Source organism: Dermatophagoides farinae, chromosome 4 (assembly GCF_024713945.1).
Source record: "Dermatophagoides farinae isolate YC_2012a chromosome 4, ASM2471394v1, whole genome shotgun sequence".
NCBI classification, from domain to species: domain Eukaryota; kingdom Metazoa; phylum Arthropoda; class Arachnida; order Sarcoptiformes; family Pyroglyphidae; genus Dermatophagoides; species Dermatophagoides farinae.
In genome coordinates, this window is record NC_134680.1 from 2,384,041 (window position 1) to 2,486,875 (window position 102,835).

At 30.0% G+C, this 102,835-nt stretch overlaps 19 protein-coding genes and 1 long non-coding RNA gene across 27 annotated transcripts; 7 read left to right on the forward strand and 13 right to left on the reverse strand.

The window, feature by feature from the left end:
* Positions 1 to 1,238: 1,238 nt before the first annotated feature.
* LOC124500526 (uncharacterized) lies at positions 1,239 to 2,652 on the forward strand. The gene is made up of 3 exons (XM_075730008.1): positions 1,239 to 1,770; positions 1,833 to 1,990; positions 2,063 to 2,652. The coding sequence occupies exons 1-3, from the start codon at positions 1,352 to 1,354 to the stop codon at positions 2,629 to 2,631; spliced, it is 1,146 nt and encodes a 381-aa protein (XP_075586123.1). The 5' UTR covers positions 1,239 to 1,351; the 3' UTR covers positions 2,632 to 2,652.
* Positions 2,653 to 3,178: 526 nt separating this feature from the next.
* On the reverse strand, positions 3,179 to 13,706 carry Mip (Myoinhibiting peptide precursor). Of its 2 annotated transcripts, none has more exons than XM_047053717.2 (5): positions 13,183 to 13,706; positions 4,613 to 5,486; positions 4,495 to 4,545; positions 4,208 to 4,390; positions 3,179 to 4,087 (listed from the first exon to the last, which is right to left on the reverse strand). In XM_047053717.2, exons 2-5 carry the CDS (start codon positions 5,358 to 5,360, stop codon positions 3,915 to 3,917), a joined length of 1,155 nt encoding a protein of 384 aa, XP_046909673.1. In that variant the 5' UTR covers positions 5,361 to 5,486; positions 13,183 to 13,706; the 3' UTR covers positions 3,179 to 3,914. The 2 variants fall into 2 exon arrangements, with proteins under 2 accessions (XP_046909673.1, XP_046909674.1); XM_047053718.2 differs by lacking the exon at positions 13,183 to 13,706 and adding an exon at positions 6,253 to 6,379.
* Positions 13,707 to 17,262: 3,556 nt separating this feature from the next.
* On the reverse strand, positions 17,263 to 19,047 carry LOC124490125 (uncharacterized). The gene is made up of 3 exons (XM_075730665.1): positions 18,894 to 19,047; positions 18,639 to 18,763; positions 17,263 to 17,830 (listed from the first exon to the last, which is right to left on the reverse strand). Exons 1-3 carry the CDS (start codon positions 18,969 to 18,971, stop codon positions 17,557 to 17,559), a joined length of 477 nt encoding a protein of 158 aa, XP_075586780.1. The 5' UTR covers positions 18,972 to 19,047; the 3' UTR covers positions 17,263 to 17,556.
* A 1,881-nt stretch (positions 19,048 to 20,928) lies between these two features.
* On the reverse strand, positions 20,929 to 23,946 carry LOC124490124 (motile sperm domain-containing protein 2). Its single transcript, XM_047052588.2, has one exon. It carries the CDS (start codon positions 22,904 to 22,906, stop codon positions 22,073 to 22,075), a length of 834 nt encoding a protein of 277 aa, XP_046908544.1. The 5' UTR covers positions 22,907 to 23,946; the 3' UTR covers positions 20,929 to 22,072.
* Positions 23,947 to 24,230: 284 nt separating this feature from the next.
* On the reverse strand, positions 24,231 to 25,599 carry LOC142597485 (uncharacterized). Its single transcript, XR_012832204.1, has 2 exons — positions 25,318 to 25,599; positions 24,231 to 25,227 (listed from the first exon to the last, which is right to left on the reverse strand). It is a non-coding gene; the product is annotated as an uncharacterized LOC142597485 (long non-coding RNA).
* A 113-nt stretch (positions 25,600 to 25,712) lies between these two features.
* Positions 25,713 to 28,259, reverse strand: ProRS-m (prolyl-tRNA synthetase 2-like protein, mitochondrial). The gene is made up of 6 exons (XM_047053527.2): positions 27,451 to 28,259; positions 27,125 to 27,376; positions 26,907 to 27,060; positions 26,733 to 26,840; positions 26,386 to 26,674; positions 25,713 to 26,308 (listed from the first exon to the last, which is right to left on the reverse strand). Exons 1-6 carry the CDS (start codon positions 27,823 to 27,825, stop codon positions 25,735 to 25,737), a joined length of 1,752 nt encoding a protein of 583 aa, XP_046909483.1. The 5' UTR covers positions 27,826 to 28,259; the 3' UTR covers positions 25,713 to 25,734.
* Positions 28,260 to 34,627: 6,368 nt separating this feature from the next.
* Positions 34,628 to 36,260, forward strand: LOC124490134 (uncharacterized). Its single transcript, XM_047052595.2, has 2 exons — positions 34,628 to 35,269; positions 35,378 to 36,260. The coding sequence occupies exons 1-2, from the start codon at positions 34,924 to 34,926 to the stop codon at positions 35,476 to 35,478; spliced, it is 447 nt and encodes a 148-aa protein (XP_046908551.2). The 5' UTR covers positions 34,628 to 34,923; the 3' UTR covers positions 35,479 to 36,260.
* Positions 36,228 to 37,165, reverse strand: LOC124490133 (transmembrane protein 42). Its single transcript, XM_047052594.2, has 3 exons — positions 36,938 to 37,165; positions 36,723 to 36,872; positions 36,228 to 36,651 (listed from the first exon to the last, which is right to left on the reverse strand). Exons 1-3 carry the CDS (start codon positions 37,112 to 37,114, stop codon positions 36,511 to 36,513), a joined length of 468 nt encoding a protein of 155 aa, XP_046908550.1. The 5' UTR covers positions 37,115 to 37,165; the 3' UTR covers positions 36,228 to 36,510.
* On the reverse strand, positions 37,155 to 38,643 carry LOC124490132 (zinc finger C4H2 domain-containing protein). The gene has a single exon (XM_047052593.2). It carries the CDS (start codon positions 38,360 to 38,362, stop codon positions 37,325 to 37,327), a length of 1,038 nt encoding a protein of 345 aa, XP_046908549.1. The 5' UTR covers positions 38,363 to 38,643; the 3' UTR covers positions 37,155 to 37,324.
* A 1,397-nt stretch (positions 38,644 to 40,040) lies between these two features.
* LOC124489821 (uncharacterized) lies at positions 40,041 to 41,366 on the forward strand. The gene is made up of 2 exons (XM_047052213.2): positions 40,041 to 40,740; positions 40,835 to 41,366. The coding sequence occupies exons 1-2, from the start codon at positions 40,487 to 40,489 to the stop codon at positions 40,941 to 40,943; spliced, it is 363 nt and encodes a 120-aa protein (XP_046908169.1). The 5' UTR covers positions 40,041 to 40,486; the 3' UTR covers positions 40,944 to 41,366.
* A 187-nt stretch (positions 41,367 to 41,553) lies between these two features.
* On the forward strand, positions 41,554 to 45,709 carry dre4 (SPT16 homolog, facilitates chromatin remodeling subunit dre4). The gene is made up of 7 exons (XM_047053412.2): positions 41,554 to 41,880; positions 41,931 to 43,292; positions 43,365 to 44,147; positions 44,220 to 44,534; positions 44,600 to 44,769; positions 44,831 to 45,096; positions 45,161 to 45,709. The coding sequence occupies exons 1-7, from the start codon at positions 41,797 to 41,799 to the stop codon at positions 45,448 to 45,450; spliced, it is 3,270 nt and encodes a 1,089-aa protein (XP_046909368.1). The 5' UTR covers positions 41,554 to 41,796; the 3' UTR covers positions 45,451 to 45,709.
* Positions 45,710 to 46,227: 518 nt separating this feature from the next.
* LOC124500465 (uncharacterized) lies at positions 46,228 to 53,879 on the forward strand. Its single transcript, XM_047064539.2, has 7 exons — positions 46,228 to 46,563; positions 50,356 to 50,459; positions 50,609 to 50,763; positions 50,830 to 51,125; positions 51,191 to 52,673; positions 52,745 to 53,426; positions 53,529 to 53,879. The coding sequence occupies exons 1-7, from the start codon at positions 46,228 to 46,230 to the stop codon at positions 53,857 to 53,859; spliced, it is 3,387 nt and encodes a 1,128-aa protein (XP_046920495.1). The 3' UTR covers positions 53,860 to 53,879.
* On the reverse strand, positions 53,815 to 55,539 carry LOC124500383 (gamma-aminobutyric acid receptor subunit gamma-3). The gene is made up of 3 exons (XM_047064449.2): positions 55,221 to 55,539; positions 54,768 to 55,139; positions 53,815 to 54,705 (listed from the first exon to the last, which is right to left on the reverse strand). Exons 1-3 carry the CDS (start codon positions 55,408 to 55,410, stop codon positions 53,942 to 53,944), a joined length of 1,326 nt encoding a protein of 441 aa, XP_046920405.2. The 5' UTR covers positions 55,411 to 55,539; the 3' UTR covers positions 53,815 to 53,941.
* A 20-nt stretch (positions 55,540 to 55,559) lies between these two features.
* Positions 55,560 to 57,063, reverse strand: LOC124500386 (glycine receptor subunit alpha-2-like). The gene is made up of 2 exons (XM_047064452.2): positions 56,404 to 57,063; positions 55,560 to 56,326 (listed from the first exon to the last, which is right to left on the reverse strand). The coding sequence occupies exons 1-2, from the start codon at positions 56,834 to 56,836 to the stop codon at positions 55,560 to 55,562; spliced, it is 1,200 nt and encodes a 399-aa protein (XP_046920408.1). The 5' UTR covers positions 56,837 to 57,063.
* A 231-nt stretch (positions 57,064 to 57,294) lies between these two features.
* On the reverse strand, positions 57,295 to 58,831 carry LOC124500468 (glycine receptor subunit alpha-2-like). The gene is made up of 4 exons (XM_047064542.2): positions 58,620 to 58,831; positions 58,198 to 58,543; positions 57,632 to 58,131; positions 57,295 to 57,551 (listed from the first exon to the last, which is right to left on the reverse strand). Exons 1-4 carry the CDS (start codon positions 58,824 to 58,826, stop codon positions 57,315 to 57,317), a joined length of 1,290 nt encoding a protein of 429 aa, XP_046920498.1. The 5' UTR covers positions 58,827 to 58,831; the 3' UTR covers positions 57,295 to 57,314.
* Positions 58,832 to 58,870: 39 nt separating this feature from the next.
* Positions 58,871 to 60,401, reverse strand: LOC124500382 (glycine receptor subunit beta-type 4). The gene is made up of 3 exons (XM_047064448.2): positions 60,206 to 60,401; positions 59,811 to 60,141; positions 58,871 to 59,736 (listed from the first exon to the last, which is right to left on the reverse strand). Exons 1-3 carry the CDS (start codon positions 60,383 to 60,385, stop codon positions 58,985 to 58,987), a joined length of 1,263 nt encoding a protein of 420 aa, XP_046920404.1. The 5' UTR covers positions 60,386 to 60,401; the 3' UTR covers positions 58,871 to 58,984.
* Positions 60,402 to 60,490: 89 nt separating this feature from the next.
* Msr-110 lies at positions 60,491 to 65,340 on the forward strand. Of its 5 annotated transcripts, XM_075730383.1 has the most exons (7): positions 60,491 to 61,012; positions 61,068 to 61,132; positions 61,231 to 61,861; positions 63,310 to 63,412; positions 63,487 to 63,753; positions 63,813 to 63,911; positions 64,495 to 65,340. In XM_075730383.1, exons 4-7 carry the CDS (start codon positions 63,326 to 63,328, stop codon positions 64,915 to 64,917), a joined length of 876 nt encoding a protein of 291 aa, XP_075586498.1. In that variant the 5' UTR covers positions 60,491 to 61,012; positions 61,068 to 61,132; positions 61,231 to 61,861; positions 63,310 to 63,325; the 3' UTR covers positions 64,918 to 65,340. The 5 variants fall into 5 exon arrangements, with proteins under 5 accessions (XP_075586498.1, XP_046920407.1, XP_075586496.1 ...); XM_047064451.2 differs by having other exon boundaries at positions 60,635 to 61,012; positions 61,068 to 61,861; XM_075730381.1 differs by lacking the exons at positions 60,491 to 61,012; positions 61,068 to 61,132; positions 61,231 to 61,861 and adding an exon at positions 62,851 to 62,968.
* Positions 60,619 to 61,817, reverse strand: LOC124500470 (glycine receptor subunit alpha-2). The gene is made up of 2 exons (XM_075730380.1): positions 61,427 to 61,817; positions 60,619 to 61,361 (listed from the first exon to the last, which is right to left on the reverse strand). The coding sequence occupies exons 1-2, from the start codon at positions 61,815 to 61,817 to the stop codon at positions 60,619 to 60,621; spliced, it is 1,134 nt and encodes a 377-aa protein (XP_075586495.1).
* Positions 65,341 to 65,888: 548 nt separating the features above from the next.
* On the forward strand, positions 65,889 to 66,556 carry LOC124489847 (uncharacterized). The gene has a single exon (XM_047052241.2). The coding sequence runs from the start codon at positions 65,934 to 65,936 to the stop codon at positions 66,474 to 66,476; it is 543 nt and encodes a 180-aa protein (XP_046908197.1). The 5' UTR covers positions 65,889 to 65,933; the 3' UTR covers positions 66,477 to 66,556.
* An 809-nt stretch (positions 66,557 to 67,365) lies between these two features.
* LOC124500429 (uncharacterized) lies at positions 67,366 to 87,964 on the reverse strand. Of its 3 annotated transcripts, none has more exons than XM_075730384.1 (4): positions 87,188 to 87,964; positions 79,224 to 79,446; positions 72,285 to 73,053; positions 67,366 to 72,228 (listed from the first exon to the last, which is right to left on the reverse strand). In XM_075730384.1, exons 3-4 carry the CDS (start codon positions 72,957 to 72,959, stop codon positions 67,942 to 67,944), a joined length of 4,962 nt encoding a protein of 1,653 aa, XP_075586499.1. In that variant the 5' UTR covers positions 72,960 to 73,053; positions 79,224 to 79,446; positions 87,188 to 87,964; the 3' UTR covers positions 67,366 to 67,941. The 3 variants fall into 3 exon arrangements, with proteins under 3 accessions (XP_075586499.1, XP_075586501.1, XP_075586500.1); XM_075730386.1 differs by lacking the exon at positions 87,188 to 87,964 and adding an exon at positions 80,178 to 80,302; XM_075730385.1 differs by lacking the exon at positions 79,224 to 79,446.
* Between the last annotated feature and the right edge of the window lie 14,871 nt (positions 87,965 to 102,835).

Consider the following 102,835-nt stretch of genomic DNA (forward strand, 5'->3'; position numbering starts at 1 on the left):
AATATTTGTATGAATGAATGAATTAATTAGTAACAGAATATTCTATGCATATTTATTTTAAATGATCTTTAATATATGATTATCAATTTCAATGATGATTACCATATTTCAATGTTAGAATTTCTTCTTTTCAATCTTCTTTTTTTCAATGATATTTGATAAGGATTTAATTGTAAAAAATGAAATGAAAACGGGAAAATCTTATTTTAAATAGTTACTTTAAGAAAAAAAAAATATCTTCGTTTCGGTAGTTGCGTCTTATAGTTGCGATTTTATGGTAATTAGAAAAAAATTAATTAACAAAAGCTCATCCGACGTTATCGATCCGATCCAGTGTGTACATAATTGAAGTGTGTTTAATAAAAAAAAAAATTCCGTAATTCATCATCATCACCATCCACGATGTCAAAATGATGATCAATGGATGGATGTTATCGATCGATTTCGGGAAACCAATTTTTAAAGTTGAAAAGTTTTTTTCTCTAACTCAAATTATTAGCGAGAGTGGTGTTTTTCTGGGAAAAATTTTTATGATAATAATAAAAACAAAAAATTCACAAATCTTCGTGAACGTTTGATCTGACAATGAACAGATTATTGGCCACGAGAAAACCATATATTTGATACGCGGTTAATGTTCATGTTTGATGATGATGATGATGATGTTGAATGATATAAAAAATCCAATTTAAATTTATAAGACACACATCATCGTTCAGCAGCAGCGTTGTAATCTTTTTCTTCAAAAAAAAAGAAACAGAACAAAACATTCACAACTTTATTTTGATTTGATTTCATCGTTTGAAACAAACAAAACTTTTAGATATCCATGGATGTGTTAATTATTCATACAGTATGTATGTTTGTGTCTAACTTAACAAACAACAAAAACAACAATGATGACAACAACCCTAATTGTAGTGTTTTTTCTTTTGTTTCATCATCATCATCATCATCAGCATCAATGTCATTCAACATTTTTCCTTTAATGAAAAAAATGGCAAAAAGTTTCAAAAACACATTTTGTTGATTGAAAAAAAATGTTGTGGCTGTGGACGCCATCTTAAGGCCAATGTTAGAACTAGCAGATGGTTTTTGAACTTATGGTTTTTTTTTGGAGAAAACTGAATGATGATGATGATGATGATGATAAAAACCATTAATTGACATTGAGACGGCATCATATTGTTCTCCGTTCGAAAATTCGGTAAGCTTTTAAAAGGGAGAGCCAAATTTTTGCTTATAAAATTTTTAATTCATTTTCATATTCGATTTTTTTCATGGTTGATTTCAAGACGAAATTTAAAATTAATATTTTTTTCCCCTGTAAACAACAAACAACAACAACAATATGAATACCAACACCGTGAATAGCAGCAATAATAATCCGATTGTGAATGATGTTGAAGATATTAAAACGGTTACATATTTCCAGAATCAACCAATACAACAACAATGGTTTATGGTCGTCAGTCATGGCCGAATACCGATGTTTAATGCACCTGAACAACGTTGTCGACGACAATCTGAATTGAAATCCATTGCTAAATCGGTACAAATGGATATGGATCGTCGTAAATTGATGATGAAAATCACTAATAATGATAATGATGAGCAACATTCATTGGAATTAAAATTCTATTCACCACAAGATTATCGTTTCGAGTATTCAATCGATTGTCGTCGTATGGATATATTTCGTCGTTCGAAAAAAGATCGAACATATTTTTATTTTACATTAGAATGTCCTGATACATCAACTCCGATTTCCGTGGTTAATTTGTCCAATCAACAACAACAACAAAATTGAAACAACAACAAGATCGACAATTTCAATATGAATGTCATATGTATCATGCTATAAGCATTTCAAATGCCGAATTTATTGCCGATCTTATGGATAAACAAGTTCAATTGAATTTGAAAAATCAGAAAAATTTCCAACGGTCCACAATTGTTGATAAACGAAAAAAATTGTCCAAAAAAATGAATAAAGATGATGATAATATGAATAATGAAAATAATGTAATTAATTCGGCCAAAAACCTGTCTGTTGTTTTACCTGAAATTGAAAATGTTCGTAGCTGTTCATCGACAAGCATTGAACAATCACATCCATTAGATCGATCATTGGATGAAGTTATGTTGGCCATGCATCATGTACCATCATTATTGGATCTAGAATTATCATCAAAAACAACTATTGGAACGAATAATAATAACAATGTTCAATTTGATTTGGCCTATTCAGACTGTAGCGAACCACAACAAAAGCCATCATCTAGTAATAATCCATTCTTATCGATTGTAAATTCATTACCGATAGCTACATCAAATTGGAATAATGTTCTGAATATTAACGTAAATGAACCGGTATCATCATTATCAACAACAGCGAAACCAATGTCGACTTTATCAAATGGAAATTCACAATCAACGATTAGTCTACCGAAATTATTAATGGTAAAAAATGATATTTCCAAAAATGAATTACAAAAATCTAGTCCATTAGATAATCATAACAGTATATTTGATGATGATTTCGATACATTCATATCGAATCGTATTACGAATGAATTAATGAAAACCAATCAAAATCAATCGGCAACCACTACTACTAAAAATAAATAAACGAACGTTCGAAAAAAAAAATCAAATCGATAATTTGATATTTCTGTAAGGATTAAACTAAATCTTATCCAATCTAATCTAATAATTTTTTAAATATCATTTCAGCTTTGTTGATGATGACAATGATCATGTTTTTATTCAAATGTTTTTTCTTCTCCATTTGTAACCACAAGAACTTTCAAAAAAAAAAAAAAAAAATCAATCAATCAATTATGTTTTATTATCTTTATTAATGGTTTTGTTTATTTTAAATGTTTTAAATATATCATCATCAACATCATATAGTTTTTCAAATTGTTCATGAAATCTTTCAACAACAACAACAAAAAAAAATAATCTATCCAAGAATACTTGAAATGAAATAAATCTTAATATTCTATATATTTCCTATCCTGTTTGTTGTCGTTCTACTGATTAATCAAATGTAAATTCTCAATAACCAACAATATCAATTTAAAAGCTATGCCAAAAAAGATATCAATCAATCAAAGATAAACTAATACACACAATGCTTATCTCAATGATAAAAATTGAAAAACAATAGAGAGAAAACAACTGATTTTTTCGTTTATTTGTTCAGAAAAAAAAACATTTAATGAAAACATATGTCAATATTTTTGGGTCATCATTATCATTATCATTTTTTTTTTGTTGGAAAAAAAGGAATCAATAAAAACAAACACTAAAAACAATCACTTGTACACATAAGACACACACACACACAAACATCATCCTCATCAATACAGGAAAATTATTGCTATTTGATTTTTTTTTCAATTCCATAAAAATGTTTCCGTCTTTTCTGTTTGTTTGTTTGCCAGTCTGATCTATTCTGTTTTGTTCTGTTCTTTTTCAAATGTAACAAATTTTTTTTCTTCAAATTTGTAGGTGTGTGTGTGTGTGTGTGGGCATTTTAGGATCAAAGTGGGTGATCGATATTTGATTAGATTAAATTCAAAATCAAATGAAAAATTAAGAATATCTCTTTCTGTTTGATTTGTTTGTGTGTGTGTGTGTGTGGTGTATGAGTGTGTGCAAATTCTAATAATAACCATAATCCGTTGATATAATCATAATAATAATAAATAATGGATTGTTGAATTTAATCGTTGATTCGTTCGTTTTTTTTTTGCTGATTAATATTAAGTACGTGCGCGCAAAAAAAAACTCGTATTTTTTGATTTGTTTTTTTTGAAAGGAAAAAAATTATCGATTTGTTTGTTTTTTTCTTGGTGATGATAAAATATAGTGGTAATGATGGTTGTGGTGGTTGGTGATGGTCATTATTGTTTTGTTGTTTTTGTTAGTTCAGGAGTTTCTGTTGTCGTTATTGTTATTGGTTGTTGTTGTCCAAGGATTTCCATTGTTTCCTGTGGCGTAATACTACGTTTACGGCCCCACATTCCACGTAATTTATTCCAATGTGTCGGTGCAGCCATACCAATTGATCGTTTTTCTTTTTTGTTCGTTCGTTCGTATTTGTGTTTTGTTTATTTTCAATTGTAAAATCAAGATTAGAATATGAATGATTAGTATTTTCATGACATGGTTATGATATATGGATGATCAAACATACTTTTGCCCCAAGCGGATGACATTTTATTCCATGTTGCTGTACGACGACGTCTACCCCACATACCATGTAATTGATTCCAATTATTTACTGCTGCTGTATTACGTTTACGACCCCAGGCACCTTTCAGATTATTCCAGTTACGTGTTTCAATCGGAATCTTTGATAATGGTGATAATCGTTTTCCTAAACAACATGAAATAATGTTATTATATCAAACAAATCGCAAATTGAATTAAATGTAAACATCGATATCATTTTTCTGTTTTTTTTCTGGTTGTGATACTAACCCCAAGCTGATTGTAGTTTATTCCAATTACCCGCACGTTTACCCCAAGCACCTAGAATAGATAGAAAATAAAAAGTGAATAAAATTTTAAAAGTCTATCAATCAATCAATCAGTTTACCATTAAATTTATTCCATTGATTACGTTTTTCCCATTGATTATAATATTCGCTTATTGGTTGTTGTTGTTGTTCCAGATAATAATCAACCAAAGATGATGGATGATCCATTATAATTGATCCTAAACCCTGATCATCATTTATCATGCCATCATTATTATTGTTAATATCATAATAATAATCAATTGGATATAATAAATCATTCATTGATTGTTGTTGTACATCATCATCATGTAATTCATCTGGATTCATAATTTGTTCATTTTCTTTCTGACCAAATCTTATATTCATTGGTGATGATGATAATTTATGTGGCATATTTAAATGTAATAAACCAGAATCATCCGTTGACCTTTGTTCATTATTATTATTATTATTGGATATCGATGATGATGATGATGACGATGATGGTTGTAATGAAGATGATGATGATAATGGAACAAACATTAATGGATCAAGAATATCAGCTTGTTGTTGTTTTTGATGATGATAAGATGATGATGGTGGTAAAGTTGCCGATACACTCATTGTCATTATCATCATTATAATGGCCAATAAGGCCATCAATGATAATGATGATCGTAAATTCATATTTTGATTTGAATAATTATTATATGAATCAATAAATGTATCGCATTCCTGAATCAATCGTGTTGATTGTTTATCATTATCGTTGGTTTGTTGTTGTTTTAATGTTTCATTTATATCCATAAAATATTTACCAATATTTGTTGGTTGTCGACTATTCATTTTGTTTTGTTTTGACAATTTTTATTTCTTTATTTTATTTTTATTTTTTTTTTATCGATAACAATTTCGATAATTCAATTTATTCGTCTTTTAACCAACTTGATTCCTTGGATCACGATTATATTTCTAGATTGTTTGCGATTTTGAAAAGACAAAAATTATTATTTTTAGAAATTGGATTCAGATTCAGATTAACGATATGATGTGATATATTTAATGATTGTGAAATTAATATTTTTTGATATTTTTATTTTTTCACTTCTAAAATTATTATCAATTTTTATTTTCATTTTTTTATGGCTTATTCGAGAATCGGGACCGAAAATGAAAATTTTTTTTTTCTTTTGCTTTCAATTTAATTTACCTTGGCAATGTTTTTTTTGTTGTTGTTGTTGTTGTTGTTGTAGTTTTTATAATTAACAACAACAATGGCCTAATCATTATCATCAGCATTCACAATTCGAAATTTATCTTATCTTATCTTTTAAACACACACACACTCACAAACTCCTAGTAAGGGAAATATATTTTTATTACTGTTGTTTTTTGTTTACAAACTATAAATATATCTATACTATATATACTACTATTCTATATGTCTATTCTACATTTCATTTCATTCTATATGTGAATCAATATTATAAACATTTCATGGAAACAATTATACATGGAATCAATATGAAAAAAAAGTGAAAAAAAAATTTTTTTTTCTGAATGAACAACATTTAATGATCATTATATTTGTACTATACCAACAACAAAAACAAAAAAAAAGTGATTACTATAATTACCTATATCTATTATAATTATTATCATGCAAACAAAAAAATATTCAACACCATCAGTTTCATCATTGAAAAAAAATAGTGTATGAAAATATTATAAAAGTTACCTGTATAAATGTGAAATATGAATGACCTTAGGAAACCATATTATATTTCATTCATATCATTTTTTTTTTGTTTAATTTCTATTATTGTACAAATTAACAAAGGTCCAGGGTTATGGTCCATTAATCACTATCATCGTCATCATTCATTAGTGGACGACGATTATCCATACAATGTTACCAAAAAAAAAAAAAAAAAAAAAAAAAAAATTCAGTTTTGTTTTGCATTTCAGCCATATGGTCGTCATTAGCCAATACCAAAATCATCATCAATTATCATTTGATTTATCTATTTTTTTTCTGGATAATTTTATTTCAAAACACATACACAACATTAAAAAAAATGCCTGCTGTATTCACGAATTTTGATAATTTGTCATTTTGATTCGATGGGATATATTGGTAATTGATGAAGATGATGATAATGATGCCAACAGTTTACTCTTTTCTGAAAAATCATCATTATTATTATCATTATCATTTTATTGGATGTAAATCATAAAAATTTATTTTATAATAGTGATGATATTGATAAAATCATAAAAAAAAAATCTAGTTTACATAGGTTGAAATAGAATCGAACCAACTGAGTGAAATTCGATATATTTTGTTTATATGTTAAGTCAGATTTATTTTGCTAGCTCTTTTTCTCATAGTCCTCATATTCTTATTTTATCGTTAATAATAATGATCACAAATCAATGGACTAACTGGCTTGAATCATTGAATCAAAATCCTTTGAATGGAAATTCATTATTTTGAAAAAAGTCATTCATAATACAATGATGATGACACCATGTTGTGGTTGTCAACACCAATTGAAGAATTCTAATGACTATTCATCATCATCAGGAATGGATTCAAAGGAATTTATTATAAATTCATAGAATTCGAGCAATTGACTTCATTCTTCATGTTTATGTTTTTGCCTCATTTTTTTTATCTATAGATCAAAATTATGAGGCTTTCTGTAACAGTCCAAGAATCTTATATCCATTATCGGTTTTTTCTTCTGCACTAACATCATTTTCATTTTCCGTTTGAAAAAAAACTTTGTCATTTCATTCCATTTGTCGATTCCGTCATCAATTTATACTTTCATCTCAAATCATCAATGCATACATTAACACAAGAAGCATTTATTGGTATGTCTCACTCTTTGAATGAAAAATAAGAATATCAAAAAAAAACTAAGAATCATCCTGTATATTTTTCTTTTACAGTTATCAGGATTCATTATCATCATCCTCATCATCAATGCTTGATTTGCACAATAGCGCCGGAAACAATGCATGTATGTGTATGTCTATTGGGGGGGATGGAACAAAAATTTTATTACCCACTTGCCCTTTTTTTAATAAATATCATCCATCATTCCATTCTTATTAAATTCACTTTCACTAATTGGAAATACATATGATGATGATCATGATGAACAATATATTATGATGACAAAGTATATGTGACCGGAGGATAAAAAGTTTCTTTTTATTTGTCTTTTATATTTATTATTTGGATGTAACAATAATGATAATTGGCAATATTTTCCAGATACAACATGTTAAAGATTAAATACTATATTGTTGACATGAAACAACAATGACATTAATTGATTATTATAATAAGGATTTTATATTCCATAGATATGTGATGTCCTTCAAAGAACATCGTAAAATAAAAACGCAATTTCCTTTTCCTTTAATTTTGGCCCATATTTTTGGATCAAAATCATCAAATACCGTTTGGAAAAAACTTGGTCATGAATCATCAACCAATTGGATATTCAACCAACAACAATCGATGTGAAACTTGTTTAGAAAATGTTCATGCTTTCGATCAAGGACAATGATAAAAGCATCACTGTCCATCATAAAATCAGAATTCAATCGAATCTTAACGGATTATGGACTCGGCAAACGCTAATATTTGTATACCACTATTAGATGAAATTCCGTTCTTTATTATGACAAGAACGAGTCGAATGAGCACTCGGAAGCGTTGATTTGAAAGAATATGTGAAAGACATATCTGCTCAACAAGTGTTTGCAGTTTATAACACTGGTAAGGACAACAATTTATCCGATTATTTTCAATCTCATCTACTTACAAATCATAGCCAAGATCCTTTTATATGAAGTTTCTACAAAGAAAAACTTTTGAAAAAAGTTTCTTTTACAATATTATTCAAAATTGGTAAAACAAATTCTCCATTATGCCAATGGTGATGATCCAGAAAATAAAGAATTGTCATTTCATGGCAAACAACATCATCACCACTACTACTAGAACTAATCATTCAAATTAATCTTTAAAAAGAACAAAACAAAGACACTTACATAAAATTCTGTATTCTTATTGGTAAAATGAATCATTCCAGATTCATATATATATTTTCGAGAAAGTTGTATACATTTGATTACCAATGACCTTCTTAATCGTCGTAAAACTTTTCACAACCGACAATAGTAATTATTATTATTATATATTTGTTTTATTCTTCTTGTTTAGCTTAATTATGATCATAAAAAAAGTATATGAATAGTCATTTTTTTCCATCTTCTACATAGGTTTGTGTCCGTTGGGTTCTATGGTCCTAACTTTTTTTCGGTTATTGTCTACCATACTGAATGCGATTAGCTGGTCACTTTGATGATGATGGTGATAATGTCGTATTTTTACAAGACTATGCATAGAATATTTTTCACTGTATCACAATTTTTTTCCATTATTATCACTGTCTGCTTGCCTGATATGTATGGATTATAATTGTTTATTTTTTTCTGTTTAGGTAATTATAATCATCATCATCATCATCATGAAAGCAATGAATGAACAGTTGAAAAAAATTTCAGGTTATTTTATGATGAAGAAAAGTTTTCAAATGGAGAAAAATTTTCCACAAAATTTTTTTTTCTCCTTAGAGTAATATATATATTATGAAACAATTCTCTAACATAATACACAAACACAATCAACAACCCAATGTTTTAATAACACATTTGAATTTAATTGTCTTAATTAAATCATTATTATGGTTGTAATCATCATCATCATCATCATAAAATTGCCCAAAAAAACTGGTTAATTAATTTGAATTGAATTTTTTCACCATAAAAAAATAAAACAGTGAAAAAAAATTTTTGTAGATTTTTAAAAAAAAAAAAATAACAAAACTCAATTTACGACAGAATGGTCACCACACACGTACATAAACACAGAATATTGTAGGGTATCATTAGTTTGAAAGCTAAATTAGTTGTTTATGTAATTTCATTGAAAATTTCGTAAAAAAAAACTAAGTTCAATTTATATCATTCACTAAAATGTTTTTAAATATGAATTGAAAAGTTTTTTTTTGTCTAGAAAATTTCTTTCGTATTTTTTTTTGTCAAAATTAACCTACTCGATTATTTCCATTTCAATGAATTTATTCATTATTTATTGTTGGCCACTCAAAAAAAAAACAAGACTTGATTAACTTGATTTTTTTTTCATGTGAATTTTAAGAAACAAAAAAAAAATATATTCAAGTTCTAATTCGATTTCTTACTGTTTTCGATTATATATACAGATGAGATTCAATGTATATGAAACTTTTTTAAATCATACGAAAAAAAAAACTTTTCCATCTTCATGAAAATATCCTGGAATTTAAAATGTTCAAAGAATTTGATAATTCACATTTTTTTTCTTGCCTTCTCCATTGATTATTTTGTTATTTACATTACAAAAATTCTTGTTAATGATAATAATATGAATTGTAGAAAAAATTTCGTCAATTCTTTTTTTTCAAACAACTTTTTTTCTATAGAAAAAAGAGCATTTTTTTAATATATGAATGAATATATATATGATTTCATTTGATTACTTTGTAATTTTTTCTCATCTAATGTTTTTTTTTAATGAAATGAAAATGTCAAAGATAACAGTAAATTTTCTATGTTAATCAACAACCGTGTGATGTTGGGCGTTACCGGGAACTCCAATCTATTTTTGTTATATACAAACACACAACCTTACAGCACATAGGCGTATAGATTGTCATCAATTTCAATTTTTTATTTTCTCAAAAAAATTATGGCTACAAAAAATTGATTTATTTTATAATTTCAATTCGATTAAAAATTTCTAAAATATTCAGCGATGGATCATCGTCATCATCATCATAAATCACTCACCAAGATGTTATTAAATCATCAATATATGTCAATTGATCAATCATATAGAAAAGAAAATTTTTTTTTTCCAATCTTCCCGATTCAATTCGAACCAATTATTATTGTTATTATTTTCAATTGAATAAATAAAATCAAATCGAATAAGAAAATCAGATCAGAACGAGATGATTATCATCATCGTACTTGAAAATAAATTCATTATATTTGAAACATTTGGTAATAATTATTCAATCTTAATCATCATCATCGTTATACTCGAAAGAGACGAAATTGTACAAATTTGTTTACCATAATGATTATCATTAAGTGTGTGTGTGTGCATGTTTTCCCTTTTCTTTTCATTTTAATCTAATATCAAATAAATAGGAAAGAATCTAAAAACTAAGCTAAAAAGAAGACGGAAATTAATTAATTTAAGAAAAATATTGAACGATTTTATATCCAATTCGCTATGATCATAGGATCATAGAATCGAAGAATACATACATAATAAAAGTAGAAATACAAACATATCAAGAAAACTTTGATCATACCATTGATTATAATAATAATAATGATGATGATTAAAACATCATCGTCATAATAAATCCATAAGTTTTTTGTTCAAATAAAATAAAAAAAAACTTATTTCACATTAGGGATTATTAATGATTATTAAAAATAAAATGGTCATATTTACATAGTGCATAGTAATTATTTAGACCAAATATTTGATACAAATCAAATAATTTATTTATCTAAATTGAATATACACGTTAAGACACAATTTTCCTAATTAAATTTTTGTTTTTTGGCCATCACCTACACACACACCACATAGAGACATTCAATGGAAATGAATATTTTTCAATTTGAAATGAATGATGGCCTATCAAAGGTCAAGACTATATTAACCTAGAATTGTTTTTTGTTTGTTTACTGCAAATATTTGATGAATGAAATGATTTCGAATTATTATAATTATGATTCATTATTATCATAAATGAATAAATAAGCGAATCAATCAGGAATTCAATATTAACAGAATATATTTCTGATCAACATCCGTATGGATTGAGATATTTTTATACAATTATTCTTTCTAAATTGATGTCTATTCGGAATAAATATCGGTTACACAGGCACAAGGCAATGAGTATTATCATTTGCACAGAATTGCTGATAATCGATAACAGCTGCCGGATTCTATTTGAAATAATAGTCTTGATTCTTCATTGTTGACACATATTCTTCACACAGACACATACTGAATGTGAATATAGCAGTGACTTTCATAAAACATCGATTGATTGATTGATTTATTGTTTATTTATTATTATTATTATCAAACAATCAAGATAAAAATCGGTTAGCAATCAAGAAGAAGGGAAAGAAATAAATATAACAAACAAACAAACAAAAACTAAAAAAAAAATCCTTCAATAATCTTCATATAGCACAAACGAAAAGAAGAAAAAGTTTTCCATTCCAGATTTGCTTCAAAATTATTTTGATTATTTGTCCTCGAAACTCGAACACACAAAGGTCAAATGTACATTTTCCTGGTACTCAATTTTTCACCTCCTCTTTGAGAATCTCAAGTAGCATTATCTATCTAGATTCAATGACAATTACAAAAAAAACAAAAGTTGGCCTTGAATCAAGTTGAAAAAAAATAATTCTAAATAAATTTCACTATTCAATATTGATGACGGTAATTATTGTCAAATATTCTAAAATATTTTTTTCTTCATTGAAAAATTTCTCCAACATCGTAAATCATAAAGGATTTTCGACCTTTTTCTTTTCCGAAGACAGATTAACCGAACGTTTAATGGCGTGCCAATGGTCAATTAATAATACGGATTTATTTTTTTTTTAAATCGCGACAGAATGAATATTCGGTCGGATATGTTAGATTTATATGACTACGAAAAGATTTGATCTGAATGACAACAATGGTAACGATTCTATACACTAAATCTATAAAAATTAAAAAAATAGAAATCAAAGAATCAAGAATGATGATGAACATTTTTTTGGAGAGAAAAAAAAACCATCACCATAATAATCACAGAATATAAAAAAATAAGCAGTAAAAAATTATTATTTCTTGCAAATTTTGCAAGAATTTATTTCGTAGAAAAATTTAAAATATTCAAATTCTAGAATGAACCAGAAAAAAATAGCTCTTCAATAATCATTATTTCCCTCTTTTTCTTGCTCTATCTTTGTGTGTTTTTAATTACAATTTATAACTAAAAAAAAGGTAAAATAAAATTGGCAAACAATTTTTTTCTCCTTCACCAAATTGAACCTCATTTGGTACAACCTCATTGGATTCATGCTGATAAAAATAAAATTGGGCTAAATTTTTTTTTTGAAAAAAAGATCAAATATTAATTCAATGTCCTTATACTATAGTAATTACTACACACACACATATTGGCCAATCAATAGGGCTACCATATTTTTCCAAACAAAAGTACGGACAATCCATTTATCATATATACAACCATATACAATCATTACAAGATAAGTACTAAAATTCCGGACATGTCCGGACTAAATCCGGATAAAATTCTGATCGAATTCTTTTGCTCTTGCTCTATCGATTATTGAAAATTTTCAATTTCGATTTAAAATTTTTTATTCTTTTATTTCTTTTTCAGTTATTTTTTTCAGTTATCCCATTCGCGCTATATCCCATCGTAAATTCAAGTGATTAAATCAAACTTAAAAAGAAAATACGAGAAAAAATCCGAAAAAGACTTACCTTTTTTCTTTACTTTCTCCGATTGATATTTTTTTTTTTTGGTCGGTCGTTAAGGAAAATCCAATCTAATTCTTCAATTCAATAATTTTTCTATTTTGTTCACTTGTTGTTACTGGTTCAATGTATTAATCAGGAAAATGAATGAATAAATCGAATTGAGTATTGTTTTTTTTTTGGAAAAAAATACAATCTTTTCATCCGAAGTAATTAATAATGTTGCTTATTTTTTTTTCTCGTTGATTGTTTCGTTTCGTTTCTGGAAATGAATTTTCGTAGGATTATAATTGTTTCAGGATATGTTTGTTTGTTCAAGATAGACAGAATTAATCAATCAGGTTGTTCGATTGACACTTTTTGTTTGTTTGTCGTTTTCGCTTGCTTGGTTCCAATTCAATGTGATGGTGGTGTGTGTTTGATGTTGTCTGATGAATGAATTCATTCACACACACAGGCTAGTTTATTTATATACGGAAAAAATTTTTTTGACCAAACAAATGATTCTAAAAATGGTTGCCCTGTGTACGGTATCATAATCACTGAACGCACACACACACACACACACACAAAGCTGAAAAAGCGAACGATGATGACGTAACGGATCGATTCGGGTGGAGACAACCAAAAATTATCGTATCCGGTTGAAGTTTGTCGTTAAATGTGCATGTTAAGTGTGTGGCTCGACGACCAAATACATGACAGAGAAAAACGTATCGAAAATTTTACAAAATCGGATTCGACGCAATTTGAAAGATTGAAAAAATTCCTACGAATTCAATGATTCTTTGAATAAAAAGGCTAAAATGAAAGAATAATGTTTTGATCTTTGATTAAAAATGTCGATGTAAAATTCGGATTTCGATTTGATACGATTCGATTGCATTTTTTTTTGTTTTTGTTGAGCATCCAACCGAATATTCTTTCGACAATCTGCTCAATCTGTTTTTGTATATGGCTGATCAAGTAAAACACATACACACACTCATATGAAATGGGCCAGGTTGTTCAATTCAATCAAACGAAAAAAAACAAAAACAGGTTGAAAGATATTCACACACACACACACACACACACACACACACACACACACACACACACACACACACACACACACAGATACACTTAATTTTGCTAATAAATCTTTCCTTTTTTTGCTCAAAATGTCGTCATATTTTTTTCATCGATTCAATCGGTTAAGTAAATATTTTTTTCTACTTTTTTCCGCAACAACAACTTTGAACAACAAAAATCATTTGATGACGATAAATGAAAATAAAAATTTGAAGAATGAGTTTGAAGAAGAAAACATGAAGAAAAAACTATCAACGATGTATCGATCAAAAGGGAGAATGGAAAATAACAACAACCTCAACAAAAAAAAAGTTCTTCGATATTTTCGAATAATTTTTTCAAATTTCGTACATCGATTGTTTCGTTCATCATTTTTGATGATGATTCGAATTCAAAATTTTTTTTTGACTCATGCGACAATTTTTGAATTATTAGCTGGAAATTTTTTATTTTTGTACAAAAACAGCAAAAAAAAAATACTAAAATTTAAGATTTATGACATTTCATTATTTTCATGTCTTAGTCGCCGTTTTTTTTCATATTAAAAAATATCCAAAATTATTGAAACAGCAAAAGAACAAAAAAAAATCGTTTATCTACTCTCGTTTATTGGCCGGATTAAAATCCATCTTTTTTTTTTTAGTTACCCGTGAATTATTTTTTTTTTTTTGCTTCCGATAGAAAAAACAATGGCCTACACAATCATTCCATCAAAGAAGATTGAAGCCATCTTAATTTTCTTGATTTATTCTTTATTGTTTTCTATTATTTGTGCTGAATTTATCGTTACTAATGTCGATGCCGTTGCTCCACAGAATCGTCGTCATCGTCAATATTATCCATGGCCAACACCATCAAAAAAGAATAATAATGATGATAATCAAACAAATGGAAGTAATTCTAGATCAACAGATTCGTTACCAAATAATGTTGTATTCAATGAAAATGATCACGTGAATCCGATTTCCAAAAATGAACAAAAAGAAAAACTACGACGACGATCAATAATGGGACGAATATCTAATCTGATAAGTTGTATGAGTAGTGGTATAAATTTTAGAAAGAAAAATAAAAAACTAGAACAATCAAGTATTAACGACGTCTAATCCGGAAACTAACAATGATTCAATCAATGATCAATGAAATTGAACAAACAAACAAACAAAAAAAAATTCCAATCTCATAATGTCTTTCGAAAATTTTACTTATTTATTTTTATATAATTTTTTTCAGGCAAAATTTTTTTTTTTTTTGGAATTTTTGAATTTTTTTTTCTTATAATTATTGTTTGAATTTCGATTTATTTTTTTTTCTTTGTTTTGTGATTGTTGAAAATTGCAATTACCGATGCATGCACAATATATATTTAGTATATAGTGTTGTTTGGTTCCACGAACAATTACCAACAAAAACAATTTGTTTGTTTTTCAATAAAAACAAAAAACAAAAAAAATTCCATGAACCAATTATTCTATGTTACATTAGTATTTATTTGTTTGTTGCAAAATAAAACACATCTCCGTTCATTCACCGCCATCAACATATAAATAGTTCACCATAGAAATTCACCATGAATTTTCAGTTTTTTTTAATATTATTTTGTAAAAGGTTTTTGTCAATGTTGTCGTTAGGATCAGAATAGTTTTTTTTTATCTTGTTTTTCCAAAAAAAATCCGATTTATATTTTCGTTTATTCATTGAAAATTTTTTCCTACTCTTATCCATCCATCCATTTATTTCGATTGAATTATGATGCAACAACAGAAACGAATATTACAAAATTACCTGCTAATGATGTACATAATGATTTTCGTTTTTGTTACTGTAAATGGTACCTTTATGGATTCGAATAAACCTGATTATGATGTTGAAAAACGTTTAGAATATTTTAACCGTGATAATTTACGTAATCGTCGAATTGAATGGGAAAATACAATGATACATTTATGTGAAAGTGAAGAACATTTACAAAAAAGACGACAACAACTAATGAAACAACGAGAACAAGAAAAGAAAGATGAAAAATTAAAACAATTCCAAATTCATGAACGTGGTGTAGCAATGGCCGAACGACAACAACAATCATCATCTATTCGACCAAAACGGCCATTGAAAATGATTGGAAAACGTTACTATCGTAATCATCAATCGATACGATCAAATTCGATTTGATTGAATTAATAGATTTGAATTAGAATTTTTTTTTTCGAATAAAATAAAAAACAACCCAAATCGGGGGGAATTGAAATTTTAATTTTTTTTTTGAATTACTATGATTTTTTCCAATATTCCAAATTGGCCAAAAATGGTGACGATGATAAGGATGCGGAAATTGTTGTTTCAAATTCAAATATTTTATGGTTTAATGATTACTATTACCGTTCAAATTATTGATGGTGGTAGTGCTGGTGTTGATGGTGGCAATAACGGTAAATCAAATGTTCATATCGATCGTAATAGTGATATGAATTTACAAGCATTACGTGATGCCGATCAAATGATGAAATTTTCGATCGAAATGAATCAACAGGAAAATGAAATGTTAAATAATATGAGACAAGCATTGAATGAAGCAATTAAAAATGGTACTTTATCATCAAAAAAATCAAATTTCAAAGAATCGACGGTTAAAATTCATGAACGTGCAATCGGAACAGCAGAATATGATGATCATCATGATGAAGATAGTGGAAAATTACAAAAATATATACGGCTAATAAAAACATCACCACCACCAATTCCTCTCGAGTATGAACAAATGGAAAAGAAAAAATCAAAATATTGGAAAACCAGAAGAAATGCGATGAAAAAAGTTGTTAATCATATTGATTCGGTTTATGGTTTATTTGGTTTAAAATCAAAACGGCGACAACATCGGCAAATTAATTCTGATAAAAGTGTTGTTGGTGGCACTGGTGGTGGTAGTTATGAACAACATACACCAATTTCTATAGCACAGCTATATGGTCATCGACGACAACAACGTCAACGGCCATTGATAATGGAATAATTTCCATCATCATCACCTGTATTGAAAAAAATGCATGAACAAACATATCCTATACCATTTATGTGTTTTATTATTCATTTTCAAAAAAAAAATGAAGAATTATAAACCAAAAATAAAAATTATCAAATTATTTTAAAAGAACACCACAACATGCAAAAATAAACATAAAAAAATATTTTTATTCAACCAAAATCAATAAACAAATCAGGACAATGATGGTGTGAATACGGTCCAATAATTAAATAGAATTTAATGCAGCCTCGCGTTGTTGGTCCACCTCGATGATGATGATAATTTCAGCGACGACGACGACGGCGACGATATTCTGGTCTTACTGCTTTTGCACGATCAATATCCGCATGTGTTAGAAATGGTCCATCAGAACCGATACGATCATTAAGATCAAAAAACATTGGTGATGTTTCACAAGGAATGGCATCAGCTCTTCTTCTACAGGTATGTGTTGACTGATCAAATACTAAACGATCACTACAGAAGAATGAATAATGCAATACCTGGATACGATTACCGGCATTATGAGCCGTATGACAACGGTGAAATATTCTACATCTAAATTATTAATATATCATAGGAATATAGGAAAAGGAAAAAAAGAATTTAAAAATTAAAATATTTAAAATTAAAATTCAACAAGTGTAATACAAATATAATTTGATTGTTTTCGTTGTTCGTTGTTTTCAAATTTTCCGAATAGAAACAAAAATGATCAACTGACCATTTTGTTTGTTTACCCGACTACTACTATCTAAATAATGACCTAACGGAATGAGACAACGATGTGTGTGTGACTGTGACCCAAAAATTATCAAAATTGATAAAAGACTGCAATAAACACACACACACGGAGAGAGAAAAATGTTCATCGCGTAAATAATAAACGTACAATGTGAAAAATATGAAATTCATAACCGATAACAAATTCTATCATCATCATCATCATCATCAAATAGGTTAGGTAAATTTACAATATGAAAATTGATTGATACCATTGGTTATAGTGTATCACATTTTTATTTGATTTATTGTGTCTATGTCTTGGAATTACTGTGTGTGTGTGTGTGTGTGTGTTTACCTATGACAAGAGAAAAAAAAACCAGTAAACTGAAATCATCGATACAAAATTTTGTAATGTAAAAGAAAAAAAAACAAAATATATATGTAAATTATCCCTAGATATATCTATTGATTTCAAAATATGAAAAACTACTGCTACACACACACACACACACACACACACCAAACTAGGGCTAAAATAAGGGAAAGATGATTTTTTGAAATTGATAAACTTTTCGAATCTAATCGCTAATTTTGTCTGTAATTATTCTTATTGAAAAATTTTCTCATAGCACCAACTTACTGATATTCAACATCGGCAAAGAAACCATCTTTATCCTTTTCACATTTGAATGTAGAATTAAAATCTTTACCCATAGTAATAATTCTAGCGCCGTCCGGCAATCCAGTTCTCGATATTCGTTGAGTCTGTATATATATAAAAAAAAAACAATTTTTTCATTAAAATTCAAACAAACAAAATGAAACAAAATGAAATTCACCAACCAATCAACCAACCAACCAACACACACACACACACACACACACACACACTTACCCGCCGCCGAGAAATTGATGATTCAATCATAATCATAATGGTCAAAATAATCGATATAGTTATTCGATAAAATTTCATTGTCGTTTTGTAACGGAAATTAAACTAACACTTGGATTCTTTTCACAATCAAAAAAAAGGTTGATACAAACGTAAAAAAAAAATTTTCAATATTAATTTAAAAAAAAATTAGAATTGATTTTAAATTAGTCCATTAATATATTGAAGTATTCGGTAATTGTTTCATTATAATTAAATATAATTACGATTTTTCTAGACATACATTGAAACCAAATGTCGATGGACGATATATGAATGATATGAACATCATCTATATTTGTATCTATATCTATATTTTCTTTGTTCAACAAGAAAAATGAAAGATTCACTTTTGTGTATTGAAAATTCAAACTCTTTTGTTGTTCCACAATATTCCATTCTATTGAAATTTTGAATGAAATCGTATTTGAAGATAATTGCAAAAAAAAACTTTCTCTTTTTTTTCCTGAAAATTGACGACAATTCATCTTTCCTTTCACATTTTGTCCGATGTATTTGTTGTACTTGAAGTTAGATTGAAAAGTTTTCGGTAAAATAAAAAGAGTCATATTTTTTTGGAAAAAATAGACTTGATATCCAAATGAAAACTGGACATTAGATTGAATTTGATATTTGATGTAAGAGAGAGAGAGAGACATTGAAATTCATCATCATCACCCATTAATGAATATAAGAAATATATGTTATTCAAATCTGATAGAAAAAAACGACAATTTAAAACGAAAGATGTCGCCCATGTTCAACAAGGATCATTAATCATGATTATTTTTCTTCAATTATTATCATCATTATTTTTTTTCGTCTTCAAAAAACATTGGAAAATGTGATTTTCATTATATTTTTTTTTCTGGAATAAACGAATCGAATGAAAATGAATTCATTATTATTGTCCATCATTTTATTATTTACCATTTTATGGTGGCCCTGTTGTTTGGCAAAAAATACTAGCCATTTGATTGTTGACCAAAATAATGCTACTGTTGTATTATTAATGAATTCAACTGATAAAGATAATCATCTTGAACGAACATTTATCATCAATGATGGATTGAATAATGTAAACAAAATAAATTCTGATCGTATTGATGAAATCGTTCCCAAACGGTGGACAGAACAAACATTTGATTGGAAATTTATAATTACACATTGTTTATTGTTTACATTTATTATTGCCATGGCCATGATATTCTTCACCATATATGTGGTCGTATTTTTTCATTATATTAAACAAAATAAAATTGATTATCATGTAATTATACCAATGAATGATTTTTAATTACCATTTTTATTATCTAATTGTAATATGATGTTAATGATTATGATGAGAAAATTTTATAAAATTCAAAATATTAAACAAGTGATTCTATTCTAATTTCAATATTTTGAGTATTATTCCGTTCACAGACAATGTTATATTTTTGTTCGTTTGCCGGATGTTTTTTTTCCAAATTTCAGAAATTCTGCCTATGAAATAAATTGAGTTGAAAAACAAAAAATGTTCAATATAATTCGATTTAATTATTGGTCATTCATGTCCACAATGATCATCATTAATTGTTGGTTATTATATCTATTCATTCTTTATTGCCAAAGCAATATCTATGATTTATTGGCCACAAAAAATAATTATAATTGTAAACATCTGTATCAATCAATAGAATGTTATCTTTTTATGGTATCGATTATAGCAACTAGTTCAATGATCATGATAATTGTAGAGATCATCGTTTTATGGTATTATCGCTATCAAATTGGTCGATATTTTCCAGCATATCAATTCACATGTCTATTTGGACGTATAATACGAATAATTTTCGAATTTATTTTTATTGAATTATTTTAATGAAATTTTCAAAACCGAAAACAGAAACAAATAATAATGATAATAAACAACAAATATAAAACATCATCAATAATATTTTCATATACAATGATCTTTGCATTTAAAAACAATATAAAATCAATCTGATGCGCGAAATTCGATAATAATAATAATAATTTTATTTATGCGCTTATCTTGGAGATATTCGCGCGTATAAAAGGTTGAAAATAAGAGATTACAAAATGAAATTAAGTAAAAATCTAACTAAGAGAAAATGACAATTAAAATCTGAATATAAAACTAAAAAGAAAGTAAAGTTTGATTTTGTATTGCCTTTAAATGATTGTATATGTGTTTACAAAGGAATTTAAATTTACTGTGTATGTGTTTGTTCTGTGTAAAGTTATCTAGTGATGTGATGTTTCCTAGGTTTAATTGTGTTCTTATGTTTGTGTAATTTGTACAGTATAATAAGAGGTGTTTAACGTTTTGGACTGTGTGATGATTTGTACATGTGCAAGTGTTTGTGTTTGTAATTTGAAATCTGTGTAAATATTCTTGAAAATTACCATGTCCAGTGTAAAATTGTGTGGTTATGAAATCTATATGTATGAATTTGGGGATATTTGGGAGGGGGAAAAATTCTTTAAATGTTTCATTTGTGCTTTGATGTGCAAGTGTCATGGCATTCTGTTTTGTTGTTTCAATAAAATGTTCGATTGTTGTATTGTGTAGTGTTTCTAGTGTAATGTTGTGTCTGTGTAGGAATTTTGTTTGTTTAATTAAAATGTTGTCACTTAGGGGTTCAATCTTCGTTAATAGTGTTGTACAAGCTTTAGAGATTGTTCTGTAACCCATAATCGAGTGTCTTAAGATTGTGTGTTGTGCGGATTCTAGTTTTTTCACTTGTTTTTTTGTTATGTGTTTGAACCATATTTCAGATCCGTATGTGAGTTGGGGTCTGATGAGACCTTTGTACAAATTTTGTCTTTTTTTTGTGTTAATTCCATATGTGTTTTTACAAAAGTTAAAAAGTGCGTTTTTTATACGAATTGTTTTAGCTATAGTGTTTTCTATGTGTAAATTGAAGTTAATTTTGTTGCGGTGTTGGTGGTTTTGCATAGTGAGACCAAGAATTTTCATTTTGTCTACTATTTGTATGTGTTCGTTGTTTAATGTGATGGGAGTGGTGAGAGATTTTTTGTGGAAGTGTAGAATTTGTGTTTTTTGTGTGTTAATGGTCAGGTAATTGTTAGTGGACCACGTGTTGATGTATGCGGTTGATATGCGCGAAATTCGATCATTTAGCCATTGTACGTTTTAGTTTGTATGTTTTGTAAAAAGAATCAAGAAATTTTTCATCCAATCCTAATTCGGTCATCTCTTCCAATCGACGTGTATCGGATGGATAGGCATGTTTATCACGTGTACCATTCAATCGTAATGAAATATGTTTAACATCCATGAATTTAGGCAAATCAGTTTTCTTGCAATAATGAACCAAAGCACGAAGTCTTGGACTCATAAATGCCAATATCATTGACATGATACCATTCAAAAGCCATGGCAAATCAACTACATACATTTTTCGCATACCACCCGGATAATGTTCGATTGCTGAGATTTTGAATTTATTCATATCCATATCGACATTGGCCAAACCGGCACCGCCATTATCGGTTACATAGACAAAACCATCACGTCCGGCAGCACGATCTAATCGTTCCAAACTGAATGCCATAAATTCTCTTGTAAGCACTTCTAATTCTTTAAATTTTCGTTGATTACGTGTTGCTTCCCATTGAATTAGATGACCTTCATTATCACGACCATTGATTTCTACTTCAATTAATTCATAAAATTCTTTTGGAAATGATTTTTCGGTTCGTTCATGTACATTTAATGTTTTTTTCCATTGTAATGCTTCACACATTGCTTTAAACGGGCCATCATCGTTATCCAATTCATAAATATCATCGGCAGCAAAACGTTCCACTTGCCATTCTTCAGTACGTACACGTTCAATATCAATAGGATGGTAAAGATGACTGTTTGTTTCCAATTCTTTTTCGAATCGAGCACGAAGACGTTCAATTTTTTTCAATATTGCTTCACTTGGTGGTGGTAATGGCATTTTTTTTTTATTTCAAGTTTTGCTGATTGATAAAACAAATAAACTATTTCACAAATAACAAATTGATACCGTTAATAGCGTTGCCAAATGAATGAATGATGTGGATCAACTTTTCCAACACGATTTTAATTGAAAAAAAAATACACATTAAAACGCGACAATAAGACGTGTGTCTTACAATAAAGAATGTCGATAAATAGTCTTATTTTAAATAGTTATTACTTTAAGGAAAAAAATATCTTCGTTTCGGTAGTTGTGCCCTATTTTAGGGTACATCTGAAAATCTGTACAACAAACACGAGATTTACAATCTTTATATTAGATAAACTAAAATAGATTTAAAGTGGGAAAAACAAAATTTTATTGGCAATGACAATGATCTAATCTAAACACAGATGATTATCAATCAACCTAACAACCTAAATAAATGTAAAATGATTCAAGGTCTGTAGCACGATTTATTTGAATGATAAAAGAAAATTGATTGAAATAAACAATAATAATATAGAACAAATATCAGCACACAGAGAAAAAAAATCGATAAAAATGATTTTATTTTTTTCTCAAAAAAAAATCAATCAATCAATTGAATTTTACTCAAAAATCATTCGGAATCAAATGATGAATTTTGTCTATATTGAAAAAAAAAGTTTTTCATGTAATCAACGAATACTTTTTTATTTGTCAAATACAAATTGATCGTCTGCACATCATCATCAATGGTACAACTCACAATCTTCGCTGTCGTTGTTGTTGTTGATGATAATGAATTGATTGTGAAAGAAATGAATTGATCGATCTTGACATTGGCAATGTTATCATCAACAACAACAACAACAACAAAAACATTGATTCATTCTGTTTGATCGATTGATTAATGCATGAGATAAGTTCCAGCAATGAAACGAAAAAATGAATGCGAAAGTGAAAACAGATTCGAAAACAACATTCCTGAATATTCGATTATGTTGTTGTTGAATTCAATTCTTAAATATGAAAAAAAATCAAATTTCATTCATTAATTCATCAATTAAATGAATGTTACGGATGGTGAGTATACGTCGATGACGTCAATTCTAGAATTTCTTGTTTTTTTTTTTGTTTATGAATTTTTCATTTTTTATTCAAATAGCAAATTAGCCATCATCGCTCGTAATCGAAATGGTCGCGTCACACACATACATACATTGATATAACCTTTCAATTGATCAACATCATATTATTTTGCCTCAAGCAACAAAACATTGATCATAATCAAAATTGTTACCTGATTTTTATTGATTATTATCGTTGTAAACAAAAACAAGTATTTCTCATTTGATGATATGACCAAGAAGAAACAAATCAAAAAAAAAAAAAAATAAAATAAATAAATAAACCCAAATGAATATTATCCCAAAAATTGTATCGTGGATAAAAAAAAGTCCAATAATAATAATAACGATGATGATAAATGCCAAGTGTATGATGAGGAGGGAAGAAGAATTTGACGACAATAATTATTGATTTGATTGTTAAAAAAAGAGAGAAAGAAAAAATTTCAAGATCACAAGGATTGCGTGTTTTTTTCCATCATTTCGATAATCCTCAATCATTATCATCATTTCATTCTTCGATCCATGAATGAACATTATTGCACATTAATCGACATGAATCATTGATTATCGAATGCCATCATCATAATTATGAGTTTGATTTTTTTTAAGTTTTTTTTTTAATTTTGATTCAAATAAAATCATCATCAATTTTAAATCATAAATGATTTTACACTTTCTTTCTTTCTTATGTACCCATCCATCTATCACATATTGTCGAATCGAATGATTGATTGATTGTTGGATTGATCGATTGAATCTATCGAACAATTATCGATTGTGTTTGTTGATTGGCACAAACACACACACACACCTTATCACAATGATAAAAAAATTGTAAAGAAACAAAATGGAAATTTTTATTTTTTCTCAGCCCGAAAAAAATGATGATTCAAACAATACAAAAGAATAGAAAATTTTTGTTTTTCATTTTTACATGAGATTTCTATTATTATAATAATCACATCATTATCATCAAAAAAAAAAAAATAATAATGACAATGGTTCAATCAAATAAAGATTTAAGATATCGATAATTCTTTTATTAACAATATGTCCAACATAACAACATTAACTGAAAACCAATAAATCATTACAATTATTCGAACAACAGGCAAAAATAGCAGAGTACGAATCAATAAAAAATTCTCGCCGATCGATTAGTTCTTTTCAACCATAATGATGATTGGAAAATTGCAAATAATTCCGCCTGAAAAATCACAATAACTTACCAATGTTAATTGAATCATTGACCATAATAAAAATAGAACATATGATTTAATAATGTTAAACATGATGATGATGATAGACCCTAACCTTTTATTCGTACCTAACTTTTACAGTAGAATGAACATGAATTGACGTCCCACTCAAATTCTTTTCTATATATAGATTATGGATCGATTGCAGTTTGATGATATGAACATGGTGGATCACAATTTTTTTGGCTAGATTTAGATTGTCGATTGTTCGATACATTATCTTCATGTATCATAATGCTGACATTGAAATTTTTTTAAATTCAATGAATAATTCATTTGAAACGATGGGAGCGACCTCTAGGATAGAGAATGGTAATCAAAAATTCTGATCCTGCGATATAAACTCGTTGTTCGTTTCTTAATTATAATGTGATCTTGAATCGAAAACCACAGAAATTCATTTGAAAAATTTGAAATTAAAAAAAAAATTTGTTTAAAAAGAATGAAAAATTACTAAAAAAAAAATTAAAATTTATTCTTGATTCAATCGAAAATGTTTTAGATGAATTTTAAGATAGTCAAGAATTTCCGCCTGCGTCATTAGGCGGCCTTGTTTAGCATTCACTGGATTATTGACATTATCATCTTCAATATACATGTCAAACATTTCAAATTTCGGTCGTACATCGATTATATTACGACCAGCAACCAATATGAATGGTATACCAATCGTTTTAGCTGTTAATAATCGTTTACCAATGGTAAGATTAGAACGATCATCAATGAGAATATCCTCTCCGAATCGGTTACGGATAACATTGGCTAAATGCATAGAAAATTCTGTACCCTTTCCATGATCTTCTTTACTATCACGTTTCGGTAATATTAAGCAAACTTTGAAAGGTACAATTAATTTTGGCCATCGAAGAAATAAGGAATTTGATGCTGAATCATATAGTGTCGATGTAGATTGTGATGATAAAGAATTGGTAGATGAGGAATCGGAATCCGATGATAATGATTGTTGATATTTACAGGATAGATATTCGACCGATGCGGCCAATATACGGCTAATGCCCAATCCATAGCATCCCATTTGTAGTGCTCTATTTAATGAATAATTTTAGAAAAAAAGTGATTAGATAAAATTATCAAAGGAATTTCAAAATTACAAACAACATACATTTGTTTATTTGAATGTTCAGCTAAATATATGGCTCCCATACGGCTAGAATATCGATCGGATAATAAAAATGAATGGCCCAATTCTAATGCACGTTGTTTCGATGTTAAATTATGACTTTTACAATTTAGACAATGTGGTTGTTGTTGGTCATCCATATCAGCTAATAATTCGGCATTGAATGATTCAGAACAATCTAAACAGGTATACATTTCATCTTCACCGAGATTGGTTGCAAGCAAAAATTCATGTGAATGTTTTCCACCAATAGTACCAACCGATCCAACAGCTAAACCAGGAAATGAAAAAAATTAGGCTACGATAATTATAATGATTTAAAATATTACTTTTAATCACTGGTAATTCTAATAACCGGAATAAATTCTCATACATTGAACTGACCATCTGATACGTTTGTTTGGCCGTATCTTCATCCTTATCGAATGTATATAAATCTGAAACGAATCCAAGTGATGAAATTACAATACACACACAAACACATGACGATTCAATTCACATACCTTTCATGATGAATTCTCGTGCACGAAGCAAACCGAATTTTGTCCGTAATTCATCACGATATTTTGGTGATATTTGATATAAATAAATGGGTAATTGTCGATGGGATAATTGATTACATGAGGCCAATATTTGTGTAACCACTTCTTCATGTGTCTAAATTTAAAGAGATTTGAAAACGATTGATTAATCAATGTTCAAAGGTCAAAATTGTACTAACTGGAGCAAGACAATATTCCATTTGATGACGATCTTTTACACGAAATATCTCCTGACCAGATAATTGCCAACGTTCGGATCGTAACCATAAATGTTTGCCAACAATTGATGGCATTTGAACTTTCTGTGCACCAAGCTGATACATATGTTGATTAACTAAATCGTTCAAACGTTCTAATGATCGAACGACGAATGGCATCAATGAAAAGAATCCTTTATCGAATGATTTAATAAAATTCTTTTCACGAAACAGCTGTTTACATCAAAAAGACAAACAAATAAATTAGGATTCATAAAATCAACAATCATAAGACAAAATGAACTTACACTATATTGCGTAATATCATCAACAATTGCCGAATCAAGACGAACAATTTCATTGAATGTTGAACTAAATAGGACTTCATTCCAACGATATAATCGTCCTCTAATTTGGCATTGTTGATCCACCACATGATGATGGTGATGGTAATCACGTTTGGCATACGAATGATCATTCAAATTTTTATTAATCATATGATTTATTATAGATGAATGATGATAACGATGAAAATTGATGATGCCAGTAGATATTCGTCGTTCACCATCATGATGGATATGATGATTATCGATTGAATTTGACAAACATTTTTGTCTTCGTCGTATATTCGCTTGTAATCGAATGAAATTTGATCGACATTTATTCAAAATAATAATTGTCATGCCTTTTTTACACACACGCACACACTTGAATTATAAAATTTTATCAATAAAAAAAATTTAAATAATTTTTTTCCTGGAAAATAGATCAAATATTTTAAAAAAATATTTTATTTTTAAACATTGAATTAACCATTGCATGCACGCCGAAATATTTTTTTCGTCCAATACACAAACGCTATTTCGACTATCAGCAGTCTGTGTTTGGGTTAATTTTGGTAAATTTAAAATTCGAATCTATTTTTTGTGCTCGAGTTTTGTTTTCGTGGATAAATTATGTGGATGAATTGCGAAAATTGCTTATCCCGGTATTTGACCTTAACTTCCGTCGTTTGGTTTATTTTATTTTTTTTGCTGATTTTTGTGCTGAATGTGATTTTGATGGCGATTGTTTCTGCTTGTTTCTTATTTCGATGACACTTTAGCATTCACAATCAACCACTTTTTTCGGTTCAATCGACCGACCAATCAACTCAATCATTCTAAAATGAATGAGTGATATATTTTCATAAACTAGTGTAAAATTTGAATGTTTGTACGTTAATCCAAACAAACATACAATTTTTTTGTATGTATGTTGATCTTGAATTTTTTTTTCGTTTGTTTGTGTTTTGTTTGTCTATGCTGTTGATGATATCCTAAATCCGAGTGCAATAATAATTATTGCACTTAACTTTTTAGAAAACATGCGAAAACACACACCCACCAATTTTACATCGAACCATATGCCGCAATGACGTTCATTAAAAACGTTTTCTTATATATGATTCGATCGATTTCTACTTGGATTAATCATCATCATCATTATCGATTATGATTGCACAATTTTTTTTCTTCAAAATCAACAAATCAATATCAAAAATGCAATTTTTTTTGTCTATTTTGCTTTCCCAACAATATTTACGGATGTTAATTTGTTTCAGACTAAATTGATCATATAATAAATCAATCAGGCAATATATCAAATTAATTACAAATATCCGATTCATACCGATATGATCCAAATCTAACCAACGTAGTTTAATTGTTATTGATTTTAAAATCGAATTATCAATTTGGCAACGACAACAAAAACATTCAAGATTCAAATCATAAATGTTTATAATCTTTTTCATTTCTCATTGATATAGATAACAATAATAATAATTTTCGTCGAAAATGGCGTGCGCGTGTGACAAGTAAACAAGTAACAATAACAGTAAAAATTATCCGTGTTTTGATTCACGTCATTAAATATTTCGGCATCACTTGATGGCAATCACTTTTCTCTCTCTCTCTCTGTGTGTGTGTGTGTTTGTGTGTTTATTAAGTCTGAATTGCATATCTTGATATCGAATGAATATTAAATTATGATGATGATGATGATGATGTTGAAAAGTGACTGGGAAAACCGATTTAAACCGGATTCAAAATTTATCATTTTTTTCACACTACACACACACACACACATAATAACAAATAATCAATATTTCTGGATGTTTGAATCCAGATCAATCCGAAATATTGAAGATTTTTTTCCTCTTCTATTTCGTTTTTTTAAAAGTGCAATTCCTTTTTCTTTCAGTGCATAACTCAATGAACTTTAACTTTGAAACATTTTTTTTATGTTCATCAACAATGCCGATGTCATTCCAATAACAATTGACATCCGATCATCATCATCATCATCATCGATTTTCCTCACTGCCATTCATCCAGTTCTTTTTTTTCACCTTCGGGAATTTTAATCACGAATTTATTTATTTTTCATTCATTAGTTTTTACCCGATGAACAAACAAAAAGAAAGAAAAATTAATGAATTTCTAATTCGTTTGGATAATTCATCCAGGTTTTCATCATTTTGTTTTTCATTCTGACAAAAACAAATATCATTTTTGTTTCTTTATTCAACACAAAAAAACGCATTGTAAATGTTTGCCCAATTCATGTGCCTGAATGAGACAATTAAAATGAATATATAGAATCTAAACAGAATAAACAAAAGAAGAAAAAAAACTTGAATGAATTTGAATATTCCAAAAACAACTACAACAACAACAACAAACCAACTACAATTAGAAACCAAATTATTCGAATTTTTTTTGCCTGTATATTTGCTGAATGATGAAATTTTATCGTGACATCATTGATCTATTGATGTGATGTTTGTTTATATATAACTATCATTTTTCCTAATTTTCTTTTCATTTTTTTTTCATTTCCTATTAATTCCAGAACCTATTCGGTGAATTTGACACGCGTTCCATAAAACAATTAATTGTTGAAATATTTTTTTCCAGAATAAATAGAAAAAAAAACGAGAAACCAAAAAATTGAATTACATTGAATTATACTCAAAATTAATTGGATCAACTCTTCTCTTATCATAATGATGATGATCAAGTATTGGATCTCAAATTTCAACCATTCTTATCATATTTTCTTAATATGACCCAGATCACTAATTAGTTTATCATTTGGATTGCTGGAGGCAAAATTTTGTTTTAAAATAACAAAAAAAAAATTTTGTCATTTTTTGAAATTAAAAAAAAACTACTTCAAAAACTTTTTCAAAAATCAGATTTTTAATCATGAAAAGAGTAATTTTTTGAACAGAGAAATTGTGTGTGTGTGTGTGGAAAACTCTCTCCAAACATGAGTGAATTATTATGGAAAAATTTCTGGGTAAATGATGGTGATGAAAGAAAAAATGTGGAAAAAAACGAGAACAAAATATGTTCGAATTTGAATCATTTTTTTTTGTCTGGTTCGAACGTCAATAAATTCGGACATTCCAATTTTTTTTTTGGATATGGACAAACTCCAGATGTGTGTGTTTTCTCAATATATCAATCGATCATTGATCATCAATCATATTCAAAAAAATAAAAAAATTGTTTTCTTCTAATTTCCGCTAGTAATTGTTTTTTTTTCGTCTCTCTCTCGTCTCTATCGTCTCTCTCTCTGGTTAATATTTTCTGGTTTTTTCCCTCGATGATGAGGATGATGATGATATACATTCAATGACATATTTTTCATGATAATTTCAATGTTTTTTTGTCTGTTTTTGTTTTTTTGTATGATGAGAAAAACCATTCCCAAATGACAATTTAATTAATTGTATTGATCCAAAACGTATCTTTCTGGACTATAATCCTTCTTCGCTACATTCAAAATTAGTCTAGAATTTGGACATAAATGGCAAATTTTCATATCAGGTTCAAACATTTACCAAATTAAATTGTAAATTTGAAATAATTAAAATATATATATTGTTTTCCCATCATTTAGTAGTTCGAATTCAGCTATAACAATGGAATCTTTGTGTTCAGATTTTAAAAAATCAGTTCATCAACAAGAAAAATATCGGGGAATTTTTTTTTTTTTTTTTTTGGCCATTTGGCAAAAAACGTCAAAACATTTGATTTCGACAAAGACCATATAATTCAACCATTCAAACATTGATTGATCACATAATGATGATATATAGACATACAAACAAAGAAAACAAGAAAGAAAGAAAGAAGTTTTTATAAGTTCAATATATTATTTTCTTTTTTTTTTTGTTCATCAATGACGATTCATTCAAATTTTTATAATTATTTTTTTTCAATGTCAAAGATATTATTTAATGGATGATGTTGATGGATGCTAGGACCGTGTGAAATTCGAGATGACAAATTTTTTCAATAAATACGCAATTCGTATGATGATCACGATTAATCATGCTGATGATGATGATGATGATGATGAGGATTTCGCTTTGCTTGGCTACAGGGTAAATCATCAACATGATAATAATAATAATAAATGTATTTTGTTGAACATAGATTTTTTTTTTGAACGAACCGGAACGCCCATCGTGACTACCTCATGAAAATGTAATAATAATAATAATTTCTGGCTCATTCACAATTTATGATCGAAAATTGATCGATTGATCTTTGAAATTTTGATTTAAAAACGATAACAAATCAAACCAAAAAAAAAAAAATAAAAAATATCCGTTTCGAGTACAACCTGAGTACATAAACATAAATGATATCATCATTAACTAATAATTCAGAAACATTTCAAAAGAAAAAACAGCTTTAAATTCAATCTATATACTACACCAAAATAGGTTTCTGATGTGTGTTCTTTTTCTCATTCATTCATTCATTCATTCTAATAGATTTAACCTCGAAAATATTCAAAACATGATCAGATTTTTTTTTTCTGTTTATTAACGATTATAACATACATTTTGTATGATGATCATCAACCACATTATGATTTTAAGCTCTCTTTTATCATTTGAATTTAATCGATTTATATATACATATCAAAATAATAACATACATAACAATGATGATTACAAATCTATAGAAATGCATCCTCTATACGATATAAAATAAAACCAGACGACTGTGAATGTGTATGAATAAACCAAAAAACCGATTTCACGAAAAAACGAAAACAAAATTTATCAAAAAAAAAAATGCCCGAAAATGACTAACATTTCATGTTGAGACAGAACAAATTGGATAAAAAAAAACAATATTCTCTCATCATACTCGTTATGCAGTGTAAGATGAAAAAAAAAGAAAGAAAGTGATATGATAATCTTATCCGTAAGGGATGAAAGAAATGATTTTTTTTTACCCGCTTTTATAAAATAATCTCAATGGTCATGGTAAAATCAATCAAATCAAATCAAAATAAAAATAATTATAAACCCAAGGATAATGTTGATGAGAAAAATTGATCCTAAAAAATGTCTTATCATAAAGAAAATAGAAAAATTATCGTCTGTAATGATATAATTAGATCGATCGATCGATCGATTCGTTATAAATTCAATATATATTCAAAATTGAATTTTTTTTCCATTTATTATCGATTATTATTATGAATGATGGACCAATGATGAACGAATTATTCGATATATGAGATAGTGGAGAATCGATTGTTTTATTTTATTTTATTTTTTTGCCATTTTTGTTTGATTTTTCTTTCATTCACTAACTATTGAAATAATAATTATTATTATCATCAAATCATTGATCATCAATTGATAATGAATGTCCACGTATTAATAATGGATTGAAAAAAAGTCTTATATTTCAAACCTTGTGACGGTGAAAAAGAAAAACGAAGAGGAAAGAAAAATGTACATCTATATTATATGTAAAAATAGAATCATTGATCATTATCATTTTAATAAGAATCATCGTGTCAAGGTCATTTAAAATGATAATGAAAACTACTACTAAATTGAACTTGAAGTGAATCGTATGAAATTCTATTTGAATTTGCTGAATTTAGGTAATTCAATGTTTGTTTGTTTTTTTTTTTTTTTATTTTCGATCACGTGAATCTATTTATTCAATTTATTTGTCATTCATAATAATAATTTTTTTTTGCCATGTCCAGATACATCGAATATCATATATTTGCTGATGATGCATCCAATGAATTTCATTTTATGTAAATAGAAAAAATACTATTATTATTATCGCTGATAAATTCAAATCAAACGATGATGATGATGATGATGATGATGACAACAACAATCATAACAAATTCAAATTTGGCTAATGATGATCATGATCAATGAGGGTATGATTTTACTAATAATAATAGTATTAAGAAATTATCTTATTTTCAAAGCACAACGAAATCAATATCGACTTACAGATTGATTTTTTTTCTCAAATCAAAATCTCAAAAAAAACTATTGAAAATGAAAAAGAAAAAAAACCATGTTTTCTTTTTGATCAATCAATCAATCGAATTTAATCAAATCAAATCAAAAAAAAAAAAAAACTTCGCCATATTTTTTTTTGTTTTGTTTCGAATTTTTTTCACCACCATCATCATCATTCAAACCAGTCAGTTTGAACTGCTTTATTCCGCTTTTTTGTTATACAAAAATAATTTTATTTACTTTGACTTTCACACACATTGGTCACATTTTTTTTCACTGGATTCAAATTCGAATGCAACTTGTCATTCGACAAATCACTTGTTTCATCCTTTTTTGATCGACAACCTTTTTATTTGAAGAATTTCTTGGAAATTTCTTCAAATGATTATTTGGTTTTTCAATAAAAATGAAACAAAAAAAAAAACTTTTAATAGTTACATTGCATCAGAATTTTAAAAAATAATCATCACTTGATGTAATAAGCTGTGTCTATCCATCCATCTATTCTACAGAAAAAATATACGTCAACATAATGAAAAATAGGATGATGATCAAATTGCATTGAAGTTGAATTTTTTTTTTCAACTTTTCAAGATGAATGTCCAATTATATTAAATTGATAAAGATAATGATCATCATCATCAATGATTGCAACAGAAACAGAAAAACAATATGACAATGTCATACATGCAGGATGGCATGCCATATCTATAAAATAAACCAGATCAGTTTGTCAATTAATTATTATAGGAATATTTATTAAATATTGTTTTCGTCATCATTATTATCAAAATAAGAATGGGCGTGTTCATCATTCATTATCCCAAATGTTTTTGTTGTTGTTGTTGTTTTTATTCAAAATGCCTTGACATTCATGAAATTGTTAACACCTTCTTTTTCCTTTTCCCTTTCTTTCTCCCTTCATAAACACACACACACACATACATAATGGAATGTACCATCGCTATTGGTAGTTCATGTGTGTGTGTATCTAATCAATGAAACAGAGAAAAACACTATGAACACTTTTGTTTTGTTTTTTTTGAGAGGGTTTTTTTTAGTCCCCCTTTCTATATGTGGTTCTCCTCCATTTTCATTTCATATATAAATACATCACCAAAAGATGCACCAGATTCATTATTATTCAATGTTAGAGCTAACTCTCATCAATGAGAATCAGCAACACATTTTTTGATGCGTTGAATCTTTGACGAAAAAAAAAATTTGAATTTGAAAATTTCCTTTTTGTTCAATTTCACGATCGACTTTTGAATTTTTCATCATATTTTTACTGTTTGAACTTTTCCAAAAAAAAACCGGAAATAATTTTTCTTCTTCTCTCTCTCTTTTCAAAGTGAAATTTCTGATCTTTCTTTTCCTCAGTCTTTGTGTGTTGGTGTGTGAGTAATCAAAAAAAAAAATTTCTAAAAAAATGAAATTCTCAAATCAAGAATCAAAAATAATGGCCACTTATTTAATGGCTTCAATTTTGGCCATCATGGCTATGGTGATAATGGCCAATCCAATCTCTCAAGATAGTAATAATAATGGTGTTGGTGGTGGCGATAATATGGTTGTACCATTGGATTCGAATTCATTGAAATCAATATTGCTATATAATCGTCTACAACAATTAATTGAAAATGAACCGGAAATGTTGGATCTATTCGATATGGATCGTAATCATCTATCTCGTGTTATTGATGAATTATTATTATCACAATCAAATCAGATTCGTGTACGAAAATTTCTTAATGTTAAAAGTAATAAACGTGCAGGTAATTAATCAATTTCTTTTTAATTGTTTTTCTTTAACCATTTTTCAATCAATGAAATTTGTTGATTTTAAATTTTAATTGTTTTATTATTTTTCTTTCTTTGTATAGCCGCCATGGGTGTTGATCTACCCGATTATATTCTTCATATAAATAAGGGAAAAAATTTTGATTTTTCATCATTTCGTGAAAAGATGCAAAAATCTGGTTAAAAAACACTGACTTTAGATCAATCGATTCCCTGGATTCAATTAATCGATTCATCCAAGACATTCACACACACACTCACTTACACAAACACCTTTTTTGTTCCAAATACATTCCACAAGTGTTTTTTTTTCATTTTTGATTCATTTCACCCCTTGATTGTTCTCATACACTTTGTCCACATATAAGATTTGATATTTTTTTCTGGAATTTAATTTGTGATTCTTATTATTCTTTAAAATAATTTCTGTTTATGAGGCTATGCACTATGATATAGAAAAACAAACAAACAAACGAAAAAAAAAATCAATGCAGTAGCCACAGATAACATAAACAAACAAAAAGATCAAATATTGAGATTTACGGAGAAAAAACCAAGAGAAAAAAAATGATTCTGTAATAAACCACCGAATCTGACTTTGATAGTATTTTAACATTGTTTTTTTTTCTTCATTATCATCATCATATCAATTTGGTTTTGTTTTTTTTCCATCATTTTGACTTTTGATCATCATCAATATCATCGTCATCATCATCATCATCATCGTTGAGTGGCCCTTTTTGAGTTCTTAATCATTCTTAATTCTTCTTTTATTTTTCTTTTCTTGCTTTCCTCGTGATTATCCGAAGATTGAAACAAAACAAAACAAACAAAATGAATTCGATTCATGAATGTATGGAGGCTGCGATTTTATTTTATTATTATTAAAATAAAAATATCATTTGATTGAAAAAAAAGAAACAAATTATTGAAAATTTTAAATAAAAATTGATTATTTATTAATAATAATTTTGTAAGCTCGTTATTGTTCATCTTTGTCCGCTCGTTTCCTTTACAATTGTTGATGATTGTGATTGTATTTAAATTATGGTTGCCAGATCGGCCATTGGGGTCGAGGAGGACAAACATTTTTACATTGGAAAACTCGCTTAATTATACAGTTTTACATTGGTTAAATTTTTTTTCGTTTGTTTGTTAGGTGAGAAAATTTCCAAAAGGAGCCGATTTATTCCAGTCCACCATGGTTCTGGTAACCTTAATTCAAATTATTAGATGAACGATTGATAATCGATGTATCGTTTCGTTTCAACAGAATAATTCCCAACATAATACAGGTGATACCGATTGTCCATTGAATTGTTATTGATTCATCAAAAATTATGACACCAAATATTGCCTGAATGAATTAATGAATGAAAGAAAAAAAATTTTATAAGAAAATTATTCCAGTAAGCAAAATTAACATACCGAACAAATAAAATTTGTAACTGTATTCACTGTAGTCACTTGAATAGTATGTTCAGAATATGCCAAAGCTAATGAGAATTGTGTCCACATCATCGAATTGACTAGAATCATTGTAGTGAATGAGAGCACCTGTAATGTTCGTATAAGCCACTTTTTGGAAAAAAATATCAACAAAAGATTTAATTATGATGATGATGATAATTATTGTCACTCACCTGAATTTCGAACGAATTATTGGAAAAATTAAATATCCATCCGATTAATAATAACACATATGAATGACATATCTGTGGTGATGTTGCGAACTTTCCAAAAACAGCGGCTAACGATGCAAATACGCCAGATAAAATCGAGCATCGTAAAGCGATTACAGACTTTTTATTAGTTTCCATTTTGGATCAATAATAATTTGTTTTGGTAAAATTAATGAACTCAATTCCAAGCCAGTAGATGGCGAACGAATCGATTTTTATTCTCAAAAAAAAACGAGAAAATAATTGAATTGCAAAAAAATACATGCATGAAGCTAGTAAAATGCGATTAATATTAAGATCGGAGATAATGGATGAATGAAATGAGATAGTTGAATCATTGAAATGTTTTCAATTTTGTTTCGGTTGATTACGTCGTTTTGGATGACGGCTTCGGCTTTTAGCCTTACATAATGGACAAATCGGTGCATTACGATGGATTTGTTGATGACAGGAAAGACAAGATTTCATTGGCGGTGGTTGTTGACGAAAAGCAGCTGCTGCAGCAGCAGATGCTACAGAATTCGGAGTTACCGATGATGCGGATGATACTGATGAAGATGTACCATGATGATGGTCAGTATGATGATATGATCCTAAACTGCCTGCTTGACCACTAGCACCTGTACCACTTAATCGTGATCCAGTATGAAGATCTTGAAAACCGGACATTAATGATGCTAATGATGAGGAATATGCTCCACCACTAATAGCACCAGCAGTTCCCAATGATTTAGCGGTGGATGAATTTGATCCTGAAGTGTTTGTATTATCAGCGAATGGTTTGTTACTGACAATGTTTGTCGATCCAGAACCAGAACCGATCGCAGCATTTGTCGATGTATTCGATGATGATAATTGTTTGGCCACCAATGGATCCATTGTTGTGGCTTTTAATTCAAATTCACCTTTTAGATATGAGGATGTATTACCATGACGTTTAGCTGCAGCATCCAATACAAGATCTAATTTATCCAACATTAATGCATCTTCATCCTTTTGATTTTGATTATTCAAATTTTCATTTAATCTAGGTAGACCAATTTCGACACGCATTTTCTCCACGCCATCTTTCATCTGTTGTAGATGATGATGTAAACGTTTAACATTATCTACATGACGATTACGATCCTCTTCCGATTGTTTTAAAACATTTTCCAACATATTAATATCTGAATGTATTTGTCGTAATTCTTCTACATGGGTCATTTTTTCCTGATACAATGAATCCATTTCACGACGATATTCCTGTAAACATCTTTCTTCAACATTTACTAGATCCAATTCTTCATTGATTGATGAACGCATACGATCAATTTCTTGCATACGATAACGAATCTCTTTTAAATATTCCAATTTATTCATGACGAGCAATTCTTTTTCGGTCATTTCGAGTATGTTTTTTTTCAGCACTTCCAATAGAGATCGGACGAAATAGGATAGTTGAGATCAATCAATAGAGAAAAAAATTGGCACTCAAATTGGCACACTGAATAACTGGAAAAAACAAGATGAAATCAATCAATCAAAGATCATCATCATTGAAGATAAAACAAAAAAAAATTAAAGAGAAAAAAATAATCGAATGTCAATGGACAAATAAAAAAAAAGAATCCACTTTAACCCCCTCCTCAGAAATTAAAAAAAAAAACAAGGAACATCGAGTCAAAAGTAGTAGTGGTAGTAGTAAATAATAATAATAATAATAACCAAACAAATCTTAAGATCCAGCAATGGACTCAAAATAAATATATATCCTGTTGGGGGTAGTAGCAAAGCTTAATATAGTGAGTGTAGGTGGATCCTATCGATTTCGAAACGTTTGTAAATCACATAAATCTAGCAGCACTTATCATTGATCTGTCCATGTGTGTGTGTGTGTGTGTGTGGTGTTACACCCTCCGAATTTTTTTTTTCGTTAAGCATCAAAAAAAAAAAAGAAAAAAATAAATAAATGAATAAAAACCAAAGAAAAAATGCAATAAAATTTTCATTGAAATTTTTTCAAAGAAATGAGTAATGACCCTTGATGAATCCTGATCGCCGTTTTTTTTTATGATAGTCATTAAAGACTTATGTTTTTGATAGTGTTGTTTATTGTTCAATTTGATTTAATTCGAAGCAGAATGTCAAAGGTTGTCCCTGGTAATACCATGACAATAATCTTTTGATAAGATTTTCTTTTTAAAATTTTTCAATTGATGATTCGATTGACATCATTGAAAGAATTACGTGTGTACTAGCACACATAAAAATTGATGATTGATGTTGGATATATAACCTCAACTACAAGACAACAACCAAGAAAAAAAAACATTTTACGGAAAGTACATTTTTATTGGATTTTGATGACCTTTGATCAATATCTTTTAAAAACGTATTTGTTTTGTCGATATGGAAACGGAATTGGTGACGGGAGGGGGGGGTTAAAGCATATCGAACAAATGATACATCCGAAATTCGAATGTAGACGCATTCGATTTTCAATTCCATTCTGATTTCGAAGAATATTGCAAAGAACAACCCAAAAAGATCAAGTAATGAAACTGATTGGTGGGTATCATGTACAAATTTTTGTTTCTGTTTTTGTTTGAAATTTGAAACTTGATTATTTTGTTGTTGTTGTTTTGGCCAATAATATACGAATATTTATTTAACAAAAATAAAAATGGCAATTTTTTTTCTGGACTGTTGATTGAATTATCATCATCGTGTGTTTGATATGAATGAACTTTAACTAGTATGGATTCTCATTTTTTTTGATAATTGTGATTCAAATTCCATATGATTTGCGTAGGTTTATTTGTTTGTTTTTCATTGGAATTAATTTTAATTTATTCATCATCATCATCATCATCATCATCATCATCAGTTGATTTTGATTGGATTTTTTTTCCAACAATAACAACAACAAAAACAGCAGTAGCAATTGGCCATTCGATTCTGATGTAAATACAATGTGATGAATCATCATCATACGCCCACATAATCGAATTCTTTTTTTTTTTTTTTTTTGATCAAACTTTTTCGTTCTTTTTACGTGTATGTTTTTTTTTCGTTTGTTTTTGTTGCCGATGATGATGATCATGTTTGGTACTTGGAAATGGTGGATGTGATTGGTTGGAATATTTCAAAAGAAATGACATAAAAAAAAATGAGAACAACATCCATTTGAGATAATAGTCATCAATCCTAGGAACCAAGTAAAAAAAAAAAGAAGAAAAAAAACAGGATCATCCAAATAAACAGAAAAAAATTGTATTTTTTTTTTATTTTACTTTTACTTTTTTTTCTGATCAGCGCCTATAAATACGACTTCAATTTGTTCAAATCAATTTTCGATTACAAACCAGATAAAAATATACAAAATATATATATTTCTATTCAACAGTGTAATATAGAAATTATAAAGTGTGTGCGTGTGTCTGTGTGTGTTTGTTACGGTGTCCAGATAACACACAAGCAAAGAGAGAGAGAGAGAGAGAAAAAAAAACAAAAAAAATCACATCAGAAATGATGTTCATTTGGTCATCAGTATTGATGATGTTGATCACCATCCTTTCGACTATTATGATGATACCATTACCGTCATCATCATCATCATCATCGATAACGACAATTCCATTGGGTGATAATCGATTATCATCATTACCAACAACAATTTCGATTTCGAATAAACCATTCTGTAATATGTTTCAACCATGCGGTTGGGAAGTATTTCGTCCGGAACAATTTCGTAAAATTCCATCATATTTTGTCTTTAGTTCGTAAGTAGTAATTTAATTTTTTTTTTAATTTTCCAGATTCAAATAAAATGTTTGATTTGATTCATTTGTTTGTTGTTATTATATTACATTACAGATGTCAATGTTCGAATGGACAATTATGTGTACACGATACTGATGATATGTCCATACATTCATTCGTTTATCGTTGTAAATCGGCAAATATGATAAACAACAATACCTGACGATAGTGATAAATGATTTTGATGATGATGGTGGTGGTGGTGGATACGGGATGACCGAAAAAAATTGTTTGCTGATTTTTTTTTCTTAATTTTTTTTTCTTTTCATTTCTCAATTTATTGATAATGATGATGACGATTATAATGACATCCAATCATTCATTCGATGATGATCAAAATGAATCAAACATAAAAATTATATTTACCGCCAAATTCCAATGAATTTATCCCATTGATCCAATAGATGGCGAACACTGTTTTGATTTTTTTTTCTTCATTTATTTTTCTTTGATGATTCAAACAAAATATGATGATAATATTATCTTGAAAAACAAAACAAAACAAAAAGATTTCTAATGTCTTAATGATAAAATGATTTTTTTTCCACAATAAAATTCCGAATGATTCGATGTTCGTAAATTTCAATTTTTCATTGTTGAATTCATTCAAAAAAAACCAACAAGCAAAAATGGCGCCAACATTACATTCCACAATATATATACACGTGCTATAGCGTGATTTACATACAATGTATATGTTCATAGAGACACGTACACTATGAACGGATAGACAAAGCTCAATTTTTTCCCTCTCGTCTCTTATTTGCATTGTTTTTTTTTGTACAAAAATACACACACATTGTGGTTTTTTATTTTCTTTCTATCGATTTATCGGTTTATTTTTTCAAATTGATTTTTTTTATTCATTTAAAAAATTGAATTCTTTCAATCATAGATTTTCGTCGTTTGAAATCTGTGTGAAAATTAACCAGAATTTTGTGAAATTTGAAGGTGACAGTTGTCATTCGATATATTCTGTGTATGTGTTTGGTGTGTGTGTGTTATTGAGAATTACAATGTCTCAATCACAATCATTATCAATTTCAATCGATAAAGATGCTTTTTTTCGTCGTATTCGGTTATTATACAATGCATGGAAGGTAAAATTTTGTTTTATAATGAATGTCATTAATTTGTTTTTTACCTACAGAATGGTCATGATGAAGAATCATATGCAAATCTTGTTAAATGCGATGCCATTATGGTGTCTATTGGTCAGGAAAATGAAGTACTATATTGTAAATCATCGGCAATACAAACATGGTTATTTGGCTATGAAATGACTGATGTTATTATGGTATTCTGTAAACGTAGTATATTTATACTTGCATCGAAAAAGAAAGTTGATTTTCTTAAAACAATTGAATCGGGTAAAGAAAATGAAGAATCCGTACCACCTGTAACATTATTGGTACGTGATAAATCTGATAAAGATGCTTCGAATTTTGAAAAATTATTAAATTCTATTGAAAATTCGAGTACGGGAAAAAATTTGGGTGCATTCATCCGTGATAAATTTCCCGGTGAATTTACTGTTGAATGGCAAAAACGATTGGATGGAAAAAAATTCAATGTCATTGATATAAGCATACCAATTGCTTATATTATGGCGACAAAAGATGATCATGAAATTAATCTAATAACTAAATCGGCCATGTTAACTTGTGAATTATATACAAAATATTTAAAAGAAGAACTCACACGTATTATTGATGAAGATCGTAAAGTACGGCATATAAAACTAACTGAAGGTGTTGAACAAGCATCACAGAATAAAAAATATATCAAAAATGTTGATACATCACAAGTGGAATTATGTTATCCAGCTATCATACAAAGTGGTGGACAATATAATCTGAAATTTTCCGCTTCAAGTGATAGTAAAATTTTACATTTTGGTACAATAACATGTTCAGTCGGTTTACGTTATCGACAATATTGTTCTAATATTGTCCGTACATTATTGGTAAATCCAACCGAAGAACAGAAAAAACATTATGAATTTTTATTGACCGTTCAGGAAGTTATATTAGATCGATTAAAACCTGGAGCAAATTTAGCTGATATTTATCAAACGGCTGTTGATATGGTTGCTAAATATGATCGAAAATTGGTGGATAAATTCACCCGAAATTGTGGTTTCATTATGGGTATCGAATTTCGAGAAAGTTCATTACAAATTGCACCGAAATCAATGGCCATAGTAAAACGTGGAATGGTATTCAATGTAAGTCTTGGATTGGCAAATTTAGAGAATCGTGAAGCACCGGATGAACAGAGTAAAATATATGCATTGTTCATTGGTGACACTGTTTTGGTCAAAGATGATAAACAACCGGCAACGATATTGACACAAAGTAAAAAGAAATTAAAAAATATAGCTATCATAATTAAAGATGATGATGATGAAGAAGAAGAGGAAGAAGAACAAGAGGATAAAATGGATGATGTAGTTAAAGATGCATTACAATCACGTGGTAGACGTACGGCTGTCATTGATACAAAACTCAGGGTAAGTTGAGATATGCAACTTTTTCTATGCGATTCTAATATGATGGCTATTTTCTTTTTTTTTCAAATTTAGTCGGAAGCAACCGATATTGAAAAACGTCGTCAACATCAACGTGAATTGGCCGTATCATTGAATGAAGAAGCACGGGCACGTTTAGCACAAAAGTCTGGCCATAAAGGTGAAGAACGAGCCAGAAAATCAACAATATCATATCGATCCACACAACAAATGCCACAGGAACGTGAAATTCAAGAATTAAAAATCTATGTTGATAAACGTTTTGAAACGATTATATTGCCTATATTTGGTATACCGGTACCATTTCATATATCGACCATAAAGAATATTTCACAATCGATTGAAGGTGATTATACTTATCTTCGTATCAATTTTTTCACACCTGGAACAACAATAACAAAACAAGAATCATCGATGTTTGCATCGAACGCTAATCTTACGTTTTTAAAGGAATTAACCTATCGTTCTACCAATTTAAAAGAGGCGGGTGAAATTTCTGCACCATCATCCAATCTTAATACAGCATTCCGTTTGATTAAAGAAGTACAGAAAAAATTCAAAACACGTGAAGCTGAAGAACGTGAAATGGAAGGTATTGTCAAACAGGATCAACTTATACTGTCGAATTCAAAAACGAATCCTCGACTTAAAGATCTGTATATTAAGCCAAATATTATTGCTAAACGAATTCACGGAACATTAGAAGCTCACCAGAATGGTTTTCGTTTTACATCGATTCGTGGCGATAAGATTGACATTATGTATAACAATATTAAACATGCATTCTTTCAACCATGTGACGGTGAAATGTTGATTCTGTTGCATTTTCATTTAAAGGTTTGATTCATCTTTTAATTTCATTTTATTTTCAACTCATTTTGAATTTAATTTATTTGATAATCATAATAGAATCCAATAATGTTTGGTAAGAAAAAACAGACAGATGTTCAATTCTATACGGAAGTAGGTGAAATAACTACCGATCTTGGCAAACATCAACATATGCATGATCGTGATGATTTAGCTGCAGAACAAGCAGAAAGAGAAATGCGACAAAAATTGAAAAGTGCATTTCAATTATTTTGTGACAAAGTTCAAGCGATGACCAAACAAGAAGTTGATTTTGATTTACCATTTAGAGATCTTGGCTATTATGGCGTTCCAAATCGGTCGAATGTTTTATTACAGCCCACTTCTGGATGTTTGGTCAATCTTACAGATTGGGTATGTAGTATACATTGTTGAATTGTGTTGTTCTATATTGATTTCTCATTGAAATGATAATATAGCCACCATTTGTCATTACACTTGAAGATGTTGAATTGGTCCACTTTGAACGTGTACAGTTTCATCTGAAAAATTTTGATATGGTTTTCGTATTCAAAGATTATTTCCGTAAAGTAGCAACAGTAAATTCGGTACCGATGAACATGTTGGATCATGTAAAAGAATGGCTTAAGTATGTTAAACAATGTAGGATTATCGGTTTTTAATTGCTTTTTTAATTTTTTTTGCTGTAGTTCATGTGATATTCGTTATACAGAAGGTATTCAAAGCTTGAATTGGGCTAAAATTATGAAAACGATTACGGATGATCCTGAAGATTTTTTCGAAAATGGTGGCTGGTCATTTTTGGATGCAAACGATAGTGATGAAGGTGAAGCTGCCGAAGAGCTTGACGAAGAAGATGATGCATATGATCCATCAGAATCTGAATTTGATGATAATGAAGAGTCTGAATCCGAATATTCGGATGAATCAATATCCGAAGATGAGTCTAGTGATGGTAAATGAACATCAAAAATAGAATTTATCCATTTGCTAAAGATTTCTTTTTTATTCATTTTTAGAGCGTTCACTTAGTTCAAGTGAAGAATCTGGAAAAGATTGGTCCGAATTAGAAGAGGAAGCAGCGAAAGCTGATCGAAATCTTGGTGAATTTGTCGATGATTATACGGCAAAAAAACGTAAAGTAATGAGTAAAGGTAGTGGTGGTGGTAAATCAGAAAAACCATCATCGAATAATCATCACCGTCCTCATAATAATCATCATCATTCGAATAATTCGATGAAACGTCGTGCAGATGATCATCATTCAAAACATTCAAATTCACATAATAATAAGAAACGAAAGCATTAACCAAACAATTTTTTTGACAGACAAGTGATGGCTGGCTGGCTTCAACAACTCTATCCATTTTTTCTAAATGATGATTGTAAATTATTTTCATTTCCATTCATTGATTTATCATTCATGAATTATGAACCATTATTATCAACCCTGAAAAAAACAAAAAATCGCACTTGGAACACTTTTTAAAACATTGTAATAATTCTTTTTCTTAACTATTATTCTTTAAAATAATAATTTTCATCTAAAAAAATTGAATTTTTTTGTTCGATTCTGGCGCACGCGCAAATTTTTTCTCCCTTGATTCGTGATAGTCTGAACATTCATTCGTACCATATTCATCAACAACATATATTATTCGTTCATTGTCAACATCGACACCATTCGATAAGGATGGAATTTGGCAAAGTTTTTCCCGAACTTTGTCATTATGGCCCATATCAACGGCTATTATATTGTTTCATATTGATGCCCATACAGATTAATTATTATTGCCATATTTATTCACATTTATTCATTGCTCAAACACCGGAACATTTCTGGTGTCATATATTAACGACATCGTCATCATCATCAACGACATCTATGATGAATGGAACTTATCGACAAATTCTCGATTCTCATTCTAAATACTGGAATCGATCAACTTTAATGTCTGACAACAGCAATGAAATTGAATGGAATTATTTTCTAAAAAATGATAATCTTCAACATTATTTTTTTCTACCATCACGTTATTTTATCATCGATAATAAACACCATAATCGATCATCATCCTCAACGATAATGTTGTCAACATCAAATGATACTGATATACAACAATATGAATATCATTTAAATCTATTAAAATTTCTTAATAATGTCAATCATTCATTAGCAATCTATATGGATCGATTGAGTCAATGTCATCAATATAATGCTAGTTATACAGATTTGATAATATTTCATAAACAATTACTTCCATTACTAACGAATACAACTTTCGATTATTCAACGATAACAAATATCCCTTTGGTTGAAATAGCCATACCGCCAATAATCGAATGTAAATCCGGATGGAAGTACACCACCAACACCGATGGACGACAATCATCAAATGTGAATCATTCGATTGTCACCAAGGTATGTCTTGTTTATTTGTACGGTTGTTGTTGTTGTTCATATCAATCGAATTTCAAATATATAAATCACATCAGACAAATCAGAATTTATCATCAAATTGAATCGTGTTTCACCTATGAAACGAGGGAAAAAACAAGATTCATTTATTTTATTTGATCATCGATTATCTTGACACATTATGTGCTCTGTGTGTGTGTGTGTTTATGTTTGCGAATGTTTAGTGAATGTTGAATCAACCAACCAATGAATCAAACGGAAATGTTTTCGTGACAACTAAAAAAATTATCCCATTTAATTACAATGATGATAGCGTCAGAAAAAAAATTAACATTTTTCGTTAATCATCAGAATCTCAATTTTATAGTGAGAAAAAAACACCATTTTCATTTTGCGAATCTATTTTTTATCCCTTATGTGTGCGTGTGTCGATTCGAAAATAGATGAAAAAATTCAATTCAATTTAATTGTCAACCGACAAAAACTGATTAGATTTTTTTTACACACACACACACACACACACACAGACTATCTATTCAAGATGATATTATATTAATTAAGCTAATGTTCAAGCCGAATGAATGAATGGATGAACCAAACATAGAATCAAGACAAAACAACAACAACAAGAACGACAATAAAACAAGATGGAAGCGAGTAAAAAAAATCAAAATAAAAATCTGTCGTCTTCATAGTAATTTAGCTTGATTATATTTTGCCAATTCGTTGATCATCATTGTTGATGATAGCTGTTTTTCGATCTATCATCGAATAGAATTCTGTTTCTGTTTTTTGTTTTGTTTTGTTTTGAAACCTCTCTCTTTCCATCGAATAGTGTGAAATGTGAATGGATGTGTAAATGTTGAATGAAAAATTTTATATAATTGACTATCATCATCATCATCAATGTTTATTGTTCAGGAAATAGAAAAACTAGGAAAATATAATTTCTATGGTCTTTTTTTCATTTCGGTCTAATTGATTCATTCATTCATTCACACAATTCGATTTTGTATTAAGTATTAAGTTTTAACTAGCCGGATCGATACTGGCTGACTAAAACTTTTTTGTTCGTTTTTTTTTCTCACCATTTCATTTCATTCATTTGATTTTTCTATGATAGTGATCATGAAATGTTTGTATGTTAAATTCAATTGAATCATTTTTACCGTTGATTTTTCTTTTCATTTTATTTTATTTTTTTTTGTGTATTTATGACAATGGTAAACACATTAAGAATACATTCAAAACAAACAAATAAACAAAAAAAAACAAACTGAATAGACAACACTTCATATAAATATAAATTTGTGACTTAATTACATCTCATTTTACGGACTAAATGATTTCATTTTATTCTTTTTTTTCGATATGAATGAACATTCCTATTTTTTTTCTGTTAACAAACGAATATGTATGTATTACAAGATGTTTTTGACAATAAACCCATCATCCACTCGGTGAAAACATATTCTTATTCTGATTGTGATTCAGCTTTTTTTTTCTTTCTCATTCTAAAATCAATTTTCATTCAAATAATGGTCCGATAAATTTTATTCTCTTCGAATCCAAAATGGTAAAGTATATAACAAAAAAAAAATGATCAAATTCTATCCATTCTGAGAAATCGATTAAAGATTCGAAATAACAAAATCATTGTACATAGTTTCGAAATACAAGCAAAATAGAAAAGAAAAATAGAATATGTTGAGACTTTTGAGAATAAAAATCGATTCAAGTATTTTTTCGTTTTGTTTTGTTTTGTATTGTATTGTGATTGTCATCGTTGCCATTTGTTTCCGCTATAGTCGTCGACGACAACGATGACGACGAAATCATCATCATTATTATTCATTAAAATCAGCCCCAAGAAATCTTTATGATGGAACCGAAGTTTTATTTTTTTATTTATTTTTTTTTTGATCCATTTTGTCCGATTGGAAGCAATATAACAACGACTAGAAAAGGAATAAATAAATTCAAATTTAATTCAATTTAAATATTATCATTTGTTTAAAATCAGATAAGAAAGATTTATTCTAAAGAATTCTGTCATCTTCATTGAATTCAGTCTTGTTTTTATATATTTTTTAGTTTGCAAAAAAATTCGAATAGAAATGAGTGAATGAAAATGAGAATGGACAAAGATTCGTTTTGTTATTCCAATGGCCATAAGAAAATTCTTACTAAAATTTCATTCTATCTGGTTCTATCTTACTATCATTGCTCAATTCTGTCATTTCTTTCGTTTTTGTTCTCGTGGTCATAAATCATCGCCAATTTAGCCCATTTTGTTTGTCAGCATTTCATGTATATCATGTGTGTTTGTCTGGAACAATCGAATGAATCGAAAACGAATATTCAAACAACGCAAACTCTGTTTGAAATTAAATTTCAAATATAAAAAATAACCAAAAAGAAGAATCCCAAAAAACAAGTTTTTTGTTTACTTCAAAACAAAGGGTACTTATTATCACTATGTTTTTTTTTTCATTCATTCATTCATCATTTTCAATTTGATAACAGACAAAGTTTGACGTTTTCGAAGACTTTTTTTCTGTTCTTCAGTTTTTTCGTTCTGGGCACATCCAACTAGACATCATCATCATCATTGTCATGGCTAATGATGCTGAATGTTCTTGGATGCGTGTGTGTGTGTTTGTGTGGATATATCCATTATATTATTATAAATCTGGACCATTTGATTTCTCATTGATGACCATGTTGTTATACAGGTTCGTTGAATTGTGGATGATGGATCACATTCGAATTCGAATTTACTATTGTGATTTGGTGTGTGTGTGTGTTGACTAACCAATTATTTATGTTTGATTCTTTTATTGTTTTGTTTTTGTTTTCCTGTTGTTAGATATTTTTCAAAATCTTTTTTACAAATCAGACCTGAACATGAACGTTCTGGCCCCTTGACCAGTATGTGATCGATTCGATCTTGTTCGATTCATAGGATTGGATTTGAATTTTTTTTTGTTTTGTTTTTGAAATATCCTTTTTTGACAATTACATGAGCAACATTAATGAACAAAATAGAAAACTATTCGAATACAAAAAACTTAGAATTTTAATTTGCCACCAAATTTTTCAACAAATTATTATTCTTTTAAAAAATTCAATAATGATGGTGATGACAAAAACAACGACAAAAACTAGATTTTAATGTTTTTTCTCATCATCATCATCATCATCATCATTATTGTTGCTATTGCAATTGATTAATGACAATTTAGATTGATTTATACAATTATTATTTGGATCAATTTAATTGGCTAGCCAGCCAACTATAGTCCACATCATATATATGACGATAAACAATAAAAAAAAGTAATTAAATAATACAATGGTTTTGAAATGAAGGGCAAAAACAAAAATGGAAATGGATGAATGAAATTCGGGCTTTTTCATTACCAAATGGAGTTGATTTGTTGCGGTTGTTGTTCTGTTTTCAATCATATTTATAATTGATATGTCTTGTATCAATTTTTTTTCTCTTTCTCTCCATTATAGTTGTCGTTATAACTTTGTGTGTGTGTGTGTGTTCAGTTGTTGGAATTTTTCGGAATAGATGATTTTTCTGGTTTTTTCTGGTCACCAACTCAATCCTAGATACATTGAAATTAATAATGGAATCAATATCAATGATGATAATGATTCTCTCTCCGTGTGTGTGTGGTTTCAATTTCCGCTCAATTGAATTATTATTTGATTTTCGATATATTTTTTTGATCTTTTTATTTTTCATTTTATTATTATTGTTGTTGTTATTATTTTATCATGCAGTGGAATCTTGTATGTCGAAATGAATGGCTACAATATCTAATCATCACTGTCTTTCTAATCGGTTTGCTCATTGGTTTTTTATTACATTATTTCCTATGCCATAAGTAAGTTTTTTTTTCTTTATTTCATTCAATAATTCAAAATTACTTGATTGTTATCGATTGTTTCGTACATTCATTTGAGATGATGATGATGTTGATGACTTTATTTTTTTTTATTTTATTTTTTATTTTGTTTTTCGTTTTTGTTCTAGTATCGGTTATAGACGATCATATTTTCTTATGCTCATTTTACAATGTATTTCCGGCACACTTGCATCAATGGCACAAGAATTCAAACATTTTGCCTTATGTCGTTTTTTATTGGGATTATCATTGCCAACCATTTCGTTGATTTCGACCGATATAAGTAAGTTCAAATAATCATAAAATAACAAGAAATAATAAAAAAAATTCGATCGATATTTATTTATAGTGATTGAAATAGCCGGCATTCGTTCAATGTCGAAAATCATTTTTCTCAACGAACTGATTCGTTTGTTGGGTGTATTACCATTGGCATTGATTGCCTATTGGATACGTGATTATCAATCAATTTTATTTGCTATATCAGCACCATTTACCCTATTTCTATTTTGGTGGTGGTTTTTTCCCGAATCGGTAAGCTATCAACTGGTACATGGACATGTACAGAAACTTGAACGACAAATATTGGACATTGCTCATACGAATCTTCAATACGTCGATCCAGAATTTGATGATTCATTGAAGGTAATTGCAGATTTTTTTTTCTATTCAATAAATGAAACAAAATAATACAATTTCATCATTTTTAGCGGCGAATACATATCGAATTGGCCATCTATCGTGAATTTATGATATCATCATTGTTAGCCGATTGTCAACTAGATGAACCATTAAAATTATCAATAAACAATCATTATAATCAACAACAAATGCTTGAACCTAATCAAATGTTTATGACAAAATCATCAAAATCATTCGATGAGAATTGTGGAAAAAATCTGTCATCGAATTTATTAAATATTAAAACCGATACGACATTACGTTCAATTCTTCAGCTACCGAATATGCGAAGAAAATTTCTAGTCATATTGTTTTTATCATGGATTAATTTTACATTGAATATTGCATATAATTTTTTTCTAATCGATTTTATCCGAAAAAATCCATCGATATCATCATCATTAAGAAAATCTTTTAATACAAACAATGGTGATTATCGTCTATATTATTTATTCACCTTCGGTATTATAATCAGTATATTGGCTAGTATGGCCACCTATATATGTGTATTAGATAGATTCGGACGTAAATTTACATTTCTAATCTGTTCATTATTGGCTACATTATCAACTTTGATCACCGGTTTTTCAATGTCTTCCATTAATCTACGAAATTATTCTTATACATCAATTCTATTCGATTGGAATGAACATTACGAATATTCATTGATCAGTTTTGGCCTTATGAAACTTTTCCATTCAAGTGCCTTCATTGTTCTTGTTATATGGTCATATGAGCTTCTTGCACCAAATGATCAATGTCGACCCGCATATCGTACCTGTTGGGCATTTGGTCATTTATTTCTTATTTTACTGCCTGTTATAATGTATTATACATCCAAATATCCCCGAATATCACTATACATATCAACAACAAAATTGGCACAGATTTTTCAGCTCAAATTCAACTCAACATTAGCTATCACGGAATTGGATGAATCGAAAACAACATTAATCATTCAATATCCATGGCATTATTTGCTCAGTACATTATTATTGTTCATATCCAGTATAATGAGCTTAATACTACCGGAAACAAATGGTGATGGCCTATTGCCAAGTTCATTGTTGGAAGCGGAAATGTTCTGCTGTACATTCATTGGTTCACCATTGAATAACAATGTACCAGTTAGACTAAATTCAATAATAAAATGCCAACAACGACAACAATTACCATGGTATTCATGGCATGTATTATTCAATTTTCAAGCACCAAACATCCGTCCAATGGGTATATTGAAAAAACGACAACTTATTACCACTACAACATCAACATCAAAATTCGAAAATGTTCGTTCACCGAAATCATTGAACCAACAAACGACAAACAGGAAAAGAATATTCCACAAGAATAATTCATCACCATCATCCTCTTCTTCTTCTTCCTCCTCTTCACCATCATCATCATCGCCAAAATTGACAACATTAGATGCAAACAATTTAACATTTATCGCCAATCATAATCATCCAATCGTTACGATTCATAATGAATTCAATAATAATAATTTAGAAGGTATGTAGAAATTATTTCCAAATTACTCATCTATATCTTATCTACAATAAATGACCAATCAACTTTTATAGAACAAGTTGAATTATTGAATCATAATGATCCCGATAAATCTTGGAAAATGACTACAGCGACGGCAACAACAACTTCTACAGCGACAATAGCGAGGACTGAGACACGGCCAATTGAATGTTTGAACCGAGCAACATCACCAACAAAAACAGCTATCGTAATAGTACATAATAGTTTCAATGATAACAATCATCATCATCATCATAATCATAATGACAATCATCAACAACAAAATGATGATGACAATATACAGATTTCAACCGCCATACAATCGAGTGATAACAATATGAATGAAATGGCATCCAGTATGACAAACGAGCATGAAAGAATAGAATCAAATGAATTGTCATGTCGTATATATAGGAAAACAAACACTTTACATTCGAATCATTATCAACAACATTCCCATATGATGATGACAGCGATGGAGTCGGATAATTCTCGTTGCTTTAGCGACAATCATAATAATAACGATGATTTGGTCGACATTGGTATTCGGCCGATAATAAATCATTTGAATAATAATGATATTATTGTTGATACCAACCATAACAACGATACTAACAACAACGCTGACAACGATGATGATGACGATGGTGATGGCCATTATCCTAATTCGTATCAGAATCCAATACAAAAAATAAGCATCTCGGTCATGGATGGCAAAAATTGTTGTTGTTCCAAGTTAGTTATTTCTTATTCAAAAATTTTTGACCCATATTTTTATTGAAATTTGTTTCTTTATGATTATTATTATCTTCTACTTTACATATTTGTTGTAAATAGTTCGCTGTTACAGAATCATCATCACCATCATAAACGATCGATCAGTGAATGTGAATTATCGCCACATAATACATCTCAATCTCCTTCCTATCATACTGATGATGATAATCATCAGACCTTATTATTTAATGATGGTCACAATCATCATCATCATTCGTTACCACGACCACGTTCCAATAACAATGGTCAAAATCGAGATTTAAATCTAGCTATAAATGATTCGAATATGCAAACATTATTTACGAATAGCTCAAAAGTGAATATATTTGATCCGATTGATGAACGGATGTTGGAAACTTATTTCAATAACCATTCATGGAATAACGAATAAAATTTTTTTCTGTTTAATAATGCTGCCATCCTGTGTCTTCGATTGAGAATAGATATTTATTTTTAAATTTTAAAATTTTATTTCAATTATAATTGGCTGCCCATGGAGCAACAGTGGCTAAAATGTAGATCACTACAAACAACAGGAATATTAGTGGAAAAAGTATTCTAGATGTGTGATCAATCTTGTTTCTAACATATGGGTTACGTTGTAAATCGGCTTCACCGACGAAAAAATAAATCATTCGATCTACAAAACGGCCGGCTCGAGCATACCAGCCATTATTTCCACAATAATAACCGAGCAATACGGGAGGAGGTGGTGGTCCGATGGTGGCCACACCTTGTGCCTGAGCAGCTAGATATTCTTGTAGCTTTTTTCGGTGATTCTTTTTATCCATAATGAAATGTGCCCACGCAATGGCAACAGCATATTCGACCATGACTAAATAAACAAAACCTTGTATCCACATCATCCACCAATGAAATGCTGTCACATAGTTAACTTGAATATCATTATTATCATCAATATCTTCACTAATCAGATCCATCAATGGAACGAGCATAACTGTGACACGTGCAGGCCAACCATTCAATTGACACCAAAATCCAATAAAACTTATTATAACCGTAAGGAATGTAAGAAGATAATATCGAATAATGTAATAATTGAGATTTCGTACAAGTTTCATCGTAGCAACAATACACGTATTCTGCCGTATTGGATTCTGCCATGGTCGACATATTTCATATTGGTACCATAAACGAATTTTAAATTCTGGATATTCATCTTTATGTATGTCGAATAATTTCCATGTGAGCATCAATTGTTCATGGTTATAAAGAACTGTAAAAAGATGACAAAAAATTTCAACAATATCTGTGGCTGTCATTATTAATGATACTTACGCGATGAAAATCGAATGTGACAATGTTGATAATCCATTGGATATAGTTGTAGATTTAATGAACATTTAACCTGTGTAAGTACTCGTATGGCAAAATACATTAATCCCTGTGAATTGATGATCAATTTTTGTGCCGGTATAAATGAATCAACAACACGTGCACGTAGAGCATTTATAATATACGTATCCGGTAGCCAAAACATTCGAATTTTGTCCGATTCAGATATTGTCACTTGACCTTCTATTAGATCAAGATTTATTCTTGTATCATACCATTCCTGTACAATGATTAGATCCATTTCCAGATGTTGATTAGCATTGTCAACATTTTTCAATAAATTCATATATAATGATAATGATATATTTGTTGTTGCTGTTTGTGCCCAATGGGATGGAATGTTATTAGTTTTTTTAATTTTTGAAAAAAATTAATTAGTTTTTCTTCTTTACTTACTATTTTGACCATATGGGTTCAATGGTCGTACATTTGGATTATAATCATCTGGTATCAATGATGCTAGATCAAAATCCAGGCTTGTATCATAACATTCGACATTGTTTACAGTGATGAAAACGGTAATGATTACTATGGCCGTCGACAATAATAGTGACCAATTTGACAGTGTCATCATCATCATCATCATCAAAAACAATAACCCGATTTCGATGACAAACACTAACGATGTGTTGAACTGGAAACCTCGAAATTCAATCAAAACGTATTTATTTTATTTTTCAGACAAATAAAATTAAATTCAAAAATTAAAAAAAAAATAATTGTTAAAAATTCTGTCTAGTCATAATTGCCAGCCCATGGTGCGGCCGTTGCCAATGAATAAACCATACAAAACATAAAAAATAATAATGAAAACAAAACTCTAGCCAAATAATCAATCTTATTTCGTACATATGGATCACGTTGAAAATCAACTTCACCATAGAAATAGAATAAAAATAGATCGAAAAAGTCGCCACATTTTTTATACCAATTATCATTACCGAAATAATAACCATCATAATATGGTTTCAATGGATTCGTTATCGTTGATATATTACCGGCGGCAATCTGATCCTGTTGTTCTTTCCATTTTTTATGATGATTCTTTTTATCTGCAATAAAATGTGCCCATGCCAGTGCCAGCGCATATTCAGCTATGACGGCCCAAATAATACCCTGAATCCACATCATCCACCAATGGAATGATGTTACATAATTACATTGTATTTCATTATTAACCGATATATCTTGTGTGATTAGATTCAATAACGGTATGACTGTAAGAGCAATTCTTGCAGGCCACATATTAACCGGAATCCAAAAACTAATAAAACTAACGATAACGGCAAGAAAATCGAGTAAATAATAACGTATTACATAGTAACTAAGATGACGAACTAATTTTATCGTCACAACTATACATGGATTTTCCGGTATCGGATAATTATATGAAGCACATGAATCCCAAGTATACCATTCACGTACACGAAAATGTGGATATTCATCCTGATAGATATTTAAATGATTAATCCATATGAATATTTCACTTGTATTGTGTAATACTGAAACGAAACACACAAAGATGATATGAATAATAAGAATTCGAAACATAAAAAATTGGAATACACAAAAGACTTACTAGTGGAAAAACGGATATCACAATAATTATGATCATGTGGATATTTTTCTAAATTGATTGAACATTGTAGCTGTGCATCTAATCGTCGTACATAATGCATCATACCACGTTCAGTGATGGTTAATTTTTGAATCGGATTTACCGCCTGAATAACCGATATTGATTGTGCATTCACAATGAACAGATCGGGTAGCCAGAATTTTTGTATGAGTGATTCTTCATTGATGCTAACCTGAAGATCAATTTGATCAGAAAGTATACGTGGATCATACCATTCAAGTATGAGTGTAAGATCAAGTTCATAGTTTTGATGTACATCACCGACATCTTTTAATTCATTGACAAATATCGATATCGATACATTGGTAATCGCTAATAATAAATCATAAATATGAATGCATTTACAATCAGTCATACATACATCCATCATCATTAAAATTATGGTACTCACTATCAGCAGTATATGGATTCAATGGTCGTTTTTGACGATCATAATCAATTGGTAAAATTGAATCAATATATTGTTCTATTGATGGTCCACGAATATAAATTGGTGGTACGAATGGTACTGTTACCGCTTGTAATTTATTGTCATCATCATCTTTATTGTCGGCTTTGATGATTATGATGGATGAAAATATAAACAAAAATATATGACATAACCGCCACCACCAACACATTGTCATCATCATCATCATCATCGGTATTTGTGTACTAATAGAAAGATCAAAATGAATTTTGAATTTGTTGAAATTTTATTTTCGTTTCTCGAATATGAATATTAAATTAAAATATATAAATTTTTTTTTTCATCTCATTTCATATGGAATTATTATTGTTATTAAATGTAGTTCAAATGATGATGGCATATATTCACAGTAAAGAGGACAAACCATTCCTGCCATGGCCATTCAATGCATACGATATTTCCATGCCCATGGTGGAAAACTAGCCACAACATAAAGGCAGCTATAAAAGAAAAATGCAGCCGGAAATGCAACACGTGAAAAATAATCCACTTTATTACGATTAACTGGATCGGCAAAAAAATCTATTGGGCCGTATATAAAATGTAAACATTTTGTTACGGCTGCACCAGATTTTTTGAACCAATTATTTTTGCCAAAATAATAGCCATCCGGACTTGTCTGCAATCGGATAAAAAAAAGAAATGAATGAATGAAAAAAAAATAAATTTAAAATTCATTAATATGAAATTCGTACATACATAATTATTCTTTCGGGCATGATGTTTATCGACGATCAAGTGTGCCCAACCAAATATCAATGCATATTCCATTTCGGATACATATATAAAAAATTGACAACCCCATTGCCACCAGAATAGTGATGTTACATGTCTTGATGTTGTCTCACCATATGCGGTAATACTAACACTTTTCAGTGTCATTTCAACAACACCGGTAAGTATAGCACGACCAGGTGCACATACAGTTGGTGTCCACATTTGTATAAAAACCATGAATACTAACAATGCAGTGGGTGTATAATAACGCATTATATAATAACCAACATGTCGAACCAATTGAACACGAGCGAATGCACATGAATGTTGTGTTAAATTATAGCCAAGATTCGGATTGAATGGATCCATTAATCTTGGTCTGCAAATATCGGTTATTTGTTCACGAACTCGAAATTGTTCATTACCATCGGGCATTCGAAATTTTGTTATGTTCAACGTTATATTATCATTCCATATTGCAACTTGATGAAAAAAAAATTTCAAAACAAAATTTAAATTCCAATTCCAAAAAAAAAATGTTCACTTACGACTTTCAATTTCGAAATAACAATGTTGTTCATCAAACGGTAGATTTGATGTAATAAAATGACACATAAACATAGTCGATAATCGTTGACAGAATTTTACACGATGATTTTCCGGATAAATACTTGCATATTGTATATCACGAAGACTATTGACCACTTCTGACGAAACACCATTACGGAAATAAACTTTCGGTATCCATAATCGTTCATAATCAGTAATCTGAACTTTTTTATATATTTTTCGTGGCTCGCTATAATTCACTGGTGGTGGTGCAAGCTCTTCCGGTAACGATAACAATCGATAATCATACCATTTTAAACAAAGATATAGATCCGTATCTAGATGCTGTAAAAAAATGATCCAATAAAAACAAATACATCTATACACAAATAGCTAAATAAAAAAAAATTAATTAATTTACCAATTCATCATCTGTTCCATGGAAAATATTGATATAAAGTGTAACATTCACTTGTATAGAATGTCGAACATCATCTTTAATGGGCATCATATCACGATTATAATCTGGTGGTAAAATGTAATCCAGAAGCCAATTCTGTGCCCTTACAACTGGAACAATCAACAGACATAATGTTGTTATTATCAACATTGGAATAGAGAAATTCATTTTTAGTTTTCAGTCTATCGAACACACGTTTGAATTGATTTTGAACATTGTTGAATATTTATTTATTTCAAATAAAGTTTTTTTTACAAGTCATTAACAAATGAAAAATATAGGACAAATATCAACAACAAAAACAAGAGAGAAAATGATAAAAAAATTCAATATTTGGCCACCCATGCCGGAATAGTAGCAACAATATAGATTAATGTAAAAAATAGTAATGTAGCCGGAAATACAACTCTGGCTAAATAATCGACCTTATTTCTATTCACTTCATCTTCATGAAACGGTAAATTACCATAAATCATCCGTAAGAAATTGGTCAATACTTGACCACATCTTCGATAAAAACCACCTTTACCGAAATAATAACCATCTGGACTTTCAATACCTCTTGCACGTGCATTCTTTTTGTCTGCAATATAATAAAACCAACCATAAGCTAATGCAAATTCCACTAGACACATATAGACAAAAAATTGACAACCCCACATCCACCAATATAATGATGCAACATCTTTACAAGGAACCTCATTATAACATTCACGGCTAAGACCGATTATGTTGACTAAACAAATGACAGTCAATACCATACGACCATTTGCTGAATAAGCTGCAACCGGATACCAGAATTCAACGAAAGCAATACAGACCAATAAGAAACTAAGCAGATAATATCGGATAATATAATAATTTACATGGCGAACAATTCTAAGGCCAGCATAAATGCAGCTATCATCATTCCAACGATGCTCTAGATTATGATAGATTCGATCGAAACGATTCAGTGGTTCTTTTTCCGGATTACAATCGCCCAATAAACTTTCACGTACAACGAATTGATTATTATGACCAGGTGATTTAAGATGTTCATGCATTTGTAACCGAACATAGGGAATCGATGTACCAACTGTGATGAATAAACAATGAAAATATATTAAATTAAATGTCAAAATCATATTTAAAAATCATTATTACACTTACGTGTTTGTAGCTTAAAATAACAATAATGTTCATCGAATGGAAAATTCGACAAAATAAATCGACAAATGAATGATATGTCGATACGTGAACACCAATTAAATATTTTATCATGTGAATAAACTTCAACAACTTGAAAACTATTAACAATTTGTGTTGTAATTGCATTACGGAAATAAATTTGTGGTAGCCATATACGGCTATAATCGGTGAGTACAATGATATTACTACGCAATTCTTTACCCGGAATCAGATCAGAAACGGTGGTAAGATTGAAATCTAATATACGTGGATCGAACCATTGCAGGCACATAGTCAAATCAGTTTCTAAAGTCTACATATATAATATTCAAGAAACGGAGTTAATCATCAAAAGTTTAATCATCAAAAACACTAACCAATTGATTATCACCAGCATCGAATTTATGTACACGCATCGATACATTTACAATGACTGAACCGTCGATTAATGGTGCAACATTCGGATTATAATTATCAGGTAGAATATTATCGATTAGCCAATTCTGACCAATCGATTGTCCAAACAACAGTTGTATAATTAAAAATATAACAAACATAAATGAAATTTTTCGATGAACCATCTGGGTGGACATAGTTTTGAACACATATATTGATGTCGCTCCCCGAACAAAAAAAAACTAGGATTCAAATCTATGTCGCTCAGATTTATATTAACATTAATTTGACCGTGACGAAGATAAAATTTTCATTTATACAAATCATTATGATGATGATTTTTTTCAAAAAATTTTTATTCCAATTTTTTTAAATACGTGTTCTAATTCTGATTTTAATAATAACGATATTTTGTTGCCCAAGGTGATAATGTTGCGACCAAATAGACAAATACCCATAATAACATTAGACCAGGTAGAAAAATTCGAGCAAAATAATCCACTTTATTTCGATGCATTGGACTGGCCTGAAAATCTATTGGACCAAAAACCCAATGTAGAAATCTGTCCATCAAATGACCCCAGTAACGATACCAGGTATTTTTACCAAAATAATGTCCATCAGGTGTTTCAAGGCCACGTTTATGGAAATCAACTTTTTCTCGTGCGAAATAAAACCAAGCAATAGCCAATGCATATGCCATGATACAGATATAGATGTAACATTGTACAGACCAGAACCACCAATATAATGAGACTACATCACGGGCCGGAACTTCATCATAACCGGTATGACTAATTCGAATGACTGCATATAATACTGTTGCTGTTAAAATTGTTCTAGCTGGATAGGCCAAAATGGTGATCCATGGTCCAATACAACAGATACACATACAAAGAAATGTTCCGGTATAATATCGTATGATATAATAATTAATATGACGAACAATTTTCAACCCTCCGTATACACATGATTGATTATTGAATACATTCGTATATGATTGTAGATCATAACGATGTGGATGAAATGTGTTGAAACCGATCGGTTCGCAATAACCAGTAAATCTTTCCATTACACGAACCTGTGAATTACCATCCGGGCTTTGTATCCATTCCATATATAATCGAAGACGTTCTACTGTTTTCAATGAACAAAATAATGAAATTTTCACAATATATTAAATCGAATTATCAGATACTAACAATTTTCAAGCTCAAAATAGCAACGATTACTATCGAATGGAAAATTGCTTAATTCAAGTAGACATTGAAAATATACACGAAACCGGATACACATATGAACCGTTTTACTATCAGGCCATATTTCCATATACTGTAATGGTAATAATGCCTGTGTTATTTGTGTGGAAACTGAATTTCGAAAATAAACACCCGGATACCAAAGACTATCAACATCGGTTAATTTTATCTTATCATAATGACCACCGAAACGATTCAATATCCAACGTGACACATTCATTTCATTATTTATATCAATCGATTGAAGACGATAATCTTGCCATTTAAGGCAAAGATCAAGATCGGCACGAAAACCCTGTGAAAAAAAAATCGAATCCATAAAATAAAATGACATTCAACACTATAACACTCACTTCTTGTTCATCAACAATTCGAAATGTATGTATTTGTATAGTTGAATTAACATAAACTTCACCATCAATTATTGGTGGTATTTCTGGATCATAATCCGTCGGTAATAGATATTGTATTAGCCAATTTTGTCCATATACTAATGATGGTGATTGAAAAACAATTAAAAATGATAGCCAAAATAGAATACGATAATACATGTTGCATGTAGCTATTTATTGATGAAATGTCCACAACAGACATCTCATCATCATTATAAATGGTTGTGATATAAATTGAATTGTGCATGAATTTAATCGGCCTAGTCATCATTATCATCATCATCATTATCATAATTGTGCATAACCTAATTCATAATTATACTGATGATGATGAAATCCATCATAATTGTCCTGATTAAAATTTCAGAATTTTTTTTATAATTTCTGAACTAATTTTTTTTTAACAATTTTACACGATCTTGACCAATAATGGATATCGGTTGACCAATTGATTATGATCGTCCTTGTCCATTTTTTTCTCTTTCAAAAAAAAAAAAAAAATAATTTTAATCTAAGATATTTTGAAAATCTAGTTAGTAAATCATAAAAAATCATCAACTAGTTTTTTTTTCTCTCTCACACACACACACACATTCGACGTGTGGTTCCGCTTGAGCTATCACGTGCATTTCCGGCGTAATTTTCTTCTACTCATTTTTTCTCTATTTAAAAAAAAAAAATTTAAATGTAAATATATTTCACCTATTTGGTTTATGATTGATTTGTCCATTTTTCGTTGTTGTTGTTGTTGTTGTTTGTATCTTTTTGGTGGTTGGCCTCGATCCACAATATATATTTTTATACAGATACAGATATCTTGCATGTTTATTTAGGAGAATAATAAGTTATTATTATTAAAGCTGTAATTGTAATAATGGGCAAATGTACAAGGCCAACTTGAAGGCTCGAAGCATTGGGCATAAATCTCATCGATATATAAATTCATTGTATACATGCGAATTAGACTTTTAGACTTTCTTGTGAATCAGTTAACCAACTCTCTTTGTTGTTGTTGTTGTTGTTGCTGTTATTGCTCCAATCCCATTGAAACATTTGTGAAAGAAAAAAAACCGAAAGTGAAATTTTTAATTCGGTGAGAAATTCTCTTTTTTTTGAGTATTTTTCTTCATTTTCATTTTCATTTACGTTTCTGATTCATTTTCTCAAAAATTTTTATTTGTCATTCTCTTTTGTTTGTTGAATATATTGTTACCAATTTCTTGTTGTTGTTGTTGTTTAGTGGAAATTTCAATTATTAAAAGCTTGATAAATTTCAATTTCTTAAGTCATAGACTTCATTGTGAGGTCGTATATATTCATGTTTAGTGTGTTTTTTTTAGTGATTTTGTGAATCAGCAGTGTGACAAACAAACAAACAAACAAAAAAAGAAAATTTTAATTATTTTATAAAATGAAATTGACCAATTCGATTAGCGCTGGTATTGCACGAATGGAATCCAAATTGATGGGTGTATCAACAACATCGAACGAAATGGAAACGGGTAGTATGAGTGGTACCGAATTGATTGGAACATCGGTATGTATTTTTTCGGTTTACACACTTCTATGGATTATTCATAAACACTAACGTTGCTATTAATTGAAAAATAGCGACAACAATATGAACCGACCGCAATGTTGGTTGCCCGATTAATTGCACGAACTATGTTGTTCATGACGGTCATTATCGGATCGTTTATTTTGGTTTCTGTTTATATTCAGTCCAAATCATTACAATGTACTGAATTTACTACGGCAGAAGCAAGCCATGGTGGTCCTTATTTTGAACCGATGATGGCTACATCCGAACCAGATGATGAATATTCATCAGGACAACGTCATATTCCACTTAGTCTACGAATGAGTGGCCGAGCAGGTGTAAGTGTGAATGATTTCTATACGATTTTTGAAATTTACTTGAAATTTTTCTAAACTAGGAAATGATTAATGCAATGGGTGATGATGAAAAAGGTCATGTAAATTGTGTGATTGAACGTAAAACAGCTAATCAGATAATCGCATCGGAACCGAAAAAGGTAAGATATATGCTATGATGATCATGATATTAATGGTATCGATTTTGATTTGAAAATGGTCAACAAAATTAAATCAAATTGAATTAAATTCTAAGAATATTATATCTAGACACAAAAAACCTTCGAAAAATCGTTGAAGCGCAACAATCAATTGACAAAATCTTTGTTGAACGTTATTTATGAATCGTATAATCGAATGCTTTGTTATTCGAATGTATAAGAGAAACCGGATCTGAGCTTTTTCTGCTCAATCCTATACAACCTGATGAAAGATAGATCGATGACAATAGGCAGATGGAGACATGAAAGAAAAAAAATTTCCTCCTTGATTGATTAGTTGATAGCAATCCAATTATATCGATCACATTCATTAGTTGTCTTTGTACACAAATCACCGTTGGATATTTGTTTGTGTGTATTGTTCTGTTGTCGTTGTTGTTGTTGTGATCAATGATCCCTATCAAACTTTTCAATAATTAACATTTGATTATTGTATGGCTTTTTTTCCTTCTTTGTTTCTCATAATGTGTTTCAATTCTCTCCTCTTTGTCTTTTTAATTTATCGATTCATTATTATATATAGTTGATGACACCGTTTGGCAATATTACCACCGATCCACGACTTGTACATTTGACTGGTGAAAAATTGATATTCTCATGCCATAGTGGTGATGATGATCAACAACAACAACAGCCAAAATTATCAAAAGAAGGAAATCCGATTATTCAATCCTCATTTTCATCTATGTCTGATTCTAATGATGATCAATCTGAACCGAAACCGGTTCGTCAATTGATTATTATTAGTGGTCCAAGTCGTCCGATGGATAAAAATGATGATGATGATGGTAAAGATCCAGCACCGAAATCCATTGAAAATAATGCTGGTAAAGGCAATGGACCATCACCGATAAATAGCTTAGGTAGAAATAAACGACAGGCTCCAATACCGTTTGAAAATATCAACAATAAGAAAAAAGAATGCGCTTGTAAATGTGCTTGTTAATGATGAAATTCAAACACCAACACTGGCAGGCAGACATACGTTTCGTAATTCAAGATTTACGAAACAGAAACCGTTTGACGAATTTTATTTGAATCATTAAAAATAAATAAATAAAGGAAAATTTGCACCCAGATCCAAGGACATTCAACAACAACATCAACAACAACTATTATCATCACCAACGATTACGACGACCACCACTACCAAGAACACAATTCATATCACAACAATGTTTTTTTTTTCTTCGTGTTTTAAATTTCATTATTATCACATCCTATTTATGAAATATTTGAAAAAAAGTGACAATCATTTGACAAACTCTCTAATATGGACACAGCATAGAAAAGATTGTTTGATTGCTGAAATTCAAATAAAAAAATAAACATTAAATGTGAAAATAAAAATGTTTGATAAATTCCTTAATATTTTTTTCTTTTGTTTTCTTTTTCCTGTGAAAAAAAAAATTTTGGATATCTGTGAATTTGAATGATAAAATCTATTGTTTTTCCAATAAAGGTTGAATGGACGCCAAATAATGATGATGATCATCATTGATTGTGGTGATGGACATCAAAAAAATAAAAATAATGATGATAATTTGTCAACAAGAAATAAACAATAACAAAATTTGATTGATTATCATTCAATTTTCAAAATATAAAATATGACTACCATTCTCTTTATCATTTTTTATTTTTATTTTTATTTTTTTTGATCAAATTCATTATTTTTTTTATCATCCCATGATCAGAATATACATATCGACAACATACCAAACACACACACACACACACATACACCTGGTATTAAATGTAAATATCATTAATGTAACTATTTGTTGATGTTGTTGTTGTTGTCACATTCAAATATATCACCTGCAATAGCCAAACAATCAACAATGAATCCATATATAAATAGATTCGATCGCCTTATTGATATATTTTTTTCCAATAATGATGATCATTATTTTGAATTATTTTGTTGATTGAATATAGCCCAAAAAAAAAACATTGAAAATGAAACTTATCGCCATTCTTTGTCATCTTCATTGTTTCCATTTTTATATTGCTCTTGTTCATCTACAAGTATTGATGACACTTGGTGCTCGTGTTCCATTAGCATCGGTTATGCCTTTTCTTGCAGCAAATTCTTATTTATATAAACAACAGCAACAATTACAACCATATAATGGTTATATTTACACACCTTATCCGATTTATTATCGTCAAACTTCATTACGTGGTGGTTATTATCCATGGACAACTGGAATGAGAAGATATCCTCCTATCTATTCGAATAATGGATATGGTTCTAATGGAATGTATCCACCGAATGGAATGTATAATGGCAACTATGGTAATAATTATTATCCGAATGATTATTATGGCAATTCTCAATATAATCGAGGAGGTGGTAATAATGGTTATGGTACTAACACTAATGGACGTGGCAATACTGATGATTATGGATCCAATTCATATGACGGAAGTAACACTGGTGGTAATAGTTATTCACCATCACAAATGAATACTCGAAATAAAGCCGCTAATCGAGGATAGTGAATTTTTTTTTTGTTTAATAAATGAAATTCGCTTTTAAATCATATGCTGCCAACAGATGGCAGCAATGTTCAAATAAAAATTTTATTTTTTTCAAACAAAATTAAATTGATTTTTCATTTTCATTTATTTTTTTTTTCTTGCATTTAAAAACCCTGGAACGAAATCGATTTGATATAAGTTGCAGTGTTGTGTGGTGGTGATTAAATAAATTGATAAAATGATCCGCAATCATAAATTGAAACGAAAAAATTCTACGATTATCGAATTTAGCCATAAAATTCCATACGTACAGGAAGATTTGAAAATTATTTGTAAACAAAATTGTCATCATCATCTTGTACATTCATTTCCATTGTATGTATTGAGTCCATATTTTCATAAAGCCATTCTTTTCAACAATGAAAAGCAACATGATGATGATGATAAAATAAAATGTTTATATTTACCATTTTCCTGTGACGTAATTGAAAAATTGATTGAATTTGCTTATATGGGTAGAATAAATCAACAACAACAACAGCAACCATTATCAAAAGAATTGATCGATGAAATAGAACGTCTTGCACAATGGACAAGTTCGATTCGAATGTTACGTTATATAGAACAGCAAAAAAAACAAACAAACAAAAACAAATTTTTTTTCAAGAAATAATCCATCAATTTAATAATGATAATAATAAGAATTTATAATAATAATGACAAATAATCAATTGAAGATTCATTAATTAATTTAAATTCAATCAATAATGATAAATCAAAATTAATCATGTTATGTTATATATATTGTTGTTGTTTTTGATTGTTTTTTTGTTTTGGTAAATGAATGTTTGGTAAGAGAATGTCTGAAAATTCTACAACAAGAAGAAAAAAAATGAGTTGTGTGTGAAAAAAAATCAAATGTTTATATCTGAATGATAAGTTTGTTGTTGTAGTTGTCGTTTTTTTTTGGTGAATTTTTGATTATGTAAAATTTAAATTATGTATGTGAAAGAAAAGCAAACCAGAGAAAAAGAGAGAGAGAGAGAATCAAGGCAATCATTGTGAACGCATTGAATCGATTATCGAACAGATTGCTGATGAAATACAAATAATAATACAAAGTTTTTCATCGTCAAAGGAATATTAAACGAAAAAAGAAAAAAAAACCTGCAATGGAAAAAAACATTGTAAAGATAGAGACCACTAAGCACAGTAACATAATGTGGAATGAGAGAATTCTTTTTAAAAATTGTATCAATGTATATGGAATCAAAATCGGTGGAATTAAAACAGTAATTTCTACAAAGTAAATATCTCTATTGGTCAAATCACTATTGATGCGAAAACCAACACAACGTGTTATATATGATGTGTGAAGTGTTTAGTAACGAAAAAACAATTTAAATTTAAATCGAAAAAAAACCTGAATGTGTGTGTGTGTGTGTGTGTGGTTTTTGGTTTTTCCGTGTTATATACTAATTTATTATTTTGTCTTGAAACTAAGATCTAAAACAGTTGGTCCAATTTGATGATGATGATGATTATTGTTAGCAGAAATTTCATCCTCGTCAAAATCATCATCTTCGATTGGTACACCTTCATCGTCATCATCATCATCTTCATCAATATCATCTTCCTCGTCATCATCGATACAATCAATATCATCGTCGAATTCACCAACATCATCATCCTCATACTCATCATCATAAATGTCATCATCATCTTCTTCTTCAATCGGTATGGGGAAATCATCTTCGGATGATGATTTTTTCGATAAATTCAATGGTGATGGTGGCTGTTGTTTTTGTTTATTATCATTATTTTCATCAACAACCGTACAAAATGTGGCGGCAGCTAAATTTTTTAGATTTTTACCATTTTGTCGTTTTCCATTTGAACTACCATTATGGCCACCATTATCAAATGAATGTATAGCAGCAAATGATTCACATTCAGACGATTCACCTGATGATAATGTGGATGAAAATGATGATCTATGACGATTATGACGGTGATGATGATTATTGTCATTTCGTTTTGATGATAATTTTGTTGATTGTCTTCGTGGTGATGGACTTAAGCTTGAACTGGAACCCGTTTCAATCATCAATGCTTCGGCATCTATTATTTTTGTTGTACCCTCATCATCATCGTGACCGATTTCGACCGTTGTCGGATGTTGTTTAATAATATGTCGTACACAATTATTTCGTGTATTGAAACCAATATTACAGATAGTGCATACGAATGGTTTTAATTGTTGTGAACAAGGATTATTTGGTTGCCGTAAATGTGCACGCAATTCGCGATTCGTACCGAAATCTTCATCACATTTTTTACATACAGTATCCTGTGACGTAGGTAATTGATCACGTTCGATGAATATTTTTTCACTTACAAGTCTTGTTGCCGCTGCAGTAGATGCCATATCAATATTATATTGCATTGCATTACGAATTTCGGATTTTGATTTCAAATTTCGATGACGTTTACGTATATGTCGTTCACAATTAGCTTTAGTTGTGAATGCATATTTACAAATGGCACATTGAAATGGTCGTTCACCATTATGTGTTCGTAGGTGACGTATCAATGTACTTTTATCCAATGATTTATATGGACATAGATGACATGCATGTGAATGACCACCTTCGGCTGTATGGCCACGATTATGACGTCGTAATGCGTTCATGGATTTAAATGATAAACGACATGATTCACAACGGAAACGTGGTGGTTTTATTTGATTATTACCACTTTGATTGATAGTGGTGTGAACATTTCCAGTTTTGCCATCATTCATTTGTGATGAGTGTTTTTGTTGCGATTCAGATTTAATTGATTTGACCATCGATGATTTTGATGATGATTCTTTTGATTTAGGCGATATAATTTTATCATTATGAGCAATATTTTTTGTTGCGTTATTATTTGATTTGGTCAGACATAAAGCCATTGCTGTTGCTGTCGACGTACCATTTGTATTGGTATTGAGATCAGTTTTTGTACTATGTCGATGATGATGATTATGATGTTGATGTTCAACGGTCATATTCATTGTTGTTGTTTGACAACTACCCGGTAAATTTGATGCGGCAACAGCACCGGCAGCTGAATCGGCTGATGCTGGTGAATCCGGTTGATTTGTAGCCTCACCACCATTCATCTGGGAATGTCGTTTCATCTGTGTAGCACCACGGTAATCACCGGCATCGCTTGCACGATTTGGTGATATTGGTGAACGTAGCTGTGTACCATTCATTGACTGTTTATTATTATTATCATTATTATTTATTGAATTATTAGTTGCAGCCGTTGTTGTTGATGTTGATGATGATGATGAATGATTAGCATTTTTCATAGCATTTGTTGCATGTACAATCGATAGAATCGATTCGATATCGGCTAGATCAGGTTTCATATTGGCCATTGATGTAAGCGATGCAATCGACGATGATGTCGAATGTTGTGGTATTGTCGGAATAGATGTGGCTTTTGTCAATGAAATAGATGATGATGATGGTAGTGTTGGTGGTGGTGGTGGTTGAATTAGTGAATGATGATCATGATGAGATAACGCCGATGCTGATGAGATCAACGATGATGATGATGATGATGATGGATTCGTAACCAATGATGGTGATGATGCGGTTGGTGATGATAATTGAAACGGAAATGCAGATATGGCTGCATTTTTCAATAATTGCATTTTATCAGCATGTGATGAATGTAGTTGTGATTGACTGAGCTTTTCGAATGAATGTGAAAATTGATGTAATTGATACGTTGATATTGAATCACAATCTAATTGACATTGATGACAATATGTATCATGATGATGTTTTAATTCTTTACTTGTGAAAAATTTTCTAGTACATTGACTACAATTAACTGTTGCTTGTTGTAAATTGTTTGATTTTCTTGATTGCGATGGCTGTGGTGGTTGCTGTTGCTGTTGTTGTTGTTGTTGTGAAGAATTTTGTTGTTGCTGTGCTAATTGAGCTGCTTGTAGCATTACTTGAGCAGCGGCGGCTGCTTGTAAATGTTGTTGACCACCACCACCATTTGTTACGGCAGCTGCTGTTAAACCGGCACGTAATAATTCTAGATTTGCAGCATATGTTCGTGCGGATGAAAAATTCATACGTGATGTATTACTTGAACAGAATAATAGATCTGATTGAAGATTTGGATTCTGTCTTAATGCTGACATGACTGTTGCTGCCGATGCTGTACATCGATGATGTGTATACGTATCATAATTGTCCAATATCATACCACAATCATTACAGAATAATCGTTCCTGCATATGATATGCCATCATATGTAAATGTAATTCAGGCATCGTACGTATAGGATGAGCACAGATTGGACATCGATCTTTTAACGGTCCAAATGGTGATAAATGATTGGTTGGTGGTAGTGTTGGTGGAGGTGCTATGGTCGGTGTTGATGGCTGTTGTGGAATTTGTACTTGAGTTGCAGGTGTTGATGATGGCTGTAATGATAATGGTAATGATGATGGGTGATGAGCATGATGATTCATCATTCTATTCATGCTAACAGGATCAGAAAGACGTTGTTTTTTCTTACGACCTGGTCGACCCTTTTCCGGTATGGTTGTCGGTGGTGTAGATGTTGGATTCATTGTTGAATGTTGATTTGTTGGCCAAGATACTATTGAATTATTGGCCAAATTCAATGGCAGATTTGAAGTTGAAGTAGTAGTTGTGGATGTTGATTCTTTTGCCACAGTTTTATCATTAGATTTTGATGTTGTCGGGGTTATAGCAGCTTGATGGTGACTAGTAGTCATTGTAGAATGGCTATTTCGATGTCGATGTTTACGGCCACTTCCACTTTGATGTTGAGAATTGGCTGCTGCCGCTGCAGCTGCACTTAGATGTGATAGGATACTATCACCATTTTCCGATCCAGCCGCATTATGTGCAGCGGCAACAGCTGCAGCAGCTGCTGCTTCAATCGATACGTTTGGTGCCAACGATGATAGTAATTGTTCGGAAAATGTTGTCGCTGCCGATTGTTGTTGTTGATTTTTGGATTGTCGTTTACCACCCGTTGTTGTCGGTACGGTCACTTTAGATTCGAGTATCGATTTTTTAAGTTTATTTATCGCTCCATAATCAACTTCTTCACCGGCAGCAGCTGCTGCTACCGCCTTTTCCAATGCTTGTGTCAATAATTTAGCTCGTCGTTTTTGGCCACGTGGCGTATAACCAATGGATCCATGGCCATGTGTACGCATATGACGATGCATATTACCATTGGTGGTGAATGCCATACCACAAAGGCTACATTTGAATGGCCTCTCACCCGAATGTATTAACATATGACGATCGAGACTACTGGCTGAACTAAGTGTTTTACCACAAAGACTACATGTATTCGAATGATCATTTGGATTATGTGAACGAATATGTAATGTGAACGTATGCTGTGAATCCAATTTCAAACCACAAACAGGACATTTAAATGAATCATCATTCATGTATGCAACATTGCCCATTAGGCCTAATGCTTGTAAGCCATTTTCCATACCATCTTCATCTTCTTCATTCATATCTTCATCCATATCATCATCTATTGAAGATGATTTCATCATATGATCATCATCATTATCATCATCATCATCAATATCATTTGATTCACCATTTTCATTTGCTAATTCTGATTTGTCATCATTATTTGATAATAAAGATTCATCCGTTGGACTTGCTGACCGTTTTATAAAGCTATCTCCATTTGAAATCTGAAAAATATTTTATTTAGAAAAAAAATCAACTTAAACATCAAAAATACACATACCGACGAAATAGTCGATGTTGTAGCTGTTCCGCCGTTCGAATGTTGTCGCTTAGCCAAACGTTCGGTAATACGTTCAAGTTTTCCGGTGGATAATTTCTTTGGTTTCGTCGTTAAATTCATTGATGATGATTGCTGTTTGATTGACATTTCCATATTGATTAATGATGATAATGAATTCACTATTGGTTTTATGCTATCATTATCATCATCACCATCTTCTCCATCATTATTATTATCGACATTGATAGATGATTGGCTGCTGTTCATCATCATTATTTTCATCGTTTCATCCGGTTGTTTTTCATCAACCGTTTCCTCCTCTTCTTCAGTTGAGCTATGATAATGATTCAACTTTGGCCTTGTCGTTCGTTTAATTTCTTGGTCATCATTGATTTCAATTTCTTTATCATCATCATCTTCGTCATCATCATTATCAGTTTCATTAAATGATTTACGTTTTAATCCGGCTAGTTGCGTATCCATTTGTTCTGATTGTTGGTTTGTTGTTTCATGATCAGATATCGAATCTGAATCGGATGAATGATGTCCATTAGTAATCATTATTGATGATGATTGCTCTTGCTGCTGTTTGGCATCGATTGTCGATGATGATGATGATTGAGGCGATGATGTTGTCGGCGCGGCTGCTGGTTGCATCAATGCAGTCGTAGCCATTTTTTTCTCTTAACTGATTATATATCATTCATACATATGATTGATGATGAATCTTATGAAATATATCTCTGTGAACAAAATAAAAGAATAATAACTAAAAATGAAAACGGTTAGTTAATGCAGATCCCGACATTAATTCACATATATAAAATATCAACAAATTTAAATTATTAAAAAATTGATTCTTTTTGTGCGGATGAAGCGATGTTATGATTTGGAAATCTTTTTTTCAAAGTTTGCTAAACATCGGTGGATGATTGGATGGTGGATTTGTCATCCATAAAAATGGAGAGAAATAATAAAATATAAGAATATTATTTTCATTCAATCTATCCAATCGCAGGCTTTTTCTCGCCAGTCATCCATTATCATCTGATTTTCTTTCTTTAGCCAAGTGTAAGTTTTTTCTTCTATTTTTTTTCTCTTCATCTCTTTGATCTACATCGTTTTGAAAGTTAGGAAATTTGAATGAACTGTCCGGCATATGTACGAATGTATTGTCATTGTAACAGTATCAGTGAAATAATGAAATGAAATTTTTATAGAAGAAAAAGAAACGAATGTTCAACACAAACATACACACATAACTGGACAATTGGCAAAATGAAAGAGCCATGAACTGGACATGAACATATTTTATGGATAGATATCTAGAATGAACTACTGGAACCTGATTACAATGATGATGATGATTGGATGTTTGGATGGTCAGCAAAGCAAATCGAAGTCAACAATTTTTCTGATTGGTTTTCTTGTAAGTTTATTATCATATGATTGACGTTACATGGAACACAGGACTATCATCATCATCATTATTCGTTATTCTATAGCCAATGGCACCAGGCACTACCATGTCCAAATGTCCAATCGCCGTATACCCGCCATTATGCGTTGAACACATCAAATGTGTTAGCGTGTGTGTGTGTGTGTGTGGAGTCATTGTTGTTAGGTAATTGGCGCCCGTTTGGCCACACAATATTCACACACAAAAAAACCATAAGGAAGAAAAAAAATGGGAATGGCCAAAACACTATATAACGGGACATCCATAGAAGCAAAAAAAAAAAATTCAATCATCATCATCAATCCAAATCATCCAACCATCTCGCAAGATATAATGTGATCTGATCTGACCAACCAACCGATCAAACAATCATCATCATCATCATGACATAACATTTAGTTCAACTAGGTTTTGGTTAAAAACAACAACAAGAGAAAAAAAATACATTTATTTTCAACCTGGATTTATTTTGCGAAAAAAAAAGAATTTGAAAAAATTCAAAAAAGGGGAAACCAATTATCACTTTTGGATTGGTTACCAACCAACTACCATCACCACCAACACCACCACCACCACCACCATGATCATCATGATCAAACGAAAAATGATTTTTTTTTGACTTTTGACATAAAATGTACGCATATTTTTTTCTGTTTTTTTTTTTTTTTGGTTGTAGATAAATAATAGGTTGTATCTTTCCACAATACATCCAACCATGACTTGAATGACCAATGGTCACCGTTCAGACAGTCAATCAACATAAACAAGAAATACTTATTTTATTTTTTATTTATTAATCTAGAAAATCCATGGACCGAATAAAGAAAAAGATAAATTACTACTTTCATGATGATAAATATCAAGATGTTGGATATTTACATGCAAGCATGTTCTATATTTTTTAATTCATTTCAGAAAAACATAATTCGTTGTTTTTTTTCACACAGTAAATACTTTAACCCAAAACAACAACAACAACAACAATTGAAAAGAAAAATTGGTTAATAGAAGAAAGAAAAAAAAATATAACCAAGTAAATAAGTAGGAAGTGGCAAAAAAAATTCATTTCACAAGATATGAATCAAGAAAAAAAAATGTTAATAATAATAATTGATTCGTATCCACCACCACCACCACCACCACCACCACCACCACCCACACACACAATACAAATATGATTGACCTATATTATTCATCAAACTGGACATCATATATATTTCTTTTAAAACATAAAAATAACACATACACATACATACATAATATATGTTTTGGCCATTTCATTTCATTTTTTTTTCTTTGTTCAACCAAAAAAAAATACTCCTACATTATGATATCGTCATCATCATCATCATCATGTGTAACTTATGATAAAAAACACACCTCCTTTCAAACACATGAACAACAATAAAAAAAAAAAATCAATTAAACTAAATTATATCCATCATCATCGACAACAATATGATGCTGAAATTATCGTAAATGAACAGTTAAATTTCTTTTGTCTTTTGATGATGATGATGATGATGATCATCATCATCATCATCATCATCAATTTTGATGGTAAATTTCAAATGAATGAAACAAGTTAATAAGTTTTCTTTTACTATCCGCTTTGTTGCCAAACACACAAAAAGTTTTCAAAGTGCCCACGTTATACAATAGTATGTTCAAAATTGTCCTATGTTGGACTATAGGGACCAAACGATTAGATTCGCTCTATTTAATCAAACAATATAGCAACAACAAAAAAAACGGAGAGCCATGATTTAACTCCATCAATAATTTTTTTTTCTTTTTTTTTCTGTGTTGCAACTTCATTTCTAAACATTTCATCGTTGATGATTGAGAATAACCGAATATAAAGAAAAGTCTTTTGTGTGTTTGTGTGTGTCGATATCGTCAGTCGATTTTAGCTTTTTTTAATTTGATGCTGAAATTGTCAATTGCTATTGTAATGTCGATATCACATTTGATTGGATTGGATAAAAAAAACCGATAACGAAACCAAAAAAAAAAAAAAAAAAACGGCGTTTCACTCAAAACAGAATCAACCTGATTGATGGTTGTGGATGAATGAGAATGAGTATTGAATTGATTTTTTTTTTACTGGTTATTTAAGAAAATTTGAATTCAATCACCAATTTGGGGCAGTGTGCCGAATTTTTCAATTGAAACTTTTTGATTGAATAGAATCTTGTTCTCTTATTCCAACATAACTATCGATAGCAAAAAAAAAAATGATCCGATTTTTTTAACTTGAATTTAAAATTTGATGCTGAATAATATTCACGCTTGGATTAACACACACACACACACACACACACACACACACACACACACACACACACACACACACACACACACACACACACAGGTTTCACAAACAAGTGATGAATTTTCTTTGATGGATTCTCAGAGGATTTTTTTTTTTCATTACTTTCGTCTGATTATTGTCATTTTTGTTATTGTTGTTGTTGTTGTTATTGTTGGACGATTGTCAAAAAGAAATTTTAGTGGAAAAAACCAACTCACTAATCATCATCAACATCATGAGAATTTGAATCAAAATATTTCTGACCGTCTAATGCTCAGAAGAAGAAAATAATGATGATGATGATGATGATGATGAAAAAAACATAACAACGACAACAAGAAAAAAAGAAAAAGGATGCGGTTGAACGAATTTTCCATCCATCTATCAGGTCAGATGTTTTTTTTCTCTTTCTCTATCTTAATGATGATGACGATGTTCGAATAATGATGATGATGATGATGATCGATGCTCGCAATATCATCATTACCATTTTTTTTATCATCATTCAACAACAAATATCGGCATCATCATCATCTTATCCATAATCAACCATGTGTGACTTGCTGCTGCTGATGCTGTTGTTGTTGTAATGATGATAATGAAAAATTTTTCATTCCCTTAAAGGCAAATTTTCTGGTTTTTCTTCTGTCTATTCATGAATCCTTTTAAGATTTCTATGTTAAAAACAATAGAAAATAATAATTCGAATGGATAATTTTTTTTTTGCCAATTTTCCATAAATTTGAATCAAACAGGATTATTACGTCATCTATGAATCTCAATATCAATGTTTCGAATGTTTTGGACCAAGAATCGGGGCTCATCATTAACGTCATCTTTAATATGGTATAATTGATGAAATGAGTAATCTTTGTTGTTGTTGATGTTGTTATCATTCTTATTATTGCATTCAATCGATCCAACAACAACAAATATCATATACTAAATCCTTGTTGTATGGGTTTATATTATTTATTATTGTTCATCATCATCATTCAATCATTGTCATGGGTCTTGGTAACCGTTGTTATGTTGATGATAATAATAATAATAATAATATTTAGTTATACTTTAGTTCATCATTATTATTATTATTATCATCAATGTCGTCGTCGTCGTCATCATCATCATCGTTGTCTTTCACAAATATATAGCTATAATAACAATCATTTATATCGACATGATGACGATCGACATCATCATCATCATCATCATCATTGCCATCACCATTATCATCATAGATACACAAAAAAATCGTGTAAGTATTTGGTCGATGATTTCGTTGTTGGTTTGGTAATAGTATTGCTCTTTTTTTCTCTTTCTCTCTCACTGAATTTTAAAAGAATTATGTTGTGCGAAAGAAAAAGAAAGAGAGAAAAAATCGGTTGTGATGGGATACCAGCAAATACCACAAGAAAGAATCCAAAACACAAATGTATATTATATACGGGATCAAAAAAAAAAAACAAAAAGAAACAATCATTATCATCATCATTATCAGGAATCCAACAAGAATCAAAAGGAGAAAAAAAATATTACATCACAATCATCCTATCCTATTGGTATGTCAACTGCTTGATTCGTTTGTTTATATTAATAACCATAAGATATATAATATAGCACAGCAACGATGTGCGTTGTGTTTTGGCGGTTTCGATTTTATTTTTTCTTATACGGTTTCTGCTTTCGATTTTTGAAAGAGTTTGATTTTTTTTTGGTTGGCAGGTAACCGAATCATCATCAAAGACAACATCATCATCATGAATGGAATATATAACAAAAATACCTGACCGAACCGAAAGGAATCAAAAAAAAAAAAAAAAAACAAAACAGATTCGGTAACCAAGGAAGAGAGAGAGAGAGAGAGAGAGAGAGAGAGAGAGAGAGAGAGAGAGAGAGAGAGAGAGAGAGAGAGAGAGAGAGAGAGAGAGAGAGAGAGAGAGAGAGAGAGAGAGAGAGAGAGAGAGAGAGAGAGAGAGAGAGAGAGAGAGAGAGAGAGAGAGAGAGAGAGAGAGAGAGAGAGAGAGAGAGAGAGAGAAAACGAATGAAAAAACTAAACCAAACCAAAGAAAAAAAGATCGACCGAATATAGAATTTACAACAAGCGATACATCGCACACACACACACACATGATAAAAGTCAATTAATGACTGCTGCTGCATGCTTGTTTCAAGTTCCAGAAAACAGAACAACTCATTGTCCTATATATATATTCATCACAGTACCCAAGGTGACGATGATGATGGTTACCATCTCAAAGAAAAAAAAAAATTTATATATTCCACATACAATATACGATGTGTATTTTGTATGCGGTTATTTGTGAATAGAATAAATGGATGGATGAATGGGATGGAATAGAATGGAATGGAATAGAATGGATAAAAATAGATAGATAGAAATTGTTTAGTTTCCAATGGTAACAAATGCAAGGTAATGTAGTGGAACTTTGAAAATCAAACATCAAAAGGGAAAAAACCATTGAGAATTTTTTTTTTGTTTTCGATGTAATTTTCTAGAATTTGTCCATATCTTACTTATGTGTTTGTGTGTGTGTGTTTAATGAGATAATGATGATGAACGGGTACAACAAATAATAATTTATATTTCGAAACAAAAAATTGATATTCCGAATTATTCTGGAAATAAATTTATCAATTAAAGAAGATAAGGTTAATGATTCAAATAAGAATGAAAATAAAATTGATTGTGAAAATGTCAATTCTAGAATTAAATGAATTGATGAATTGAGTAAAACAAACATCGAATCAACATAAAAACCACAGCCAATACAATATATATAAATATTTAAAATACAAAAATAAATAGATAGATAAAACAACCTACACACAAGAGTCCAGGTGCGTGTGTCTTTTAATTAAATTACAAATTTATCAAATCCCGAATGCTAAACATTATTATCATATCGTCATAATATAATAATATAATGATTATCGCTTTTTTCATTAAACAAAATATAATAGATTCTAATCATTTACAAAAAAAATTGATTTTTGAATTTTTTCAATTGAGGATAAGCAAAAACAACATAGATAAAAAATTCGTTAATCTTGCACTAAGGGAGTGGTGTTAAACCGATGAGAAACAAGGTTTAGATTTTCCTAAGACAAAACAACGAAAAAAAGAAATTAATCGATTACTTACCAACAAAAAAAAAAAAAAAAAATTTTGAAAATAGAAAAGTATTTGGTTTGTTTTTTCGTCAAATGTGATTGCCGTCAGAATTAAATGATTGTCCGAATTTTTTGTTTCAAAATTATTTTATTTTACGATTAATTTGTCGTCTTTTATTGATTCATATTGTCGATTTTTTTTGTTGTACTTCATCATCATCATTACTGCCACACCCCAGCCCAAATGAGAGAATCTATTTTTTAATAAGAGAAAAATTTCAAGAAATTTAAAAAAATCAATTTTTGAAATATTTTAATTAAATTCAACAGAAAAATAAGACATTCAGAATAAGACCATCCACAACATTACATCTGCATAGCATTCGAATAGGAAAAAAAAGATTGCCTCTTTATCTTAATGGCTAGCTCAAATGACTGGCTGACAGAAAATACCGGCCATGTATAATAAGAAAGTAAAATAAAATAATCCTATATATTTACCCGGACCAATTTAGATATCGGTATATATGATGCGTAAATGCTTATATGATGGTTGGATTGGTTGATTTAGACCCGACCCCATTTCATTCTCTCTTTTTATTCTACCATCATTATAAACATCACATCCACTATCCATGATTTTTTTCCTCTCTCTCTCTCTCTCTATATCGATGCTTGATGCACAAACATTAACATTATCACTATTGTATGTATATATATAGCATCATTATCAAAAAAAAGAGTAAGTGAAAAAGAAAGAGAAAAAGATGGAGGATGGCCGCATCTTTCTTTTTTTTTTATATACTACTGACTGCTCAAACTCAACACATCATTATTGTTTGATATCGGGTTGTTATGTTTGATTTTAATATATTAATGTTAAGTGTGTGTGTGTGTGTGGAACAATCAAATCAAATAAAAACACTATATAAAAAACAATTTAAAAAACGATTAAATACAATTCAATTCAATAAATATTACATACATAAACAAACACACCATTATATTTGATAAACAATGAATGATGATAATGATGTTTTTCATCGATTGTCGTTGTTTTTGTTTTTGTTGTCGTTTTAACAAAAGGATGTGAAATTATTTTGTTGTTGTTTTTTCCGAAATGTCAATGTTGATGTTTGAATTTTGATTCACGAAAATTGATACATACATACACAAACATAGACAGAAAGACAGGTCAGATTTCAGATTGTAACATCAAAATCAATCAGATGATCCATAAAAAAAATCTACAATCGATGCAAAACTTTGACAAACAAAACAAAAACGATACTTGATGTCAATGTTTAGATGTCCAAACATCATATAATCACAAATCGATCTGTCACATTGTCAACCATCATGAATGAAATAAAAAAAACGTGATGAAGCAATAACTTGGTTGTTTGGAAACCAATAACAAACACTGTTCATCATCATCGTCGCAATTTAGTTCCAGAATGGTATACACACACAGAGAGAGAAAGAGAGAGAGAAATACCTGGTTTATGTGTGTATCTTTTGGTGCGCATAGACTCTTTTCTCTGGACGATTCTTATGATTTATTTTTCTTTCACACACACATATACATACATACAGACAGAGAGATTCTATGTGTGTGTGTGTATGTGATGAATTCGGTTGCCAAGAGTTGTATATTATATTATGATGTTGTGCAAGTATGGATGTATTACGCACCACACATGGTTACCATAAGTTTTTTTTTCGCCCATATTCTCTATTGATGATAATGATGGCAGTGGCGGATAGTTAATGTGTTCCAGAAACCACATATATACACAGCAAAAAGAATGACATCACAGAACCTAAACACAAATACACACATTTACCATTTGAATCAATTCTATTTCATCATCATCAACATCATTCTGTGTGGTTGGTTATATATTTTCAAATGATGATGGTTATTTTTTGTTTTTTCTATTTCCCTTTTCACTAATATTATTTTCAGGTAACCAATGGTAACATCAAGAAAAAACAATAACATCAAATACAGAATATTGGTATATGGTATAAAGCTATGAAAAATCAGAAGCCATGTAACCAAACCAACCAAAATCATTATTATCATCATCATCATCATCATCATCATCGTCACAAGCAAAGAATGAAAATTCTATTCCATTTTTTCTATCTCAGGGTTCCAGTACATATTGTGTATGATCTCCTACGTTTAAAAGTATAAATATATATAGATCACGCGTTCCAATTAAACATATCTGATAATGATTGTCATCATCATCATTGAATGAAATGAAATGACTCCATGAAACATTCGAATGAGAATTGATTCATTCGATCCAAATGAAAAAGACAAATAAAAAAAAAATAAAATTATACAATATCAACAACAACAGTAGTTTTGTGTGTGTGTCTATTTTGACCAATAGTAAATTAAAACACACAGACACACACACACACACAATAACAATCAAATGATACAACAATCTAGTTAAATTCCTAGTGATTCTATCTCTCTTTTAACCATTAAATATAATGATAAACTACTTTGAATTAAACTGGACACGCAATACGACAACGACACCGATGGGATGCCCATATACTATACTATTCATATTAAATGGACTAATGATGATGACGATGATGATGAAAAAGTGGCGAGATGGCGAGATGTATGTTATGTTTGAAGAAACAAAAAGAAGCTAAATTCCGATTATTGAAGGTGACTTTTGGAATCTCTCTCTCTTTCTCTTGTTACGTATGTTGTCCGTACAATAATAATAACAAAGATATTTTGATTGCCCAAAAAAGCTATAACAAAACACACACACACATACAATGAGAGAGAGAGAGATTCTGGTTTCCAACGGAAACCATTTATTTTATCATAGTAAATAGTAACGGAAAAAAAACTAAACAGAACAAAACCTAAAAAACCACCAAATATTTGTATGTGTGTGTGTATGTTTCGAATACAGAAAAAACCAAACGAACCAATTGAATCAATAGAAGAAAAAAGTTCCAAACTGAAACAAAACAAAACAAAAAAGGGAGTGGGCATCATCATCATCATTCAAATTGCGGAATATAATTTCTTCTTCTATCTGTTGTTTTGCTTCTTCAATTCATTGATTTTATTATATGAAAGATGTTTGTTTTGATTTGTCAAAGGTGGCGCCATTCAATTCTCATTGGAATCATATAATTCCAGGATGTTGTTAACAAAAAAAAAACACAACAAAATATTAATAGTGCAAAAAAAAGCAAACTTGAAGAGAACGATTATTGAATCGATTCCAACAACAACGATAACGGTAATAATAAGCAAATAAACAAGGCCAAACATCATCATCATCAACAACAACAAAGAAAAAAGATCCGAGAAAAAAAGGCTAGAAAACCACACCCAATTTTTTTATATTACTTTTGGACTAGCTAGACTGACATATTACCTGTCCATTATTATTATCATCATCATCATCATCATCAGCCACAGAGAGATGGATATTCTTTCTTTCTTAACTTATTCATAATATAAAAAGAGAGAGAATATATCACGGCACCTGGGATAAAAACCTAAAATATTATTATATTATTGACAGGTATCATCATCATTGATGATGTGAACATTTTTTGTTGTGTTATTTTTATGTAATAATAAATTTCTGGATCATCATCATCATTATGTGAAAGGATGATGATGATGAGAATAATATATAGACAAAGAATCGTGACAAGCTATGATGATGATGATGATGTGATGTAGAGCACCGCGCCCATATTCCATTTATTATTATTATTATATAAGGATTGGAAGGAACTTTTCAATAAACATACTGTACACACACAGATAGATTCTGTTTATATAATAATAACAGTGTTCATCATCTTCATAATGGATCCAGAATATTTTGTCAAGACAAAAAGGGATGAAGATGATAAATTAGCTTTTTGTCTTGTGATGAACGAATATATAATATAATAATCGATTGTGTGGCTGTCAAATCGAATGGATGATGATGATGATGATTGTCATTGGATTTTGAACAAATCAGAATCAAAATCGGATGATGATGACAATGAACGAATCCATCGATTGTGTCGGTTCGTATTTTTTTTAATGGCAAAAAAAATATCTATATATTCAAACCAATTTTTTTTCACTACATTTTTGATAGACATCAATCAATCATGAAAAACACACACACACACACACAGAGAGAGAAAGAGAAAACAAACACCGGGAAACGGAAATCAATCCAGCCAACATCATCATCATTATTACCATCAACATCATCAACAAAAACAACAACAACCATACATTTTCCTTTAAGGTTATCATTAAAGTACATTAAAAAAAAAATTTTGGCATCCAGAAAAACAAAATGAAAATTAACAAGAAAATGTATTTACATCCACATAATACATTACATACATACAACATACATAAAACACACACACAAACACCGGATATCGATGCATCCGATGAATAATGATGATGATGATGATGATGGTGGCCAGATTTTGATATTATAAAAAGCCAATTATGATGCCATATTGCAATATTGATATTTTGATTTGTGTTTAAGTGTGATTCTGTGCGTGTATTATTATGATACAACCCATACATAAATTATATGGACATTTATCCCTAATATTATGATAGAATTAATGTCCTTATAATTATGACCAATCATTGTATAATATTTTTCGTTGTTATTGTTGAATTCAATGTCCGTTGTCAATGGATACAAATAATAATAATAATAATAATAATGATTATGATGATGAGAAATCAACACATACACAATGTGTGTGTGTGTGGATGTGTGTGTGTTTTGAACAAAAAACCACAAAAAAATCGGCCAAAATCAAAAAAAAAAAAAAAAAACGGATGGATGTTTTTTTTGCGATTATCACACTAGATATATGTAATATTACCATCATCATCATTAATATAATAATATATACAGAGAAGCCTCTTCCCCCCCCCACTTCTCTTGCGCCAACATCATCTAAAACGAACATTTAAAAAAAAAAACTGCCAGCATTTTTTTTACAACAAACAAAAAACACAGAATTGAATAGCGGAAGATAACAAGCAAAAAAAAAAATTATGGTTTTTTTTTGAAAAAAAACCTTGTATCCAATGGATACGACCGATCGACCACACACACAAGAGTGATGAAAAATAACAAAATGGAAAAAAGCACGAATAACCTCCGAATATGCATAAATAACAACAGCAACAAACAGTAAAAGATTATTATGAAATCCTAATCGTGATGTGATTAACAAATGATGAAATCGGAATCAAAGTAATTCAGATAGCAATCCAAATCGTTGAGATCCATAAAATAGATTAAAGAAAAAATATCTTAGTTTGATCTTTATGTGAATTTTTTATTTTTCACCATATCCAAGTAATATTATGATGATGTTGATGATGAATTATAACCACTCACACACACACACCCACACACACACACACACACACACACACACAAAGCAGGAATAGAATAAAAACATAACATAACATAATCGACAGGTAACCATGACATTTTTTCTGGAATATTTCTTCAATTTTCATTTATAGTGATCATCATCATCATCATCCATTCAATAACAACAAACATCAATTGTCAGACATCATCATCATCATCATCATCAGCAACAACAATCATTAAACAATGAACAAATGATGTCTGGTTGTTATGGTTTCAAAACTGTTGTGATCCAAAACAAACCAATAATAATAACATTTGATAGAATGAAATGAAGAGAGAGAGAGAGAAAGAAAAAAAAAGTCCAATTTTTTCTCTGGATTGATAATTGACAGAAAAAGAAAAACTGCGATGCCATCATCATCATCATGGCCATATATAAAATGTATATCATCATCATGTAATCAAAGAATCCACACACAATACACATTATACATTACACAGAAATATCAATATTACAATTAGATTTATACATAATAATCATAATAATATATCCACGGATAGAGATAGAGATAGAGATAGAGATAGATAGATGGATAGAAAAGAGATAAACACATCCATGGGAGATATTGATTGCAATGTAAACATTAAACATCCAATCATCATCATCATGGCCAACAAATCAACAAAATAATGGTGATTTTATACGGTAAAAATATTTGATTCGATTTTTTTTTATTTTGGTAATTTCAATTGGGTGCCACGACGGTAATCGTAGAAAGTGAGATTAAATCGAGATAATTTTCATCATTTTGATGCTACATAACGTTTTTTACCGGTTATTTTGGCTTGTCTACAAACATTCATTGTATATTTTTTTCTTTTGCGAGGTTTTCATGGGAAATTGCATCAAAAAAACAAACCTGATGACAACAATCATTAAAAAAAAAAAAATATGATAACAAACAAACAATGAAAAAAAGAAAGATAAAAACGACGATGATGAGAAGGATGGAAACAAATTCAAATTCTATGATCGATAGTGGAATCGATAGATTTGTTCATCACCATCATCATCATCATTATTGTTCGAATTTTTTTTTTATTTCACCAGGGATATGATGATGGAATTCTAGAATATAATTTCCATTTTTTTCTTATGGTGTACCATCAATAATACCCGGGTAAATGGCAATGACGATGATGATAATCACATAAAATTCATTCAATATTGAATTGAATGAATAATAAAATCAACACGCCCAAACCAAAGCAAAAAAAAAACATATGATCAGTTGGCATGCACATCATCATCATCATCATCATCATCAATATGATCATGGCCTAGTCATTTGGACATATGGTCCAATACACATACAATGAAATTTTGCGTTTTTTTTCATGATTCTATGGCTAACAAACGTGCACATTTCGGGCGTGGCGCCTTTTATCCAGTTATTTTTTTTCTACATCGTTGAATTCATCATCACCACTCACTAATAATTACTTTCTGGAACACTCATCATCATCATCATCATCATTTGGGACATATAAATAATTTTCGTTTTCATTTTCTTGTGACCAAAAGTGATAATAAAAAAAAAATTTTGGGCGATGATGTCAATGGGCGAATAATGAAGAGAAAAGCAAAAAAAAAATTTAAAAAAAAAATACCCGGCAATTTGGAACATCGAAATCGCTGTGGCCGCCACTGCGACAATCATCATGGAAATATGTGAATCTACCCGCGAATCTATTTATTTCCACAATTCTATCATCATCCGTCATTTCATTTTGGGAGGATGAACAAGAACAAAATTGAACCAAAAGAAAAAATTACTCCACCAAAAAAAAAGAGACACCTTTTTTTCATCAAGATAAAAATGCCAAATCAATTGGATCAACAACACATATAAAACATGGACAGCCATCGCCCATTGAAATTGGAATAAAATTTCAAAAAAAACAAAAAATGATGTCCAAAAAAATTCACCAGGTAGAAAAAAATTAAATCTGACCAGGTAGAAAAAAATTGATGCGGCTTCCCGTTTAACATTATAATAGATCTTCAAACCTATGTGTCAACATTATCAAACACATTATTCAGGTATGTTTCATCGAATAATAATAATAATAAACAAATCTGTAAAAAAAAATAACAACATAAGAAAATTTCTTTTTGTCGGCTTTTATTGTTGTGACTGTATTATATATTAGTCACGTTGCATAACCAAACCAGAAAACAACAAACGACGATGACGAAAAATGAAGAAATGATAAACATACATGATACGGTAAAGTAAAAAATATTCATCATCATCATCATAAGTGTTTATTCAATTTTCTCCAATCTTCAAGTTCATAGGTCATCATCATCGTTAGATCAGCAAAAAAAATGATATTAATATCGGCGGTAGGTAAAAGCAAGCAAAATTTCTATTTATATCACACACAGAGCGGTTATGGCAAGGTAAAAGGCTTAATATCATTTGTGTTATGGATTGCAAACAAAACAAAACAAAAAAATATCCGAATCGAATATTTTGTTGGCAACTCTTTTAACATCACTTACCGTTTTGTTTATTTATTATGATGTGTTGATGGTGATGATAAGAATTACAATGTTTTTTTTCGTTTGATTGTCATCTATGATGATGTCCACGACTAGGCACTTTTTTTCGTTTTTGTTTTGATTATCGATATCAGATCAAAGGTTCATCATGTTTATTTTGATTTTTTGTTTCTTTTTTCATCTGGAATGATGATGATGGGTGAGTAAAGTGGTTGATATGAGAAATGAATCGAAGCGTGGTGTGCGTGGTAATCAGAATCAAATCACAATATAAAGACACAGACATACACACACACACACACACACACGTATACATATAAAACAAGAGAGTAAAAAAAATGAAATGAGGTAAAAACAGGACGTCGATTGATGATAATGACGATTGAAATAAAAAATTGCACAAAATTTAATGTGAAAAATAAATGATGATGAATTGAAAAAAAAATTAAAAATTAAAAAAAAATGAAAAATGAAAAAGGGTCACACACATTCATCATCATCCCTTTCTTGTGCATGTTTTAAACACATGCAAACAACAAAAACAAAACAACGATCAAAAAAAAAATTGTCGTTTTATTGGAAATTCATCATGTTCTTCAGTCAATCAGAATTTGAAAATAGAACCAAAAATGTTTTTCGCGCTTTAAATTAAAAAAAAAGAAAATCTACTACTATTCTGAATTCAAAAAATTTTGAAAGAATTCAATGTGTGTTTGTGTTTGAATTGTTGTGTATGTATATACACAATGTTAACAATTCGACGACCAAACTATTACTGAAAACAGATGAAAAAAAAACTTATGTCAAACTATACACAATAATATATTAACCAATATCAACCAACGATAATGACGATAACTACAGCAACCACCACCGCCACCACCACCACTATACACAATGCTGCACACACACACGCACACATCAATTTTCAACGAAGAGAAACGACATGAAAGGGACATTCACGCATGATGATGATGATGATGATGAGGATGGATGAGAGCTGAAAGTATGAGGAATTGAGAGAGACAGAAAACAGCAAAAGTCCGATTTGGATCGGTAAAAAAAAAATCAAGCCATATATAACTCTCGCATGACATTGGCTGTGTGTTATGGATATATCATGTTCAATTTCAACAAACACGAATATTCAAAAAAAAAACAAGTTTCAATAACCGATTATTTGATGACGACGTCTCAGAATCAGCTTTTACATCAGCCGATTTTTCGTTAAAGTTATACGAACATTACAATTTTCAATGAGTCAAAAGGGTTTTCAATTGAATTCTAATAAATTTATATGTTGTTCTAAAATGAGTCTTGATTTAATTTTTTTTTTTTTGATTTTTGATTTATCATGAAAAAATTTCTGGAATTTTCTTTTGTCAAAATCAAAAAAAATTCTGCATCAATTGATAAGGATGAGGGAGGGTGAGGATGATAATGATGGTGGATGCCACTACCATGTTCCGCTTTCATCTTTATTCTGGCTTCATGTCGTCTTTATCTCTACAGCTCAAATACCGTACCGCCCACATTTTTCCAATTTATTGTGCTTGTGTAAGAGAAGAAGATGAGGATATGAATGTGGAATGATAACAAAAAACACTGTGTAGATATTTACATAGAATGAATGTTATTGCTACATGGATTTTACCGTTTGAAATCACAAATCATCATGATCATCATATAACCCTTTACCTTTGCAAAAAAAACTGTTGATCATCATTATTTTTGATTAAATATATTGAAAAGCAAAAAAAAAAAAAAATTCATCGATAAGAACGCCCTCTGGATGCGATAGAAAACACATCCTGCTGCTGCTGCTGCTGCTGCTCGGTGGATCTGGTCACTATATTTATGACAAGAGGGGGAAGAAAGAGGGAAGTGATTAAAAGGGTGTCAATCATTTTTCAATCTTTAATGATTGACCTCTACCCAACAACAACAACCACAGTGTGTGTAATACAAATAGGACCCAAATGATCATCACATGGTTTCTTTTGGGTCTATCCTTTATTTTATTTTTTTTTCATTTCGTTGCCTCTTTATTCATTTCATCATTGACCCTAATCGTGTTAGGCAAAAAAATAGCTTGACCATCCGTCCATCCATCCATCCATCTACGATGGTCAAGTTCTCATCATCATCATTCTTATGTGCATTGGTAACATTTGGTTTTGAATTTTTCTTTTCAAAACTTTCTTCAAGGTCTTTTCTTTTTCTTTTTTCTCGAATACACAAACATACCCTGTTCATTATGAAAAAGGATGATGATGATGATAAAAGAAATGGGGACCCTAGGGAAAACGAGAAAAATAAAATATAAATACAAGAGCAGCAGTAACAGCATACTAAGGTCTAAATAGAATAAGAAGAGAGGGGTAATCATGATGATGATAATGGGGCCTAGCTACTACTTCTTGCTGCTGCTATGTTATATGTTTGACCAGTGTATGACCAATGTCTTTACACATCATCATCAATAGCTAACAATGACCAAACTGACCAACACACACACACACACAAACAATGATCATCATCATTTTTGGTTTGGTCAATCCGCACACTATGTTCGAAAGAAAACTGGTTAAAATAAAATAAAAAAGAGCCAAACAGCAATTTTTTCCTCTCTTTCTTTTTGGTTTGACCATCATAATACACACATAGAGAGATAGGGCCTAGAAGCTATAGACTATTTATTGCCCGTTGCTGATGTTGTTGTTGGACCTAACTTGCTTGCTGGTTGCATTGCTGTTGTAAAAAAAAATTTCTTTTTTTCCCCTTTTGAATTTGCTAATCTTACCTCCAAAATGCCCAAACAATGAATAAATGGAATGAAATGTAATCGAAGTTTTTTCGATTTTTTTCCGTTGATTGTTGTGGCCCCAAGGGTTTGAAATCGAATGGACCATGGTTGTACGAAAACACATACACACACGGTGAGAGAGAAAGAGAGAGAGAAAATGAGAGATACCAAAGGAAAATGTAAACCAATGCTTAATAGTCAGGTAAAAAAAAGTGAAGTGAAGAGTATAGGAGAGAAAAAAAATTGATGTAGAAAAAAACCGATTGACCATTGGTCAAGAAAGAATAAAAAAAATGTGCCCCATCGAGCTAATTAAGATGAAGAAAGAAAAATAGCCAAAGATCGAGCTAAAACACATACACACACACACAACAAAATACGAAGTAAAAATGTGTGGAGGCTTTTTTTCATTGTGTGTTCAACTTGTTGTTCAGCTTGAAAACAGTTTTTTTAAGAAAAAAAAATTCTTAGCCTCTATTTCTTCTTGTTGTTGTAGTTAGAGGGGTTGAGAGACTATCATCATCAATTCGAATCGTTCGTTTGTGATTGATTACCCGAATGGCCTACTCTTTTCTTCTTTTTTCTCATGTGTAAATGTACACAAGCGGCTGTTGACCAATGATGATGATGATGATGATGATGATGATGACCTTGAAAATGAAAATGTTTGTATAAAAGAAAACAGAAAAAACCGATTATAAATGAATCAAAGATGCGCGCTATATCATCATCATCATCATCGATCTATCGATGATGATCATTGATCAATGATCGATGCCGTTTTTGTTTCTTAAAAAAAATGAGTAGAAAAAATTCTATGGAATTTTTTTTTATGTTCATCCTTTATAATTACCCGATCATCATCATCATCATCATCAATGAATGAATGGATGAATGGTCAGGCTGGAGCCAGTCATCGTGGCCGTTGTTGTTATTGATGATAATGATAGAAAAGTTTAATGTGTACATCATTGAAGGTCAAGAAAAATAGAGCAAAAAAAAAGAGAGAAAAACAGATGAAAAACTGAGCAAAAATTAAAAAATAATAATAAATGTTTACCTTTTTCAATTTCTAATCATTTGAAAATCATCTTATCATCATCATCATGGAATGTAAAGAACCATGAGGTTCTTCAAAAAAAAAAAAAAAAATTTCTTTAAAAAATACGTACAAAGCTCCACCCCATACTGTTGTTGGTTATTGGTACATTGATGATGATGATGATGATGATAATTACTATTTATGATGTGCAACAACAAAAAAAATTGATGGCCTTATCATTCTTCTTCTTCTTCTATATATAACACATAAACATAGAGACTAGTTTTAAGAATTTTTTAAAACTATACTGACCAATCATATTTCTGTTTCTGTTTACTGTTTTATTATTTTTCCATTTGGTCAGAGAAAATAAAAATGTGAGAAAAGAGGAGGAGCAATAATAGCATCCATTCAAAGCAATTCGTTATATAATAATGATGATATAGCATCATCATCGATATAAAAAGAATCATAGACGCATCAATCATCCGTTATATATTTGTGCCTTTGTGAATAGATATAGTAGGCGGAGCAAAAATAGCCATTTTCTTTCTATCCAAATAGCTATTTTGATTTAATGGGGACGTGGGTAGGTGTGTATTATCCACATTCACTTGTTGTTTTTGATGATGATGATGATGATAACATCATAATGAGATGGACAATTAAAAAAAAAAAAAAAATAAGCAATGATCAATCATAATCGATGAATTTTTCTAGGTTAAATTGAAATTGATGTCAATTGTATGATGTTTCATTTTGATAACATCATCATCATCATAGGAATTTGATGACAAAAAAACAAAACGATGAATTTGTTTTAATCATTCGAAGAGTTTAACCATAATCATTATCATCGTCATCATCGTCATTATTATTATTGATAGGATATGGAGAAAATTTGTGCATCATCATTGCACATCCATTTTTTTTTGCATGATAATAACATCCATCCATCCATCCATACATTCATTCATTCAATGATCAAACGAATTGTTGCCATCACAAAACTAGAATATATGGATGTCATTTTTTTTTTTTTTTTTGATGTCTGATTGTAACATCCAATTTCGAATTTCTATTATAATAATATGATATGATGATGGATGATAAATTGACGAATTTTGCTTCATCATCATTGTAATTATTCCAAAAATTTCTAAATCAGAATACCCGATCATCATTATTAATCGAATTTTAAATCAGAAAAAAATGGACAACAATAATAATTAACAACAATATGAATATATGGATAAATTTAGCGACAATGAAAATGACATTGACAAAGTATTTGCATTTTTGAAAGCTTTGGATCATGGATCTCGTAGTTGTTAAGAATTGATCAGTAGATCATTTGAATCGATGAAAACGTATTCTATGTCGGTTTTATGAGTTTCCAAATTAAATTCTTTTTCGATGTTCAAAAAAAAATCTGTTCATCATCATTCCATTCAATGATTATGATGATGATGATGTTTTTTTTTTGTCATTGGAAACGAGTTGTTTGTTGTTGTTCCATCGATTCGGAAAATCAAAAAAAAAAAAAAAAAAAAAAAAAAGAAATGAATTATTAGATGCCAATTCATTCATCATATATTCTACGGTCAAAAACATCTGAAATCATTAATGATGCTGATGTATGTTTGTGGCTGTGCAATGATTCTGCGTTATCATCATCAAGCAACAATCGAATTTTGAATCTCAAAAAAATGGGCCGTAACTGTAATCAGATAAATTATTATTCAATATTTATATTTATTTAATGCTATTCAAAGTGCTAAACAAAAAAATCATATATAATTTTGTGGCCCATAATTAAAAATTTTTATTACTACCGGCAAACACACACACACACACACAAATTATATTGATTGCTTCAAAAAAAATTGTCAATGAGAAATTTTTCATATGATCTTTCTTATTTTTTACAGAAAAATTTCTCTGCTTTCTGGTGAAATAAAATGGTAAAAAGTCTTGTTTTTTTTTGTTGGCTAGTTGTATCGTTTTAGATGGCCATACAATTTTTGACGGAAACATACGGTATATGAAAGAGAATTCACAATTGAATTCATTGTGTATACATTCATGGAATTTATTCAATGGAAACAATTATCCAAAATTGTGAATTGGTCTCAGGTTTGTGTGCTGGTTGGTTGGTTGGTTGGGCCAAAATCAATAAATTCATCATTCCCATTTGTTCTTTTCTCTTTTAAATTATTTAATAAAAGAGAAAAAACTTTTTATATTTTCGTGCCCAAAATCGTTATTTGTCATCATTTTTTTTTCTTATTTGAAAAAGAGATGACGATGACGATGGAATAAGAAATGTTCATTTCACATTTATTCAATTTTCACTGATTAAACACAACAGTATATTTGTCCAATAACTAATTTTGGCTAAAATTTTCATTCAACTGATTCATATCCATTCATGATAATTCAAAAAACAAAAAGAAAAATTCATGTTGTTCTCGGAACGATGATTGAACAATTGAAATTTTATCATACATTTAAACAATTATTATGTCCATCGAATCATCAATGGTGGACAAATGAATTATATTTACTTTGGTCATTGGCTATCCGTTTCACCATTCTTAGTATCATAACATTTATGGATGAATCTGTATTAAAAAAATATTGTCATTATGATACAATAGCTGCATTCTTGTTTAACTATGAAAATTTGCAACATTTCAATATAATACAATGTCGAATGATAAGCATTATTATGCTGATTTTTATCATATTTATCATACATAGTGAATTGTCTATATATTTTTCTGATCATAAAACTATTACATGGAAATCATTGTATGATATAAGCAATCAAAATTATGATCATTATTTATATTGTCGATTTAAATCCACATCACCATCACGATCATCAACATTGAAAAGGATCGCTGCTTATCATCGATGGCATTCAAATCTAATTGGATTCCTATTGAATGGCCGTAATTACTGTTATCGTAAAATTAATGAACAAATTGATTTAACAAAATTTAAACAAACCAAATTAACAATATTTAAATATGCTAATGTTGAACAACGAATTCCACTCATATTGGTCATGAAAATTGCTGAATTTATGAGTGTGTTTGTTCCCATTCTCGCCTTTGTGTCCGTGTTTATTCCTGGTTTATTCTTTTATCTTCAATTTATTATTATGAAACATATGTCAAATCTATGGCCAATAGCTTTATTCGATGCTATTTGTTTTCTTTATTTTAGCCATATTATTATGCGTAATATGATACTATATTTTAATTTCAGTTCATTAAATACCGTATTCTATCGTACTCGTATGAAATTTCTGAAACAAAAATTACAGCGTATTATTACTGATCAACAGAAAAAATCACAGCAAAATTGTTTATATTATTTTTATCTTAAAAAATTTCAACGTGAACATCAACATATGACCAGTTGTCTGATGATTGGAGGTCTCGATGTATGGAATTCTGTATTTCTTATGGGTTTAATTTGCAATATACCGTTGAATGTTTTATTTAATTATCAATTATTTTTCGGAAATAATTCTTCACGAACACAATTAACATATTTTGGATTTGTATCTATACAATCAATGATATTTGGTACAATATTAAGTATAACATCAACGATAAATTCTCATTTTCATACATTTAAACACCATCTACCTAGTTTACAAATAAATATAAAACCATTGACACTTAAATGGCAAATATTAGAATTCTATGAACGTTTAGTTAATGATTATGGTGCAGAATTTGGCTGGTATATTGGAAAAATTGCTGTCATTAATTTTAATAATTCTGTACAGATTCTATTCACATATCTATCAATAATGCTGATTATGTTTAAATTTTTCTTTAAAAATGATATTAAATTTTAAATTAAATTTCATTTTTATTTATGCTTTATTCAAATAATGGAAAAACATTTTCTTTTTTTCTTTGTTTTCATTTCTGAATCGGTGTAATTCAATTTTTGTGTTTCATAAATCTCTTTTCTCATATAAGTACGGTATGTATTTGAATATTTGAAATCAAAATGCGGGGGTGGTGGTGTGGTGGTGGTGGTGGTGGACGAGAGTGCGTTATAAGCTTTTTTTTACTTTTTTTCCGAAAGGAAATGTGTTCAACAAGAAAAGATTCGGCAACCTAACCTTAATACACACATTTTACTGTCAAGGTTAAGGTCAATATGTCGTCGTTGTCGTAGTCGTGATTTCTGGCTACACACACATTATTCAATAGGTAACTTGACCATACTAACACACACGTTATTGGCTTATAATCTTGATCAAATATTGGTAAAGAAAAGAAAAAATTGTACAGATTACTATTGAATAAATGAATGAACCAAAATGAATATCGAACAAAAAAAAACAACAACCCTTATCATACACACACTCACACACACATTATGTTGTCATTCTAACAATCTTTTACTGGAAAATTTTACCTCTTGGAACGCTTTGTTTGAGTGTGTATGTGTGTGAAACCAATCTGCCAAATAGCAGCACAGCTTTGAATATATGAAACATATTCGATCATCAGCATCCGCCTGTTCTCAATTTGGTTTTTATTGAATGACCATTTCCTTAATATTCATAATGTGTAAGAAAAAAAACCTGACAGATGACCATAGCAATAGAGGAGTGGTGTTCATCCTTTTGCAGCCCATAAAAATCATTCTTATTACTACCACCAACAAACATAAAATTATTTCAAATATGGATTTTCATGTTGTTCCGGACTTTATGAATAAAATACCTTAAGTTCTAGATGCTAATCTCACATGGCAAACAAAATGGAAAAATTCAAAATGTCCATATCTCGATTGGTTATTGTGATTGTTAACATCATCTCCATGATCAGTAATAATTGATCATCAAATATCAATACAAAACACCTTACAACTAAATAAAGTTATTCTGCACGTTGTGTTATTTACATATTTGACAACAACAATCATATATAACCTTTACAGAATTTTTTGGACAATTTATTTATCCTGTGTGATGGTGTTGGTTGTCCATTCTCAAATGAGAAATTTTTACTTTCAATCATTCAATTTGTATTTTTCAGGAACATTTATTTTGTTTTTGTGTTTCAACAAAAAAAAAACATCATCAATGAGCCAAATCGGTGAAAAATGAAACATAAACATTGTATATTCATCCATATGGTCCATTTGTTGTTGTTGTTGTTGTTTTTCTGTATTTCATGGGGATGCGGATGGTCAAAGATTTGATTTTTTTTTTGAAAAAAAAGAAAGTTTGAAATTACCATCAAAAGCATAAATCAATTTGAATTTTTTTTTTCTTTGGAGGTGATGGTGATGGTTGGTGGCCAATGACAATATTCTCGATAAAATTGCAATTTGATGCCTCATCATCATTGAATGACCTCGAACATGATCATCATTCATTCATTCATTTACCATCCTATGGTTGTGAATATGAATAAATGATTTTAAGAGGCGAATTACAATTGCAAACAGACATACACACACACACAATAGGTCAACCACCACCATCAAAATCAACACTTTCTACAGAAATGATTCGTGTCAATACTGTCGTCTATAACTTTTTCTCTCTGGAATTGATAATACTTTTGGAATATGACCTTATGTGTGATTCATAATAGATATATAGATTGACAAATATCTTTAACCGTGGCTAGATTTTGTTTTTTATGACCGCATCCACATCATATGAATAAATGGATAGATGGATTATTTCAAGAGGATGTGTATGTAACAGCCATGCATTTTTTTCCAGTTGGTTTTTTCACTACTACGATTGAAAGTAACAAAAATTATGCTGTATCATGCATGTAGCAATAGAAGGAGCAATAATAAACATCATCATCATCCAATGTCCTTGTAAATATCATCATCATCAATATGGTTATGGTTAGTTAGTCGATGATGATGATAATCAATATTCAACAACAAAGAGCTAAGAAGAAAAAAAAATAAAACAAGCCATTATCATTCGTTGTTAAAGTTATCGTATTGTTTGTCTTCATCATCGAATGATCATCAAATACTTCCGGTCGGCTACTTAAAGCTAAAGCTATGGAAAATTTGTATGAATGAAATTTGTGAGAGAGAGAGAAAAAAATTGCAAAAAATATATTAGAGAATTAAGCTTTTTGTAACTCTTTCGTTTCGTTTTCGTTTTGCTAATTTATTTGTTGTGTATGTGTGTGACCACCTATGGTTTACCTATATTTCATAGGGTCTATTTTATTTGAGACATTTGAGATCAAAAAAGTAAAACCTTGAGAATGGTCCTGATGACCGATCAATCTCTCTCTCTATGTCTCTGTCTCTGTCTCTCTATATATGGTTATTATCATAATCAACAAGCAACATGTTAGCTAAAAGCTCTTTGCTCATTTCGGATCATATGAATATGGTTTCAAGTAAAAAAAAAATTCATATTTTTCATTAAGTGGGCTTCCGTATATGATGATCATATATATTGAAGATTCATTCATTGAATTCACTTCATATTTCAAATGTTCGATGTTATCATCATAATCATCATTCTATCATATGGCATATATCCAGTGGTTTAAGCAAATAATAATTTTTTTTTTACTTTCAAGGGACCAGATTTACTTTTTTTCCCGTTTGTCCATGGCTCTCAAAACCCATATTGACGCCGTCTTGTCGCTGTGTGTGTGTGTGTGTGTGTGTATCAACCAAGACAAAAACCATTATCATAATCAGTAAATAAAAACTAAAAATACACATACTACATTGTATTTTTTTGAACAAGGATTATATGAACAAAAATATTTCCATAGTAACCAATGGAAAAAAAGGAATTTCCTTATTCAAAAAAAATAGACGAAAAAATTTCTGATTTGTGATATGGTATGCATGTATGTGTTTCGATGAATGGACAATGGTCAGTGTTCAATTCAATTGTGCGAATAAATCGATCGATTGACAGCAGCAGTAGTAGCAGTATCAGCAGCTATTTCATATATATTATAAGGAACAAAAAAAATTTACATTCAAAGATGAATAGAATGATGATGGAATGATGATGATTTTCAATGGCCTCTCTTTTTCTTTTTCGCTCTCTTTTACTCTTTTCCTTTTGGACATTAAAGTCTACAACAGCACTCTCTTCTCTCTCTCTCCTCTTATCATATTCAGTTTGTTTAATTCGATTAAGAAATTTTTTTTTCGTTTTTTTCGCCTTTTGTTTGTTTGTTTGTTTGATTCAATTCATATCATTCTTTGGTACCTAAATCGGTTGGTTGATTGTGTGCCGTTGTATTGGTGATGGACGGTTCATCCCGAATGGAATTGAACCAAAATAGAGAGAGAGAGAGAGAGAGAGAGAGAGAGAGAGAGAGAGAGAGAGAGAGAGAGAGAGAGAGGAAGGAGGACAAATAGCCCAAAAGAAAAAATCAAGGGTGAGGTCCACTTGTTGCTGTTGACCACATCATCATCATCATCATCATCCCCATCCTTATCCCACCATCATCACCATTTGCCTCGCCTTTTATCATCATCAATGATCATCCATCCATCCATTCAACATCATTGAACATTACGAAGGAACATAGGGTCTACCACCACCACCACCAACAACACTGACCAATGGCCATTATCAATATCAAAGCTTTCCCATGAATAATGCAAAAAACCGGACCCTATGTTGTGCTTCAAAGCAGAGACGATGATGATGATAAAAAAAACCCTTTGTATTCCCTATTTATCTTGGTGTGGTGTAGTGTGAGTTTGAATTGAATTTGAATATTTTTTTTTGTCAACCCAAATAAATACGATAACAAAACATGCTGGAAAAAAACTACTTTGGTCCAAAAAGTCCGATGTGAAGTAATTGTAAGTATTTTCAGTTGGTGTGTGTGTGTGTCAAATGGATGGACCTTGAACAAAAAAAAAATGAAGTTCAATATGGATGATTTGAATTACAGAAACAGTACAACTGACCTTGTTGTTGGTGGTGGTGATGGTGGTGTAAGTTTATGTCACCATATTGACCATTTACAAAAATGAAGAAGAAAAAAATTTCAAGGTCAAAGAATAAGGATGGCCACACCAATACACAAGTGTTTTGTATGTGCATGAATGGATAGTTTAGGTTGGTGGCTGTATATATTTCTTCTCCATCCACCCCCACATTTGACATTTGACATTTTGGACAAACACACACACATAAAGCAACATCGTAATGGAATGATTAACAACAACACATTACATCCAGCCAATCATTTAGCTCATTCATGAACAAAACACACCCATCCATCACTTGTTGTTCTCATCACCGAGGTGTGTGTGTGTCTTCCTAATCAATTAGATCGAAGAATTGGAAAAAAATGACGATTGAATCGAAAAAAAGAAACGAAAATCATCTATTTCTTTTTAGTTTGATCGGAAAGTGAACATTATGGTATAATATTGATTTTTTTTTTTTGCTGCCATTTTCAAAACAATAATAGTTTGACGTAATCTATTGGTCACTTTCCTCACACTATACCCCTTGATGGTATTTGACGATTTTGGTCAAATAATTTTTCTATGGAAAAAAACGAATCTTTTAATGACAAGCTAGACACACATTTAAATGATTGACCAAACCCTATTGATTTCTTTAGTTATGATGTTCATGGCCATCAATACTTATTTCATTCATGTTCATGTTCAACATCAACATCAACATCAACATCACCATCATCATCATAGCAATAAGACCCTAGGGCCTTAAGGTCTTCTTTCCATTTGGTTAAGATTATTTTTTTTTTTGACTGAAAAAAAGATTTTTTATGACAACATGCTGGGAGCCTTGTTTTTTTTTTGGTTTGTTACATAGATTGCAATATGGTTGTCGAACAAAAAAAGAAAAAAATGCAAACGAACATGACGATGATGATGGACAAAATCTCTGTAAATGATGATGATGAAGAAGACGATGAGAGAAAAAACAAATGGTCAACAACAAAAAAAAACCAATTTGACGTAATGAAATTTGAGAATAAACATGAAACAATCTGAATTGAAGAAATCTCTGGACCATGGTCAAGCTTCTTTTTTTTAAAAAAAATATAGATAAAGAGAAAAAGGATCAATTCAGTGTGAGTGTTTCATTCAAATTCATATGGTATGAATTTTTTACGGTTGAGACATTTCAATCTGGAATTTCTTTTTCTATCTGTGTGTGTGTTTTTCATTTTTGACCAATTTAATGATTCTGTTGTATTACACAGCAATAGCATTTCTTTTCCTGGTTAGTTTTTTTTGTATTTATTGATGGTGATGTTGAGAAGAAATCAATCAATCAATTCAACCATTCTGTTGATGATGACCTAGTATTTCATTATCAATTACAAACAATAAAAAAAAGTCGAATTTTTTTTCAATAATAAAAAATTGAATTAGTTTCACTTTTTCTCACTTATACTACCCACATTCATTTTCTTTGAAAAAAATATAGCACACACACACACACACATAGAGAGAGAGAGAGAAATGTATGTCACTCATGCACACACACCCACCATAAAAAAACGTTGATTATCAATCCATTCCAATCAACCATTTTGAATTTTTTTTTCTATCTATTCCACTCATTCATTCTCGCTGTATATCATCATCATCATCATCATCATCATCAACAACAATAATGACAACATCCAACAAACCAGAAAAAAACAGCTTGGTCCCTAGGGTTATTGGTGTTGTTTTTGTTTAGTTTGGTTATATTTTTTTATGACTATGCTTTAGGGCTCAACAACAACAACAACAACAATAACCGAAAAAAATATCAGATTAAAATAAACACACACACACACACATATAGCAAATTCAAATAAAGAGCTGATAGTTTTTTTGTGACGATTCTTGTATATGGTATGTGTGTGTGTTTACAATGGTCAAGACCTTGATGATGTTGATGATGATGATGGTCATATTGTGTGTGTGTGACAGATGGACACAATTTTTTTCTGTTGTTTATCACACACACACAATACACAATGTGAATAAACAAATTTCGGTCAAGAGAGAGAGAGAGAGAGAGAGAGAAAGAGAAAAGAAATGAATTGATTAAAAGTTTTTTTTTATTTTCGATATATTTTCAATTTTTTTATTTTATGACTTTTGTTGGCATTTAAACCAAATACAAAATATGACAACGACGAAAAGAATCTGAATTAAAATCAAAAAAATCGAATCCATAATGATGAAAACATTGACAAGAATGACTCACTGGAAGCGGAAGAGGCGTGTCCCGGTACAAGTAGTAGTAGTTGTAGTAGCAGCAGTACTATGTAATGATAATAATCAAGATAGCTCAATCAGTCAATCAATCAATCATTTTCAAGACATTCGTCATTAAGAAAAAAAAACCATATAATTGTATATATGCTATGATATTTCGTCAACAACAACAGACACGGTATGACCTCTCTAGCTCTCTAAAAGTCATAGGTAACCATCATCAACACCATAATTTCAATATATAATAATGATGATGATAATGATGACCATCAAGGAAAAAAAAATATCCAACAACTTACCAATGACCATATATGATTATCACTATTATTATGGACGAGAAAGAAAAATAGGGAAAAAAAGGAAAAAAAATCAAATCAGCACGTGCAGTTTGTTGTTATTATTCATTTATTTTGGATTTTTTGACCAAATAAAAATAAAATATAAGCTCAAATGACCTTTCTCCTCCTCTTCCTTCTACTTATGAACATCATCATCAAGTTCAATCACATCAATGAATCAATTACTTCTCTATCTCTCTCTCTCGTTTATAAAACGGAAATGGACAAATCTAAACCTAAACTTATAGCACCCACCATCAAAATCGATATATAAATATAAGGGTTACATTTGATATTCAAAATTTCTTGAAAAATATTCACCAAATCTAAGAATGGATATTTTGAATATTTACATCACAACATTACTTATCTATTTAAAAACATTAATAATCAAAGAAAAATATATTTATCTATCTATCTTATTTATACATTTGATTTGATTGATGGTTGACTGAACACCGAGGTCAAATAAAAGAAAGAAAAAAAAATCCAGAAACCAACAACAAAAAGTTCGAATCAATTCATTCGGAGTGATGAAAAAATAAAAGAAAAATTTGTTTCGAATACAGTTGAAGACTGTGGTTGTTTTGGTGAAAGATGTGTATAGTATTTTTGTGTGTGTGTGTGTGTGAAAAAATCGTTCAACCAAATTCAAATCATCTTACACATCTTTGTCGTTTTTTTTTTTTTTGTTTATGAACATTGATGCTCCAAGCTATCATGCATCATCATCATCATCATCATCACCTGAATAAACTAAAAAAAAGATAGGGAAAAAAAGAATCGTAATGATTATGATGATGGTGTCATTATTTGATTGATAAATGATACTGATCTTCATTTTATGATGATGATCATCATCATCAAAAATGATGAAAATACTAAGCGGACCTATGAATGGTAGCCACTGGTACTGTTTATTTTTCATCTATCTCTTTCTATTCTTCTTCTTCTTCTTATTCTTCTCTCAATGTGTGTGTGTGTGTGTGTGTGTATCTGATAATTTGGCATCGCATACAAACAAAACTCCAAATGGATAAAAATTGAGAAAAAAAAGAGAAATAAATTCAGGCGTCCATATTATATTCAAGAGTTGAGATGATGATGATGTTCGATCATTAGGAATGGTTCGATGCGTTCACATAACGCTCTATGTTTTGTTGACGTTGTTGACATCATTCACCATCATATATATATATACATTT

Excerpts from the sequence above, each read along its gene's own strand:
- LOC124500386 (XM_047064452.2), bottom strand. The coding sequence starts at position 56,836 with ATGATGATGGATGTATGTATGACTGATTGTAAATGCATTCATATTTAT. Across the intron at positions 56,327-56,403 it reads TGATATCCGTTTTTCCACTA|TATTACACAATACAAGTGAA; the intron begins GTAAGTCTTTTG and ends GTTTCGTTTCAG.
- ProRS-m (XM_047053527.2), bottom strand. The coding sequence starts at position 27,825 with ATGACAATTATTATTTTGAATAAATGTCGATCAAATTTCATTCGATTA. Across the intron at positions 27,061-27,124 it reads TGGAATATTGTCTTGCTCCA|ACACATGAAGAAGTGGTTAC; the intron begins GTTAGTACAATT and ends CTTTAAATTTAG. Across the intron at positions 26,841-26,906 it reads ACGAGAATTCATCATGAAAG|ATTTATATACATTCGATAAG; the intron begins GTATGTGAATTG and ends GATTCGTTTCAG.
- LOC124490133 (XM_047052594.2), bottom strand. The coding sequence starts at position 37,114 with ATGGAAACTAATAAAAAGTCTGTAATCGCTTTACGATGCTCGATTTTA. Across the intron at positions 36,873-36,937 it reads ATAATTCGTTCGAAATTCAG|TGGCTTATACGAACATTACA; the intron begins GTGAGTGACAAT and ends TTTTCCAAAAAG. Across the intron at positions 36,652-36,722 it reads TTACAAATTTTATTTGTTCG|GCAATATTTGGTGTCATAAT; the intron begins GTATGTTAATTT and ends TAATTCATTCAG.
- LOC124490132 (XM_047052593.2), bottom strand. The coding sequence starts at position 38,362 with ATGACCGAAAAAGAATTGCTCGTCATGAATAAATTGGAATATTTAAAA.
- LOC124500429 (XM_075730385.1), bottom strand. The coding sequence starts at position 72,959 with ATGGCTACGACTGCATTGATGCAACCAGCAGCCGCGCCGACAACATCA. Across the intron at positions 72,229-72,284 it reads CAACATCGACTATTTCGTCG|ATTTCAAATGGAGATAGCTT; the intron begins GTATGTGTATTT and ends AATATTTTTCAG.
- Mip (XM_047053717.2), bottom strand. The coding sequence starts at position 5,360 with ATGAATAGTCGACAACCAACAAATATTGGTAAATATTTTATGGATATA. Across the intron at positions 4,391-4,494 it reads TAAACTACAATCAGCTTGGG|GAAAACGATTATCACCATTA; the intron begins GTTAGTATCACA and ends CATGTTGTTTAG. Across the intron at positions 4,088-4,207 it reads GTCATCCGCTTGGGGCAAAA|AAAAACGATCAATTGGTATG; the intron begins GTATGTTTGATC and ends CGAACAAAAAAG.
- LOC124490124 (XM_047052588.2), bottom strand. The coding sequence starts at position 22,906 with ATGCCATTACCACCACCAAGTGAAGCAATATTGAAAAAAATTGAACGT.
- LOC124500382 (XM_047064448.2), bottom strand. The coding sequence starts at position 60,385 with ATGTTTGTTATATTTTTAATTATACAACTGTTGTTTGGACAATCGATT. Across the intron at positions 60,142-60,205 it reads ATGCTGGTGATAATCAATTG|ACTTTAGAAACTGATTTGAC; the intron begins GTTAGTGTTTTT and ends TTATATATGTAG. Across the intron at positions 59,737-59,810 it reads TTATTTTAAGCTACAAACAC|TTGGTACATCGATTCCCTAT; the intron begins GTAAGTGTAATA and ends TATTCATCACAG.
- LOC124489821 (XM_047052213.2), top strand. The coding sequence starts at position 40,487 with ATGATGTTCATTTGGTCATCAGTATTGATGATGTTGATCACCATCCTT. Across the intron at positions 40,741-40,834 it reads TCATATTTTGTCTTTAGTTC|ATGTCAATGTTCGAATGGAC; the intron begins GTAAGTAGTAAT and ends ATTACATTACAG.
- LOC124500465 (XM_047064539.2), top strand. The coding sequence starts at position 46,228 with ATGTTGTCAACATCAAATGATACTGATATACAACAATATGAATATCAT. Across the intron at positions 46,564-50,355 it reads ATCATTCGATTGTCACCAAG|TGGAATCTTGTATGTCGAAA; the intron begins GTATGTCTTGTT and ends TTTATCATGCAG. Across the intron at positions 50,764-50,829 it reads GTTGATTTCGACCGATATAA|TGATTGAAATAGCCGGCATT; the intron begins GTAAGTTCAAAT and ends ATTTATTTATAG.
- LOC124500383 (XM_047064449.2), bottom strand. The coding sequence starts at position 55,410 with ATGATGATGATGATGATGACACTGTCAAATTGGTCACTATTATTGTCG. Across the intron at positions 55,140-55,220 it reads GAACCCATATGGTCAAAATA|CAACAACAAATATATCATTA; the intron begins GTAAGTAAAGAA and ends GGGCACAAACAG. Across the intron at positions 54,706-54,767 it reads TCACATTCGATTTTCATCGC|TTCTTTATAACCATGAACAA; the intron begins GTAAGTATCATT and ends ATCTTTTTACAG.
- LOC124490125 (XM_075730665.1), bottom strand. The coding sequence starts at position 18,971 with ATGAAATTTTATCGAATAACTATATCGATTATTTTGACCATTATGATT. Across the intron at positions 18,764-18,893 it reads CATCAATTTCTCGGCGGCGG|ACTCAACGAATATCGAGAAC; the intron begins GTAAGTGTGTGT and ends ATATATATACAG. Across the intron at positions 17,831-18,638 it reads TTTGCCGATGTTGAATATCA|ATGTAGAATATTTCACCGTT; the intron begins GTAAGTTGGTGC and ends TTAATAATTTAG.
- LOC124500468 (XM_047064542.2), bottom strand. The coding sequence starts at position 58,826 with ATGAATTTCTCTATTCCAATGTTGATAATAACAACATTATGTCTGTTG. Across the intron at positions 58,544-58,619 it reads ATGGAACAGATGATGAATTG|CATCTAGATACGGATCTATA; the intron begins GTAAATTAATTA and ends ATTTTTTTACAG. Across the intron at positions 57,552-57,631 it reads ATGCCCGAAAGAATAATTAT|ACAAGTCCGGATGGCTATTA; the intron begins GTATGTACGAAT and ends ATCCGATTGCAG.
- Msr-110 (XM_075730382.1), top strand. The coding sequence starts at position 63,287 with ATGAAATTGACCAATTCGATTAGCGCTGGTATTGCACGAATGGAATCC. Across the intron at positions 63,413-63,486 it reads CCGAATTGATTGGAACATCG|CGACAACAATATGAACCGAC; the intron begins GTATGTATTTTT and ends ATTGAAAAATAG. Across the intron at positions 63,912-64,494 it reads TCGCATCGGAACCGAAAAAG|TTGATGACACCGTTTGGCAA; the intron begins GTAAGATATATG and ends TATTATATATAG.
- dre4 (XM_047053412.2), top strand. The coding sequence starts at position 41,797 with ATGTCTCAATCACAATCATTATCAATTTCAATCGATAAAGATGCTTTT. Across the intron at positions 43,293-43,364 it reads TCATTGATACAAAACTCAGG|TCGGAAGCAACCGATATTGA; the intron begins GTAAGTTGAGAT and ends TTTCAAATTTAG. Across the intron at positions 45,097-45,160 it reads CGAAGATGAGTCTAGTGATG|AGCGTTCACTTAGTTCAAGT; the intron begins GTAAATGAACAT and ends ATTCATTTTTAG.
- LOC124489847 (XM_047052241.2), top strand. The coding sequence starts at position 65,934 with ATGAAACTTATCGCCATTCTTTGTCATCTTCATTGTTTCCATTTTTAT.
- LOC124500526 (XM_075730008.1), top strand. The coding sequence starts at position 1,352 with ATGAATACCAACACCGTGAATAGCAGCAATAATAATCCGATTGTGAAT. Across the intron at positions 1,771-1,832 it reads GATACATCAACTCCGATTTC|TCAATATGAATGTCATATGT; the intron begins CGTGGTTAATTT and ends AGATCGACAATT. Across the intron at positions 1,991-2,062 it reads AAAATTGTCCAAAAAAATGA|CTGAAATTGAAAATGTTCGT; the intron begins ATAAAGATGATG and ends CTGTTGTTTTAC.
- LOC124500470 (XM_075730380.1), bottom strand. The coding sequence starts at position 61,817 with ATGTCATTTTATTTTATGGATTCGATTTTTTTTTCACAGGGTTTTCGT. Across the intron at positions 61,362-61,426 it reads CTATTTTGAGCTTGAAAATT|TAGAACGTCTTCGATTATAT; the intron begins GTTAGTATCTGA and ends CATTGAAAACAG.
- LOC124490134 (XM_047052595.2), top strand. The coding sequence starts at position 34,924 with ATGAAATTCTCAAATCAAGAATCAAAAATAATGGCCACTTATTTAATG. Across the intron at positions 35,270-35,377 it reads TAAAAGTAATAAACGTGCAG|CCGCCATGGGTGTTGATCTA; the intron begins GTAATTAATCAA and ends TTCTTTGTATAG.